Raw genomic sequence first — 144,179 nt, forward strand, 5'->3', positions numbered from 1 at the left:
TGGAGTAACAGGCAAATTTGGCCTTGGAATGCAGAATGAAGCAGGGCAAAGACTAACAGAGTTTTGCCAAGAAAATGCACTGGTCATAGCTAATACCCTCTTCCAACAACACAAGAGAAGACTCTACACAAGGACATCACCAGATGGTCAACATCGAAGTCAGACTGATTATATTCTTTGCAGTCAAAGATGGAGAAGCTCTATACAGTCAACAAAAACAAGACCAGGAGCTGACTGTGGCTCAGATCATGAAATCCTTATTGCCAAATTCAGAATCAAATTGAAGAAAGCAGGGAAAACCGCTAGACCGTTCAGGTATGACCTAAGTCAAATCCCTTATGATTATACAGTGGAAGTAAGAAATAGATTTAAGGGACTAGATCTGATAGAGTGCCTGATTAGCTATGGAATGAGGTTCGTGACATTGTACAGGAGACAGGGATCAAGACCATCCCCATGGAAAAGAAATGCAAAAAAGCAAAATGGCTGTCTGGGGAGGCCTTACCAATAGCTGTGAAAAGAAGAGAAGCGAAAAGCAAAGGAGAAAAGGAAAGATATAAGCATCTGAATGCAGAGTTCCAAAGAACAGCAAGAAGACATAAGAAAGCCTTCTTCAGTGATCAATGCAAAGAAATAGAGGAAAACAACAGAATGGGAGAGATTAGAGATCTCTCCAAGAAAATTAGAGATACCAAGGGAACATTTCATGCAAAGATGGGCTTGATAAAGGACAGAAATGGTATGGACCTAACAGAAGTAGAAGATATTAAGAAAGAGGTGGCAAGAATACACAGAAGAACTGTACAAAAAAGATCTTCACGACCCAGATAATCACAATGGTGTGATCACTCAGCTAGAGCCAGACATCCTGGAATGTGAAGTCAACTGGGCCTTAGAAGCATTACTACAAACAAAGCTAGTGGAGGTGATGGAATTCCAGTGGAGCTGTTTCAAATCCTGAAAGATGATGCTGTGAAAGTGCTGCACTCAATATGCCAACAAATTTGGAAAACTCAGCAGTGGCCACAGGACTGGAAAAGGTCAGTTTTCATTCCAATCCCAAAGAAAGGCAATGCCAAAGAATGCTCAAACTACCACACAATTGCACTCATCTCACACGCTAGTAAAGTAATGCTCCAAATTCTCCAAGCTAGGCTTCAGCAATACGTGAACCGTGAACTTCCAGATGTACAAGCTGGTTTTAAAAGAGGCAGAGGAACCAGAGATCAAATTGCCAACATCCACTGGATCATGGAAAAACCAAGAGAGTTCCAGAAAAACATCTATTTCTGCTTTATTGACTATGCCAAAGCCTTTGACTGTGTGGATCACAATAAACTGTGGAAAATTCTGAAAGAGATGGGAATACCAGACCACCTGACCTGCCTCTTGAGAAATCTGTATGCAGGTCAGGAAGCAACAGTTAGAACTGGACATGGAACAACAGACTGGTTTCAAATAGGAAAAGGAATACGTCAAGGCTGTATATTGTCATTCTGCTTATTTAACTTATATGCAGAGTACATCATGAGAAATGCTGAACTGAAGAAACACAAGCTGGAATCAAGATTGCCAGGAGAAATATCAATAACCTCAGATATGCAGATGACACCACCCTTATGGCAGAAAGTGAAGAGGAACTAAAAAGCCTCTTGATGAAAGTAAAAGAGGAGAGTGAAAAAGTTGGCTTAAAGCTCAACATTCAGGAAACAAAGATCATGGCATCTGGTCCCATCACTTCATGGGAAATAGATGGGGAAACAGTCAAAACAGTGTCAGACTTTATTTTGGGGGCTCCAAAATCACTGCAGATGGTGACTGCAGCCATGAAATTAAAAGACGCTTACTCCTTGGAAGGAAAGTCATGACCAACCTAGACAGCATATTCAAAAGCAGAGACATTACTTTACCGACTAAGGTCCATCTATTCAAGGCTATGGTTTTTCCTGTGGTCATGTATGGATGTGAGAGTTGGACAGTGAAGAAGGCTGAGCACCAAAGAATAGATGCTTTTGAACTGTGGTGTTGGAGAAGACTCTTGAGAGTCACTTGGACTGCAAGGAGATCCAACCAGTCCATTCTGAAGGCGATCAGCCCTGGGATTTCTTTGGAAGGAATGATGCTAAAGCTGAAACTCCAGTACTTTGGCCACCTCATGTGAAGGGTTGACTCATTGGAAAAGACTCTGATGCTGGGAGGGATTGAGGGAAGGAGGAAAAGGGGACGACAGAGGATGAGATGGCTGGATAGGATCACTGACTCGATGGACGTGAGTCTGAGTGAACTCCAGGAGTGATGGACAGGGAGGCCTGGTGTGCTGCGATTCCTGGAGTCGCAAAGAGTCAGACACGACTGAGCATCTGAACTGAACTGAACTGAGTGTAACAAGAAAAGTAGACTACTTATAAGAACTGTTCAGTTAAAGTGATTGAATTGAATTGAAACAGGTCTATAGGCAAGGAATTTTCAGGTCTATGAGATTATTCACTTCTAACTACCAACCTAAATCATGAACAGTTACAAGAACCATGTGTTGACATAATCTGATAGATGGTGGCACTGAGATCTCTCCACTCTAGGCAAATCCAGTTGCTACTCTATCCTCTGCTCCTGCGCCTAAGTCGCTTCAGTCATGTTTGACTCTTTGCAATCCTATGGACTGAAGCCCGCCAGGCCCCTCTGTCCAAGGGATTCTTCAGGCAAGAATACCAGCATGGGTTGCCATGCCCTCCTCCAGGGAATCTTCCCAACCCAGGGATCGAACTCACATCTCTTAGGTCTCCTGCATTAGCAGGCAGGTCTTTACCACTAGGGCCCACCTGGGAATTCCCCTACTCTATCCCCATCCTGATGAAATAATGAGAAACTTGGACTCACAGGTTAGAAAGGTGAACGCTAGGATAAAGAGCATCATGTCTGGGATTTCTTACTTTCTGTTAAAACACAAGCATCATCATTTCTTCCTTGTTCTTCCCCAGGAAGTAAAATTCAAAAGAAATGCCAGTGAACCACGATTTATTCAATGATTGTGTGTTATCCACAAGGTTATAATGGGATTGAATGATTCCTATTTCATTCTTCTTCATGCCATTTACAAGTTTTCAATGACCATTTCTAATATTTTCCAGATTCTTTTCCTTTTTTCTTTTCCTCTCCTTCCTCTGCCTCCTTCCCTTTCTCCCTTCTTTTACTGAAACCTATATGATTTCCAGTTGTTAATTCTATATGGGCAAAGACAGCTATGAAGAGAAAACTTTGTTCAGACAGGAACATTTTTTTTTGTTTTACACTCGGAGCTATTTGTTCTTTTGGCACCTTCTGAATACAGCTGAAGAGACAGTGTGTCTCTCTGCATCTGGTCTCTAAAAGACTGCCAGACTACCGTGTTATTTCAAGGGTTTGGAGAGTAAACTAAAGGGTTTTCCCTTCCTAGTTTCCTTTATCATCTCAATTGTTTGAAAGGAGTGAGGGGAGGGAGGGAGAACGCAGTTGCCATATGCCAGTCCCTTTCATCTGTAATGATTTTGTGTTTGCTGCTTGGCTATTTATTTGCTCTTGCTTTGAGGAATGAAAACTGATTTATGAAAGTCAAATTTTATTAAGTTATTCCAGGCTTCCAAAGTTATTTTGCCTTTGGAAACATTAGTGCTTCTAAACAGAGCCAACAGAACTTCTTCTCTCACAACTTTTTGAGTCCTGCAGATACAATTAACAACAATACAAATAAAAACAACAAAAATTCCCTAAGTGTCAGCTTTAGGCATGGGACATGTTTTCATTTGTAGGTTTATGCATACTCATGCATGCATTAAGGAAGGAAGTCAGCTTATGGAGATGAAGAACACAGACCAGTGGTCAGCAGAACTGGGTTCTAGGCTTCATTCTGCCATTCTCTCCCTGCCTGATTCTGGGCAAGTAAATTCACCTTGCCAAGTGTTAGTTGTCTCATCATATTTTAAAGGCTTTATTTCTACACTGATTTTTTACATTTCTCCTTGTATTACTTCAATTTTTTTTTAATTATAAATCTTCACTGAATGAAGATTTGGCTCATAAGGACCCATGACTCTCTTCACTGAGGAAACTATACTTTATCACAATAAAAGTATTTTTATCATGTATTGCACTTTCTCTTGAATTCTACATGAATTATATAATGACTCTCTTCTTTACCCATTTTGACTGAGGTATGTTGACTCATTAGGAGTATCAACATGGAAGAACTTCATTATACAAATAACTGATATGAGCTAAACTGAATAGACTCTTTCCAATATTTCAATATGATCTTATAACTTAAAATTTAAACTTAAAACTGATACTTAAAGGTTAAACTTTAAATGTATAACTTGTAACTTAAAACAAGACCAGAAGCTGACTGTAGCTCAGATCTTCTGCTGCTGCTGCTGCTGCTAAGTCGCTTCAGTCGTGTTTGACTCAGTGTGACCCCATAGACAGCAGCCCACCAGGCTTCCCCGTCCCTGGGATTTTCCAGGCAAGAACACTGGAGTGGGTTGCCATTTCCTTCTCCAATGCATGAAAGTGAAGTCGCTCAGTCGTGTCCAACTCTAGCGACCCCATGGACTGCAGCCGACCAGGCTCCTCCATCCATGGGATTTTCCAGGAAAAAGTACTGGAGTGGGGTGCCATTGCCTTCTCCAGTAGCTCAGATCATGAACTCCTTATTGCCAAATTCAGACTGAAATTGAAGAAAGTAGGGAAAACCACTAGGCCATTCAGGTATGACCTAAATCAAATCCCATATGACTATACAGTGGAAGTGAAAAATAGACTTGAGGGACTAGATCTGATGGACAGAGTGCCTGATGAACTATGGACAGAGGTTTGTGACATTGTATAGGAGACAGGATTTAAGACCATCCCCAAGAAAAAGAAATACAAAAAAGCAGAATGACTGTCTGAGGAGGCCTTACAAATAGCTGTGAAAAGCAAAAAGAAGAGGAGAAAAGGAAAGATATACCTATTTGAATGCAGAGTTCCAAAGAAGAGCAAGGAGAGATAAGAAAGCCTTACTCAGCAATCAACGCAAAGAAATAGAGGAAAACAACAGAATGGGAAAGATTAGAGATCTCTTCAAGAAAATGAGAGATACCAAGGGAACATTTCATGCAAAATGGGCTCAATAAAGGACAGAAATGGTAGGGACCTAACAGAAGCAGAGGATATTAAGAAGAGGTGGCAAGAATACACAGAAGAACTGTACAAAAAAGATCTTCATGACCCAGATAATCACGATGGTGTGATCACTCACCTAGAGCCAGACATCCTGGAATGTGAAGTCAAGTGGGCCTTAGAAAGCATCATTATGAACTAAGCTAGTGGAGGTGATGGAATTTCAGAGGAGCTATTTCAAATCCTGAAAGATGATGCTGTGAATGTGCTGCACTCAATATGCCAGCAAATTTGGAAAACTCAGCAGTGGCCACAGGACTGGAAAAGATCAGTTTTCATTCCAATCCCAAAGAAAAGCAATGCCAAAGAATGCTCAAACTACTGCACAATTGCACTCATCTCACACACTAGTAAAGTAATACTCAAAATTCTCCAAGCCAGGCTTCAGCAATACGTGAACCGTGAACTTCCAGATATTCAAACTGGTTTTATAAAAGGAAGACAACCAGAGATCAAATTGCCAACATCTGCTGGATCATGGAAAAAGTAAGAGAGTTCCAGAAAAACATCTATTTCTGCTTTATTGACTATGCCAAAGCCTTTAACTGTGTGAATCACAATAAACTGTGGAAAATTCTGAAAGAGTTGGGAATACCAGATCACCTAACCTGCCTCTTGAGAAATCTGTGTGCAGGTCAGGAAGCAACAGTTAGAACTGGACATGGAACAACAGACTGGTTTCAAATAGGAAAAGGAGTATGTCAAGGCTGTATATTGTCACCCTGCTTATTTAACTTCTATGCAGAGTACATCATGAGAAATGCTGGGCAGAGGAAGTGCAAGCTGGAATCAAGATTGCCAGGAGAAATACCAATAACCTCAGATACGTAGATGACACCACTCTTATGGCAGAAAGTGAAGAAGAACTAAAAAGCCTCTTGATGAAAGTGAAAGAGGAGAGTGAAAAAGTTGGCTTAAAGCTCAACATTCAGAAAATGAAGATCATGGCATCTGGTCCCATCACTTCATGGCAAACAGATGGGGAAAGGGTGGAAACAGTGTCAGACTTTATTTTTCTGGGCTCCAAAATCATTGCAGATGGTGATTGCAGCCATGAAATTAAACACACTTACTCCTTGGAAGGCAAGTTATGAGCAACCTAGACAGCATATTCAAAAGCAGAGACATTACTTTGCCAACAAAGGCCCGTCTAGTCAAGGCTATGATTTTTCCAATGGTCATGTATGGATGTGAGAATTGGACTAGAAAGAAAGCTGAGTGCCGAAGAATTGATGCTTTTGAACTGTGGTGTTGGAGAAGACTCTTGAGAGTCCCTTGGACTGCAAGGAGATCCAATCAGTCCATCCTAAAGGAGATCAGTCCTGGGTGTTCATTGGAAGGACTGATGTTGAAGCTGAAACTCCAATACTTTGGCCACCTGATGTGAAGAGCTGACTCATTTGAAAAGACCCTGATGCTGGGAAAGATTGAGGGCAGCAGGAGAAGGGGAGGACAGAGGATGAGATGGTTGGATGGCATCACCGACTCAATAGACATGGGTTTGGGTGGACTCCAGGAGTTGGTGACGAACAGGGAGGCCTGGCGTGCTGCGGTTCATGGGGTTGCAAAGAGTCAGACACGACTTAGTGACTGAACTGAACTTATAACTTTCAATCTCTATTTCAAGTTTACTCAAAGAGAAAGTTTATTGAGTCCCAGCATCTGTCTATAAACAGAGTGTATAATTTCTCTTTGTTCCCTTTTATTATTTCTCTAGCTACCATCAAAATTCTTGTCTTCACTCACAAGCTAAAAAGCTACCTCCTAGATAGTTTTCTTGGAGAAGGCAATGGCACCCCACTCCAGTAGTCTCTCCTGGAAAATCCCATGGACGGAGGAGCCTGGTAGGCTGCAGGCTATGGATTGCTAACAGTCAGACATGACTGAGCGACATAACTTTCACTTTTCACTTTCATGCATTGAAGAAAATGACAACCCACTCCAGTGTTCTTGCCTGGAGAATCCCAGGGACGGGGGAGCCTGGTGGGCTGCCGTTTATGGGGTCGCACAGAGTCGGACACTGCTGAAGCGACTTAGCAGCAGCAGCAGCAGCAGATAGTTCTCTGGGTGCTGTGACTTTTTCTGGTATAAACTGCAGTCCTTAGGGTATGTGTTTTGATCTTTTCACTTGATTATCTCTCCATGAGGCGTGGAGTTTATTCCAGAATTCTCTGAAACCTTTGTATTCAGAAACAGTTTCAGACTCAGCTGTCCCTTGCTGCAACCAAATTCACATCTCCAAGTTAGTGTTCCAGCCATCTTACACTATCAGAAACAGTAGCTCTGAGGTAGGCAGAAGGGCTAGTGGCCTTGAGTCTGGCAATGCTAGGAAGGAGCTCTTGGGGTCTCTCTCTCTCTCATGAGGTGGATGGAGTAGCCCAGTGCTACTGACTCTGAGCTTCATTGTGAATGTTAATCGATAAATTAATGGTGCTATTAATTTATTTTCATCACTTTTTTGTAATTTTCAAAACAGCAATGAATAATCCAGAAACTCCCATTCAGCTTTTCAAGCAGGGGAGCAACATGACCAGATTCCTATTTTCTCAGAATTCAAAAGGCTACTCATACAGGAGTGTCGGAAATGAATTTGAAATGAGTTGAGAGTGAGAAAGCAGGAAGTCAAATTAGAAGGATATAGTAAGAGTCCAAGAGCGCCTTGGCAAGCCCTGGACCAGGGAAGCAGTGAAGATGGTTGAGGAAGCTAGAGATTCGTGAGAGGTTTATGAGGTAGCACTGACCTGAGTGAGTCCCTCTGTGGTAAGCAGGTTAGTTCAAGGTAAACAACTTTAATTGTGCAAAATGGAGAAACTGGAAGCTTTTATGTGGCTTCCAAGAAGTACACGGTAATGCTGAGCTGTTTAATTTACTGGGGGAGGAATGCTAATGCGGCAAACTTTCCTACACGTATTTACATTTTTTTTTCTCTTAGTTATCAGTATCCCTGAATATCATGTTTACTTAACTCTCAGTCACAGCCAGGTAACTTTTAAGGAAGTATCTTTATTCTCTGATAACAAAGAGTGACGAGCATTAACTTGCCCTAAATGGGTAATCAAAACTGGAGAAATCATAGGACCAGGTGATGCTGTTATCTGGGTTGCCAGCCCGTGAATACAATTCTGCATCACAGACAAGCAGCCTGAGAATGCTGTAACTGAGAGCGGTCCTAGCCTTGAAATTCCTGTGTTGTTACCCTCACATTCCAGTAAAAACTGTGGATGTCCATCAGATAAAATCTAATTGCTAGGAGTGGGAGTGTAGCAATGAACTTTATCTCAATAGGTCTCAGTTTCCAAATCTATAAAATCTATAGTTTATTTTTAAGGCTCTAAGAATGCATAATACTTCAATGACTTGCTTTTGTTGCTATTTTATTTGTTTAGAAACAGGCCAAAACAACTATCCAGAATGAGAAACATATTTTTTTTTTTTTTTTTTTGGCCACCAAAACCACATACTGTAAAACTAACTTAAGGTCCTATGACCTCAAATTTTGAGAGCTTACCTTCAGCAGTTTAATCTCATTCCAGGTTCCCCATGAATTCAAGTAATTGACCATATTATTAACTCTAGTGATTTTTCTAAAAGTCAAATCAGATAATAATATTATATCACTATCCAAAACACTCCAGTTCATCTTTATAAATCACAGCAGTCATCTCCAAGGTGTTATTCACTCTTATTTGAAAAAAAAGAACATGCAACTTCTATAAATAATATATATTAGTAATATTTTTGGCTGATAAACACTATGGATGAACACTGCCTTAATTTGTGATAAATAAAATGTAAAAACAAATGTTTAAAGAGTGAAATAAAATCATGTTATTTACGGATTTCAGGAAAAAAACATCTCTCTCTTACTAAAACAATATCCAGGCCCGTTTAAAAGAAGTTTCAAAATAAGGAAAAGTCTGTATTAGCCCATATATTTATCATTTCAAGTGCTTTCGTTTCTGCACATAGATTCAGATTTCTGTGTTTTTTTTTTCCCTTTGTCCTTAAATATGTCCTTTGACATTTCTTATAGTTCTGGCCTGCTGATGTTGAATTTTTAACTTTCATATGCCTTTAAAAAAATCTTTATGTTGCTTTTTTTTGGAAGATGTTTGCTGGGTATAGAAATCTAAGTTAACCAATTCTTTTTTCTTTTGGTACTACAAAGATGCAGCTCTGCTGTCTCTTTTTTACTTGCATTGTTTCCAACAATAAGTCATTCTTATCTCTGTTCTATATATCATTTGTGTTTTTATTCTCTTTTTAAAGATTTTTTATCACTTATTTTAATCAATTTGATTAGGATATGCCTTGGTGTTTCATCTTTCATCGGCTTGTCTTTGAGATTCTCAAATCTGTAGATACACAGTTTTCATCAAATGTGGAATAGTTTCAGCCATTATTTCTTAAAGAAATTTTGTTTCCAGTCTTTCTGCTCCTTTTGAAACTCCACCTATATTAAGCCACTTGAAGCTGTTTCAAGGTTCTCATGCTCTTTAGTGTTGTAATGGAATAATTTCCACGCTCTTTTCACTATTTTTTTCTTCTCAAATATCTAATCTACTGTTTATCCCATTTGCTGTTTTTCATTTCAGGCATTGTCTTTTTCATCTTGAAATTTCAATCACCTACATCTCTCCTAAAAGTGCTCATGTTTCTCTGTAGATACTTAACATACGGAACATACTTAACATATTCCATATATGGAATATATTCATTGTAACTATTTTAACACCCTTCTGTCTTAATCCATCATCTGTATTATTTCTGAATCTGTTATTGATTGATTTTCCTCCTCATACTGGATTATGTTTCCTGTTTCTTTGTACGTCTGAAATCTTTTGGTTGGATACTAGATATAGTGAATTTTGTATTTTGGCATGCTGGGTTGTTTATGTTCTTTTCAATACTCCTAAACTTTGCTCTGGAATGCAGTGGAGTGCCTTAGAAATGGTTTACCCCTTTGCAGCTTGGTTTTAAGAGCCACTAACAGACTTTAGTCTCAGCAACTAATCTCTGCCAGGGATAATTTTGACCCTATGAGAAGGGAACATTTGGTTATGTATGGAAACACTTTCAGTTATCACAACTGCAGGAGTGGGAGTACTCCTGGCATCTAACAAGTAGAAACTAGGAATCCTGCTAGACATTCTATATCGCATAGGACAACCCCCCACAAAGGATTATTTCACTCCAAATGTCAATAGTGCCAGTGCCAAGATTGAGAAACCATAGTCTAGGGCTACTGTGGTTCCATTACTGAAACACCCTTCTGAGCGTTCTACCTGGCACTCAGATGTCCCTGTATATTAAGAGAGTTCTCTGCTCTGGCCATGGGGAAGGCGAACTATTTCAAATCCTGGGGATATCCAAGAATTCTTTTCTTTACTCCTTTCTGGTGGCCTCAAGGAGTTTCTTTACACACCTGTGCCAATCTGTTTACAGCTGAAATGCAAATGGACCCTTCTGTCAGTCTCCAGAACCCTGTCTCTGTGATGCTCCTGCTTGTCAGCACTTTGCCCTGTACATTCCAACTATTTGGCTTCTCTGGGCTCTCAACTCCACTTTCTGAACACAGGATGTCTGTCAGGCTCTGTTTGGGATTTCCTTCCCTATGCTCTGGCCTGGAAACTCTCTCTGAGCAGTAAGCTGGGGTACCTGTAGGGCTCACTTTATATCCGCTTCCCTTCTTTTAGGGATCACTGTTCTGCACTGCTTATTGTCCAATGGTTGAAAACCACTCTTTCATATATTTTGTCTTTTTTTTTCAGTCAAGTGATTTTTAAACTAGGCAAAATATAGGAAACAGAGGTTTTGATCTTTGAGCAGTGGCTAATGTCTTAAGATACAATGTGCAACTAAATCAGGGTTCATCATTAAACATATTTCAAATAGTTTTGGTAACTTGAAAGATCTTCCCCAACTTTGTGTTAGCACTAGTTAGACGATCATTGTTTTTATTTCACTGGATAGCTGACAAGAGGCTCACAGTAGGAGGAATGTGTCAGCTCTGCCATTTTCTTGTGGTCGGTATTTGCCTTATTAGTATTATTTTCAATTTGTCTTATTCGTAAAACACTATTTTGTTTTTATTATAGAAAAGTGCAATCACAAACAAAGGGAGGATAGCAGAATGAACCTTGACCTGCCCTTCACTCAAGTTCAGCAGTCAACTCAAAGCCATCTCATCTCTGTTCCCACCCACTTCTCCAAGTACCCTTCCAGGCCCGGGGTTCTGAAATGAATCCCAAGTATCATATCATTTAATCTATAATTATTTCAGTTGCGTATCACTAAAAAGAGAGGACAAACCTAGACAGTGTGTTGGAAAGGACAGACGTCACTCTGCAGACAAAGGTCCATATAGTCAAGGCTATGGTCTTCCCAGTTATCACAGAGTTTGAGAGCTGGACAGTAAAGCCAGAGCACCAAAGAACTGATGCCCTTGACCTGTGGTGCTGGAGAAGACTCCTGCGAGTCCCTTGGACTGCAAGGAGATCCAACCACTCCATCTTGAAGGAAACCAACCCTGAATACTCATTGGAAGGACTGATGTTGAAACTGAAGCTCCAGTATTTTGGTCACCTGATGTGAATAGCCGATTCACTGGAAGAAAGTTCCTGATGCTGGGAAAGATTGAGGGCAGAAGGAGAAGAGGGCATCAGAGGATGAGATGGCTGGATGTCATCACTGATGCAATGGACATGAATTTGGAAAACTTTGGGAGGTGGTGAGGGACAGAGAGGCCTGGCGTGCTGCAGTCCATGGGATCACAAAGAGTCACACAACTGGGTGACTGAACGACAACATCTCTGAAAACAGAACCCCACAGTTCCATTACCTCACCCAAAAAAGTAACAGTAACGTCATAATATATACCTCTAGCTGAAAACTTTCCTGATTATTTCAAACTTTTTTTATGTGCAATTATTTATTTGAGTCAGCATCCAGATACTGTTCATATATTGTAAATGGCTATATGTCTTTTAAGTCTGTTAATTTACAGGTTCCCTGCTCCATCTTTTTTTTCCTCCTCTCTCTCTCTCTGCCACTTACATGTTAAAGAAACATATGTTTGTCTTGTAGTGTTTGCCACACCTGGATTTTCCTTGTGCTTAGTCGCTCAGCCATGTCCAGCTGTTTGTGACCCCACGGACTTTAGTCTGCCAGGCTCCTCTGTCCATGGGGATTCTCCAGGCAAGAATATTGCCTGGGTTGCCATGCCCTCCTCAAAGGGATCTTCCCAATCCAGGGATCACACCCAGGTCTCCTTCATTGCAGGTGGATTCTTTACCATCTGAGACACCAGGGAAGCCCCTAGATTTTGCTTAGCGGTCAGGTATCATTTAATACATTCCTCAGTTCCCTACATTTCCCATAAATTGGGAATTATATGTAGAGATCTGAACAAATTCAAGTTCAATTGTCTTGCAGAAACTGCTTCATGGATAGTGTCTAATTCTAACGGGAGGCACATTTTGCGATGCTAATAGCCCTGGATAATCACCGCATGAATGATTTCATTAATTCATTAGGGATATGGTATTAGTCTAATTCTATCATTCTTTCATTTATTAATATTAGCTAGAATACATGTATAAGGGCAATCTTTTCTTCATGGTTATATTCTAATTCTCTCATGTCTTCTCTATGTAGTAAACTGGGTATTTCTATAAAGTTAATACTTTAACTTCAACTCTTTTTCCCCAAGGGGTAGAAATTGTGTAGGAAAAAAGGAGATAAATGTTTAATACATGCTAAGTAGCTTCAGTTGTATCCAACTCTTTACAACCCTATGGACCACAGCCTGCCAGCCTCTTCTGTCCGTGGGATTCTCCAGGCGTGAATACTGCAATGGGTTGCCATGCCCTCCTCCAGGGAATTGTCCCAAATGTTTAATGCTTTTCCTTTATTTATCAGCTCTCAAAATAATGATTTCTCCCTACCATTCTCCAAAAGTAACTCCCAATTTTTTGTATCATTATGATCTCATGTATTTAAACATATTTGATGTTTCAATTAAATTGCACTTATTCTTATTAATACTCAATTTGTCCCATCTCTGAACAGTGGGAGGCAATCAAGTCGATTCTTATAACTGTTTGGTACCTCTCCAGCAGTCCTTGATAGCTTCCATGTTATCTGGTTTGACAAGAGATTTCAGGCTTATGTGATTTTGCTAAATAGAACCAAACCCTCTTCATAGCGATGGTACCATTTTGCATCACCCTACACTACTCCCTAACAGTATATGTGTGCTGGTTTCTCCACAGTCTCATGAAGAAGAGTATTGAGTCAAACTTGAATTTTTGCAAATCTGATAGGTGGGAAGTGGTATCTTGAAAGAATGTTAGTTTTAATTTGCGTTTATCACTGTGAGTAAGACTGATCATCTTTTCATATGGTTAGAAACCATTTGCTGTGAGCTGTTTGTATCCTGGTCTGTTTTGCAAAAAGCTCCTGGTAATCTATGGTTTCTTTGCAAGACTATGTTAAGCCACGTGTTCACTTTGTAAAGTCAGGTGGATTTCAACTTAGAGAAGCCCAGAGCAGCAGCATTTCAATGTGATTCCAGAGGGAAACTCTTCTGTCAGCAAGTCATCCCCTTGGAACGTCCACCAGGTAGAGTGGACATTGTTTCAGCATGCTTCAGCCTCTTGTCTCTGGACTCACCCAATTGTATCTGACCTCACCCCTGCTCTCCATGCAGAAAGCCCTCCTTGTCAGGGTTCTCCAGCCTCAGGCCTGGAAATGCCCCAAATCTAAGTTCTAATAGGCAGCTGGGAGGCCTCAGATTATACGTCAATCTAAGCCTGACTAGAGAATGCTAACTAAATAAAACCAACATTTAGATGGCCATTTGACTTCTTATATTGGCATGGATTGCACTTCTTATATTTCACTGGAGCGGAACCCAGAAGGGAGGATGAGCTATTGGCTTCCTAGATGTCACAGATAATAAGTTTAGTTGGGCAAATCAAATGTACTTAACTAGAAGAAAGACTGAAAAGAAAGTGAATGGTCAGCCTAAAACCACATGTAGACTTTGTAAATCCTGTGGAGAAATTGTTGAGGTTATAGGACTTTTAGATTTTGATTGTGGAAAATCTGGGCATTTGAATATTTAAGTTTCCCAGTGAATTTAGATGCAGGTATTTTGAGACCAGACTTTTGAAACTGTGACCTAGAAGATAAAAAGGGGAGATTTAAAGCACCTAAAGTTGCTGGGGTCATCTAAGCACTGCCAGGTGTATAGTCATTCTGTGTTGGCTGCATCCCTGCTGAGAATGATGTAGCAACACACCCTTGTTCTGACTGTGGGCTCATCTACAACCTTCAGCCCACATTCCTACTCCCCTCGTCACTTGCCTGCAGGGAGCCAACCTACAGATCTGACGTGAGGACTCTGCTCTATCACAGCTGTCTTTCTCATCATAAACCAATATATTGGCATTCTCTTTTATTTTTATGTGCATGATTTTGCTCACTATGGGTCACTCCTGAAAGCAGAGCTTCTCCACTTGCGGCTCTGATGAAAACTGTTCTTGGCGTTACAGAAACAGAGGCTTACTGTCAGCTGATCACTCTCCTCACGCACCAACAGGTCCAGAAGAATGTTCAGAACAGCAACTTCCTGCTCCAACCATCTGCTCTAATCCCAACAGCGTCTACCCTGCTCAGAGCTCCGCCCCCACCCGGCCTTTGTTCTCATCTCCCAGGGCCACCCACGACTTCACTCTCTCCCAGGGCCCTGGGGAGTCCCTCCCTTTACCGTGCTTTGACTCCCCACCACCTCTTGTCTTTCAAATCCCTCTCCTCCTCCTCTCTGATCTCCCTTCCCCTCCTGGCTTTGGGTCTCCATTGTCAATCATTCAAATCTATCTGCTTTTCTGTTTTTTTCCCACCTGGCAGGATGGAGCTACTGAGTTCCCAGTGTCTGCTGGTGGCAGAATCTGGTTGACAAAAGACCCCTTTCTGTCATCCTGCTCAGCGCATGCCTGACCCAGAGGAGCCGGCTGCATGCCAGACCACAGGGGGAAGGGGAGGGGGGAAAACAGCCGCCCACAAGGTTAAAGCCAGACGCTCCGTTCACTCCAGGGAGTGTCACCCTGTGCTGTGTCTTGGCAGCCAGCTGGCTTTCCTGGGTGATGTAGCATTGTGAATCCTCTGAGCCACATGCATTAGCATCCACACCGCATCGCCAGTCAAGGCAAAGAGCAGAAGGCAGGCTAAACTAGATTAGACCAATCTGCCTTCACTGGCAGTCCTGGGCTCTTAATAGTGCCAGCGACTAACAGGTTGCCCTTTGAGCTATTTACCTCAATAGACTAGGGGCAGGCCCTGAGCAGCTTCTTTTCTTTACTAACCTGTTATTTAAGCCTCTCCTTTATTCCCTCTATCAAACTGGTCATCGTGTCCTGCCAATTTCGGTTGCTACCGTGACTGTTCTAATTGTTCTCATCCTCATTATCTCCTATCCTGGTCCCTGAGAGGGTCTGATTTCTGTGTTGTCTTCCCTCAGCCCCAGTAGAGCGCTTCTTCCTGGCTTTCTTCACCTCACTTGCTGGCTCAGAACCTATGAGGACAATCAGATCCAGGCGCCCCTCCGCAGGTCTCAACAACCTAGCTCCACCAGAGACCCTCCCTTCCCAGCATACCCTCCTCTCGGCATGCTGGCCCCAGCCTGGTCCAGCGTTCCAAGACTTCACCCTCATACCTGCCTGCCATGCCCTCACTTGTACTCTCTGCAAATTCTACCTCTTTTTAAAATGCAAAACCCAACCCTCGCTGTTTCAAGCGGGCAGCTGGGATGCAGTGAGAAAGCACTGGGCATGGCGTCACAGGTCCCAGCTTTCCAGCTTTGAGACCACTTCCTGGCCATGTGACCTTAGGCAGGGAATTGATATTTTCTGAACTGCAGTGTTAATAGATAATAGTCATACTTTACAGGGTTTTTGTGCTTTCAAGCAGTTTGTTAACCTGAATTTGATGAGGAACAAATAGGAAATGGTTTTATTTTCTCCAGCTCTTACCCTCCACCATGTTATATCACCTCTCCATTCCTGGCTGTTAAACATCAGGTTCAAATTAACTTACAAGGACAAGTCTCACTTTTAAATTTTAAAAAATCCCATCCAATTCAAATACACTTCCCTGGTGGTACAGTGGTAAAGAATCTGCCTGCAATGCAGGAGACTCAGGTTCGACCCCTGGGTCAGAAAGATTCCCTGGAAAAGGAAATGGCAACTCACTCCAGTATTCTTGCCTGGGAAATCCCACGGAGAGAGGAACCTGGCAGGCTACAGTCTAAGGAGTTGCAGAGTTGGAGACGAGTGAGTGACTAAACAACAACAATCCAAATACGGATCTAAAAGCTTCTCCCCCACCCTCCTCTTCCCACCAGCTCAGCTTGACTCATGGCTCAGGAACCTTTTCACTCCCTATTTCTCTTCCTCTCCTCTTTTGCCTGCTTCTAGGTCTTCTCAAGTCAGGACAGGAGGAAAGAGAAACAGAAGGAAAGTGGCAAAGTCTTTCACTTACCTGGCTCTCTCTTAAGACATCCGTGCCCTCTGTCACGACAGAAGACTAAAGCCTGGCTCTTGTGTGGGGTGCCAATGTGTGGATTCTTTGAAGATTCCTCAAGGGCCCCTCAAATTCACAGGCCTCTATGGCAGGGGATACATTACCTGCCACTGGCTTCAGCATCACATACCCCCTCATCTTTTTATGTGGATGTCTTTTCATTTCAAGGGTTCCATTAGGATGGAAGGAGCCCACTTTTCTTCCCCAGGATCTAGTTGGCCCTGAAAAACCTTGTGTTTCTCTGCCCTACCTATACCAAGCACACACACTGGCACCTCCATGTCTTCTCCTGTACCCCTGCCCTTGTGGGTGACTGCAACCTGGCCCCCACCTTCAGACTCTCAAGCAAAATGCAGCTCAGTCAGAGCCAGCTGGGACAGGAGACCCCGTCTCCTCTTGTTGCAGCACCCCAATCATTCTCGGCTCACATCTCATGGAGCTTAGGAGGGGGTGGAGCACAGAACTTAGCTCTAGGTCAGCAAGGCAATAACTCTTCTTCTGTTATGACACTTTCAGCCCTCTCTCTCTTCCAGCCTTCTCTTTACAAAGACCATGGATGGGTAATGGCTGTGAGGGATGAAAGACCAGTTTGGCAGCCTCTCAGCTGGTCTTGCAGGGATGTGTCTAACAACTCCAGTTTAAAATGTGGGACTAAAATAAAGAATGAAACACTGCCATTGGCAGCAACGTAAATGGACCCAGAGAATATAGTACTTTTAGTGGAAGAAGTCAGAGAAAGACAAAACACTATATATGTGGAATCTTAAAAATGACATGAATGTATATTCAAAACAGAAACCTGTTCAAAAATAAATTTGTGGTTAACAAAGGGGAGAGGGTGGGTGGGGGGACAAATTAGGGAGACAGGATTAACAGATACAGACTTCTATATATAAAATAGATAAGCACCAAGGATTTACTTTATAGCACATGGAAGTATACTCATTATCTTATACACAATATACACTGCGTTGGCCAGAAAATTCATTTGGGTTTTCCGTAACGTCTTATGAGGAGACTCAAACCAATTTTTTGACCAACCCTGTATACCTTGCATGATGGAGTATAATCTGCAAAAGTGCTGAACCACTATGCTGTATACCTGAAACTAAGACGATAAGGTAAACCAACTTACACGATTTTTTAAAATGTAAGTTATCATCCATTGTACCGAGATTTGCAGGCCTCAGGAGAAGCCCCTTTGAATATCCATCTTATGCAGAACAAAGCAAGTAATGTCAAAATCTCTATACAGACCCTGGCATGATACACACCCCAGTGGTCATCGTGACATGCGTGTGCTCTAAGAATGGTAGAGACGGTATATACATACGAAGCGTGCGGATGCTGGTGCTGTCAGCTCGGGGCAGGGTTTGTTACCTATGCACTGCAAAACGAGATCTATTGTATGCCATCTTTTTCAACTATATATATATGCATGGGGCTTCCCAGGTGGCTCAGTGGTAAAAAGAATTTACCAGCCAATGCAGGCGTCACAGGAGACATGGGTTCAATCTCTGGGTCGGACAGATCTTCTGGAGGGGGAAATGGCAACCCACTTCAGTATTCTTGCCTGGAGAATCCCATGGACAGAGAAGCTTGGTGGGCTACAGTCCATGGGGTTGCAAAGAGCTGGACACAACTGAGCGCACACACATGGATTTTTATGCACTGAATTTTTAATTAGAAGGTAAACTTCTTGAGAGCAAGTAGTTTTTTCTCTATTCCCCATAACATCAGAAATGGGGTGGGGCATATCATGATGGTTTAATATTGTTGATTCATTTATTCTCACTTTTTCTTGTTTGATCTTCAATAGTATTCGATTGAGAATTATATTTTCCTTCTGTGATTTTCCTATTGTTTTGTGGGCACAGTTTGCTATAGCAAGGAAGTTATAAACTTGCTGAGTGTAAGTGTCAAAGAATTTGCTTCTTTGCCATCTCCTGCTCAGACTAATTAAAGAGCAAAGGTGAATAAAAAGGAATGGACACCGGTTGCAGGAAAAAGGTGAGTCCTCGTGAGTATATTGGATTGAATATAGAGTTAGGTCATTAGTAATATTCTGAAGAATAGTTTAAGTCTTGGAGAGTCTTATCCAGGATATCAGACTAGTTGAAGATAGGAATTGTAAGCCAAGAGCAGCAAGTCTAGATCAGACTTAAAGGGAGAGAAAAGAAGAGTGCTTTCTGAAAAAATTGGGTCAAGGAAGGAGAGCGGCTTCAAGCAAGTTTCTAGAGCAAAAGGAGACATGATGTGGGCTGTCTTGGAGGTGACAAGGGGACCAGCATTGAGATCCTAAGCGTTAGACTGGTATAGAACAGATTCTTATCTGGGGCTGATTCTGCCCCTCAGGGGACGTTTGACACTGACTGGAGACTTTCTTGATGTGACAGGGGAACTGTTGGTACCTAGTGAGTAGTGTTCAAGCCTACTGCTAAGCATCCTGCAATGCACAGGACAGCCAACCCACTTTCCCTCAAATGGGAAAGAATTCTCTCACCCTAAGTGTCCATAGCACCAAGGACGAGAAAGCGGAAGTCTCTCAGTCGGGTCCCACTCTGCAACCCCATGGACTACACAGTCCATGGGATTCTCCAGGCCAGCCTTTCCCTTCTCCAGGGGATCTTTCCAACCCAGGGATAGAACCCAGGTCTCCCTCATTGCAGGTGGATTCTTTACCAACTGAGCCACCAGGCTGGAATACTGGAGTGGGTAGCATACCCCTTCTCCAGGGGATGTTCCTGACCCAGGAATTGAACTGGGGTCTCCTGCATTGCAGGCGGATTCTTTACCAACTGAGCTATGAGGGAAGCTCCTCGAGGATGAGAAACCTGAGCCTAGAAAGAGGCCAAATGTTGGTATCAAACAGATACCCATTAAAACCAACACAGGTCAGAACTCAGGGGTTATTGATGGGATTCAAGGAAATTTCCCAGAACTTGCGTTTGGAGGTACAGCCTCATAGGAACTGGAAAATGATTTGGAAGACATTCCCTGCCTCTTGCTTACTTTGGGGTCTCAGCTCTCTGCTCACCGCCTGACCCCCTCCTTCCACTTTCTGCTTCCCCAGCATGCAGTTTGTGATTCAAGTCTGTATACAGATATGAGCTGAAATCTTTGTGCCTTTTAATTTTTCAAAGGGAGGCCTAGAATGGCCAGTCCTGGCCAATGAAAGGTCTAGCTTTGGTCAGACTACAATCAGCTATGGCCAGAGGGAAAGATCCTATCCACCATCCACTCAGCAGAACCATGGCAGGCAATGCAAGAAGAGGAAAAATTAAAACAAAAGTCAGGCAGAGGGAAGAAAAATGTAAGGAGTTCAAAGCATGTGACCTGAAATCTTGATAAACAGATGGCCAGGTCACCTGCCATGAGTGGGCACTCTGAGAAGAGCTTGCAAAAATGCTTCCCTTTGCTTGGGGGCAGGTGTCAGTTATCAATTTGGTGGTGGCGATTTAGTCACTAAGTCTTGTCCAACTTCTGCAGACCCGTATTCTGTAGCCTGCCAGGCTCCTCTGTCCATGGAATTTTCCAGGCAAGAATACTGGAGTGGGTTGTCATTTCCTTCTCCAGGGGAGCTTCTCAACCCAGGGACTGACCGTGGGTCTCCTGCAGTGCAGGTGGATCCTTTACCAAGTGAGCCAACAGGGAGCCCATTATCAATTCACCGCCTCTCAATTACAAATATACTCTTTGTTACCTGCTTTCTGATAATGCAGATGGACCCTTTGCCCAAAGGACAGTGTTAAGCTTTGTCAGCATGGTACACTGGGGAGACTTGGAGGAAGAGGCTTTCCTTTCGCGTGTGCACGTGTGTGTCTGTGTGTCTGTCTGTCTGTGTGTCTGTCCGTCTGTGTATGTCTGTCCATCTGTGTCTGTCCGTCTGTGTGTGTCTGTCCGTGTGTGTGTGTGTATGTCTGTCTGTGTGTGTGTATGTCTGTGTGTCTGTGTTTATACTATAGCCATAATACAAAGCCATAGAGGCTGTGAGGCGCTGAACATTACTGGTGCTCCACCTTAGCTAAGTGCCCAGGAATGTAGTCCCTTGCAAACTTGCAGCCCTGGCCTGGTGACCACCTCACTACGGCCCTCCTGATATAACTCAGCATGTAATTTACACAGACACAACCACCCACCCACCCACATACATTGTGTTAGACATAAGTAAATGACATCCATGTGATGTATGTAAGCAATGTTCATCTCTACTTGGGATTATGGGTAATTCTTATTTCATTATTACATCTATGTCAGGAATTGAGGCCACAGAAGAGAGTTATGAATTCTCAAATTTTCAAAGATAATCTGCCTTGTCTTTTAGAAATAGAAAATTCCCCAGGTAGAACTTGTATATGCCAGTAGGTTAATTTCCCTCGGCACAGAAATGCTGAGTTGAGCTCTTATGTTGTTTTGGACTCCGTGAAATACACAGAAGTGGAGCAGTCACTTCATGTTTGCTATTTACCTGCTACCAAGGACAATGACTACCCACCTGGGAGGATATTGTACATAGAAAAATATAACTTTTATTTCTTTCTCAAAACTTGGGAGGTAGGAGGAGAAATTAAAAGGAATGTGGAATGCAAGCAAATAGGAGAAATTATATGTGCAAACGTGTAGTTACTCATTCTTTGAGGGTATTTCATTTTTGCCCTTGCAAATTATGTTCTGGAATCACACAGGATGATTGGCATATACCCTAGATCTATACCTTAACTGACTCATTGATTTTGGTGTTCCTCAAAGAAAAGACCCAGGAGAGAGAGGGGAGTGGTATATTGGGAATGAGGGTTGCCTTTGTAACAGCAATTCTCCAAAAATTCTTGTTAAGCCCAAACTCTCTGCCCTCTTTTCTGTGGGTTAGAAATGTTTGTCTTTAATGCCAAAATAAATTTATTCTTTGGCATTTAAGAGAAATACCCAAGTAACTTAATCTCAATGTGTTAAATCAATTTCAATTTCTGGGAAGTGAAGGAGGATGTATGTGTGTGTGTGAGTGTGTATAAACCCCTTTCCAAGTCTCTTGGATTGTATTGACACCATTGTTATTTCTTGAGAATAGATTTTTCCTAAGTCGCCCACTCATATTTTGAAACTTGCCAGGATTTGAAATAATTTGGTGCTAAAATTATCCTTGGAGAAAAAGTTCTACACACCAAACGTTCACCCCAAAAAAGGACTCTAAAATGCAAATGTTTGGTTGTTCCTGCCAGGAATCAAGGTTAGAGAAGAGATTGCATCCTTCCTTGCCCAAGTTAGGGAGGCAAAAAAAATCTGCTGTTATCTCACAGCACTCCATCACCACTGCGGCTTGGATGCATGTTCATCACGCTGCTGTGGTGCTCACTTACCTCACTTCTGGCATTCTGATTTTTGCAAGGGCAGTCATGTCTGACTCTTTTGAAACTCCATGGACTGTAGCCCACCAGGCTCGGGATGTTCCAGGCAAGAATATTGGAGTGGGTTGCCATTTCCATCTCCGGGGGATCTTCCCGACCCAGGGATTGACCCATGTCTCCTGCCTTGGCAGGCTGATTCTTTACCACTGAGCCACCTGGGAAGCCCAAGCTCCCTCTGAGAATAAGCAAAGGCAGAAGTGAATCTACGATGTCCACATCCACTGAAGGGCTGGGTTGCATGGATAGGATGGGCAAATGCAGAGTGAATAAATGAACCCTATTGTTAGCGAAGCATCTTTTGCTACTTTTTAAGGTAGTTTTTGTCATCTAGAAAATGCACACGTTTAAGGAAAAATGTTGATACATCACAGGACTATCTATGTATATAAAACAGTACGGGCACCATAACTCCATGGACGATTATCATTACTCTGATTAGGGTTAGAGAAATTGGTGACTTAATTTTCTTTCATTTTTAACTGGAAGACGGCTAAGTTATTTTGGAAAGCGGTAATGGTTTGTCTAAGAAACTTCAGTTACCTGGGCTACAAAGCCTGTTCATCTCACAGCACCGCATCAACCACACACATCAATATGAACAAATTTGACAGCCTAGAAGATTTGATTGCAAATGTGGACCTCATCATCTAGCCTCAATAATTTGTGTTCCCTCTTTCTGGAAAAGCCCTGCTCCAGCATCCTTCTCTACCACTCTCGTTCTTTCTCAACCCCTCATCCCCCATGCATATTTCCTCTCATTATTCACAAGAGAAACTCTGTATTCTTTCCAATTGGCTTTACCTGTCCCTCTTACTGGAGAAGGCAGTGGCACCCCACTCCAGTACTCTTGCCTGGAAAATCCCATGGACGGGGGAGCCTGGTGGGCTGCCATTTATGGGGCCCACACAGAGTCGGACACGACTGAGAGCCTTCACTTTCACTTTTCACTTTCATGCATTGGAGAAGGAAATGGCAGCCCACTCCAGTGTTCTTGCCTGGAGAATCCCAGGGACAGGGGAGCCTGGTAGGCTGCCGTCTATGGGGTCGCACAGAGTCAACAAACCTTTTAAACTGGTTTTCGTATCAGCCTCACCCTACCTGGCTGAAGCGGCTTCTGGAGGGCAGGGATTAAGTGCTTTACTTCCAGCGTTTCATTTGGCACAGGGCAGATTCTCAGTCAACTGTGGGTGAGAGATGTTAAGATGAACTTCCTCACAGGGTTGGGCAAGGATTCAATGAGATGAGGCTTATGAGATTGAGTGTCAAATGGCAAGGTGCTTTCTGGATGTTAGGTAGTTCTGGCAAAATGGAATAGTATAAGTTATTGCACTGTGCTCAGGTTTAAGTAGAAGTTTGGGGCAGCATGTTTGTTACAACGAATGAAGGGTGTTGGGAAAGGACTGAATCTTTACTGGTCACTTTCTGTTAGCCAAGTAAACTTTTAATGTATTCTTATTAATTCCTCCAGCAATCCTGTAGGTAGATGTTAATACCTCCATTTTACAGATGAGGAAACTGAAGCTCAGGAAGACCAAGATATTTGACAATTCACACAGCTAGTACGTGGTAGAGCCAAGATTTTGTCCCAGTCTGTCTGTCTTCAGAACCCAAGTTTGCCCCCTACAGGATGCTGCTTTTGCAGAGGAAAGAATCTTGGGTCATAGATTGCAATCACACCTCCATCCCTCCACAGACCTGGGAAGGGGTGTGTGGAATGGGCATCAGGAGAATTGCCTAAGGCATGCATCTCAGCAGTGGCAGAGCTGGGGCTGGTCCAGGACTCTGCACAATTATTGACTAGAAGTCCAGAAGCCAGACAGGTGCTACATCTTCCGCACAGCAAAAGGAAAAGATACTCCCACAACGTCAGTCAGTAAATGCACTGGACTTGGAGTCTGACAGTTCATTGTATCTTTCAAACTCTTGATTTTTTTTTTCCAGCAAATTAAGGAACATAGGAATTTTTAAAGGGATGGTTAAAGAAAGTCAGTATTATATATCCAGGAAGGGGAAGATGGGAACTAGAGTGCATGTTAAAACAGTGATCTGTATTATCACTGTGTATTTAGAAAATACTTCACAAACTAGAAAATTAGAAATTTATATCTATTATAAAACTGTATTTTGTATCGTATGTAATTTATTGTTCGAATCATGCTAGAGCTAAATCTTGACTCTAATATAAATACCTATTTGATTAGCTTGTCCCAATCTTTCTAATATACAACCTGCAGTAAGTCTGTGTAGTGTTTTGCGGGGATTCAGGATTATAACAACAGGATGAAGCAAGTTTGAATCTCACATGAAAGGCACCTAGCTGTCACCTGAACACATTATGCATTTTAATAGTTAATAAAGGACTAACTTCCTTTACTCAGGTTGCTCCATCAGTCATGAGGCAACACACACACACACACACCCCTGGGAAACTCCTATGAATTTTTTAAGGTGTTGCTTAACTGTTAATTTGTTTGAAAAGCCCTTCCAGACACCCTTAACGGGGAATTAACTTGCTTTCTCATCTGTGTACTCATAGATCTTTGCACGGCCTTCTCTGGTAGTTCCTTTTCACACTATGCTATGGTTAAATGCCTCTACTGACAGGCCAAGAAATAAGCAAGAGTAGAAACTGTGTCTTAAATGTCTTCCGTCTTCTCAGAACCTACCTCAATGCTAAGTGGACAACAGATGCTCCATAAACACTGAATAAGACCAAACAGAAATGTTTATTGCACGTACACCCTCATGATACCACTAGAGGGCAATGTAACCAAGAGAACTATGCACCACGAACGCAGTGCCACGATGGATAAGAAAAGCAGCTTTTTAAAAAACGTATATTATTTCCCAGCTGTTCTTCGTATTTTTTGCCATGTCTTTTAGTCAATCCTGTATTTAGGTTGGAGGAAACATTCCACAAATTTAGAAAGAACGCTGGAAACAGAGGCTAAGTGCCAGAGTGCAGAGACTGGGGATTATAGCTCCCTGACCTGGGAGAGAAGATGCTACCAACTACCAGTGTGACTGGAGATGCTCTTCCTTCCTCTCGGATATGAAGCCGTTATTTAATATCAGAGCTGGATCTCTTCGCATTTTAAAATGCTTGATCCTCCACATTAACCTCAGTGTAAAGTTCAGCATCATTGCATTCAAGAGGAAACTGAGGGACAAATGGAGGGCAACCTTCAGTCTAATAAATACTTCCTGCCTGTTTATTTCTGAGGCACAGCCGCTCTACAGCTGGTTTTGCTTCTGTTTAGATATCAAACCATAGGTAGGGCAAGTTTCTCGTGAAACACCTCTTCTGTGGAATGTGAATAAACTTCAGAGCAAAGTCCACTCGGTGGTTGCTGCTACAAGGCCAGATGATGCTTCCTGCAGGAAGCACTGCTGCCCCTCCCGGCTTCAGGTAAGCTCTCCACCTATTTCCCTCCGTGGCTGCCTGCGCTCCCCTGACACCTCCCCTCACATCTACCTCGTGCTGTATTTATGTGAGTACAAGCCTTTGCTCCCCTCCTACACCAGAATTCCTCCAGGATCATAGTCGGTTTGTTCATCCTCATAAGCCAAAGAGTACCTATTAATATTGTACATATAGTTGCATTAAAAAAATAAAAAATATTGTACATATAGTTGGTGTTTGGTAAAGTTTAATTAAACTGAATGGGATTGAGTTCGTGTTCCAATAACTGTGAATCTGAAGCCTGTTTTTTCAGCCTGTTCCCACTTTCTCTTCACACAGCTGATTTAGCAGTAGCACTTATCAGTTTTAAATTTGGAAAGATTTTTGGTTGATTAAAAAACTTCTTAGCATAAACATTTAGAGCCAATACCACAGTTTAGCTAACAGATACAGACTTATTTAATCCAACTAATTACCCTCATCTATATGTGTAGAGGTGGGGTGTGAACAAACATGTTTTCTTGAAAACAGATTAATAACTAATGGCCTTTTTATTGCTTTTCCCTGTCCATGAAGCCTAGGATTTGAATGATCTGTCAGTCTAACTTCATCTACATACAAGTTTCTCATTATTATCTCTCTAATGAGTTCAAAACACAAGTAGCTGGCAACAGTTGAATAATTGATGTTATAACACCGACTTGATAGAATCCTGGCCCAAGTCATTTGTTTGTTTTTATGAAAAACACTTATTAAGTGCCCTTGGGGTATCAGCTTCTCTTCTTGGGGATAACGGTGAAAAAGAGAGAAAACATCCCTGCCCACGTGGTGCTTATATTCTAGCGGGGCTAGAAACAGAAAGTTGATGGTTATCAAGATCAAGTAAATCTGGGCAGCAGTATTTGATAATAAATGTATGATGATGTAGACTTTTAAAATTTTAAAATAGCTTGTGGTTTCACCGTTTCCTGTGTCTAGAGACCTTCTTTGCCCAGGGAACTGGTGCACCAAATACACTGAGTTTCCTTCTACCTTAAGTAGTCTGGTCACATTTTCCTGACTCTATCAGTGTCCTATCGCAATGTAAAAAAATATCACAAACTTAGAGGTGTAAGACAACACCCACCTACAAACTCACAGTTCTGGAGGGCAGAGGTCCAGGCTGGCTTGGCTGCATTTCCTGGTTGGCTGGGCTGTCTTCTTTGGGTCTGGCAAGGCTGAGGTCAGGTGTCAGCCCTGTGTGGAGGCTCTGGGGAGATCCCACTTTTAAACTAATTCAAGCTATTGGCAGAATTCAGTTCTTCGCAGTTGTAGGTCTGAGGTCACTGTTTCCTGGCTGGCAGTCACTGTGACCTCTCTCATAGCTCCTTAAGGACGCTTCCATTCCTCCTCACGGTCTCCTTAGTCACAGCCAGCAAAGGCGCGCCGCATCCTGCTCACGCTTTGAATCTCTCCAACTTCTGCTGCTGCTCAGAGAAAGCCCTCGGCTTTCTGGGGCCAGTGTGATTAGATGAGGTCCACCTGGAGAACCACTGTCTTAAGGTCAGCTGTGCTACATTAACACAGTCTTAGGAGAGAGACAGCCTCATATTCACAGGGGCTGGGATTAGGGTGGGACATTTAGGGGGAGCATTTCAGAAAGCCTACCTACTCTACTGACCAGTGGGAATTTCTGCTTCAAGTAATCAGTCTTTCAGAGACCTTTGTTGCCAGACAGGAAGATTTTAGACCTGTGCCACGATAAGGTTTTTAGAATCATATAGGATTATTTTATTTAATCAAAGGAAAGTCTTTTAGAAGTGCATGTTGAAATTTTATAGAAACCCTTTAAAGATTTTTTTGGTCCCTTTTTCTTCATGTCCTTTCCTTAGAAAATATCTATTTAGAAAACTGACAGGTTAATCACAGATTCAATGAGTACCTTCAAGTCAAAGATATATTAATGCGTTGTCATTTATAGAAATCTTTTTATGCCTAGTCCTCCAAAGTATATTAATAAATAATACAATTTTCTTTTGTCCATTTTGGATCTACCATTCATTAAATTTTAGTATCTCAGTATTTCATCAACAGAATAGAAATATGGTGAGCTGGTGTTGTAATAGGGAAAAAACTTTGTATTCTAATAGAAATTAGTCACTAAAGGGATGTTGCCTTTAAGCTTATATTATACATAATGGCCTGTCTCTGGGAACCCTGCTTCCCAGGTAATGAACATTAAGTTAAAATACTCTTGTTTAGCTCACAAGAAAGCTCCTGACCAGGCTCACCTGTGAATGACTGCAGGGAGGGAGAAATGAACACTTCCCCGCCTGAAGCTGATGGGACCCAGGAAATGTTTGAGTTTACGCTCTCCTCTTTTAGTAATAAAGGAGCCTGAATTCTAACTCAGGCAAGATGGTTCTTTGGGACACGAGTTCACTATCTTCTTGGTCTGCTGGCTTTCCAAATAAAGTCACTGTTCCTTGACCCAGCATCTCATCTTTTAATTTACTGGCCTGTCATCTGATGAGCAGTATGAGCTTGGACTCAGCAACAATATCTGGAAGGGCAAGATGATGATAATAGTTCATATAAATTTTACGCAGCATTTTTTACTTCAGTGGAGTTGAAGTGCAAAGGAACTTTTAGCTTTGTTTAAATGTTCTGATCTGTTGACTCTTTATGGTAATAGTTCAATTTTCACTAAGTAATGATCACTTAAAACTCTTTTTCTCCACTTCACCACATCAGAGGAATAACAATGGTTGTTGTGGTTGCAGTGAAATCATTTCTTATGCTAGCAGAGCAGGAAAATGTATGATTTTAGGTTTCAGAAACATTTATCCTTGACAGATGCATTATGGACAAATGAGTCAAACCTTCAAAATACAACTCATTAAATGTAATTTAGTTAAACATATTTGTATTAACCTACATATTGTGGCTCAGCTGGTAAAGAATCCACCTGCAATGCAGGAGACCTGGGTTTGATCCCTGGTTTAGGAAGATCCCCTGGAGAAGGGAAAAGCTACCCACTCCAGTACTTTGGCCTGGAGAATTCCATGGACTGTATAGTCCATGGGGTTGCAAAGAGACACAGCTGAGCAACTTCCATTACATTACATTATTTTCCTTAGGGGTTTTCAAAACTAAGCTAATAATGCAAACACCTCTACTCTGAAAATGATACCTATCCAAATGTATTATACTAGGTCCATCACCACCTACTTTAAAATCTCTTGGAGTAACTTGTTTAAAATGAGGATTCCTGCGGCCATCTCACAGTTACAACAGCTAGGACTTATATCACTGCAAGTAACGACAGCAACTTAATAACAAACAAACAAAAGCACCCCCCACACACAGCTGTTTCTTAAGAGAAACAAAAGTTAATGAGCCAAAGGAATTAAGTGGCTCATCAATGTCATTAAACACTTGGTTCCATTTTCTCCTTCCTCTCCGCCCTCCATGGTGTCAGCTTCATTCTGCAGAGTGGTATCCCTAACTCCCTGGGAACTTGCTTCCTATACCTCATCTTGGAAGAGAGGAGGTTGTTCCTGCAAGTTGTCTACGTAAGGACATGTCCTCCCCTAAAAGTTCTCAGAACACACTTCTTCACCTCTCATTAGGTCATGGGCCCATTCCCAAGCCAAATACCGTGATGGAGAAGTGGGACTGTGCTGATGAACTCTGAGCAACGCGCCCACCCGCATGACCAGACATTGAGACACGGTCTCCTCAAGCACGCTGGGTGGGGATGGGAAGTGTGCATTTACCAAAAGATGGGAAAATAGATATTGGGGAGACTCCACAACACCTACTCTACTTCCAAGATTGAACAGGCACACAGGTGATACACTTACAAAAATTCTAGAGAGTTTAGAGTACATTTACAAAAATTCAGAATTTTTTACAAAAATTGACTACATGTTGACTACAGCATGAAGGCCTGCCTTTCCCCTGTTCCCGGCGGAGGATTTTGCAATTTGACAGTCTTAATCTCTCGGTGGAGTCTGAAAGCCTGCATTTTAAAAACCTACCAAGAGAGTTGGCTGCACACAAAAGTTTGAGGACCATGGCACTACATGGTAAACTTCTGGGGATAGTTTCATACTTTTGTATCCTAAGCACCCAAGTCCGATATGTTACCTGCTGAATAGTAAGTGATCAGTAACACTGGCTAATTGGTGACTGAATTATCAATTTTATCAACTAGATAAAGGTAGTCAAGTAACTGAGCAGGACCTGATGAGGCCTTCCCAGAATAAGCCCCCACCAAGTCCTTGGGCTACCTTTGTCTGCAGAAAAATCTTAGTCAAAGAATAAATTGAGTCAGAGAACTGAGAAGATGCAGAAAGAAAGGAAAACAATCAAGCAAGAAAAAATAATAATTCTTTAGCCATTAAACAAAACCAAGGACCTTTAGTTCTTTGGGAAGGACCACAGATAATACTCTTAGCCATATCCTTTGAGCTGTTTTGCAGATACTGAAACCCCCACCAGGTGGAAGAAGTTCACTGTACGCTACCATAAGCACGTAGACCCCAGACCAGTTGAAACCAGAAGGTTGATGATGCTGACTCCCAATTACATCACCATCCACCAATCAGACAAATGTCCACGAACTGATCACACACCCAAAACCCCTCTCCCTCACCCTATCTTTATGAACCTTTTCCTGAAAGCTTTCAGGGAGTATGGGCCTTTTAAGCACGAGCTGCCTGGATTCCTTGCTTGGTGCACAGCAAGAAAGCTATTCTTCTCTACTTCACCCAAAATTCTCTGAGATTTAATCCAGCACTGGTATACAGAGGCCGAGTCCCAGCAACAGTCAGGAAGGCCTTCTAAAATTAAACCTTTCCATGGCGCAGTTTCTACGGTGGGAGATAGCTGAGGGCACTGACATTCATCCTGCCTTTTCTGGGCTTATAGCCTGGTGTCCCATCTGCAGTGACAGACAAGAGAATACAACCTTCTAATAGAACCACCGCAAAGCATCCAAAATCATCCTTAAAAATGGGTTTCCAAAAGAGGTTTGTAATCAGCATAAACACAAAAGCATATGAGTATTAACGTAGTCAAGGAACCTCTTTCATCTTGAATTATTTACCAACATGCTGCTTTTTTTTTACCCAAATAGAGGCTTTAGTTCCATTTAGCATTCTGTCACAAAGCAAAGCTCTTGCATGGTGAAAAGAAGGGTCAGATCTAAGAAACAATGGTTCATGATCATCAGAATAGATTAGCACAGACCCTCAAGCCAGGAGCTCCTTGACATTCTGGAAGGTGTCCTCATGCTAGCAATCCCATCACAGGCCCCACTATCCCGTTGTCAATAAAGTGACTCGACTTCAGCTTTCTGTGAAGAAAACATGACAGAAATAGGGTCGTTCCCAGGAAGGTTTAATGCCTCGCCTTTGATTTTGGAGGAAATTTACCATGTGAATGCATCCCCCGAAAGCTAACATCTTCACCAAACTGACAGTGGCTTAGCATTCATGTCAGCAGTAGTGGCTCAGTTGTGTCTGACTCTTTGTGACCCTGTGGACTGTAGCCTACTAGGTTCCTCTGTCCATGGAATTTCCTAGGCAAGAATACTGGAATGAGTTGCTATTTCCTTCTCCAGGGGATCTTCCCAAACCAGGGATCAAACCCGGGTCTCTTGCATTGCAGGCAGATTCTTTACCACCTGAGCCACTGGAATCCCAATTACATATTCACCTGCCCTTCAGAAATAAACTGTAATACCTGATGTATTTAAATAATGTAAGATTTACTCAAATCTTTCGAGAATATCCTCTGTTTCTCTCCTGATCAAAACATAACTGTAACATAATAACATTTGCAGAGCCTCAAAAAGCAGGGTCTCAGTGAAACATTAAACATTCATCCATTAAAAATTGTTTGTTGAACCTGTGGGCCAGCAGTTTTCCAAAGGCTGGGATCCTCTGTAACTGTCCTCAAAAACAACTAGAGGCAAGAGAAATTGCTAGCCAACGATGCTGAACCTGGATTGCCATCTTAATAAAGGATGATTAACTCAGTATCTGCAGTAGGAAATGGCCTGTTAGGATGTCAAGCAAGAGGGAGGTGGTAGGTAAGCCCTCGGTAGCCATCCTTTATCATGGCTAAACCTATGCATTTACAAAATCCTAGTGTGTGTGTGCGGAGAAGGCAATGGCACCCCACTCCAGTACTCTTGCCTGGAAAATCCCATGGACGGAGGAGCCTGGTAGGCTGCAGTCCATGGGGTCGCTGAGGGTTGGACACAACTAAGCGACTTCACTTTCACTTTTCACTTTCATGCATTGGAGAAGGAAATGGCAACCCACTCCAGTGTTCTTGCCTGGAAAATCCCAGGGACGGGGGAGCCTGGTGGGCTGCTGTCTATGGGGTCGCACAGAGTCAGACACGACTGAAGTGACTTAGCAGCTGCAGCAGTGTGTGTGTGTGTGTTAGTCGCTGAATCATGTCTGACTTCTTTGCAACCCCATGGACTGTAGCCTGCCAGGCTCCTCTGTCCATAAGTGGTACATAGTAACAGGACATCAAAGGGAATAAAATGCACCTCTGTCCCTGCCAGAAATATTTTTTGAGCAACTATTCTTTGTGCTTCGTGGGGAATAAAGAGATGAATCTTCACAGTTTACTGGGTGACTCCTTTATTTCCCCAGGTATAAAGTGGGGACAAGCTGCTATTCTGTGGCAATATTAAAAGTGGGTTCCTAAGAAGAATATATGAACCAGTCCTTGGAAAGTGTTTAGCAGATTCTTTGGTATCCAGTGAGAGCTCATTAATTGGATTTGTTAAAATGCTTCATAATTCAAAAGGCACTTTTGTACGTTTCCTCATTTTGCTTCACAACACCAAGGCAAGGACCAGGAAACAAATTAAAGGACAGAGAGATTTTGCCATGACCACAGAATAGGTAAAAATAGGAAAAACCAGAACTAAGAGCCAACTTTCACAAGTCCTAACTCTTTCCAGTATTTTGAGTTGAAATATAGAGGCATCTTTTCTAATTCCAAACAATAAAGTCCGTGCATTTGTAAGGGTTACTACAATTTCCAAAAATCTAAGAATTAAGACAAGATATTTTACTTGATTAGGATTGTGTCTTCATAACTGAAACAGCATGTTTAACCAGCAGGGATTCAACCAATTAACTAGTTTGAGGATCAACTAAGAAAAAAATTGTGGGTTCATATGTGTGCAAGCTGAATATACAAGAAATGTGTTTAGCTAAAATGAGAGAAAAACCACATATAGATAATTCAAGCTGGTGTATCAGCTCCTCAGTTTCAGAAACATTCCAGATTCCTTCTGTCTGTCCATTACACTCCCCAGAGTCCTTTAACATTCATCCTCATGATTGCAGACTCATGGTCATAAGATTATAGCACCACATCCACACATCGTACCCTCATTTCAAGCAGGACGAAGGTAGCAAAAACTTCCCCTAAACCATCCAGCTGACACCTCATTGGTCAGAATTATGTCAGTTGCCCACCTTTAGTTGCAAGGAGGTCCAAAAAAGAAACCCCTCTTAACTGTGCAGATTCCCAACCACGTTAAACCCAGGTTCTGCCAGCAAGATAAAAGGAAAGAAGGAACAGCAGTGTCTGCCATTCTGACTTGTTTTCATGCCTTCAACAACCAAAGGACATACAGAGTTTCTGTTAACTTAGATCCATGAAAATTTCAAATAGGTGAATCACCCATGGAATGCTTTTACTGTGCCATTGATTGTTTTATTGGGATTTGTTTTTTTGTCTCCTGTGGGTGGAAAACAAATATAAAATTGGGATTAAGATTTAAAAGGGGTATAAATACAGGTACCTAGGTGTCGTTATGTCTTTGGAAACATCTAAGGAGGGCATCCAAAACCAATTTGAAAACATACATGGATTTCAGCTTTTACTTCATTAACATTTTTTCCTCCACAGCAACAGACTAAGGCCATTTCCACACAGCACTGGGCTAAAAAGATGCAGTCAAATGTAGTTTGTCTCATCTACTTCTGCGAAAATGCAAATTTCTGTGAAAATAGTAAAGAAAAGAACCGAACAACCACCTCCGAAAGGAACTATGTAGTCTTTTAGGTTTAGCCTTTCAGAGCTCATTTAAATCTGCCCATTAGTTTGGAGATGTTTGCTTGCATATATTCTGAAGAAGGAAATGAATGGTGGTGGGGGTTTAGTCGTTAATTCATGTCTGACACTTGCAACCCCATGGACTGTAGCCCGCCAGGCTCCTCTGTCCATGGGATTTCCCAGGCAAAAATACTGGAGTGGGTTGCCATTTCCTCCTTCAGGGGATCTTCCTAACCCAGGGATGGAACCCAGGTCTTATGCATTGCAGATTCTTCACCCCTGAGCCACCAGGAAAACCCTAAGATATAATACAGTTAATTAATAAAGGTGCCACGAATTTGAGAGCTGGCTATTCTTTTAAAGTTCATATATGACTCTAGAGCTGTGCTGTCCAATATGGTGGCCACTAGTCCCATTTGGTTACTCAAATATAAGTTAACTAAATGACCACAATTTAAAATTCAGTTCCTTGGTCACAATAATCCCATTTCAAGTACTCAGTAGCCACATGCGGCCAATGGCTACATACAGAACAGTACAGACAGAGAACATTTCCACCACAGCAGGAAGTTCTATTGGACTGTGCTAGAAAATCTAGACATTTAAGAAGCAATACCAGACAAAACCATTTAAATGAGTTCAGCTCAATAAAGAAGATGTGAAGGTTCTTTTCAGTTCAGTTCAGTTCAGTCGCTCAGTCGTGTCTGATTCTTTGCGACCCCATGAACTGCAGCACGCCAGGCCTCCGGGTCCATCACCAACTCCCAGAGCTTGCTCAAACTTGTGTCCATGAAGTAGGTGATGCCATCCAACCATCTCATCCTCTGCTGTCCCCTTCTCCTCCCACTTTCAGTCTTTCCCAGCATCAGGGTCTTTTCTAATGAGTCATCTTTTCACATCAGGTGGCCAAAGTATTGCAGCTTCAGCTTCAGCATCAGTCTTTCTAAAGAATATTCAGGACTGATTTCCTTTGGGATTGGCTGGTTTGATCTCTCTGGAGATCAAGGGACTCTCAAGAGACTTCTCCATTACAGCTCAAAAGCATCAATTGTTCAGTGCTAGCCTTCTTTATGGTCCAACTCTTACATCCATACATGACTACTGGAAAAAACATAGCTTTGACTGGACAGACCTTTGTTGGCAAAGTAATGATTCTGCTTTTTAATATGCTCTCTAGGACTGTCATAGCTTTTCTTCCAAGGAGCAAGTGTCTTTTAATTTCATGGCTGCAGTCACCATCTGCAGTGATTTGGGAGTCCAAGAAAATAAAGTCTGCCACTGTTTGCATTATTTCCCCATCCATTTGCAATGAAGTGATGGGACTGGATGCCATGATTTTCGTTTTTTGAATGTTGAGCTTTAAACCAGCCTTTTCACTCTCCTCTTTCACTATCATCAAGAGGCTCTTCAGTTTCTTTTTTCTTTCTGCCATAAGGGTGGTGTCATCTGCATTATCTGAGGTTGTTGATATTTCTCCTTGCAATCTTGATTCCAGCTTGTGTTTCATCCAGCCCAGCATTTCTCATGATGTACTCGGAATATAAGTTAAATAAGCAGATGGACAATATACAGCCTTGATGTACTCCTTTCTCAATTTGGAACCATCTGTTGTTCCATGTCTGGTTCTAACTGCTGCTTCTTGACCTGCATACAGATTCCTCAGGAGGCAGGTAAGGTGGTCTGGTATTCCCATCTCTTAAAAAATTCTCCACAGTTTGTTGTGATCCACACAGTCAAAGTCTTTGATGTAGTCAATAAAGCAGATGTTTTTCTGAAATTCTCTTCCTTTTTCTATGAGCCAAGGGATGTTGGCAATTCAATCTTTGGTTCCTCTGCCTTTTCTAAATCCACCTTGAACATCTAGGAAGTTCTCAATTCACGTACTGTTGAAGCCTCACTTGGAGAATTTTGAGCATTACTTTGCTAGCATGTGAAATAAGTGCAACTGTGAAGTAGTTTGAGCATTCTTTGGCATTGCCTTCCTTTGGGATTGGAATGAAAACTGACCTTTTCCAGTCCTGTGGCCACTGCTGAGTTTTCCATATTTGCTGGCATAATGAGTGCAGCACTTTCACAGCATCATCTTTTAGGATTTGAAATAGCTCAGCTGGAATTCCATCAGCTCTGCTAGCTTTGTTCGCAGTGATGCTTCCTAAGGTCCACTTGATTTTGCACTCCAAGATGTCTGGCTATAGGTGAGGGATCACACCATCGTGGTTATCTGGGTCATCACGTTCTTGTTTTGTGTAGTTCTTCTGTGTATTCTTGCCACCTCTTCTTAATATCTTCTGCTTCTGTTAGGTCCATACTGTTTCTGTCCTTTATTGTGCCCATCTTTGTATGAAATATTCCCTTTGTATCTCTAATTTTCTTGAAGAGGTCTCTGGTCTTTTCCATTCTATTGTTTTCTCTATTTCTTTGCACTGTTCACTTAGGAATGCTTTCTTGTCTCTCCCTATTTATCTTTGGAACTCTGTGTTCCAATAGGTACATCTTTCCTTTTCTCATTTGCTTTTCACTTCTCTTCTTTTTTCAGCTATTTGTTAGGCCTCCTCAGACAACCATTTTGCCTTTTTGCATTTCTTTTTTTTTCGGAATGATTATATTTGATTATAGCCTCCTGTACAGTGTCATGAACCTCTGTTGATAATTCTTCAGGAACTCTATTAGATCTAATCCCTTGAATCTATTTGTCACTTCCACTGTATAATTGTAGGGGATTTGATTTAGATCATACTTCAGTGGACTAGTGGTTTCCCCTAGTTTCTTCAATTTAAGTCTGAATTTGGCAATAAGAAGTTCATGATCTGAGCGACAGTCAGCTCCTGGTCTTGTTTTTGCTGGCTCTATAGAGATTCTCCATCTTTAACTGCAAAGAATATAATCAATCTGACTTCAGTATTGAGCATCTGATGACGTTCGTGTGTAGTCTCTTGTGTTGTTGGAAGACGGTGTTTGCTATGAACAGTGCGTTCTCTTAGCAAAACTGTTAGCCTTTGCCCTGCTTCATTTTGTACTTCAAGGCCAAACCTCCCTGTTACTCCAGGTATCTCTTGACCTCCTACTTTTGCATTCCAGTCCCCATGATGAAAACGACATCTTTTTTTGGTGTTAGTTCCAGAAGGTCTTTTAGGTCTTCCTAGAACCATTCAACTTCAGCTTCTTCGGCATTAGTAGTTTGGGCATAGACTTGGATTACCTTGATACTGAATGGTTTGCCTTCGAAATGAACAGAGATCATTCTCTCCTTTTTGACCAAGCACTGCATTTCAGGCCCTTTTGTTTACTACGAGGGCTACTCTATTTCTTTTAAGGGATTCTTGCCCACAGAACTAGCTGTAATGGTCATCTGAATTAAATTCACCAAAAGGGAAAGGGGATGGGAAGGATAAATTAGGAATTCGTGATTAACGGATACAAACTACTATGTATAAAATATATAGTCAAGTGCTACTGTATAGTACAAAGAACTATATTCACTATTTGTAATAACTTAAAATAGAAAATAATCTGAAAACATCATTTTGCTGTACACCTGAAATATTGTAAATCAACTATCAGCTCAGTACAGTCGCTCAGTCATGTCCGACTCTTGGTGACACCATGAATTGCAGCACACCAGGCCACTCTGTCCATCACAAACTCCCGGAGTTCACCCAAACTCATGTGCATCGAGTTGGTGATGCCATCCAGCCATCGCATCCTCTGTCATCCCCTTCACCTCCTGCCCCTAATCCCTCCCAGCATCAGAGTCTTTTCCAATGAGTCAACTCTTCACATGAGATGGCCAAAGTATTGGAGTTTCAGCTTTAGCATCAGTCCTTCCAATGAACACCCAGGACTGGTCTCCTTTAGGATGGACTAGTTGGATTTCCTTGCAGTCCAAGGGACTCTCAAGAGTCTTCTCCAACACCACAGTTCAAAAGCATCAGTTCTTCAGTGCTCAGCTTTCTTCATAGTCCAACTCTCACATCCATACATGACCACTGGAAAAACAACAGCCTTGACTATATGGATCTTTGTTGGCAAAGTAATGTCTCTGCTTTTCAATATGCTATCTAGCTTGGTCATAACTTTCCTCCCAAGGAGTAAGAGTCTTAATTTCATGGCTGCAATCACCATCTGCAGTCATTTTGGAGCCCCCAAAAATAAAGTCTGATGCTGTTTCTCCATATATTTGCCATGAAGTAATGGGACCGGATGCCATGATCTTAGTTTTTCGAATGTTGAGCTTTAAGCCAACTTTTTCACTCTCCACTTTCACTTTCATCAAGAGGCTTTTTAGTTCCTCTTCACTTTCTGCCATAAGGGTAGTGTCATCTGCATATCTGAGGTTATTGATATTTCTCCCAGCAATCTTGATTCCAGCTTGTGCTTCCTCCAGCCCAGCGTTTCTCATGATGTACTCTGCATAGAAGTTAAATAAGCAGGGAGACAATATACAGCCTTGACGTACTCCTTTTCCCATTTGGAACCAGTCTGTTGTTCCATGTCCAGTTCTAACTGTTGCTTCATGACCCACATATAGGTTTCTCAAGAGGCAGGTCAGGTGGTCTGGTATTCCCATCTCTTTCAGAATTTTCCACAGTTTATTGTGATTCAGACAGTCAAAGGCTTTGGCATAGTCAATAAAGCAGAAATAGATGTTTTTCTGGAACTCTCTTGCTTTTTCAATGATCCAGCAGATGTTGGCAATTTGATCTCTGGTTTTTCTGCCTTTTCTAAAACCAGCTTGAACATCTGGAAGTTCACAGTTCACGTACTGCTAAAGCCTGGCTTGGAGAATTTTGAGCATTACTTTACTAGTGTGTGAGATGAGTGCAACTGTGCAGTAGTTTGAGCATTCTTTGGCATTGCCTTTCTTTGGGATTGGAATGAAAACTGACCTTTTCCAGTCCTGTGGCCACTGCTGAGTTTTCCAAATTTGTTGGCATATTGAGTGCAGCACTTTCACCATCATCTTTCAGGATTTGAAATACCTCAACTGGAATGCCATCACCTCCACTAGCTTTGTTCGTAGTGATGCTTTCTAAGGCCCCCTTGACTTCACATTCCAGGATGCCTGGCTCTAGGTGAGTGATCACACCATTGTGATTATCTGGGTCGTGTAGCTCTTTTTTGTGTAGTTCTGTGTATTCTTGCCACCTCTTCTTAATATCGTCTCCTTCTGTTAGGTCCATACAATTTCTGTCCTTTATCGAGCCCATCTTTGCATGAAATGTTCCCTTGGATTCTCTAATTTTCTTGAAGAGATCTCTAGTCTTTCCCATTCTGTTGTTTTCCTCTATTTCTTTGCATTGATCACTAAGGAAGGCTTTCTTATGTCTCCTTGCTATCCTTTGGAACTCTGCATTCAAATGGGAATATCTGTCCTTTTCTGCTTTGCTTTTCACCTCTCTTCTTTTCACAGCTATCTGTAAGGCCTCCCTAGACAGCCATTTGGCTTTGTTGCATTTCTTTTCCATGGGGATGGGCTTGATCCCTGTCTCCTGTACAATGTCATGAACCTCTGTCCATAGTTCATCAGACACTCTGTCTATCAGAGCTAGTCCCTTAAATCTATTTCTCACTTCCACTGTATAATCATAAGGGATTTGATTGAGGTGATACCTGAATGGTCTAGTGGTTTTCCCTACTTTCTTCAATTTAAGTCTGAATTTGGCAATAAGGAGTTCATGATCTGAGCCACAGTCAGCTCCTGGTTTTGTTTTTGCTGACTGTATGGAGCTTCTCTGTCTTTGGCTCCAAAAAATATAATCAATCTGATTTTGTTGTTGACCATCTGGTGATGTCCATATGTAGAGTCTTCTCTTGTGTTGTTGGTAGAGGGTGTTTGCTATGACCAGTACATTCTCTTGGCAAAACTCTATTAGCCTTTGCCCTGCTTCATTCCATACTCCAAGGCCAAATTTGCCTGTTACTCCAGGTGTTTCTTGACTTCCTACTTTTGCATTCCAGTCCCCTATTATGAAAAGGACATCTTTTTTGGGTGTTAGTTCTAAAAGGTCTTGTAGGTCTTCATAGAACTATTCAACTTTGGCTTCTTCAGTGTTACTGGTTGGGGCATATGCTTGGATCACTGTGATATTGAATGGTTTGCCTTGGAAACGAACAGAGATCATTCTGTCGTTTTTGAGATTGCATCCAAGTACTGCATTTCGGACTCTTTTGTTGACCATGATGGCTACTCCATTTCTTCTGAGGGATTCCTGCCCGCAGTAGTAGATACAATGGTCATCTGAGTTAAATTCACCCATTCCAGTCCATTTTAGTTCGTTGATTCCTAGAATGTAGACATTCACTCTTGCCATCTCTTGTTTGACCACTTCCAATTTGCCTTGATTCATGGACCTAACCTTCCAGGTTCCTATGCAATATTGCTCTTTACAGCATCGGACCTTGCTTCTATCACCAGTCACATGCACAACTGGGTATTGTTTTTGCTTTGGTTCCATCCCTTCATTCTTTCTGGAGTTATTTCTCCACTGATCTCCAGTAGCATATTGGGCACCTACTGACCTGGGGAGTTCCCCTTTCAGTATCCTATCATTCTTCCTTTTCATACTGTTCATGGGGTTCTCAAGGCAAGAATACTGAAGTGGCTTGCCATTCCCTTCTCCAGTAGACCACATTCTGTCAGACCTCTCCACCATGACCCGCCCTTGCGTGGCCCCACATGGCATGGCTTAGTTTCATTGAATTAGACAAGGCTGTGGTCTGTGTGATCAGACTGGCTAGTTTTCTGTGAGTATGGTTTCAGTGTGTCTGCCCTCTGATGCCCTCTCGCAACACTTACCGTCTTACTTGGGTTTCTTTTACCTTGGACGTGGGGTCCAAATCAACTCTACCTCAATTTAAAAAAGAAAAAGAAAAAATGAGTGTGTCTCTTCACTTGAAGCATTTTTGTTATTCCCCTTTGGAAACTGTTTTTATAACACCTTACAAGCCACATTAAGAAAAGCATCTTATTTCCCTTTATTCTGAGCTTATTGAATGCCTCAACAGCACATGCCACTTAGTGTGCTACATGTGGAGACTCAGGTTGCAATTAAACATGACCCTTCTCCTCTCTGGACTGGAACAACAGACTGGTTCCAAATAGAAAAAGGAGTACATCAAGGCCATATATTATCACTGTGCTTATTTAACTTATTTGCAGAGTACAGCATGAGAAACACTGGGCTGGATGAAGCACAAGCCGGAATCAAGATTGCTGGGAGAAATATCAATAACCTCAGACATGCAGATGACACCACCCTTATGGCAGAAAGTGAAGAAGAACTAAAGAGCCTCTTGATGAAAGTGAAAGAGGAGAGTGAAAAAGCTGGCTTAAAGCTCAACATTCAGAAAACGAAGATCATGGCATCCGCTCCCTTCACTTCATGGCAAATAGATGGAGAAACAGTGAGAACAGTGGCAGACTTTATTTTGGGGGGCTCCAAAATTACTGCAGATGGTGATTGCAGCCATGAAATTAAAAGACGCTTACTCCTTTGAAGGAAAGTTATGACCGACCTAGACAGCATATTAAAAAGCAGAGACATTACTTTGTCAACAAAGGTCCATCTAGTCAAGGTTGTGGTTTTTCCAGTGGTTATGTATGGATGTGAGAGTTGGACTATAAAGAAAGCTGAGTGCCGAAGAATTGATGCTTTTGAACTGTGGTGTTGGAGAAGACTCTTGAGAGTCCCTTGGGCTGCAAAGAGATCAAACCAGTCAATCCTAAAGGTAATCAACCCTGAATATTCATTGAAAGGACTGATGTTGAAGCTGAAACATCATTTGTTGTTGAAGCTGAAACATATTTTGGCCACCTGATGCAAAGAACTGACTCACTGGAAAAAACCCTGATTCTAGGAAAGACTGAATGCAGGAGGAGGGGGCGATAGACAATGAGATGGTTGGATTGCATCACTGAATCAATGGACATGAGTTTGAGCAAGCTCCGGGAGTGAGTGATGAACAGGGAACCCTGGCGTGCTGCAGTCCATGGGGTCGCAAAGAGTCGGACACGACTGTGTGACTGAACTGGACCAAACTTTCAGAACTTACTTTGCTACTGTTCACTTGATTAGTACCAGTGTATACAGTCACAGTAGAATGTTACCTATAATTTAGACCTTTTAATTACCTTGTAGTTTTGTCTTTGCTTTCACGGAAATAACCCGTTCTCTAAGTTCCCCACCCCACCCCCAAACTCTTATACCCCACAGGTATGATGAATCAGCTCACGTTTTCCATCTGGACTTAGGAAGGTGAAATGTTTCTCCTGCTTCACTCCCAAGTTTTCCTGGGCTAACGAGTTTGAACTTGGATGCCACCACTGTTGCACTTTTTGTTAACATTTGGCAGAGTTGAAAAGCATCTTTTCCACACTTCTGTACAGAGTAACTGGAACGCTGTGTCCTGTACCACAAATTCTCAGCCCTACCCGGGCCTTCAGAAGTGTCTTGGTGGCGGTTAGGGCTCTGTTCCCCCAGCCCACTGGAGTCATCACTCTGCAGCATTCCAGAAGCCCCTCTCCCACTCTCCATTCTGGAGCACATGTAGATGATGAAAGGATGGGGTGGTGTATTGAGAGCAATGTATTTAACAGGAAGTAAAAGAGAACATCAATGAATTATCTCTTTTTTTGCAGGGGCTGGGGGGACTGGGAGAATGTAACTTCCAGGTGAATTAATCAGCATACTTGTTTAGAAGTGGATAATCTATTCTGGCACAGTAGCAGAAATTAAAATTTCTGATTTGCCTTGTTTTGCCAATATTGAAGCATTTGTTCTATTGAATGTGAGTACATGTACAGACAAACTTCTATTTAGTCTCACACATGAAAAGAGAAAGCATAAGGCCTGTAATTCAACTGGTTTCTCTTCCAAGCATTTTAATCACAAATTACTAAATCTAGTTTTAAAGGATAGCAAAAGATACAGTTGTTCATTCTATCCAAGAGGGATTGTTTCCAGGTCCCCATGGATACCAAAGTCCAAGGATCCTCAAGTCCCTTGTAAAATGGCATAGTATTTGCATTTAACCTACACATATGGTCCTATGTACTTTAAATTGTCTCTAGATTACTTATAATACCTAATACAATGTAAATGCTATATAAACATTTGGTGGCAAATTCAAGTTTTGCTTTATGGAACTTCCTAAAAAAATTTCTTTTGAGTATTTTTGATACACAGAGGCTGAGCTTGTGGATATGGAGGGAAGATTTTGCTATTTTCCCCTAGTATTTTTTCTATTAGCAGCCATGAAATTAAAAGACACTTGCTCCTTGGAAGGAAACCTATGACAAACCTAGACAGTGTATTTAAAAGCAGAAACATCACTTTGCCAACTAAGGCCCATATAGTTAAAGCTATGGTTTTTCCAGTAGTCGTGTATAGATGTGAGAGTTGGATCATAAAGAAAGCTGAGTGCCCAAGAAGAACTGATGCTTTTGAATTGTGCTGGAGAAGACTCTTGAGAGTCCCTTGGACTGCAAGGAGATCAAACCAGTCGTGTCCTAAAGGAAATCAATCCCGAATATTCACTGGAAGGACTGATGCTGAAGCTGAAACTCCAATACTTTGGCCACCAGATGCGAAGAGCAGACTCACTGGCTAACCATCAAAAGATCCTGATGCTGGGAAAGATTGAGGGCAGAAGGGGACAACAGAGAATGAAATGTTAGGTAGCATCACTGACTCAATGTACATGAATTAGAGCAAACTCTGGGAGATAGTGAAGGACAAGGAGTCTGGCCTGCCTCAGTCCATGAGGTTGCAAAGAGTCAGACTTAGCAACTGAACAACAATAATTTGTTCTATCAATATAGCTTGGCAGCATAGACTATCTTGAACTGCAGTTAAAGCCTTCCATTTATAATATTTCAGTTGCTGCTGTATCAAAAGATCAGAACAATGACCCGCTAAAAGTAGGAAATAATTATATATTCCTCCTATAGGGTGAATATTTCATAGGTGTGAGAAGAAATGAAAATCCTAAAAAAAGAATTCAAGAAAAATAGGAGAATGTGGCAAAGTAATGTGTGTCCCAGTCATTTTCTAATTAGCACTGAAATACTTTTTGCCAACTATAGGGCACTCCAAAGCTTTTTGCTAATTAACATTTCAATAGGTGATGACAGCAACTATATTAAAACTAGAAAGCCCTTCTATAAACGAAAGTTGGAATTTATAATATAGAAGGCAATCCTGAATACTAATTATTATAGTCATTACATTATTTACTTCAGATCTGTTTGTTACAAATTCTGGGTTTGAAGGAAAAAACATGCAACCTCGTTTCATGGTGCCCTATAACTAGTACTCAGTTATGCTAATAATTCTGAATTATGTAAAATACCAGATAACCCAAACATCCTCCCAAACAAGTTTCAGAGATATTTTTAGTTATTTGGATCTGGGTACCCATGATTTGAAAATTCACTCATCCTCAAGTGAAATAACAAAGCCGCTACCGAGAGCCGTGTATATGACCGTCAAGAATCCCCTGTTTTTAATAGACGATGCAGCACATCCTTACTCTCTCCTTTCCCTTAGATCAGCAGGTGTCTCCGCAGCTCCAGTAGACTGAGAGAAGGAAAAGGAGGGGGCGGAAAGGAAAGGAAATGTCTGTGTGGCTTGGTCGTGGGGGTGGGGATGGGGGATGTTTTAATATCATGATTAAAAGCTTTCCCCCTCACTTTTAAAGTTCGCACCCATATTAACGATCTGACATTAAGGATTATGCGGCGGAGTTTGGGTCTGTCCATCTGCAACTTATAAAAGGAAACGAACAAGGAAGGGATAGGAGGCAGCAAAGAGATGCGGGGAGAGAGCGAGATGTAGGCGCGTGGGGACGGGAAGGGAGAGGCGGATTTGGCAGTCCAAGTAGGGACGGGAAGAACAGGAATGGAAAGTGTGGCCTGGCCGTCCCGCCCTGCGGTGGGGAAGGTGGAGCCCACGGCGTCTCATTTCCCCTCTCCCCACCTCAGCCTTTTCTTTTGTAGATGGGGGCTCTTGGGGCATCTACAAAGGGTCGGTCGACTATAAAAGCAAGGTTGCCTGCTGAGGACGCCCAGGCTCGAGACCTCGCTCTTGGGGCAAGCGGGCGGGCGGGCGGGGTGGCAGGGACGAGCAGCGGCCCGAAGGCGACGGTTTTGCAGGCGCTGGAGAGGAAAAATCCCCCGCGGGTCTAGGCGCCCCAAGTCAGGGCCGTCCGTGCAGAGGAGGCTGCCGCGCGCCCCGCCCCACGGCAGCCATTCGGGAACGCTCTATCCCCGCGCGACCTTTGCTGGCTTCGCCGTGTCCCCCAGAGTACCGGCTCGCTAGTCCCGACCCCCTCCTCGCCGGTTCGGGCGACGGTCGGCAAACAACATGGCGGCCCGGCTGCGGCGCCTCCTCTCCCGGCCCCCGGGGCAGCGAGGGTGGCAGCGGCCAGCGTCCGGGCCCCGCTCCCCGCGAGCCGAGCCGGGGGCGAGGAGGGGGCGACAGAGGCGAGGAGCGGGCGACAGAGGCGAGGAGCGGGCGGGAGCCGCGGGCGGGCTGGCCCCGCGAGCGGGGGCGGGGGCGGGGGCGCGGCGGGCATCCGGGCGCGCGCGCGGCGCGAGCGCGGGGCCGCGGCGCGGGCGCGGGCGCGGGCGCGGGCGGGGGCGGAGCGGCGGCGGAGGCTGGACGCGGTGGCCCAGAGCCCTCTCGCGGCCGCGGCGGCAGCAGCGCCAACCCCAGCCGCAGCCTGGCCGCCGCCGCCGCCGCCGCTGCCGCCGCCTCGCGCTCCAGCAGCCCGGCCCGACATGAGTGAAGCGGATCGGGTGCCCTCACCCGCCGCGCCGCCGGCGGTGGCGGCGACTGCGCCCGAGGAGAAGAAAGGGAAGGAACCCGAGCGTGAGAAGCTGCCGCCCATCGTGTCGGCGGGCGCCAGTGCCCCTGCGGTAGGTGCCGGGCGGGGGCCGCGGGGCGCCCCGACGGCCGGTCGCGAGGGGGGCGAGGGGCGCCCGGGGACCCGCTTCTCCTCCAGGGAGCCCCGGACCCGCCCGGGGAGAAGCGCTCAGGCTGCCCTTCCTCGGGCTGAAATCGAGGAGTTGTGTCTCGGGGACAGCCGTGGTCATTTCTCGAGCTGCACCTTCCACCCTCGGGGAATGCCGGGGTGGCCGAGTCAGCGGGCTGTTTTCGGTCATTTTCTGGTTTGGGGGCTTCCCTCTTTCTCTAAGGAAATAACCAGCTTTTTGGAGTCCATCGTCTCTTGGATGAGGATAAGGTGTCAGGCAGGCGGGAGTGGGTTTTCCGCTGAGCCGTCTGCCTGCCGTGGGAGAGCGAAGATTTCTCCCCTTTTCTTCGCTTTTTCTTTCCGTTCCTCCTTCAGATTGAACAGGCTCTGAGGCGAGTTTCCACTTAATTGTGACCTTTCGTTTGCTGTCAGGATAGTGGGAGGTAGATGTCTCGGTGATGGGTTTTCTTTTTCATATGGTACAGACATGTGACGTAAGGTGGGGAAGCTTTTTTAACCTTATATTTAAACTCAAGGGATGTAAGCTTCTCGGGGATGATTTCCCAGCTGGATTTTCTTAAGGATTATTTGGAGAGCGCTTTCAGGCTTCAAACTACAGATTGCCAGATGATGTAATGGGACAGCCCCTCTTCCCTACTTTTACTGGTGGTTATGACTGTTTACTTTGGAGCGCACACACACACAAAATTAACCTCTAATTTTTTAGATTTTTTCATTTGATCCCATATTTATATACTTCTTGAAACTTCAGTACATTTAAAGAGCATGACTTATTCAGCCTGTGTGACAAAATAGTAAAAGTTTAGAGAACATGATACATTTTCCTTATTCCTGGTTGCAATTCATTTCCTAAAACCTCCCTCTTAAATGACTAAGAACTTACTAAAATAGCTAACTCTAATTTAAAATGTTATAGAAATAACGTTTGATTCAGTAGGTTTTTTGGAAAATGTCTAAGGATTGTGATAACTGAAAATTGCTAGAACGCGCACCATACCTTAAATCACAGCGAAGTGTAGACAGACACTTAAAGAAAATTACTACAGTTGATTGGTAAATTGGAGTTGCAGGTAGAAATTACTTTGGGAAATGCTTTGAAGAAATTTGTCACTCAGCTGCTTATAGGCCCAGTTCTTGCTGTTGATTTCCTGGGCTTTTGGAGCTTATCTGGGATGTTCTTAACTGGCAAATAGTATTTCAGCAGTTTATTTCTAAGTCAGTTTAAAACAATGAATGCATGCGTGCTTATACGAACAGTTGTGTTAATCGGTTTAGGTCCTCAAGTAAGGACGCTCCCCAAAACTTACTTATTTCTGTGTAATTGAAAAATCGAAGGCTTGGAATAAAAACTTGGAGAAATTGATACAGTGTGGACATAGGTCTACAGACTGTTATCTTCAGGGGCTTTGAAATTGAGAGTTCTTTGGATTTTAGAAAGTTAATTTATATACATCATGTATACTATCCACAGTGGGGTCCTGGCCAGTTCCTCATAATTAAGCATACTAATAACTCTGCAGTGAAAAGTGTGGGTTGTTCACACTAAATGAGATAAGGTCTATCAGTAGCTTCCTATCAGTTCAGCTCAGGTTGGATTGTCAAAAAGTTCAGTTCAGGTACACGTTTAGTTACCAAATAAGCTCTTTCAGTATTAAGAGCTTAGAGGATTTCTTAAGTGTGAACAAAGGAATATGGGCTTGTACTGCTGGACAGACAGAAGAACAGAGTTCAGAAAGTTTCTTAAGGTCTTGAATAAAACCTTGGAAAAACAGGTTAAATTAGAAGAGGATAAGAATGAAGACTTGAGATTTTTGAAGGCAATTTCTGGCGCCTTACAAGCAGAGTGGGTAACATTGTTTTTTTTTTTGTGCGTTTTAATGACAGGTTTTTGTTTTTTTAATGACATTCAGAATTTCAGACTCTTTGAAATGATAGAGTTTATCATTAGCACTGAGGTTTTGAGTCACGTCAGGCGAGAAAAGGAGTTCTCAGGTTTTGCAGCGAGAGTTAGGAGAGCAAGGGGGAGGATGAGAAACTTAGCCAGTAATGAAGATACTTGGTGTGTATTTGTTAAAGAGAGATTTCTAGAGCTGGAATTCTGAGTGATAGCAGTGAAAAGCCTTAGTCAAGAAAATGTGCACTTGAGCCTCCTGAGGGCGAGAAAGCCAGGCAGCCTGGATGACGTCCAAGCTCACCAGTATAGATGGGAAAGCCTTGGTGTGGGGGACAGGGAAAGACAGCTTGTGGCCTGCTTGGTTCTTTTTCAGCCTCCATGTGGATCAAATAGAGCTTCTGGAGGTTTGCTTAGGAAGCTGAGTACTATCAATAACTTATCTTTTTGAGCTATTTTAGTGATGCTTACTTTTTGCCCCAGGTTAACAGCTCTGTCTCTGTTACTTGAGTTTATGACTCAATTACTGTAACCTTACAGTACTGACATTTTCCAGAAATCACCGTATTACATTTTTATGAGAGTTTGGAAATAATTTGGAGTGACAGCTCCCTAAAATAAGTAGAAGGCCAGGTTATGATGACCCTGATTACACTTGAAGAGTTGGGACTGTATCCCAGAAATTTTTTTTAAAAGGTGCAGGAGTGGGATTGAGGGTGCTGGAAAAACAACCCTACCGTGATTGAGCCTACAACTTCCTAAGCATGCAGGAAGTCCATTCCAGCCAGGAGGTGCCTAACATACAAACCCGACTGACCACCAGGATCCCTTGGTAGCTTGGTGAAGTCCAGGTTCCTAGATCTCACTTTTGCTCACCAGTTCTCAACTTCTGCTGCATGGGGGAATGGGAGCTTTTGAAGCCATCATTGCTCAGGCCCAGATGCAGGCCAATTAGATCAATTCTGGGAGTAGGGCTCAGGCACCTTTTTTTTTTTTTTTTTTTTTTAAATTCTCAGGGGTAGCTAAGATTGAAAATTGATGCTCTGTGTACTGAATAAAAAGTTCCTTGGACTCTGTGTTTTAACTACATTGCCCCAAGTCTGCTTAGTTTATGGAGCAGCATTTGAAATGGCATAGTCAAAGGTACAGGTTAAGTGAATGAGGCCCAACAGAAATCAGGTGTAGTGGGGAATTGAGAGGAATGGCAGTTAAGGTGGTTCCTAGTTAGAGTGGCTCAAGGGCCCAAGATAGAGCCCTCAGAAGCCTGTCAGTGTCTGGGGTTTGGCCTTGCTGCTGTGGAGAGGTGCTGCAGGCCCAGAGAGCTAGCGGCAGCAGGAAATGTGAAGGACTGATGCTGTGAGGACTTACTGAAGTTGACAGATGGGACTGGAGAAGAGTATTAGAAGTTAGTTGCTGGTGTAATATGGAAGTTAGAAAAAATTGATGAATAGGGATGGAGAAAAGGGTCAAAAGAGGAGCAGATAATAGTGATAAGTGAAGATGAGTCTGTCTACTTCATCATTTAAATCACGTGAGAAGAGAAGGGGAGATTCTTCATGGCATAGGTTTATGGAAAATGAAGTGGGTTCAAGAAAGAGCTGCTGCTGCTGCTAAGTCACTTCAGTCATATCTGACTCTCTGCGACCCCATGGACAGCGGCCCACCAGGCTCCCCCGTCCCTGGGATTCTCCAGGCAAGAACACTGGAGTGGGTTGCCATTTCCTTCTCCAATGCGTGAAAGTGAAAGTGAAGTCGCTCAGTGGTGTCTGACTCTTAGGGACCCCATGGACTGCAGCCTACCAGGCTCCTCCGCCCATGGGATTTTCCAGGCAAGAGTACTGGAGTGGGGTGCCATTGCCTTCTCTGAAAGAAAGAACTAGACTTTACTTAGGTCAGGGCAGTGAAGGGAAATGGAGGAAATCAATTTAGGATGGAAACGGAAAGTTTGCCCACAGTGAAGGTCAGATTTGTCAAGTAGGGGGAAGGTGAGAGCAAGTCTTGAGGTATGTGGAAAGGATTTGGTAGGAAGTCCAGTAATAAAAATGAGAAGTTTGTACAGGTTCTATCAGGGGTGTGTCACCCGGCTTGATGGATCCGCTGGGCCACAATGTAACTACCAGTTATTGAACCTCTATTATGTTTAGCTTTGGGCTAGATGCTACAGAAAACGCAAAGTTTAAAAAAGAAAAATAGATTCCTGCCTCAGGGTAGGCAGAGCTAACACAGGAAAACCCAACAAAGCAAAGCAATGTGTAAAAGCCATCATGTGCCATAAAAACAATTTGCGCTCTAGGAGGTCAGAGAAAGGAAATCAGTGCGTGCAGAACTGTGAAGAAAGGCCTTCAAGCAGCGGTAATTATTTAAGCTGGCTGGCCATTGAAGGGTGATAGGATTTGGATGGGCAAAAGCAAGTGGGAAAAGAACGTGAACAAGGCTTAAAGGGAAGAATTAGGGAGTAATAAAGTCAGCCCAGTGGAAGCATGCTGGCAACTTGTGGGAGGTAAATGAGATTGCATGGGGGCTGGGCCGGATCAGCAGGCAGGGACGTTGGGACTTTTTTTTTTTTTTTCTGTGCTTCACAGGAAACCATTGGAGTTTCTTAAATAAAGGAACAACAGAATGAAATTAGTGGAAGTGATTAGAGGTAGTTAGACTGGAGGAGGGAGGAGAAAGAGGGCAAAGAAGGAGCTCTGCAGTTCATACAAGAGATGATGGAGCATCCACTAGGGTCATGGCCATGTGATAAGGTGTAAGGGATGGAAGAATCCCTACAAAGTGGAATCTAGTGGAATGAAAGAGAAGACTAATAAAGGAAAAGAATTCTAAAGTTTGCAGATGAATTCTCTCAGAGGAAAAGGCATAAAAAGGCAGCCCAGCCAACAGCATTCCAAATAAACATATGTATGTGTGAACTTTGATAAAACTTGCCCATCTAGGTGTTTGGAAGAGTCTTATTTTTGGAAAATCTTGTACCTTTCTCAAGAGTTGAGATAGGGAAGAGTAGAGGTTGTTGTAGTGAAGATGTCTTAAGCAATTTAATAAACCACAGGTATATCATGTATCCATATGTGAAATACATATAAATAATACAAACGATTGCTGCTGCTGCTGCTGCTGCTAAGTCGCTTCAGTCGTGTCCGACTCTCTGCAACCCTATAGACAGCAGCCCACCAGGCTCCCCCGTCCCTGGGATTCTCCAGGCAAAAACACTGGAGTGGGTTGCCATTTCCTTCTCCAACGCATGAAAGTGAAAAGTGAAAGGGAAGACGCTCAGTCGTATCCGACTCTTAGCGACCCCATGGACTGCATGCAGCCTACCAGGCTCCTCCGTCCATGGGATTTTCCAGGCAAGAGTACTGGGGTGGGTCGCCATTGCCTTCTCCGATTGCTACTGTTTATTTAGTACCTTCTCTGTGCTAAGCATTGTCCACACGTCTCTCATCTAGTCAGTTAGTTCAACCAAAATTCATCACCAACCACCTGATCATTCTAATCATGAGGAAGATTCTGTTCGCAGTTCACACGGACAGGAATCTCAGAGTCAGGCTACATATAGTGTACCTTGCCAGAGGGTGAAATGGCTGGGAAGGGGGCAGAACTTGGTTTCAGCTGAGACTTTATGACTCAAAACAAACAAACAGAAACACCCATGCTGTTTCCCTTACTCCGTGTACTGTCTGTGGTCAGGGTCCGTGTGGTTCATAGAACCCCCACCTGTAGCAGTATTTCTTAGATTAGAAAAGAGGATGTGGTCCAGTGACAAATTTGTTCAAAGCCTTGTTACTAGAGATAGAACTATTTAGGAGAGAAATATGTATCTGGTAATACCCGTTTTCATTATGGTATTAATGTATCATTAAATTCCTTGTAAAATCAAGCAGTCTCATTAAAGAAGTGATCAGAGAGTCTTAAGACACAGAAAGGGAGGGCTGTAGCTATATAAATACTTAGCCAGAGTGTGTTTAATTTTGAGTGACTTTTAAAAAAAGTCGTTTGTCCACTTTTTTTTTTTTTTTAACTTTGAAGCCATATTATAGTTGCCTGCTTATCCCTTGCATAATTAGTTCAGGGTGTTAGGACACAAATAATTTGACTGTATTTAACAACTGAAGAAAAATGGTCGTTGTAAGTTATGAACCAGAGAACTTCCAAAGTGTCCAGTATGTTGTTATTTAGTTAGGGTGTGTCCAGCTGTTCTGCAAGGCTATGGACTGTAGCCCTCCAGGCTCCCCTGTCCATGGGATTTCCCAGGTGAGAATATTGGAGTGGGTTGCCATTGCCTTCTCCAGGGGATCTTCCTGACCCAGGGATTGAACCTGAGTCTTTTGCATTGGCAGGCAAATTCTTTACCACTGAGCCCCAAGGGGAGCCGGTCCAATATGATACTGCCGTGCTATTTGTAGCTCCCTTTCTAATCTATCCGGTGGCTATGGTACTTCCCTTTACAACCTTTTCTGTAGATATCACCTGTATTACTCCATAGATATTACTGGTGCACCTCCCTCCTCTTCCTGCACTCCACACACATGCTCACATACATGCCCTCTGAATTAAAAGGTATCCTGCACTCTCTGAAGTCTTCAGGGCTGGGGAATTCCTGGGTTCAGAAGAATTTTTTTGAAAGGGAAAAGTAATGGCTTTAAGGGTACTGCTGGTGTCCCAGGGTAGCAGCTTATTTTGGCATATTGTTTGGAAATTAATTTGCTTATATTTACTTGAATTGAGGAAGAGAGAGTAGAAAAAGATCAACAGAATATGAATAAGGAAGTGGGTGGAGCTGAGAAACCTCTGGAAATTTGGTGTTTTCTACATTTATTATGAGGATACCTTCTTGCACTTTAAAAATGTTAGACTGCTGAACCTTATATGAATAACTAGTTGTTGCTAAGTTGATATTTATAACTTGCCAACAGTTTATTTAGTAAGCAGTCAAGAAACGTTTTGAGGGGAATAATTATAATAGATGAATGTGCCTTTTAAAAATAGAAATTATTGAAATTTTACTAATTCAGCTTAATTGAAAAATCAGTCTGAAGTTTGAACCTAGTCATTAAAGAAAACTTTGTTTGTTTCAAATTAACTTGGTTTCGATCCTTTCTTTTTTTAAAGGAACAGTAAATTGAGAATTGTGAGTTCATCAAATCACACAGTTTAAAAGTAGCATTTTGCTGTATAAGGGTAATCTGTTGGTATTGCTTTTTTCCCCTATGTTGTAAAATAATAAAATCTCCCAAGACACATTGCCATCCTGATAAGCAAACACTGAAATTTCTGAGCTTCAGGACTAACATTTCTTTATATCAAGTAGGGTTAATTTTCAGTTATCTATAAGATCAAATGCATTGTAATTTTTTTGGTGTTAAACTTTTGTTTCAGAAACCCCGTCCTTCTTAGTCTCCCTTGAAAGTTGTGGTTTATATCACTTAAAGAAAACAGTTCAACTTGGGTTGGTGCCTTTTAGTTGGGGGAGGAAGGTTCACACCTTGAAAGGAGCCAACTTTTCACTTCTTAGTGGAAGGAGGTAGAGCACTGATTTTCTAACCCAGCATCCTAATAGGGAACTGTGAAAAAATGCACAAAAAAGAAAAGCAACTTCTTTTTACCTGGGAACAGGGCCTGAAATAGTCTCCTTTGTTAGACCCTAAATACAGCTGAAGCCTCTCATCTGGTGTGGCCCTAACAGGTAGTTTAGGTCAGTTTATTTTAAAAGTTAGTAAAGCAAAGTATAGTCAATCTAAGGGCTTCCCTGCTGACGCTGTTTTAACTTAAAACATATAAATGTACTTTGTTCACCAGTCTTCTGATGCAGAAACCTTTGCTCAGTATCTCAGGAAGCCGTTCAGTCTTTTGTAGGTTTTTTCTGTGTATCATAGATATTCCGTGTACTCACAAGACTGAAGGATCCCTGCTTTATATTAGGAGCACTGAATGTATTGCCAGGCGTCCCAGGTGGCGCTAATGGTAAAGAACCCCCCTGCCAGTGCAGGAGACATAAGAGACGAGGGTTCAATCCCTGGGTCAGAAAGATCCCCTGGAGGAGGGCGTGGCAACCCACTCGAGTATTCTTGGCTAGAGAATCCCATGGAAAGAGGAGCTGGGCAGGCTATAGGCCATAGGGTCTCAGAGTCAGACACTACTGAACCGACTTGGCACACACAATATGTTGCCAAACTATTTACTTTGGGGTTTGAAAGATAAATTTCATTGAGGTGTGGCCGAAAGTGTAGAAATTGCCATTGTCTCTGTATACATATCTGAAATGACCAAAGCAAGAAACTCAGATTTTATTCCTTCAGGTATCTTTGATTCTTCATCTACATATTAGACCATGTTTACTTTTACTACATCAGATCTTTTTCTCCAGAATGATGCAGAGAAATGACGAATCAAAATAATAATTCTGTCCTGTTTCCTGAGATTGTATGTTGGATTGGATCTAGTTTAGGAAAATATGTTTTCATTTATATCAGCTCTGTCCAGTAGAAATAAAATGTGAACCACATATGTAATTTTAATTTTTCTAATAGCTAATTAAAGATAAAAAGAGGTAAAATAAAATGTAATAGCATATTTTTTAATCCAGTATATCCAGAAACTTAACCATTTCAACATTTAATCAGTACGGACACTTAATGAGATATTTTACCTCTTTTTCATACTAAGTCTTTGAAAACTGTATTTTACACTTACTGGCACATTTCAAGTCCTCAACAGCCACATGGGGCAAATGCTTGTATTAGAGCAGATGTAAATGTTGCCTTCTTGTTCTGCCAAGATTTCTTAGATTCATTCTGCGTGCTGATTACTGTTTACTCCTACCATAGCAGTCCTCAACATGTGGTCCTCAGTGTCCCTGAAGATGTCCATGAGGTCAGCACTGCCTTTGTAATGATGGTGGGATGCTGTTTGTGTGGTCTTGTTCTCACTCCTCCTCTCTAGTGTACAGTGTAGTTTTCTGTGTGACAGATGATACTGCAACAAATTGAATGCAGAAACAAATAGAAAAATCGTTTTGCAAAAGGTAAACCGTGTCACTCTTCTCACTGATTTTTGTTTGTTGGGAAAATAGTTGTTGTCCGTAAGTGGATTTATTGGTGCTTAAACAGGAATGAGTACATACATATAATAATTTTTAAGGATGGAAAGAGGTCCTGAAACCAGAAAGTTTGAAAACCACTATGCTAAGGTATCTAGAATTTCCTTTGTGTTACTACCATTCATGCTTTTTGTTCTGTATTACCGATGACAGGTATTCCACGTAAGTGAATTTCCCAGCTAGCCAGGTGTTCTTGGACATTTTAGAATACCCGTTTATTTACTGCATGAAGCATTTTCTGAAAGATGTACATCCCTTCTCAAATAAAAGCTCCTGAACATGATTTACCATATGCTGGTGACTGGATCCTGCATGACAGCTTTGTATCACGAGCCTAACGAGATGGCTCTATGTAGAATCTATCTACCTGTGCATTTGTGTGTTATCTCTATAGTAAATAAAACTTCTGCCAATCTGACCTATATAATAGCTAGAATGCAGCATTAATTTTCACTTGATATGGTATAAAATGCTAACATTTCCAGCTGTTTGCGAAGCTGGTAGTTTAAAATATGTTTGCCTTTCAGTCGCTAAGTCATGTCCAACTCTTTGTGACCACATAGACTGCGGCATGCCAGGCTCCTCTGTGCTCCACCATCTCCAAGAGTTTGCTCAAGTTCATGTCCATTGAGTCAGTGATACTATCTAACCGTCTCATCTTCTGTCCCCCTCTTCTCCTCCTGCCGTCAATCTTTCCCAGCTTTGGGGTCTTTTCCGGTGAGTCAGCTCTTTACCTCAGGTGGCTGAAGAATTGGAGCTTCAGCATCAGCCCTTCCAATGAATATTCAGGGTTGATTTCCTTTAGGATTGACTGGTTTGATCTCCTTTCTGTCCAAGTGACTCTCAAGAGTTTCCTCCAGCACCACAATTCAAAAGGATCACTTCTTTAGCACTCAGCCTTCTTTATGGTCCAGCTCTCACATCCTTATATGACTACTGGAAAAACCTTAGCTTTGACTATATGGACCTTTGTCGGTAAAGGGATGTCCCTTTGAATATGCTGTCTAGGTTCATCATAGCTTTTCTTCCAAGGAGCAAGCATCTTTTAATTTCATAGCTGCAATCACTGTCTGCAGTGATTTTGGAGCCCAAGAAAATAAAATCTGTCGCTACTTCTGCTTTTTCTCCATCTATTTGCTGTGAAGTGATGGCACTGGATGCCATGATCTTAGCTTTTTAATGTTGAGTTTCAAGCCAGGTTTTTCACTGTCCTCTTTCACCCTCATCAAGAGGCTCTTTAGTTCCTCTTCACTTTCTGCCATTAGAGTGGTATCATCTGCATATGTGATGTTGCTGATATTTCTCCCGGCAATCTTGATTCCAGTTTGTGATTCATCCAACCTCACATTTCTCACGATGTACTCTGCATAGAAGTTAAATAAGCAGGGAGACAATATGCAGCCTTGGCGTACTCCTTTCCCAGTTTTGAGCCAGTTAGTTGTTCCATGTCTGGTTCTAACTGTTGCGTCTTGGCATGCATATATGTTTCTCAGGAGAAAGGTACGGTGGTCTCGTATTCCCATCTCTAAGAATTTTCCACTGTTGTGATCCACACAGTCAAAGGCTTTAGCATAAATGGTCAATGGATGTTAGGAATAATGAATTTTGTAAACAGTACAAAATAATGAATTGTGTATACAATTTAAAATATTTCACCTCAAAGATATATAGTGAGAGATATATATAGTGAGAAATATAGTGAGATATTTTGGTTTTAAAAACTATTTCATGATGGAACAGCTGCTGCTGCTAAGTCGCTTCAGTCGTGTCCGACTCCCTGCAACCCCGTAGACGGCAGCCCACCAGGCTCCGCCGTCCCTGGGATTCTCCAGGCAAGAACACTGGAGTGGGGCAGTGTTATTCTTTTAACTGCTGTTATTCCAGCAGTTATTCTTTTACCAAGGATTGGTTTAGGAAATGCCCTGTGGTTAGGGCTCAGCCACTTCCACTACAGGAGGCACTGGTTCAGTCCATCGTCAGGAAACTATGACCCCACACGCTGTGCAGTGTGACCAAAAAAAAAAGATTGGTTTAGAACGTGAATGAAAATGTTTTCTATTCTAAGGCAGCTTTTGGTGGAATAGTAGATGACCAAAGTAAATTTTATCAGAATTTTGAATATAAAAAGAACTTGGTATTCAGTGTAAAATATAAAAGCTATGATGGAAAACCATGAGTATCCTTCTTATTGACCTCTAATAGAAAAATATGATAAATCAGAAATTTAACTCAGATGTAGTCTGCTGCTGCTAAGTTGCGTCAGTCGTGTCCGACTTTGCGCAACCCCATAGACGGCAGCCCAACAGGCTCCCCTATCCCTGGGATTCTCCAGGCAAGAACACTGGAGTGGGTTGCCATTTCCTTCTCCAATGCATGAAAGTGAAAAGTGAAGTGGCTCAGTCGTGTCCGACTCTTCGCGACCCCATGGACTGCAGCCCACCAGGCTCCTCCATCCACGGGATTCTCCAGGCAAGAGTACTGGAGCGGGGTGCCATTGCCTTCTCCAAGCAGATGTAGTCTGTTCCTCAGTAAATGTTGGAAGTAGGAGCTCATGTATTAAAATTTAAAATAAGGTCAACAGGATTTAGTTATAGATTAACAGGGAAAAACAGGTATTCCATTTAATTTCATTCTATTTAATTTTTTGAAATTATGTTTAATTTCTTGAAACTATTATAATCTTACATATAATCTGTGTGATTGTATAGTCAAAAAGACCATTGAGGTCTATGTTAGCTGCTTGAAAGAAGTATGTTCTTTGATTAGTTTTGCAATTGCCACATAAAATTCAGCTGTTCGTTAAACTCATGGTCAGCCTCTACCTAGAGAGTCAAGTCTTATTTATTACACTGGGTGCATTTTGAGTTTTTCTCCTCAATGAATTCTCAGCGTCTCTTTCCCCCTGTGTTCCCTATTTGTACTTCTTCTTCCTCTGTAACAGCTGGTTGGGTATCCTCCTCCTATCTATTCTTCAACACATGCAGCCCACTGTTTGTAGGCTGGCCACATTCCAGAATGTCATCTCTAGTGTGGTACTTACTTAGGACTCATAGACAACAGTTGCTCATAGACAAAACTCCTTGGGGAACCAGATGTAATAACGGTGGTAGGTCCAATTCTTAGAAGACTTGTAATGTTCCCTAACCTTAAATTTACTCATGTCCTATTAGCACTCAATAGCATCTTGATTCTGTAGTTTTTAATCAGTTTACCATCAAACAACATGCGACCCTGCATTCTCATGGAAGTATTAGGCTATGGGAATGTTTCTCTTGTGCAAGCTAGTGTGGGGGCAACTGCTATTTTGAGAATTTGTTCTTATTTATCCGTAGTACACTGTCAACCTGTGAAATTGTCCATGATTTATTTCTTGTCATCTCAAGTGTGAAGTATCAAGGGTACAGTCATCTTAGAAGCAAGAGACTTATTAGACCAGGGATTTTTTTTTTTTCTCATGTTAAGCTTTTTTGATCACAAGGAACAGAAAATCAGGCCATATATGCCTCCTTTTGGAAAAGGGGGATTTATGGAAATAACATACATAGATAGAACCAGAAAGCAGGCAGGAACAGAGACCAGCTGCTCTCTGTGCGCCTGCTATTCTCTCATTCTTGGCTGCTTGCTCTTTTCCATATTCCTCCATCTGAAATCTGGAAAGACCTTCTCTGATTGACATATTAGGAAGCATCAGTGTCCTGTATGCCAGGCCACCTAATGTGTGGCCACCCGATCGACAGATGGCTGCCTTTTGGTTGAGTGCCTGTCCCTGCTCCAATCTGTGGCCTTTGCTGCACAAAGAATAGCAGTAATGCCCTGGGGTCAATAGACGCGAGCCCTGGATTTGGCAGCCGTGATAACACGCTCAGTGTATCTTCCCTCACATCTTTGTACCCTTCCATAAAGCTTCTGGACAGAGCAAATCCTACTCAGTGCTTTCACCTCCTGACTTCCCATGCGTTTGCCAAACTATTTCATACGGTTTCTGCCACGAGCAATGGCAGTTTCTCCCGAAAATCTGTTGTCTCCTTTGTCCCCAAGATTTCACAGCTGCACATGCTCGTAGGCGCACTTTAGACCTAGCCACTGTTCATTATTCAGCACTGCTGACCACTTTTTTCTTGATGATCCTTCCTTCATTTTTAACATATGATCTTCTCTTAGATTTCTTTTTTGGTCATTCATTCTTCATGTTCTTTGTAAGCTCATGTCATATTTGCCAGTGTTTCCATGGTTTTGCCCTTATTCTAGTTTTGCAGAGCAGTTGCTACATGACAGTAGCATGATCATAACCCTGTCAGCTAGAAAAATTACATTATTTTGGCACGAGACACATATTTTTGCCTAGTGACCATTGGTTCCTTTTCTAGTCATTCCACAAATACATTTATATAACCCAGTCTAGAATTTTCTTCAGTTCTTCAGTTCAGTTGCTCAGTCGTGTCCGACTCTTTGCAACCCCATGGACTGCAGCACACCAGGCCTCCCTGTCCATCAACATCTCCCAGAGTTTACTCAAACTCATGTCCCTTGAGTCAGTGATGCCATCTAACCATCTCATCCTCTGTCATCCTCTTCTCCTCCCGCTTTCAATCTTTCCCAGCATCAGGGTCTTTGCCAGTGAGTCAGTTCTTCCCATCAGGTGGCCTGAGTATTGAAGTTTCAGCTTTAGCATCAGTCCTTCCAATGAATATTCAGGACTGATTTCCTTTAGGATGGACTGGTTGGATCTTCTTGCAGTCCAAGGGACTCTCGAGTCTTCTCCAGCACCACAGTTCAAAAGCATCAATTCTTTGGTGCTCAGCTTTCTTTCTGGTCCTACTCTCACATCTATACATGACTACTGGAAAAACCATAGCTTTTACTAGATGGACCTTTGTGGTGAAGTAATGTCTCTGCTTTTTAATATGCTGTCTAGGTTGGTCATAACTTTTTTTCCAAGGAGTAAGCGTCTTTTAATTTCATGGCTGCAATCACCATCTGCAGTGATTTTGGAGCCCCCAAAATAAAGTCTGCCGCTGTTTCCATTGTTTCCACATCTACTTGCCATGAAGTGATGGGACCAGATGCCATGATCTTAGTTTTCTGAATGTTGAGTTTTAAGCCAAATTTTTCACTCTCCTCTTTAACTATCATCAAGAGGCTCTTTAGTTCTTCGCTTTCTGCCATAGGTGTGGTGTCATCTGCATAACTGAGGTTATTGATATTTCTCCCAGCAATCTTGATTCCAGCGTATGCTTCATCCAGCCTAGCGTTTCTCATGATGTACTCTGCATGTAAGTTAAATAAGCAGGGTGACAACATATGGCCTTGACATACTCCATTCCCGATTTGGAGCCAGTCTGTTGTTCCATGTCGAGTTCTAACAGTTGCTTCTTGACCTGCATACAGATTTCTCAGAGGCAGGTAAGGTGGTCTGGTATTGCCATCTCTTGAAGAATTTTCCACAGTTGTTGTGATCCACACAGTCAAAGGCTTTGGTATAGTCAGTAGTCTTTAATCATATGCCCTCTTCTTGATGGTGAGGTGGCAAAGTATTTTTCCTGAAATTTGAAATAAAGCAGTTTACATTGTTCATTTCATTTATTTTATGATTTATCGAAGGGTTCTCTGATTCTCATTATGACCTGAAATAACTCTTGCTATTTTGCCATACCTTTGGCTGTCATTCTTCATTTCCTTAACTCCTTTCTCAGTTTAGACTTATTTCTCCCAGTAAGTAGACGTGATGTATCTTTCTGGTATTGCTCCCCTACAGTCTATTCCCTACCTACTGACAGTGATTTTCCTAAGATACAGATATAATTATGTCACGCCCTTTTCACAAGTCCTCCACGACTGTTCCCTATCCCCTTCCAGGATTGGAAGGATTCATAGTATTGTCCCTGCCTATCTTTCCAATCTCACCTCACTGGACCATTCTCCCTTTCTGATTCTGTACTGCAACTAAACTGCTCTTTAAATCCTCTAAGATGCTCAATCTTAGGTAACATCAGTGACAGTTATCAATGAAAAAACCTTTGGTATATTAATTTATTGTAAACATTTACAGCTAAGTTAACAAAGTTCTGGGCTTCCCTCGTTGGTAAAGAACCCACCTGCCAATTCAGGAGATGTAAGTTCGATCCCTGAGTCGGGAAGATCCTCTGGAGAAGAAAATGGCAACACGCTCAGTATTCTTGCCTGAAAAATCCCATGGACAGAGGAGCCTGGTGGGCTGCAGTCCATGGGGTTGCGAAGAGTTGGACATGACTTAGTGACTAAACAACAACGACATGGCAAAGTTCCAAGGGGCCATCATTGACCTCATTTTATAGGCTGGCTACTTTTATCAACTCTCATGCATAAATGAAATATATGTATATCAAATTTGACATTCATTCCCATTATTATTTAAGATGTTTGATAGGACAAAACATACAAATAAACAAACTTAGCCCCAGAAGTTAATACAGGTCTTACATAAGTATCATAATATTTATAGCAAGGAATGATAATACTTTTTCAAATGTATGGGTTATTTTATTTTTCTAATCAGTTCTGTGAACTTGAGCATAATGTTTTAATTTATCAAAGTTATGCAAAGTATGTAATTTACTTAGACTTTTATAGAAAATGATTGCATATGACTCTTTTATTAATCTTTTTCTCCAATTTTGTCTCTCCTCCTTGGGAATCTCTATTATAAATCTGTTAGAGATTAGAACTGATAGTTGTTAAATGCTTTTGTTGATTCAGTCAGTTACTTGTGGGTTTTTAAATTATTATTTGAAGATTCCACAAGTGAGTCAAACAATGTTCTCTGGAATCTCTTATTATTAAGAAGGGGTAGAGGAAAGAGGAGGAAAATAAAATAAAATATTGAGCCTTTCCCAGATTGCTAGGATATCAGAGGGTTCCTTAAAGTACAGTTAGCTTTTCCACTTACGTTGATTTCCTCTGGTTAGGTGAGTTGCTCCCAAAGCTGTTAAATTTCATTCGGCACATATCTATAAAAGCAGAGAAGAGAATACCAGCTGCAAGGGTTGTGAAACCAGGCTGATATATGGAACACACTTACTGTCTCATGCTCAGCTCTTAATAAGTGATAGCTACTGTAGTAAGCAAGGTCATTCAGACTAGTTTGAATTCCCATTTTCCAGCTCTGTGAACTTTGGTATGGTACTTCAGTTTCCTCCTTTGTAAAATGGGGTGTAAATATATACCTCATAGAAATGTTGTATTAAAGCACCTATCATAATTAGTAGTATGCATCTGCTGCTGCTGCTGAGTCGCATCCGACTCTGTGCGACCCCACAGACGGCAGCCCACCAGGCTCCTCTGTCCTGGGGATTCTCCAGGCAAGAACACTGGAGTGGGTTGCCATTTCCTTCTACCAAGCAGTCAATACATGACTTGTTTTAAGTGTTGTTGTCACAAGAGTAATCATTTATGGAAAATCCAGTGTGGCATAGGCTCTGTACAAGACCCTTGTTGATACTGTCTGTGATTCTGAAACTTCAGGCATCTGTTAGAAGACGACTTTATTTCAGTTGTTTAACTTTTGTAGGCTGGATCATGTAGGCTAATCCTAACAGAAATACTGATTCAGACTTCATTGAGCCTAAATCTAGCCAAAAAGCAAACAAGCTAACAAACAACAACCAAAAAAAAAAAAAAAACGTATTCTGTGAGCAGCCAAAGATGGTGCATACACAGAGTTGCATACATGTCCTTTCCTTAGGGAAGCATTCTTCAAGTTCTCAGTTAGTGCCCATCACTAGTTGGCTTGTTAGTTGTTGCTTGTTAGCTGAATGACTTTAGGTGAATCTCAATGCTGTTTTCCTCATCTGTGAAATAAAGGGGTTAGATAGCTAATTTTTAAAAAGTCTCAAGTCTAGAAACTTTTAAATTCTGTATATCTGATTTTTTTCTGGGTTATTTTTTATACTAATCTCTTTAAAAGAAAAATAAATTTACTCTGAAGTATAAGCTCTGTGCACAGGAGTCACTGGATGTCAAGCTCTGTGATGAATAAGAAATTTCAAGTCCAACATGAAGGGCCAGTATATATTTTAAAAAAAATTATAATTTCAGTGGAATAAGTAAATCTCAAGCATAAATAAGAGGGATGGGTTTTTGTGGAAATAGTGGCCACCAGAAAATGCTTTGCAGAGAGGTTATGACAGAATGGGTCAGACTGCACTTACAAAGTTGTCCCAAATTTCAGTGTTTGGCAATTCTAAAGGTGCATTTACTGTTAGTTGTATAAGCCGCTGTTGGCTATCAGTGCCTCTGCTCCACATAGCGATTGGGGGACCTGAGCCCATGGATGCTCTCACATCTCGGCTCGGAGCCTCTGTGATTGTCACAGTGAAAGGAGAAAAAGGAGCTGGTGATTTACCACCAGCCTTAAATGCCTTAGTACTTTCTGGTCCACCAATGGCCAACACCACCTCCACGTGCAGCCTGTTAGAATTAGATAGTTTCATTTAGCTGTAAGAGAGTGGGTGATGTGGGAGAGTAAATATTTGGTGAGTGTATATTTTTGCTACATGGTACCTGAGCTAATTCTGAAAAGGTAAGTGAAAATCAGTCTGGTAAATGTAGAAGAAAATGAAAAAGAAACTCTCCTCTGAAGGCAAACAAATTAACGTATCTTCAGTGTAAAAAGGTGAATGTTAGGGAAGAATTTAACTACTGTGTTTGATTAAGCATCTGGAAACTGGAATATAGTGTAAGTTGTAAAGAGCTGAGAACTGAGAATAAGCCCTGAGCTAGCTTTATAACTGAGTATTGACCTGGTAATGTGATTTTATTTATAATTAAAGTGCACATTGATTATATATTATGAATTTTATAGGTATTATTTTGTGGAAGGTATGTTAATGGATAGATTTTATGCTATAGGCAGATTGCTCTGTTATTTGCACTTAAGTTGCTTAGCCCTGTTTTTTTTAATCCCCTTATACTGAAAGTCTAATCACATATTTAGAGCGAAATGAACTCTAAAGGGTTTATCTTTCTACTTGAGCTTTTAAAGTTGCATCAGAAGACAAGAAAGCGCATTGCTTTCCACACATTATCTCAGGTAAACCTCACAATAACCCTGTGAGAAAGGTGTTGTTATTATCCCTACTTCCAAACTCTGTCAACTTACAAGCCATTAGATGGCATGACTATTTTCATTTTATACTTAAAATAATTGGTCCTAGAAAAGGTAAGTCAATATTATATATATGTTTTATCTATCATGCATCTGTCATCAAACTAAAAATCTCTATTATAAATGTTTATGATTTTTGCAGTAAAATTAAATACACCTAGTAGGAATTATGCTGCAGTGTTAACTTTTCTGTTTTTAGGGTTTGGACAGAGGATTCAAAGGCCAGATTTCTGCTTTCAGCAGTGTTATTTCAACTGTTAACCAAAAGAAAGAAGCAACTGAAAACAGAAGTTCACCTACACATCTTGTTTTCCCTAACATCAAGAATGGTAAAGATTTAAAAATTTTAAAATAAATGTAATCACAATTATTAAAAGTGTACACAGTCTATATATCTTGGCTGAAAGCATATTAATGAAATATTGAATAAGTAGATTTTAACTTCTGGTTGCCGGGGGGAAGAATGGAGGAGAGAGATAGGTGGTTTGGAATGAACATGTACACACTGCTCCTTGGTAACCAATATGGACCTACTTATAGCACAGAGAACTCTGCTCAGTGTTATGTGGCAGCCTGGATAGGAGGGGATTTGAGGGGAGAATGGATACATGTGTCTGTATGGCTGAGTCCCTTTCATGTATACCTGAAACTATCACAATATTGTTAACTGGCTATGCTCCAACATAAAATTAAAAAAAATTTTTTTAAGTAGATTTTAATTATTCAGCATTGTTCTGCTAGGTCTGGTTAGTCAATACAATTTTAAAAAAAGCTCTATAAATATTTACAGAAAGGAGCAAAATCATTATATTTACGGAGAAGGCAATGGCAACCCACTCCAGTACTCTTGCCTGGAAAATCCCATGGATGGAGGAGCCGGGTAGGCTGCAGTCCATGGGGTCGCTAAGACACGACGCTAAGGCATGACTGAGCGACTTCACTTTCACTTTCACTTACCTAGAGTAAGAGAATGACACAAAAATTCATGAATAAGAAAGTTTGGTTAGGGAGCCTGACACAATAAAAATATATAAAAATTAAGTAGATTTCCTTTATTTGAGCACTAACCAATTAGAAGACTTGATGGAAAATATATGAAATATTTAGAAATAAACCAAAGGGAAAGTGCGCAAAACCTATACAAAGTATACCTGTAAAGTTTGATCAAAAGACTAAAAGAGGATTTTGATGGGAAATCTGAAATATCGTAGAGATGTCAGCTACACCAATTTGTTCTCTAACATTTGATGAATTTTTCAACAGTGTTTTTGGGAGAAAACTTAAGAAAATGATGCATGCTCTATTTGATCTATATGAATAAAGAAGAGGATATAAGAAAAAGTAGCGAAGGAGCCCATTCCTTTGTCGTAACATATATTATAAAGCTGCACCAGTGATACTACCGAGATAGTCAAATAGGTGGAAATGGATCAGTAAAACATATTGTATATACAGGATGCTAAATTACTTTAAAAAATAGATTTATGGAAACTTTCCAACTTTTGGAAAATAGTAACTTTAGATTTTTTAAAACTACAAACGTACTAGAAGAAAGCACAGGAAGTTGTTTTTATAGTAAACTTTTGGCACGATGACAACGCCAACAGCCATAAAACAAACAAACAAAATCAATGTTTGCAGGATAAGAAAATTTAAAACTTCTGTAGAAATTTTGTAAGATCATAAACTAAGATGTCATAGTCAGTGAAAAATAAATTCTTGTGTCATAGAGATCATTAATAGATTAGAAAAATGAACATTCCAGGAGGGGAAAAAAAAAAAAAGGTAAAGGGTATGAACAGACCAATCCAAAAAGGAAATATGAACAGTTAATACACATGTGAAAGGAGGCTCAGTCTCACTAGTATTAAAGAAGTACAGATTAAAACAAGAAGTTAACATCTCCCTACCTAGTGGCAGAGAAAAAAGGCATATGTATCTGTGGTCTTGTCTGTGGAGTGTGAAAATTGGCACTTTTATTGCTTAGAAGGCTTAGAAATTGATACAGCTTTTTTGGAGAGCAAATTATTTGACATATATTCAAATTTTAACATATTCATATACTTACTGACCCAGTATTCCATTTCTAGGAATTTATTCTAAGGAAATAATATGTGTTGAAAGATACATGGAAAGAATGTTTACAATAGATATATTTGAAAGCTATCTGAATAAACTGGTTGACTAAATTGTGATAATCCATATTATAAATACCATGCATCTATTAAGAGAAATATGACATGTATAAATTTTCTAGGAGAAATACAATACATTGTCAAATGAAAAATGCAAGTTACACATTAGTTGGTAGAGTATGACTCCAGTTTTTTTAAGTGTGGGTAATCCTTTTAGGCTTCTTTGAGCAGATACAGAGGTATGGAAGGATGACCACCAACCTGTCTGTGGTTTCCTCAGAAAAGTAGGATTGGCTGGATATTACTAATATGTTCTGTTTCTTTATATAACTCTATATATTTTTTAATCACAGAAATCATACATTACTTGCACAATTTTAAGCACCCCTTACCCTGTAATGAAACAAATCGGCAAAGGTTTAAATGTCCCTCACACCTGAACAAAACAAAACAAACCTCAAAATGTTTAAGGACCTTGTTCCTGGTAAACTGCCTGTGCCCATAAGCTACAGTCCATGGGGTCACAAAGAGTCAAACACAACTGAGCGACTGAGCTAAACTGAACTGATAAACTGCACATGGCAGAAATTATTCTTGGACATATTTTCTGTTGACACTCCAAGGGATTGCTAGACCTATTCTGCACTCTTACCAGTTAGTATTTATATTATCTCATTTATCAACCTTTGTCCCTGATAACTGCGTTCTTCTTTCATTTATATATATACACACAAACATTTCACCACCTCAGTCTTACTCTAAGGAGGCACCAGTGCTCATATGTCACAGTCCCACAACAAAACAAATGTATAATTGTGATTCCATTATAGATAAAATTATAGAAATTAAGAAAGTGAGCCTATTCGATGGGGGAGAGAAATTGAGAGAGATGATTTCTATTTTAGACCTTAGCTAAATAGTAACTGTAACTTATTTGAGTAATATTTATGATTTAGGGAAAACTTTCAAATGATTTTTTTTTGAGCATCATAGCAATCACATAAAATATATACTAAATTTGCTACGATGTAGTTTTCTGTTGATGCTTAACAAATTATCACAAACCTAAAGACTCAAAAGGGTACTTCCTTCATGACTCAACGGTAAAGAGTCTGCCTGCCAATGCAGGAGACCCAGCTTCAATCCCTGGGTCAGAAAGATGCCCTGGAGAAGAAAGTGGCAACCCACTCCAGGATTCTTGCCTGGGAAATCCCATGGACAGAGGAGCCTGGTGGGCTACAGTCCAGTCTATGGGGTCGCAAAAGAGTTGGACATGACTTAGCGACTAAACAACAATAACAATGACTTAAAAACACCACCACGTATTAGCTCACAGCTCTTTTAAGTCAGATCTTGGTGAGTGTGGCTGAGTTTTCTACTCACGGTCTCAGCGTGGAGGCTGGGCTGGATTCTGGGCAAGAATCCTCAGGTTGCTGGCAGAACTTATTTGCAGTTATAAGACTGAGGTCCCATCTCCTCGCTGACTGTCACCCAGGGCTGCCCTCAGCTCCCAGAGGCTGCTCACGGGCTCCCTGGCTGTCTCCCAGCCTTCTTTTTCAGGGCTGGCAGGAGGATCCCTTGTGTCAAATCCCGTTCATGCTTTCAGTGTCTCTGACTTTGTCTTCTGCAACCAATGGGAGAAAACCCTCTGCTTGTAAAGGTCTCATGTTATAAGGTTTTGCCTTCCTGGATGAATCTCCCTGGATTAGGAAAAGACAGAGGAACCAGAGATCAAATTGCCAGCATCTGTTGGATCATAGGAAAAAGCAAGGGAATTCAAAAAAATCATCTAGTCCTGCTTCATTGATTACACTAAAGCCTTTGACTGTGTGGATCACAACAAACTGGAAAAGTCTCAAAGAGATAGGAATACCAAACCACCTTACCTGTTTCCTGAGAAGCCTGTATGCAGGACAAGATGCAACAGTTAGAACCAGACATGAAGCAATGGACTGGTTCTAAATGGGGAAAGGAGTACATCAAGGCCATATATTGTCACCCTGATAATATAACTTATATGCAGAGTGCATCGTGTGAAATGCTGGGCTAGATTAATCACAAGCTGGAATCAAGATTGTCGGGAGAAATATCAACAACATCGCATATGTAGATGATACCATTTTAATGGTAGAGAGTGAAGAAAAACTAAAGAGCCTCTTGATGAAAGCGAATGAGGAGAGTGAAAAATCTGGTTTAAAACTCAACATTCAAAATGCTAAGATCACGGCATCTGGTCCCATCACCTCATGGCAAATAGAAGGGGAAAAAGTGGAAATAATGACAGATTTTATATTCTTGGGCTCCCAAAATCACTGCAGTTGGTGGTTGCAGCCGTGAAATTAAAAGACACTTGCTCTGTGGAAGAAATGCTATGACAAACCTAGACAGTGTATTAAAAAGCAGAGACGTCACTTTGCCAACAAAGGTCTGTATTGTCAAAGCTGTGGTTTTTCCAGTAGTCATCTATGGATGTGAGAGTTGGACCCTAAAGAAGGCTGAGCACTGAAGAATTGATGCTTTTGAACTGTGGTGCTGGAAAAGACTCTTGAGCATCTCTTGGACAGCAGGGAGATCAAACCAGTCCATCCTACAGGAAATCAACTTTGAATATTCACTGAAGGACTTCTGCTGAACCTGAAGCTCCAAGTCTTTGGCCACCTGAGGGGCAACAGAGCATCAGATGGTTGGATGACATCACTGACTCAATGGACGTTAAGTTTGAGCAAACTCCAGGAGATAGTGAAGGACAGGAAAGCCTGGTGTGCTGTACTTCTTGGGGTCGCAGAGTCAAACATGACTTAGTGACTGAACAACAACACAGTTAGTAATCTTAATTAGGTCTGCACACTCCCTTTGGTCATGAAATGTGATCCACCAGGTGGCTGAGAATCCTGAGGCCCTCTTAAATCTCTGCTTATAACATACATTTAATAAGTAAAAACAGGAGCTCAGACAGGGTAAGTGACTTGGCCATGGTCAGGCTGCTAAGTGACAGACCTACAGTTCGATCCCACATTTTCTGACAACAAAACTCTTGTTCTGACAGATAGAGGAAACTCCTGATTGACTTGTTTCTCTTGTCTGATTAATCATATGACATTAATCACACAACTCTAATTACATCATCTCTAATACTCCCTAAAGCTTCCAAAATTAAATACAAATTTTTTACCTTGACACGCAAGGATGTTCATAATATGACAGCTTTTCAATGTGATCTCCCTCCTTTCTCCTCTATACAACTTACATTTCATCTGCTCTCCTGGATGCCTCATACCTGCTCACTGCAGAGTTTTTGCAGTTTGTTCCCGCTGCCTTGGAATGCACTCTTCCCTCCTCTCCAGCTGGCAGATCCTGTCTGTTCTTCAGTGCTACCTTTTTACTGAACCCTTGCTAATTCTCCCTAACTGTTGTCATTCTTCCCTTCTTACAATATAGGTGTTTCTTTTTTCTTACCTATTTTAGTCTCAATCTTGCGTAGTATCATTTGTGTACTTTAATCTCCTAGACTGTATGTTTCATGAGGGAATAAATACCTTTGTAACCCCTGCAGAGCCTAAGGGCAGTTCCCTTGTCCATCAGGGGGTCTTAGCAAGTATTTATTGCATGGAGTGAAACAAGAGACAGCTTGGGATGGGAAAGTGGGTGCACTCAAGCAGTAACAACAGGAGCCACGCCAGCAGCTTTACTGCGTGCCTCTTGCATGTTGGACGCAGTTCTCAGCACTGAACATACACAGACACATGTAGGTCCTGCAGCAGCCTCTTGTGTATCAGTCAGTCAGTCACGTCTGACTGTTTGCGACCCCATGGACTGTAGCCCACCAGGCTCTTCTGTTCTTGGAATTCTCTAGGCAAGAATACTGGAGTGGGTAGACATTCCCTTCTCCAGGGGATCTTCCTGACCCAGGGATCGAACCCAGGTCTTCTGCACTGTCAGCAGGTTTTTTACCATCCGAGCCTCCAGCCTAAGATTGGAATTATTTTCCCAGGCCAAGGGTAGGGAAACTTAAGCCACAGGGAGTTGTAAGTGCCTTGCCCTGTGTGAATTTTTATAACTAATGAAAGAGACAGAAAAGGAAAAGTGAGTTTAAAAGGAGAGTTGGTAAAAGGAAATAAGCCCTGAAGGAAGTCAAAGAACCAGGTTGTGCCCTGACTTGAAAATTCAAGGGAAAAGAGAATTTGAAGGAGAGGATTTAGTCAGTGGTGCCACTGTTGAGAGAGCACAAGATGAGTGAGTGCTGAGGCAGAGCTAAGGATTTGTTGGTCAGTGTGCTTTTTGGTGACTCTGAGAACCATTTCAGTAGGATAGTTAGCAGGAGAATTCAGGTTGTAAAAAATTAAGGTATAGGTTAACAGTAAGGTATAGGTTAACAGTAAGGAGGCTTCCCTGGTGGCTCAGACGGTAAAGCATCTGCCTACAATGTGGGAGACCCGGGTTCGATCCCTGGGTTGGGAAGATCCTCTAGAGAAGGAAATGGCAACCCACTCCAGTACTCTTGCCTGGAAAATCCCATGGATGGAGGAGCCTGGTAGGCTACAATCTGTGGGGTCGCAAAGAGTCGGACGTGACTGAGCAACTTCACTTCACCTCTAACAGTAAGGATCTAGGGGCAGTGTAGACAGCCTTTAGAGTAGCTTGAACTGAAACGAAGAAAGAACAGTGGAATCTTGCAGGATAGTGTGATCAAACAAAAAGATGTGAGGCAGGGAGAGGGTGAAGTTTCAGTAGAAACGCAAGCTAATAAAATGCACAGAGAACAGAGCAGTGGTGAAAGGATAGGCTCGAGGAAGAGGCAGAAGGTTTCAGGGGTTGGCTCCAGCAAGGAGAGAAGGGCACTTCTTGCTCAGACTGTGGACTTGAAGGAAGGGAGGAGGTAGGAGAAGCAAGCAGGAAACTCGCTCGCTCTTGCCCTGAATTCAGTCATCTTCTTGGAAAACGTGTTAGTCTTCTAAGGCTGCTGTAACAAAGCACCACATACATGGTGGCTTACAGCAACAGAAATTCATTCTCTCCTGGTTCTGGGGGCTAGGGGTCTAAAACCCAAGTGTTGGCTGCACTGGTTCATTTTGAAGGTTCTGAGGAAGAAACTGTCCCGCGCCTCTCTCGTACCTTCTGCCGCTTGTCAGCAATTCTTGATACGCCTTGACTTGCACGTGTCTTCGTGCTGACCTCTGCCTCTGTCTTCACGTGGCCTTCTCCCCTGTGTATCTTTCTGTGCCCGGGTTTCTCTCTTCTTGCAAAGGCATCAGTCACTGGATTAGGGCCCACCCCAATCAAATACGACCTCATCTTAATTGGATTATATCTGCAAAGACCTTATTTCCAAACAAAGTCACATTAACAGCTCCCGGGGGGTTAGGACCTCACCATATCTATTTGGCAGACACAGTTCAGCCCACAACAGAGGGTTAGGAACCTTATAAGCACTGAATTACCTGCTAAGGAGAATGACAGGGAGTCAAAAAGAAGCAACGCATAGCCATGACTTTCTTTGGACTGTTTGTTCAAATTCCTTTGCTTTTGATTCCCACCGATTCCTCTATTCTTTCTATACCACTACTATCTTGACCTCTGAACCCCGCTTGCCAGCTTGGTGCCCACACCTGCCTGCCTCCTCCCTGGGTGCATGTATTGATTCGGAATATGGTCCACATATCTGGGCTCCCACCACTTGGCCCTCTCGTCTGTTCCGTTCTCGTGGAATCTGCACTCAGCCCCACCCTGATCTTGGAGTGTATATATATCTTGATGTATATATCACTCTGCGGGAATAGACCTCTTAGCGGACTTCCTTTTCTGTGTTGGAACTGCTGGCGCTGACTTCTCGTAACCGTTCTGTCTGGGTGCCGCTTGAATTCAGGCATGACATGAAGTTCATATGTCAGGGCTGCTGCAAAAGAACTCTTTTATTGAGTGGGAAGTTAGACCAAGTCTTCCAAATGTAAGCATGTTTATAATTCCTTGATCTTTTGCAAAGCCTCTCTTGCCAATAAGATTGTTTCCTCAAAGATGCCTCATTCTTGGCAGTTATTCCAGTTTCCTCTCTCTCGCGGGACCCATGCTGGGTATTCTCTTAACAGCTTGTCTCCCCGTCTGATCTTCAAGTGGTATTAGAGAAGCTGCAAAAGCCCAGCGTGGGTTTACCTAACAGCCCAGGGATGCCTCGCTTCCCTGCGGATCACGTGACTCGGTATGCCTTTCGAGTTGGCTGTCCTTTTAAAGATCAGAGCAGTGTGGGAGTTTTACCTACTATAACAGCTGCCGGGGATGATACATCTTCAGAGAAACAATATAAGTGGCAAGTAACGGGGGACAGGGTGAGCGCTACGTCCTCTCTTACTCTTTTGTACCTTCTTTTCTATGGTGATTATGCGCCTGTCAGATTATTTTAAGACATCTTTAAACAGCACAGGCCATCTCTGAAAGAGGGGAAGTAATTCCTCTCCATGCCTTTTCAAGTGCCTTTGCACTCTCGGTTATTTCAGGAAAAGTTGATATGAACCCTGACGGCGCCCAGGGGCGCTGGGCCTCTCCCCACTCAGTCCGCTTTCTGAGTTGGCTCTAGATGAGCCATGAGGTGCCACAGTGAACTGTGTGGTCTTTACCTGGAGAAGTGTGTCCCATGGTCCGTGCTGCTCCAGGAGCCCAGGGAAGGACAGAGTGGTCTCAGCTCAGAGGGTGCTGGGTCTGTGAGTGGTGGGGTGCTGTGAGCTGTGTGCAGGTGGGTGCCACAGAGTTTTCACAGCCTCTCCCGGAGCAGTTTTAGAGGCAGACAGGGAAACGCACTGTGAGAAGAAACCCAGCACAGGACTTGGCATCTGGGGAGAGAAAAGGGCTCACAATAGCTGCTGTAAGATTTCTGCCTTAAAAAAAGTATCTCCAAGTACTTCCCTGGTGGCTCAGACAGCAAAGCGTCTGCCTCCAATGCAGGAAACCCAGGTTCAATTCCTGGGTCGGGAGGATCCCCTGGAGAAGGAAATGGCAACCCACTCCAGTACTCTTGCCTGGAAAATCCCTTGAATGGAGGATCCTGGTGGACAGAGGATCCTGGTAGGGTACAGTCCATGGGGTCGCAAAGAGTTGGACATGACTGAGCGACTTCGCTTTCACTTTCAGGGGCTCAGGTGACCGCATCTCCAGGATTCCTGGGAGAATGAATTGATTTGGGGCTAAATCTCCAAGATCCTTTTCTAGGTCAGAGTGACTCACCTTGGACCTACTTTTTCTTAACCACGCCTGTGGGAGCGATTTATCTGTCAAGAACTTAAGAGTACCTTGCTGCACTGAATTATTGATTCATCTGTCTCTTGACCAGTCTGTAAACTCTTTAAGCTTTTTTTTTGTGGGGAGAGGGAAAGGGCTCATCTAATTTTTAAAATTATAATTAATTTTTTGAATGGCCAGCACACTTATGTGTTTCAAAAATCAAAATTATAAAGATAGGTGTGTTTTAGATGTCTCACTTTCACTTTTGTATTCTTGCCTGTGTTTTTATGCAAATGATAGCCAATATAAATATACATGCCGATTTTCCACTTTATCTCAAAAAGTAACTGCCTACATATTACCTAGCACTTGTTATTTCTGTTGTTGTTAATGTATCCTGGATATCTTCCTGTATCAGTGCATAAAGAGCTGCCTTACTCTTTTTTTATGTTCCTTTATATTGGACTTACCAAGACGCTATTAGAATCAATGAATTGTTTATTTTGTCTCTTGCGTGAATGGCTCTGAACATGTACTGCTTGTTCCCCTGCGGCTTATCTGTAGGATATTCTTAGAAGTGACATTGTTGGGTTCAGGAGTAAACTCATTTACAGTTTCTGTATATCCCCAGGATCCAGTGTCCATGGTACTCAGAGTCTTTACTCAACAAATAATTTGAGGAAATATGTGCGAAGAACTTTTTCTGGGTTTCTGGCCAGTTCATCCTGAAATCTGTCTCAGCTACAGTTCTCTAATGTATGTCCAGGGTAAGACATTTATGCTATTAGAGGTAACCTTGTATAAAAAGAGCTTTTGAGTATTTTACAAGCAGCCTGGGTGGCTCAAATGGTAAAGCATCTGCCCACAATGAAGGAGACCCGGGTTCGATCCCTGGGTTGGGAAGATCCTCTGGAGAAGGAAATGGCAACCCACTCCAATACTCTTGCCTGGAAAATCCCATGGATGGAGGAGCGTGGTAGGCTACAGTCGATGGGGTCGCAAAGAGTCGGACATGACTGAGCAACTTCACTTTTGAATATTTTTATGACTAGACCCAAAAAAAGAACGTTTTATGTATGCTTCTGCTGAAGCTTTACAAACACACACACTGTTGAACTTAGTAAGAAAGTGCATCTCCGAACACCAATGAATATGTCACTTTTATTTGGCTCTGATGACTCTCTGAGTCAGAGTGGGTTCTTTTCCCCGTCTTTCTTCTTTTCTCTCTCCTGCCTTCAATTTTATTTTCTGCCAAATGTTCAGAAAAGTCATCCTATAGACAAAGATGTAAACACCACCTGTTATGACTAACTCACTCTGGTCTCTCCCTGTTTCCACGGCTTGCCACTACTGAAGTAGTCAGAAGCAGTGCAGAGTACTGAACCAGTAGAGGGAGCCTTCAAGTTGCAACTCACTTATTACCTGCCCAGCACTCGCACGTGGTCAATTAGGATATTAAGTATGAACTGTGTCTTTGAGTTTGCTATTGCTGTGCTTGGCCGTTCAGTTGTGTCCAACTTTTTGCGACACCGTGGACCGTAGCCTGCCAGACTTCTCTGTGCATGAGGATTCTCCAAGCAAGAATACTGGAGTGGATTGCCATGTTCTTCTCCAGGGGATCTTCCTGACCCAGGAATCGAACCAGGGTTTCGTGCATTGCAGGCGGATGCTTTACCAGATGAGCTACCAGGCAATGACTTGTCATTTGGGACCTTAGACATTAAACCTAGACCTGATGGCCCTTCATTAGCTCGTCTATAGACTGAGGAAATGGGGCATTATGAGTGGCAGAATATCTGCTACACCTGAGGTTTTTTATTTAAAGGGTTAGTTTTCCAACATACTGATCTTGTTTGATCCTTGTTGAGTTTTGTTTTTGACATTTCATGGTTTACTAGCTCCTGCTGCTGCTGCTGCTGCTAAGTCGCTTCAGTCGTGTCTGACTCTGTGCGACCCCATAGACGGCAACCCATCAGGCTCCCCCGTCCCTGGGATTCTCCAGGCAAGAACACTGGAGTGGGTTGCCATTTCCTTCTCCAATGCATGAAAGTGAAAAGTGAAAGTGAAGTCGCTCAGTCGTGTCCGACCCTCAGCGACCCCATGGACTGCAGCTTTCCAGGCTCCTCCGTCCATGGGATTTTCCAGGCAAGAGTACTGGAGTGGGGTGCCATTGCCTTCTCCATACTTCCATGTAAATTTAGGCTTCATTTTTGCCACTTGTCTTTATACATGATAGAAAGATTGGCTTTATTCTGTAATGTCATACAGCGTCACTTCTGCCACATTTTTCATCAGCAGGGAGCCCCTAAGTCTGGGCTATATTCAAAGGGAGAATTAGACTCCATCCTTTGATGGGAGGAATATCAAAGAATTTATGGACCTATTTTAGAACTACCACATCATGTGAACATAAGGTGTATATCCGGGGGGCGGGGGGGACAGGTCTTTCGAGGCTTATTTCAGAACTTTCTCCTTTACCCTGTTGTAAGACAGAAACTTATAACTAAAATCAGGTGTTTAGATGACATATGAATGTTAAATTTCCAAGCTCCTTCCATTTTTTCTTTTATAGGTCATTACATTATGTTCTATAATAGAGAATTTTTACCTTTTCAGTTGGTTTATAAGTCCTATCCATTTTGTTCTTAAAAGTTTTAGAGATGGGAATTAGAAATTATTGAACCAGTGCTTTTCAAACCTTTTTTTTTCTTTAATTTTCAGAGTAAACACCTTTTGAAAAACAATCTTTCTTAGAGCATCAGTGTATTAAGCTGAGAAAAGCTTAGTTTCCCTGAGTGGACACAGCACCATTCCCCTGAGGTGGCCCTTGGAGTTCTTCTTAGGATCCTTGGGAATGATCAGCTTAGGCCATCTCTTTCATTTTATAAGATCACACCCAAGACCCAAGGAGTTTGAATGATTTGTCTAAGGTTATGAAAGTTAGTAACCCAGCCAGCAACAGAACCTCGGCTTTTGTTTCCAAGACTGGTGCTTTTTCCATTACTTATTACTTACTTAATTGCAAATTATTTGGGATAATTTAGGGTATAGCATTTTGCATCAGTGTGTCACCAGCAGCACACCGGTACATCATTGTTTGCTTTCCTGCAACAGGGGGATAAGGATCGGAGACCCGGCTCTCTTGTTGAATGCCTAACCTGCATAGAGACTCCTGTTGCTTTCGATGCTGTTCTTGTTACCTGTGCTGACTGACTAGAAGCTACCTTCAGTCTCCTAACCATGTGGCCAGTTTACAGTGTCAGTCATCACCTCGGTGATGGGGCTGTGGAAAGCTACGTATTACTGGTCTCCAGCCAGAGTCAGCCCATGATAGCTTCTTCAAAACAGTGAGCTGGTAAATTTTGGCTAATAATCTCATGCCCTTATATGTGGTTATATTATGATCCTCACATTTTTAAAAATACACTACCAACCCCCACCATAACCCTTACTCTTCTCACATGGCATCAAGTATTTTACTTAATGTTTCTAAGCAACCAACTAAAATTGGCAACGGTATATTAAAAGAAAGGGAAAATGATTACTGCTTATCAGTTTAGCACAGTGTTCCCATGTATTGGCTGAACGAAACCTAAAGGACAGGTTCACTGATAAGTGTATATTGTGACTTTTTCCTGTGTATTATGATATCCTGTATTGCAGAGAAAGCTGTAGATGATAGAACAAGATTTGCTGTTCTATTTATAATATCAGTTTGAGATTTAATTAATCCTTCTTCACCACCATTATTGATTTTCTCTTTTGAGTTAGGTTTTAATAACCATCTGCGAGAGCAGGCTGGAAGCCTGTCTCTGGAAACAATGCCTTGATATTCAGGGACATGAGAGCAGCTGTGAGCTGTTATCCTTCCTTTCCTAATAGCTGAATGTCACATCCTGTAGTTTGGCTTTCATTCACTAATGTGAGCAAAGGACTCTGCCTTTCTTTGTGACTCAAGTCCCATTAACATAGTACGTTAGCATTCTGCACTACTCTTCAGCCCAAGTTACCTTCCAAACTAAAAATAAATTCCATCTGGGCCTCTGGTTCTAACCTCATCCTCTAATCCTCTCGGCTTTGGCATTACGATTTCTCTTATGTAAGAATCTCCCCACTCTCAATCTTTGCCAAAATCCAGTTCTCTTACTAACTAAAATTTCTCTCTTCCACCTCAGCGTGATATTAATAAAAATGAGTGGGTATAAAAATGTGTATATATGCTCTGTGAGTGAATAAGTTAATTTATATGTGAATGAGCCTGTTTGTATCTAATAGTGGGTGTTTATAGCCAGGTTGAGAAAGGTATGTGGGAAGGGATAGGAAAGGGTAAGCCTGGTGAAGAGGAAGAGAAACTGTAGAGGAGCCTCAAAAAGTAATAATAAAACGAGACTGGTGTTGGAGAGAGGTTCTTTTCTGCAGCTTTCTTTCCCTTTAATAATGATTGCCAAACATAACACCTAACAAATCATTTACAGAGCTATCTAATTTTACTAACTGATGAACTTCTGTCTGATTTGTGCTTAAAGTACAAATTGTTAGAAATTAGATATTTCCATATTTAATAAAGGGTATAAAACTAAATTGTAGAATTGAATTAAAGAAGGTTAATCATCTGTTTTATTCACTATATTATCACTGTCTTTGTTCTCTCCAAATCACTGAACTGTGTTCCTCAATGTGATCCTCAGACTTGCGTGTTAGAAATGCAGATTCTTGGGCCCTACCCCAGGCCTACTGAATCACAAACTGTGAGGGGGCCCAGTAATTTTTGTTTTAGTTCAATGGGGTCTTCAGGTGATTCTGATGTACAGTAAAGTTCAAAAATTATTCCTCTTGAGTATAAGAAATAGCAGTTCTGTGCTGTCTTCTAATGTGAAAAGTTTATTTTAAAAGATATTCTAAATTTGAAGTCAGTGAGATATCGAAAGATAATGCTTGATTGGGAGAGTGAATAAGGAAGGAAGGAAGGAAGAACCTTACAGCTATGTTACTGCTGTGATGATTGTGTTCTCTTAGTTGAAATATATTCTGACTACATTACAGTAATGGAATTACATTTCATTATTGTAGAATTTAGAATCTACAGAATATTAATCTATTGGTTTGTAAGTATTAATGCTTAACAAAATATAGTAACCAAAGTAAAATGCTTAGTAGGTGGATTCAGCAGCAGAATGGAAGGGACAGGAATTAATGAGCTGGAATATAATGAAGTCGCTCAGTCGTGTCTGACTCTTTGCGACCCCATGAACTGTAGCCCGCCAGGCTCCTCCATCCATGGGATTTTCCAGGCAAGAGTGCTGGAGTGGATTGCCATTTCCTTCTCCAGAGGATCTTCCCAACCCAGGAATCGAACCCGGGTCTCCGGCATTGCAGGCAGACGCTTTACCGTCTGAGCCACCAGGGAAGCCCAATATAGAACAGTGGAAATCACCCCAGTCTGAACAATAAAGAGAAAATAGATTGGATAGAAAAAAATGAATCGTCTCAGAGACCTGTGGGACTGTAACAAAAGATAGTACATTCTTGTCATTGGAGTCTTAGGAGAGAAAGAAGAGGGTAGGCTGAAAAAGTACTCAAAAAATAGTTGAGAACTTCCCACACTTGGCAAGAGACATGAACCTCTAGGTTCAGGAAGCTGAGCAAATCTCATACAGGGTAAGCCCAAAGAGCTCCTCATCAAGTCATAGCATAATTAGACTTCTAAAAACTAAAGACAACAGCAACAAAATATTAGAAAGTGGCCATAGAAACATGATACCTATAACTGATAGGGGGAAATCTTTCAAATAACAACTTCTTATCAGTAACCATAGAGGCCAGAAGGAAGTGGCTGAGAGAACTGCCAACCCAGAATCATGCATCCTATACGCAGAAGCCTATGGTCAGGAATGGAGAGGATATTAGGACATTCCCAGATGAAGGAAAAAAAAAACACAGAATTTTTTGCCAGTAGATGGTCTAAAAGAATGTATTACAAGGTTCCCTGAACAGAAGGGAAACAATGAAAGAAGCAATGTTGAACTCAAGAAGGAACATGATAAGCAAAAAATACAACAGGCTTTCTGTTTGGATTATTTTTCTTTTTCTCAATGATTTTTGGGAAATATCTCTAGGTGCTCATCTTTTGTTTTTGTATGTATTTCAGATTTTCTCTCCAACTTGTAACTTACATTTTTTAAATTCACGGTATCTTTGGTGATCAGAAGTTTTTAATTTTAATTTTAAGTCAAAAGTATCAATTTGCTTACAGTTGTACTTTTTGGTTCCACCTATAAAAAAAAGAAACTTCTTTGTCCCAAAAGCAGAAGGATTCTCCTATTCCTAATTTTACAGTATGTGATAGGAATTCAACTTCCTATTTTCCCCATGTGGCTAATCATATTTTCAAATTCTTTGTTTCTTCCAATGATCTACCATATATTTCATATATTGAACTTTTATGTATGGATGGATATGATTCTGGGTTCTCTATTCCATTGGTTAACTTATCTAATCCTATGTTAGTAAAACTCTGTTTTGGTTACTATAACTTCAAAAAATGTTTGAGGGTGGAGCAAGGTCCCTTCTTCTTACTCCTGTTTCTTTGGAAATGCTGTAGCTATTCTTGTGCATTTGGTCTCCCATATGACTTTTAGAATAAATAAAGTCCAAAATATTGCTGGGATTAAAAAAAAATAATTTTATTTATTCATTTATGGCTGTGCCAGGTCTTCGTTGCTGTGCAGGCTTTCTCTAGTTACAGCGAGGGGGGGGGCTGCTCTCTAGCTCTGGTTCACGAGCTGCTTCTCATTGTGGTGGCCTCCCTTGTTTCGGAGCATGGGCTCTAGAGCTCGAGGCCGTCGGTAGTTGTGGTTCCCTGGCTCTAAAGCACAGGCTCAGTAGTTGTGGGGCCCAGTCTGTTGCTCCGTGGCAAATGGGATCTTCCCGGACCCGGGACTGAACCTGCATCTTCCTCTCTGGCAGGTGGATCCTTTGTGTCTGAATCACCAGGGAAGCCTGGGATTTTATTGAACTGTTTTGAATCTGATGACCAGTTAGGGAAAATTGTCTTCTTTAGGATCATCAACCACAAATATGGTATTGCTTTCTATTTATTTAGATCTTTTTTTCAATCTGTAAACAAACTTTTAGTATTTTCTCTACGGAGATTTTACAATTTATTTATTATTATTTTTTAATAGTTTTACAAATTTTAAAAACTGTATTTTATAGTTTGTTGCTAGTTGACTGCTATATATTGGTTTTTTAAAAATCCATGGACCTTACTAAACTCTTAGTTTTTCTATTTTGGATTATTGGCGATATTTGGATTTGTCTGTGTTTATAATTAAATCATTTGAAAATGAAAGTACTGCATCATAAATTATAAGAGAAGACTAGAGCTACATTCAAAATAAAAGTCCTTCAGTATTTTCACTGTGAAATAAAAGAGAGACAATTAATTGGCTTCCAGTGTTGGACTGCTCCAGGACACAGTCCCCAGAGCTCAATTCTCAGGCTTCTTCTCTGTTTACCCTCTCCTTAGGGATCTCGTTAATCGAGCATTTTTACTATGAGCTATAAACCTTCACAGCTCCCCTGCACTCAAGAGTCATATCTACTCAACATCTGCATTTGGATGTCTCATAAACATCTTACCTTAAAATGGCCAAAAGAAAACTTTCTGACTCCCACCCACCCCAACCCCTGAAAAAAAACAAAACTTCCTCTAGTGGTCTGGCATCCGGTCCCATCACTTTGTGGCAAATAGATGGGGAAACAGTGGAAACAGTGGCTGACTTTATTTTTCCGGGCTCCAAAATCACTGCAGATGGTGATTGCAGCCATGAAATTAAAAGATGCTTACTCTTTGGAAGGGAAGTTATGACCAACCTAGACTGCATATTAAAAAGCAGAGACATTACTTTGCCAACAAAGGTCTGTCTAGTCAAGGCTATGGTTTTTCCAGTGGTCATGTATGGATGTGAGAGTTGGACTAGAAAGAAAGCTGAGTGCTGAAGAATTGATGCTTTTGAACTGTGGTGTTGGAGAAGACTCTTGAGAGTCCCTTGGACTGCAAGGAGATCCAGCCAGTCCATCCTAAAGGAGATCAGTCCTGGGTGTTTATTGGAAGGACTGATGTTGAAGCTGAAACTCCAATCCTTTGGCCACCTGATACGGAGAGGTGACTCATTGGAAAAGACCCTGATGCTGGGAAAGACTGAGGGCAGGAGGAGAAGGGGACAACAGAGAATGAGATGGTTCGATGGCATCACTGACTCAATGGGCATGGGTTTGGGTGAACTCCAGGAGTTGGTGATGGACAGGGAGGCCTGGCTTGCTGCGGTTCATGGGGTCGCAAAGAGTCGGACACGACTGAGTGACTGAACTGAACTGAGTGGTCTAGTGTTCTCCGTTTCAGTAAATGGTCCCAGTTAATGGTCAAGCTAAATTATCAAAGTCATCTTTGGCTCATCTTTCTTTTAACAAATCCTGGCATTTCTACCTGTCTGCCGACACATCTTCCTATCATTCTATATTGAGAATATGTCACAAATCCTACCATCTCTCATCAGTTTACTACTACCACTCAGGCCCAAGCCACCAGCTATCTCTCACCAAGCCTATTGCCTTACCAGGTATTGATAGATATTAAGCTATAGTAACTGAAATTATTTCGTACAAAAATTAACAGGTCAGTAGAGTCATATGCATTAGCCCAATAATAGGCTCCAGAATATACAAGAACTTAATAGATTATAAAAGTATCAAAAAACAGTGTGCAGTGACATACCTTTATACATGGTATTCTGAAATGGGCCATTTAGGGAAAAAAATACATTTTATATTGCATTGCCTCATAAGTTCTAGAAATGATAAAGTTTATTGAGCATTTACTATTTGCTAGGCAATGTGGTAAGTATATCCTTCACAGGTACTGCAGTGGAAAAGAAGCACAGATTAGAAGAGATACGTGGTCATCTGCTCTCTAGGTCTCTTGGGAGGGAAGGCTTGGCTCATTAAAAATTACTAAAGGAATATGTTGATAAAGTAAGTAATGGAAGTATTATTTAAATACTTTCCTGTTTCCAAGACTTGTGGACACAGTTGGGGAAGGAGAAGGTGTGATGAATTGAGAGAGTAGCTTTGAAAAACAGACTCTGCCATATGTAAAACAGATAGCCAGTGGGAATTTGCAATATGATGCAGGGAGCTCAAACCTGGTGCTCTGTGACAACCTAGAGGGGTGGGATGAGGTGGGAGGCGGGAGGGAGGTTTAAGAGTGAGGGGACATATGTATACCTGTGACTGTTTCATGTTGATGTATGGCAGAAACCAGCACAATATTGTAAAGCAATTATCCTCCAATTAAAAATGAATAAAATGAGAAAAATTACTCTTCTGTTTTCAGAAATAAAAGGCAAACAGATTTTAAAGAAGGTAACAGCAGAAGCAGCATTGTTTTTTAATCTGAGTCCCTAGTAAAACACACACCCCACCTCTATAGCAAAATTAAACACCTTGGACATCATTTACTACAGAATTAGCTCATAAAATGTCCCTGTAAACCCCAAAAGATAGCAGGACAAACCACCAGAATCAGATGTAAGCAGAAGGAAGCATCTGGGCTGTTTGACAGACTCGAGACCAAGAGAGCTTCCAAATAAGCAGCAGGTATTCACTGGATAAGGGCTTTCATGGTGGCTGAGATGGTAGAGGATCTGTCTGCAATGCGGGAGACAGGGGTTTGATCCCTGGGTGGGGAAGATCCTCTGAAGAAGGGAATGGCTATTCATTGGAAAGCCCAGGAGGCCAATTGGAGAACAGAAACTGAAATCGGGAGGGGTTTGCCAAGAGCAGGTGCATGCAGGTGGCCCACGTGAGGTCTGCAGGGAGCAGGTAACCCCTGTGGATTCTCCCAACTAGTGCTTCCTTCCAGGCTGGGGGTGGGTGTGGAGGGCATCCTGAGATTAGAATCAGATTTGAGCAGCTCTGGGACAATAGCGATTAAACACAGAGAAAACCAGAATAAAAGTGGAGCAGGGAAGCAGGGCCTGGAATCCCAGAAAGCAAGCTACCATATATTTGAGTTCTACATAAAAATGAAAAAAGGAGAGCTACACCTCCTTCTAAAAATTTGGGTAATTTCAAATCAAATTGGCTACAAAATTCTATAATTTTTTATTACAAAATTTTATTGTAATAAAAAATATAATAGCCACTTGAGCAATGAGAGCACATCAGAAACACATGCCCACAAAAAAAAGATAAAATTCTATTTCAAAATGAGCTAAAATTCATTAAGAAAATGACATGACACCTGAAAGAATGCCATAAATTAGAATCGCAAAAAATGAAAGCTGAAGTGACAGTGAAGGAAATAATTAGAATTTAATCTTAGAAATAAACTGGAAGGAGCATAAAAGCAAACAAATGTAAAACACCTTATGAGACCTAAAAAATGAGAAAATACTTAACATTTAAAAAGAAATGAGGAAAGAGTTATAAAGAAATTGAGAGAAATTAACTAACATTGGAATAGACAGAGCAGGGAGGGGCTGGTAACACTCTATTTCTTGACTGGTTAGCGTTTCACAGGTGTTTGCCTTGCAGTAATTCTTTAAGCCATACATTTGTTTTATGAGCTATTTCTGTACTTGTTTTATTTTACCATGATACGGTTATGAAATGCAACAAAAAGGCCAGTCATTGAACCAGTAGGTATTTGGGGGAAAAGAAAAGTACAGAAACTGTTCATGCAAATTGATAACAAAGTGCTGAAACTCCAACAGAAATTGCAGAGAATATAAATAAGGGACCTACCTATACGATTGACCCTTGAACAACATGGTTTTGAACTGTGTGAGTCCACTTACAGGCTGATTGTTTTTTTTTTTTTTTTCAATAAATTTCAGTATAGAAGTACTGTACTACTGCAGAATCTGTTTGTGGTTGAATCTGCAGATGCTGAACCGAGGGTGCAGAAGGCCAACTGTAAAATTATGTGAGGGGCTGGTGCCCAAGTTCTGCACCATTCAAGGAGCAACTGTATTCAAAAAGCTAATAATCGCTAAAAATATCCACTGAAATCTCTAAAAGACAGTTTATAGGAAGGGAGGCGGTGAAAGAAAAATTCTATATTATATCTGTTTTTGTTGTTCATTCCCTACATTGTGTCTGACTCTTTGTGACCCCATGGACTGTAGCCCACCAGGCTCCTCTGTCCATGGGATTTTCCAGACAAGAATGCTGGAGTGGGTTGTCATTTCCTTCTCCAAGGTATCTTCCCAGCCCTCTGGAGGTGCAGGGATTGAACCTGCATGCTTTACCACTGAGCCACCTGGGAAGCCCCATATTATATCTGTAGATAACTTTTAATGTCATATAATTTTTCTATCATGGGTGAAATTGGGTAGGGTGACAACAGACTCTCCCAGTAAGTGCCCTTCAGTGTGGTAGGTTTCTCTATTATATTGTCCCAAAGTGGATGCAATAGAAAATAATCCATTCGTTTTCTGTTCATGTTGACTTAGCATGGCATTTTTATAATTTGGAAAAGTTTATGATTAATTGCATTGACTACTTTATCCTTCACAGTGAGAGACCTACCACCAATTTCCCTTGATGTTAGACAAAAACAGCGCATCTCCACAGATCCATTATCATCTGAAATAAAAGCCCCAGTTCTTCCAGAACCCATCCTTCCAGTTCAGCCCAAAACTATGAAAGACTTTCTGTAAGTTTTGGCTCATTGTTACATGTAGACATATAATCAACTGCATGTCAGCATTTCACATAATTTAATATTTTTGTGTGGGAAATTAATTGAACTTATGGCTCATAAGGTATTATAAGAGTGAAGGCACCAATGACTGGATGTCTTAAGTTGAAGGTGAGAACAAATATATAATGTTGCAACAAAAGAAACACTAAATAAGAGAAAATGAGTCAAAACAAGCAAGCAGAGATGAAGGAATGTGTCCTTTTTAAAAAATAAGATTTCATTTACTAAGTGACACACAGACCATGGAAGCTACCTTGCTGCTATTAAGTTGGTACAAAAGTAATATTGGTTTTCGGCCATGAATTTTAAATCATAACTAGGCTCAAACACATCGTTATTAATCAAAATAGGAACTATTACAGTTGATACATTTTTCCCAACAAGAAATAACTTCTTTCATTCCTGTAGCATAAAAGTCCATGCTTCAGAACTCAGTGAACTCTTGGAAAGCATTTTCTCCCTCCTGGTGGTTGTGGAGGTGTTTTCCCTCCAAAAAGTTGTCAAGATGCTTGAACAAGTGGCAGTCAGTTGGTAAGAGGTCAGGTGAATATGGCAGACGAGGCAAAACTTCATGGCCTAATTGGTTCAAGTTCTGAAACATTTGCTGTGTGCTGTGTGGTCGGGGGTTGTCATGGAGAATTGGATCGCTTCTGTTGACCAGTACCAGCTGCAGATGTAGCAGTTTTCAGTGCATCTCATCGATTTGCTCAGCAGACTTCTCAGATGTCATGATTTCGCTGGGATTCCGAAAGCTGTAGTGGATCAGACAGGCAGGAGGCCACCAAACAGTGACTGTGGTCCTTTTCTGGTGCACGTTTGGCTTTGGGAAGTGCTTTGGAGCATCTTCTCTGTCCAGCCATTGAGCTGGTCACTGCCAGTTGTCGTATAACGTCCACCTTTCGTCACAGGTCACAATCCAATCAAGAGATGGTTGGTTGCATAGAATAAGAGATGACACTTCAAAACGATGGCTTTTTTGATTTGCAGTCAACTCATGAGGCATCCATTTATCGAGCTTTTTCACCTTTCCAGTTTGCTTCAAATGCCGAATGACCTTAGAATGGTCAACGTTGAGCTTTTTGGCAACTTCTCATGTAGTTATGAGAAGAACAGCTTCAATAATGGCTCTCAGTTGGTCATAGTTAACTTCCAATGGCCAGCCACTATGCTCCTCATCATCAAGGCTCTCATTTCCTTTGCAAAACTTCTTGAAGCACCACTGCACTGTACATTGGTTAGCAGTTCCTGGGCCAAATGTGTTGTTGATATTGTTAATTGTCTCCACTGCTTTATGACCCATTTTGAGCTCGAATACAAAAATTGCTCAAATTAGCTTTTTGTCTAACATTATTTCTGTAGTCTAAAATATAAAATAAACAGCTAGTAATAAGTCATTAGCAAAAAAACATAAAGCAAGAAATGTGCATTAAAATGATGTATCATAACATAACCACATTTATTTAAGAGTGTATTCCCATGTCAGAGGGCAAAGTTCAACAATGCAAAACCACATTTACTTTTTGCACCAACCTAATAATAAAAACCAAATGGATACTCAAAGGACTAAGTGAGAAAGAGAAAGTAGGGATAGAATGTAAACAAAATCTGTCAAGAAATTTGGCTGGAAAGGAAAGAAAGAGCATGTCAAAATGAACTTTTAAAAACAATTTGTGTCTTTATTTTGCCTGCGCTGGGTCTTTGCTGTTGTGCATGGACTTTCTCTAGTGTGGCAAGTGGGGGCTGCTTCCTGGTTGTGGTACATGGGCTCCTTATTGCAGTGGCGCCCCTTGTTGCAGAGCCCAGGCTCTAGGCACACGGGCTCAGTGGTTGTGATGCTTGGGCTTAGTTGTTCCGTGGCACGTGGGATCCTCCCAGGCCAGGAGTCTAACTGGCGTCCCCTGCATTGCAAGGTGGATTCACAACCCATGGACCACCAGGGAAGCCCAAAAGTGAACTTTTAAAAAAGCAAATAAATGGGAAAGTTGAAGCTGGATTAATATCTTAATCTAATTAAGAATTATAAATTCAGAAACCACGTATTTACATTAACTGGAACACATTCCTATATTCAGCTTCATTATTTCAAGTTGCATGTTGGGTAACATTTATCTGTAAAGAATCAGTGCTGTATTATCTGAATAATGTTTTTATCTGTTGTGGCTAATAAATGCTTTTATTTTAGGGAAGATGTAGAAAAAGCTAAGTCATCAGGAGATTGGAAAACAGTATATGATTTTTATCTTACAACATTTGATTCTTTTCCAGAACTAAGTGCTGCATTTAAGGTAATAACACGTAAAGCACATTTTTCACTTTTTAAATTTTCCCCCAAAAAAGACACTGAATTTACCTCTTTTTCTACCCAGTATTGGCTTAAGCAGCTACTTAAGCAAATATAAATATGTATTAATTCTGAAATTATAGGTATCACAATAAATACTTAAGTGATATCTTAAAAATTGTTTTTATTTGTACTAATGTAATACTTGAGATAGTTAGATAACCTCACTGACGCTATGGACATGAATTTGAGCAAAGCCCAGGAGATAGCAGAGAACAGGGAAGCCTGGCGTGCTGCAGTCCATGGGATCACAAAGAGTCAAACATGACTTAGCAAATAACAACAACGTTTGACTCCATTCTTTAAGTTTTTGAAAAGGAAAGTATTAAAATAATCCTGTGTATTTATTTTCCTTTTTAGCAATTTGTAACATTTCTTTTATATCATCATACTAAGTATTACAAATTATGAGGGAATAGTTATGATTCAGATATTACTTAGACTAGTTCCTAAAATGTTATATACACTTAGTTCTTTAATTGAATTTTCAGAAAGATGCCTCTGCCTCGTTCAATACTATTGAAGACTCTGGGATTAATGCTAAATTTGTGAATGCTGTATATGATGCCTTACTTAATACTGTAAGTATCATTTATGAACACAGGCAAATCATACAATTGTTTGAGTCTGTACTATAGTTTGAAATCAGCCACACAAATGTTGTAAAACTCACCTTGTAACATAATTACATAAGAAACTTTTTTGGTAAATTTGGTTGAAATTCTCAGAAAGTTAGGTTATTTTTTAATTCTTATATTTTTTTAATTGAAAAGTTTTTTCGAATTCTGTAAGAAAAATTTTTTATGTTTTTTTTAACATAATTTGGTTGTGCTTTATAATGAACTGTGGACTTCACTGCTAATTATAACATATAAATATGTATAAAATGTATGCCATCATTTTATATTGTTAAACATGCTATTCTTCAGTTTGTGTTAATGATTTAATATTGTTTGCTCCAGAGACAGTGAAATTATTTTTCTTTTTCTGTTTTTCACTGTTACATAAAACTGATGGTAATCATCAAACAGCCACCACGTATGTTTGTGCAGGTTGTACAGTGCACATCCCAGGGAACATTTTCATTGTAATCTTTCAGAAGTGAAATTGAGACCACCATAAATGGCAGTAATCGGTCATCAAGCCCAATTTTAACCACTGAAACATCTGTAAATATAAGTAACATATAAAAGTCACCTAAATATCTAATTGTAATTATTTCATGATTTTCTTTTGCCTACAGCCTCAAGACATTCAGAAGACAGTATTAAAGGGAATCATTAACAGCCTGTTACAAGAATGGAAAGGGTAATTGTGACCAATATTGTAGTTGTAGCTCATCAGTATAGATGGTTAATCTGTTCACCTCATCCAACTTTAATATATATGTGTGTGTTTTACTCAGAAAAGATTTTAGTTGATGCAGTAAAAACATAGAGTGAAACTGTAAACCATTTATAACAAAGCTTTTTAACTCGAGACTTATGACTTATTAGGAGGATCCACATGTAAGCCTCAGAGGATCTGTGAATTCTTTAAAACTATATAAAATCTGTTGTGTAGAGATATATGTGCTTTACAAAAATAGGATGAGTGGTTAAATCAGTAACCTAGAATGAAATAATATGAACATTAAATATATGCTTGGGCTTCTAGGTAGCAGAGTAGACATTTCCTTATTTCTAATATAAGCAAACATAAATTTAGCCACTAAAATATTTTTTTCTGGAACTAAATATTGAATTGTTATATAAAGAATGGACAGTGTAATTGATAGTGTTTGGAATATGCAGAACACAAAAATACAGTTTTAAAAGTATATATTTAAATTGATATTACTTAAATAACAATTTAAATAATAGCTGCTGTTAAAGCCGAGCAATGCGGTTAGCTTATAATTTAAATGTTTATATTAAGCCTGGTTTGAAAATACCAAACCACAGTTCTTAAATATGTTAAATATTTTAACATTGTTCCAATTTTCAAAGAAATTTATGGTTTTTATAGAACATTGAGAAAAGGCAGAATAGTATTAAAAAAGTAAAAATGTAACTGTGCAGTTTTTTTCTAGTTGTCTTTTTAAAACAATTGAAATCACATTATATTTTGCATGTGATTTTTATCTTAATATTTTCCTAGTTTATCGTTCTAGTAATACTTTTGCATTTTCCTTGAATTTTATGTTTCTGGTTGAATATATAATGCCTCATTGGAGATGAAGAGGAAAAATTAGAATGTCCAAAGAATGCTTAGGAGAGTGAGGAACTCCAGTGGTTTGAAACTGCAGGACCTTAGTCCCCTCTGAGCACGCTCCCACAGCTTTCTAACCCCTGCTCCTCAAATGTGTACCTGAGACAGATTAAAATAATTTGATGCAACTTACGTATGAAAGGATCATGTGGTCTCTACCCCCAAAATTGTGTTTTATTTTGGACTTATAGTAACAACAACAAGATCTATAGCTTATTGACTGTTTACTATGGGCTAATCACCTTTCAAATGATTTTGCATGTATTTCTCATATTGAATCTTCACTGCAATCCTGTGAAATAAGTAATAGGATTATTTTCACTTCACACTTGAGGAAATTAATTTACAGAGAAGTAAACTGCCTAGGTTAACACAATAAGTGCCTTAATCATAATTAGAACCCAGGCTGTCTGGCAAAAGAGCCTATGATCTTAACCACCATTTCTGTGCCCAAAGCTGTACACTGTACTAAAATACTGGTGCATAGGACAGGAAGATGGACATTTTAATGGTACAGCTATAAAATGGAAAAAAAAAAAACAGGACTCTTATCACCAGGAATTTTAATGTTTATGAATTGCTTTGATCTTATTAAAGTATTTTCAAATATAATTTATAAAATAAAACAATAGTCCCATTGAGAAAATAATCTGAAAATTATATAGACTACTATAGAAAGAAATAGTTGAGATTTTATTTAAACCCAAATAATTTAAATCATTATTCAGTCAGATAATTCTTCCATAGAGGAATATTACTACTAATTTTAAAATTATATATATATAATATACATACATACATATAAATTTCAAAATTTAATACACATTTATTTATATGTCAGATGATGTGGCTTTACATTTATAAAGGGCATCTAGTACACTTTAGGCAATGATTTACTTTTATGTTTTCAGATTTAAGTCTAGGTTTTAGCTTTTATCAAGTTAATTCCCACAGAAACATTGATAATTTTTATTAGATGGTGTAAGATTAAGCATCTCTCATCAGTTACACTTCTTTCTTTTTCAGTCCACGAACAAAAGATGATCTTAGAGCATATTTTATACTTTTACAGGTAAGAAAGCAAGAACTTAGTTGAAATTGTATAATTCATATTTCAGTCTGTACATGTGTAAGTAAAAAGACATCCACTACCAAGTATTATTTTGAGCAGCGTTTCTGATACTTTTTAGATTATAATTACTTTTAATCAGAGAATTGAAGCTATAACAAACAGTGGGAAGCTAAATGATCTCCAGAATTAATATTTTAATTTAGCTCTTGCCTTCCTGCTGTTGAATTCTGGAACAAAGAGAATAGGAGCACTTCTTCCCCCTCGAGTCAACTTCCTTTCTTGTAACTAGTTTTTTAAGGGGGCTTCAAAACTCTTTTTTGTTTCCCAATTAGTAGGTTTCTAACTTTTCAATAAATATTTAAGCTAGAATTCTAATGGAAAAATCAAAGTGGTTGTTTATGTTTGCTAAAGCAAAGATGATGAACTTTTTCCCCTCAAGAGAGACAGATTCATTGATATAAATAAATAAATAAGGTCCAAACAAATGAAAAGTAATTTTAACTTTTATAATTTTTTGAGAAGTGTGGTATTCCCATAGCTAGCATACTATATTTGTATTATTCTTCACAGTTTACCGAAGATGGTTGTATAGATTATTATCTCATTTAAAGATAAGAAAAATTATGTTAAATAAGATATAATGTTTAATTTAATATTATGTCCAATAAAAAAATATGGAAGATATGGGTAGAAGGAGGAGAAGAGAGGAAAAAAGAAAAAGAAGAAAAAGTAGGGGGAAATAGGGGGAAACAGATAAAAGGCAGTTGAGAGATGTAAGGAGAGGAAGGGGAGGTAAAAAGGTAAGAAGAGAAAGACAAAACTGGCCAAAAAACAATAAAGGAAATATATGTGAAGATAGTAAAAGCTAGAAAGTGACAACATGAAGCTCAGATTTTTAGGAGAGAGTATTTGATCCTCAGTAAACTCTACGCATAAGAGCTATCACTTAAATGAGATTATCAGCTGGGGTCACTCCCTCATTTTGAACCATCCTGACCATAAGTCAGGATGGTTTTGAAAAACGTGGTGCTCTTTTCTTTTTTAAACAATTTCAGTTTATTGTTCAGTAATACTCATTTTTACCATCAAGTTCTGAAATGTACGTTGTGAGTTTTAGATTTTGGAAATGTAACTAGAGTTTGTGCTTGGTTTATAAGCTCTCCTTTAACATTTAAAAGTTCTCAGGAGCTGTTAGGTGATTCCTTTCACATTGCAAAAGTTTCATTACCAGCTTTTATTTTTCTAGCATTCTCTGTCCCTCCCCTTTTTTTTAAATCAAGAGAGAACCAGGTTTTTGCTTAATTGGAAAGGCGTGATTCCCTCCATTTATACTAGGCAGTGAGCTAGGTGCTTTGTGTTATAGTTTTTTTTTTAATACTCAAAACAGTCTCCAAGATAGATATTATCATTCCCATTTTCTAGATGAAGAAGTTGAGCATCAAAGTTTAAGGAACATTCTTAAGGGCATATAGTAGTAAGTGGTAGAATTAGCCCTCAGACCTAAATCTTTCTTAATTCAAAGCCACTGGACCATTGTGGAAATCCAAGTCTCTGTTAATTAAATAGTGAAACAAATAGATTCTTATTTTAAAGGATTTCACCTAGTATTTCATAATCTCAAATTTAGTTTTCTGAATTTGCCACTTAGCTCATTAAGCTTAGTGTCTTTCCTTTTACATGTTAACACAATTTTAACACAATTATCTTCAATATCTTTTTCAGAATCCTCAATTTAATAACACATCTACGTATGTCATCTATGCCCACTTGCTACGACAGACAGCCAGCTTAGTGGAAGCTGACCATCATTTCCTAGCTCACTGGTTTAAAAAGTAAATTACTCTATGATATTAAGAACTTTTAATTTTATAATGATGTTAAATGTTTTCAGGTCTTTAGAAATGACACAGTGCTTCAGAAGCCAATTACAAGTGTTTTATTTAGTACTACATAGAGGGTACATTAAAGATCTGTTTTGTGTGTAAGTAACCATTTTGCTTGTACCAGATGTTGAGATTTCTGTCCACCGCTTTTGTATTTTGTACAGCACATTCCTATCGTTGAACATATTAGCCATCAATTTATAAAAGTACAGTATTTTTTTCACAGTACTGTACTTACATTAACAATTACTTTTCCCTATGACTAATACAAGCTAAAGAAGCTAAATCGTCCCAAAATTAATTTTAAATACAATCATTTCTCATTATTAGCAATAGTTACGTTCTATAAAGCTACTGTGAGTACTGAATTGGTCAATACTGAACTATTATTCCCACTCAGAAGGGTTAGATTCCCTACAAGCCTTTGCTCACAACATTTCCATCAGCATATCAGTACATAGCCTTACTTTATCTGTGTTTCATTTTAAAGACACCTTATTTGATAAAATCATTATTTTATTAACATTCAACTCACAGCCAACAAAAGGTGGAGAATCTGCCTGCAATGCAAGAGACCCGGATTCAATCCCTGGGTTGGGAAGATCCCCTCTAGAAGAGAATGGCAACCCACTCCAGTATTCTTGCCTGGAAAATTCCGTGGACCAAGGAGCCTGGCAGGCTACAGTCCATGGGGTCACAAAGAGTCAGACACAAGTGAGCAGCTGACGCACCGCCAACAGCATCATAACTCATGTCTGAGCAAAGTTTATTGGACACAAGTACCTTCTCCGTAAGGCACATCACATCCTTCTTAGGAACACTAGTCTTAGGAACACTATTTATTTATTTATTTATTTAGTTTTTTATTTTTTTAATTTTAAAATCTTTAATTCTTACATGCGTTCCCAAACATGAACCCCCCTCCCACCTCCCTCCCCATAGTCAGAACTTTAGAACTAGCACTAGAGTTAGGGGCAAAATCACAAATGAAAAGCATAAGAATTTGAAAACCATGACCCGAGTAGATTGCATAAAGAATACTTATTTGCAGTATGAGAGCTAAAACAAGGAGGCAGAGCGTCACCTTATTCATCCTCAGCATAAGCAACTCCCGTTTTTGGTCACTCTTTGCACTCCTATGAAATGACCACAAAAGTGCCACAATCATTTATTTGGGGTTTAGAATTAAATAGTAGGAAATGGGTGAATTTGCAAATGCAGAGTCTGTGAATGAGGAGTGACTGAATACTAAAAGCCTTAAAAGTGAAATGCTTAATGCTAACTTTATAGTAATCTTGGTGTTTATTTCTTATTTAATTAAGAAATGATATTTGAGGTAAAATTTTGCATCTTTTCAAATTTGGGGCAATTAAAGAAATAGAATTTGGGAAAATAGTCTGAAGTTTTATGCATAAAGGATAAACTTTGATCTGTAACAAATATATTGCCAAAATAGAAAATGTGAATTTTGATTGGAATTATTTCAAAATCTTTACCAGATTATCCCAGAAGAGGTTCAAACCATTGGTAGAGAGATTGCTGCAGTTTATTTCTTTACGCCTGTTTCCTGCAAAACCTGAAGAATTTCCACCTATATCAAAGTGTTCGTGGTGGATCCCATCAGCATCTAAAGTATTGGCTTTACTTAGTAGGTTTTATTATTCAATCATCTTTACTTTGCTTTTATTAAATATAAGGATATTTCCATAAGGATCTCAAAATACTATAGAAGCATGATGTACATCTTCAATCATTCCTTTGAGGAGGAGAGTTGTAGTAAAGTATTTTCTGTTTTGCTAATGGATTTCACAATTAATGTGTAAGCATGAGAAAGCTTTATGCATTTTATGGAGCAGAATCCTGTTTTATGGCTGCCAACCGCATATGGCCTCCTAAGTAGTGGTTCCTAAGAATACACGAACTTATATCCACTCCTGAGTGTGCCATTTGCTTACTCCCTTTACTATGCTGTTATAATCCTCACCATTCAGGTTCTCTTTTAAAGCAAGTAATTATCAGCTGCATTTTGACCTTAATTTTAAAACTACCTTCTTCATTCAGCACTACAATTGCTGAAAAGAGGAATTTCTAGATAAAGGCTTTCCGGTGGGCATTAAAATATTCTTCCTACTAGAGTGAATCATGTACGTATTGGGAAAGATCATTATGTTAGAATTTATCTTTACAGATACTGCGAACAATTTGGTTCACCCTCCCCTTATTCCTTATACTGATTTCTATAATTCTACATTGGATCACATTGACCTCATGGAAGAATACCACACCTGGCAGAGCTTTGGAAACTCTCACAGGTATGATCAAAAGTTCATTTGCGTATTCACCTGAATAAAATACTATTCAAAATAATGACTGGCTTTTAAATGTGTGTAAGTAAATTTACATGTACTCATACCTTAACATATAAACTTTTAAGTGTATTTTAGATATCCAGCCTTGAAATCATTATATCATTATATTTCCTAAAGCATCATCTTTTTCTATTTCATCTGAATTTATGTTTTATGTTAATATATTGATTTTTGTTTGGTTAGTAACATCTTTTTAAGGGAAAAGTTCTTAGTATGCAGTTTCTTATAAATTTTCTTATTCTGTGTGCCATCACCCAACACGGAGGTCAACAAACGTTTTCTGGGAAGTACAGGATTATAAATGTATCTGGCTCTTTGGGCTGTGCAGGCTCTGGTCTACCATTATAGCACAAAACAGCCTTAGAAAATATGTAACTGAAAGGGTGTGTCTGTGTTCCAGAGCTTTACTCACGAGCCTGGGTTGTAGGCCATGTTGGTCCCATGGACCATGGTATGCTGGTGCCGGACCTCACACAGTGATCACACGTGTGTGCACATACACACGTGAATTCACTCCTTTTCTCCCTCTTCCTGTAGATGAAGTGTTTGTTCTTTATACACAGCATTAAAAGAATGGGTGGGACAGAGAGAGGGCGTCACCAGAAACGGTTTGTTACATTAGTGTAATTGATTTTCAAAACACTTCACCAAATGCTTCATTACCCTGCACCTTATAGTCACACTTACAGTTTGGATTAAACCAGCAAGACTATCCCGGACATAATTTATTCCTAGACTCTGAGATGTCCTACAGAATGCATTATTCTAAGAGAGACTGAGAGATATGATATGGATATGAGTAACCCAAAACCCCAGAATGGGTTCAAGCTTCCAGGGACCCTTTCCACCAGAATTGACCTAAAACATACACTAGAATTGGAGAAGGCAATGGCACCCCACTCCAGTACTCTTGCCTGGAAAATCCCATGGACGGAGGAGCCTAGAAGGCTGCAGTCCATGGGGTCGCTGAGGGTCGGATACGACTGAGCAACTTCACTTTCACTTTTCACTTTCATGCATTGGAGAAGGAAATGGCAACCCACTCCAGTGTTCTTGCCTGGAGAATCCCAGGGACAGGGGAGCCTAGTGGGCTGCTGTCTCTGGGGTCGCACAGAGTTGGACATGACTGAAGTGACTTAGTAGTAGTAGTATAGACTAGAATCCTGGATATATTTCATTCCACGCCTGAACTGAGTAAGAATTCCATTTCTGGGGGACCGTGGCCAGTCTGATGGAGTTTTTTCTTTACAGAGTTTATTCTACAAAGATATTTTTTGTCCCACTGTAATGTATTTGTAATGTTTTAGACAAATCTACTATACAATGCCAAGAGTTACTGTGCATATTTCAGTGACATCTTTTAATGCAAAGCTCCTCTAAACACTGTAGGGTAACATTGTATACCAAGAATGAGTTATAGAGGTTTGATCCTATGATCCCTTCAGCCCTTGGGACCTAGAAGGGGATCAGAGCCCCAGGGCAAGTCACTGTCTGGCCAAGGCTAGCCTCTTGTGTTTATCTCAGTGTGTCATACACAGAGTATCATTTGTCTATGTGCTGTGACTAGAGAAGGGCTAAGAACACTATTTTAAAGTACGCAGTTAGACCAGCATTATCCTACTAAGTTCATTGCACTTCTTTTTGTTTCCAAATTTTTAGTTAGCACTTTGTGATTCAAAATTATTACACATTAATACTGAGCAATTTTCTTACTGCTCTCTAACAGTTTCATTTCAAGAGGAAAACCGTTTCATTTTCAGGTCATTCCAGGGCTATCTCCTTTTTCCTCCTAATGCCTGCATCACAGTGTGACCAGTGGTCACACACGTGCTGATCAGCTGTCCTTGGATGTGTTCCAACTACGGCTGATGGATTCATTACAGCCACTTCTGTGGGCATCTAGCTCCCGAAGGGTCGTTGCTGCCTTACTAGTTCCCTCTGAATGCATTTTATCTGTGTGCTTTATGGCTCTTTTATATAACAGAGCGAGCTCTGACCCAGGAAATAAGTTGTTTTCATAACTTTTGATCATGTGTGTTTACAAATACATACCATTTCATATTACTGCATCATTAAATAACAGTGCTAAAGCAGCACTTTTTCTTTTCTTTTATTACTCTTAAATGTGTTACTTTTCCTACCATAGTTCTTGCTAGATTTCCTCATTTCTGATGTATAAGCATTTCTGATGCATATGCATACTCACAGAGTAATGCATTCTTATATTAATTTCTGCACATGATTTTCTGTCCTAATCCTTCATCAGCACTCCTGCCTCCTGTTTCTGATGTTGGCCATATTTTGCCCAGGTAATGATGTACAAGTGGCTGCATAAACTGAGATTATTTGTATAAACAGTGTAAGCTGTCAGCACATATTTCAGAACATTGGATGTAGCTTCCTCTAGGGAATAAAGCCACTGCACATCAGATAATGATGTATAGGTCACAAGGCTGTGGGATTCAAAGAAATGATGCACATAAAATCATTTTGTGAATGGTAAAACACAGTACGAAAGTAATGGTTTAATATTGTTGGAAGCGGTACCTTAGATTCCCTTAGTATAATTTTGCTAAAAATACACCATTTTGCTTTTTCTGTTTTCACTTGTTGAGCAGGTTTTCCTTCTGTCAGTACCCATTCGTTATTTCTATAGCCGCAAAAAAAATCATTATTCAAAGAGACTCAGAACAACAGATGATAAGCATCGCAAGGGTAAGCCAGCTATGAAAACATTTATGCTGACTATAATCAATATATAGTAAATAATTTAACAAATAAGTCAAATGTCATGTGAATTGTTCTAGCATAATCAGGAAATGTCAAAAGTAAAATTCATATCATACTCCCTCAAAAAATACTTAAACCTATTCATGATACAGGGAAAAAAATGCTCCTCATCAACTTCTCATTGTTTTATAAATATAGTAGGAAGGTTAAATGCCTCTCCCAGATCCAAAGTAGTGGGAACTTGGACATCATTTTGTAGACACCATCCTCCAGGGTCACTGGCAGGGCATTGGTGAGAAAGAACTACAGGGAGGACAAGAGAAGGGGTGTCCTTAAGAGCAAACCACTCAAACCACCGACACGTTTTCTAAATTTTATGGAAGTCAAATAGAAACAGCTGGAAAATTAGAAAATGTAACCAAAAGTGTAGTCTTAGAAAACTGGGAAATATGTCCATAGATGGTGAGAGGTGTTTTATTGATTCTTAGGGGACTAAAATGCCTGCAGGCCCATTGAAATGGGTAGCAGTCAGGCCAGCTTTAGGCAGGATGACGTTCATCTCTGGGCCTGTCCTGTCCACTGCCTACTATGATTTCTGCATAGCACAGTAAAGTTATAGATGAAGTACATAATTACTTTGATTGTGCTTTTTTAAAAAACAATTAGACCTCTAGACTATACATTTTTATACTCAAAAGTTTTTGAGTTTCTGCTTTTGCGACACGATTACTTCCAACTTTAAAACTTAGAGAGGTTGGCTATAGTCTTAAAATAGACCCCAAGAGAGACCTGTAGAGTAAAAGGAATGATTTCTGTATCTTGTTCAAGGATATAAAAAGAATTCTAAGGCATAAATTATAATACTTCAAATACCGTAAAAGTAAGAATTGTTGATTCTTCAGTAATTTACCAGAAGGTGAGTATTGCTTGCTATCACAGAGCAGGACAAAAGATTTGAGTGACTAGTGACATCCCAGAGTCAGTTTACACTGACTATTGGAGTAAACGATATCGCTTCTGTGTACCAAAGGAGTGACATAGCCATGTCACCCTGCCGAAAAGTAGATTTCAGCAGGTATATTTAGCACCAGAATTATTAATCCTGGTTAGATATTGGCTCAAAGATTAGTCTATATGGCTAGTCATTTTGATGATTAGCATTTATGCCACTTCATGTGCCTTTTTAGTTTAGTTTTTTTTTTTTTAAGCCTTGGGCTATGATTTTTTTCTATTTATAAGAAAAAAAATCTAAAGAGCTAGAAGTTTAAGTTCCTCTGAGCAGTTTTCTGCTGTGCTGCTCACACTTAAGATTTTAAATATCTTCTTTTAAATTTCCTTCCAATTAAAAGGAGAGTGGCAGCTGTAGAGTGTATCCTGGGATGTCTTCCTCAGAGCATGGGCACAAATGAGTAGCGATTGAAGAGTCCAGTGATGTTCTCAGTTATGGGTATTTCCCAGCATTTTAGCTTGTAAACTGCCATACCATTTGGAATTAATGACTGGTGACTCTTTTGACACAGGATAACATTATAGATGGTTAATATAAGCAAGAACTTAGATAGTATAATTTAAAGTTGTCAAAGTGATTTCCCAGATTAAAAATAACTTCCTCATCAGTCTGTCTAAAATTCTACCACTGTTGGGTTATTTCTTTCATCTGAAGCACTTTCGATGCAGTATGAATTTCTGATGGGAGGAGCAGCCGCTAAGCTTTGTCTTCCGTTAGCATCCTAGTTTAAAATTGTGTGTTGGATACTTCTAGTGTGACGGCTTCCCAGGAGCTCGACTGGGAACAGAAGATAAGAAAGGGTTGGAAAAACAGGTCCGTGACACTGCATACTATGCTAGGAATATAGATCTGTTTGAGCACAAAAGACAGGACCCAGAGAAGAGGAAAGGAAAAAAAAAAACACTACTGCAAGTCTTTAGAATCGAATACTTGGAGAGATGAATAAGGGCTCTGAATTAGTGTATTATTACAGTAGCCTACAAAATCATGAGAGTAGCCTTACTATATAGATTTGGGGTATTAAAATTTTACCTACTAAAGCAAATTGCTGCATGTATTTAAAACGTTGGAATGTTTATCTTTAAGCTGTGCAATAATTCATTTTCTTTACTACCAAAGAGGATGAGGTAGTCTGAAAAGGAGTTTAGGTAAATATATTATACATATAAAAGCATGTAGACTTTATATGATAAATGACATTCATATATTTTTGTAAAACATCCCCTTATTTCCAACACTCAGGCATAAATATTGTTAACATTGTAGGGAATTTGCTTTTGATAGTCTTTACCTATATTATCTTTAAAAGGCATCAGAGTTGAAACAATATTGTGTATACAATTTTGTTTCCTCGCTTTTTTTAGTTGTACATTCCTTAAACATTTTCCATGTTATTTACATAATTTTATGACCATCATTTTTGATAACTGTGTTATAACTCCACTAGAGATCCACACTTAGTATATTTCTAAAGTTTTGCTCTTATAGATGGTGCTGTGGTGAATGTCACCGTATAAAAGATTTCCTCTGTTTAGTATTGGGACAAAGGATGTGAACATTGTTGATGGTTTCTGAAATATGTTGAAAATTACTTTCTAAAAGTAGGTTTTAGAGTAAATCCAGTATCTTAAAAAGCATAAGCCAAGCTAATCATCAGAAGTAGGTACCTTGTTCCCAATGTTCCCACCTTGTTTGTGTCTATTAAACAGAAAACTTTGCTATGTAAGAGGTGAGACATATAGAAGCAGTAATGCAACATTCTTTTACTGTAGAAGTTGAATTATTTTGGGGTCCTCCATTTTGTATCCCCTTCTGTTATCAATGTCCCAAAATGAAATAATAAGGCATTTTCAGAAAAAATTTGCATAATTGAGTTTATGAAATTGTTTATGTGAGAGATGGTAAAGAGAACAATATAAGTTATTTTTACCTGCGTTTAAATGTGTTAAATGAGATTATAGTTCAAGTAAAAATGAAAATCTTTGCTTTCTTTTTCAATCAGCAAAGTCTGGTGGATAAAGTATCTCGAAGACAGAGACCTGATATGAATATGTTATTTCTAAATATGAAAGTAAGGCGGACACATCTGGTGAGCGACTCTCTTGATGAGGTATAGATTATTTATTCCAGAATAGTATTAATTGATTAAAGCTTTAAATGATTTGATAATATGGCTTATTACTAGAGTCTTAGTAAGCCTTCTTTATTTCTGTATGCCAGTGGTGTGCTTCCTTATATTTTGATACAATGGTTAAAAACAGTTCTGTATTCATAGTTAAGCCTTATGTTCATTTTTTTTAATGTTTTTTAGTGGTTTGTTGTTAAATATTCAGGAAAGGATTTCATATGGAACACTTATATGAGTAATTCATATTTCTGAATATATAATGTAGATTCTAGACCACCTTTGTTGACTGGTTGGGTGCCTAACAAGTCATTTTAATTCCTCCAGGCCTCAGATTACTCATCTGTAAAATTGGAAGTCTTATCTACAAGGATATATTGGGTATATTTAGGGTCAGACATATTGATACTTTGATTGTATATACATGTATTATTAAGCTTCAAGCATGTACAGTTCTTCAGCCAGATTTTCATGTGACTATTACAATATTTGATTTAGTTATGTGATTCTTTTAAACTTCAGCATTGAAGGCAAGTTTAAATGAATTACTTTGTATTGTATAAATTAAAATCTTGGAGTCAGTATGATGCCAGTAGGCAGTAACCTTGAGCAAAGTACCTGACTTTCCTAATTCTGTTGCTTGATCCATACAACAAACAGTACAATAGGGTTGGGCAGATTTATTGGATGGATGGATGGATGAAGTTTCGTGACATTGTAAATATGATAATACATTTCCCAGAATTTAAAAGGCTAATTTCCTTTTTACTGCCTTTTGTTCTCCTCTATCTTATAATTTCCTCAAACAGTTAACTCGGAAAAGAGCAGATCTGAAAAAGAAGTTGAAAGTTACATTTGTAGGGGAAGCTGGTTTGGATATGGGTGGCTTGACCAAAGAATGGTTCCTCCTCCTCATTCGCCAGATTTTTCATCCAGATTATGGTGAGTAATTTCAATGAAAGTGTTTTCTTCCTGATCGTTAGATGTAAGTAGTCACTCAATTTTAATCTATGATTTTACAGATTTTTTGTCAATCATAAATGTTGAATAATTTTTTAAAGACTGTTAGTTGCATTTTTTAAATTGACCAAATTGATGATTATAATACTTATTATCTTACTGGGAATCCTACACAAAATGTATTAGCATAGAAGCATTCACATGTTTTCTGACTAAGCCAAATATGTAAACATTTGTCATTGAGATAAAAAGAACATTAAAATTTTTAAGATCAGAGCTATAGTTTGCTCCTCACTAATATTCAAAGTCTCTTTCATAAAATAATGAGCCATTTTAATAAATAGGAAGCATTAAATAAACCTTTGAACTTTAATTTGGTTTCATTTGATTTAGAGAAAACACCTATATAATCCTGAGTATTGTTAAGCATTTTCTTCAAAAGAGTTTTAAATATTTTTTTTATTCTTTATTTTTATTAACTTTGTATATATGTTTATATAATATTTCTCTGGTAATGGGAAATAGAGATGACAGTGATGAAGTCTCCAGATAATCCTCAGAATTAATTTTGATAACTTATAAAGTATAAAACTATAGTTCTATAAATCAACTGATTAGTTTCTGTCTTTTTACATTTCAACCCTTGGTTCAGTATACCAGTGAAGAATAAAAGGCTCTTGCACACTCTGGACCCATATTTGATATATTTTAACATGAAAATTGTTCTGTAACATAACTATTGCTGAACTGTTTTGCTTCTAATAGATAAGATATCATGTGCATGTTTACCATTCTGATTTTTTATATCAATCCTATTGTTGAAATTATGCTTCTATTTTCCAGGCATGTTTACGTATCATAAGGATTCATACTGCCATTGGTTTAGCAGCTTTAAATGTGATAACTATTCTGAATTCCGATTGGTTGGAATTGTATCCTTTGAACTTTCCACTAGGAGGTGCTAGTAGATTAGAGATTTTTAAGAATTTTATCTGCATTTTGGAAAACTGTTCTCATTATTTTATTCAGATTAAAGATTCTTATTAAATTTACTAGTAGATTTTTCAGTAGTCTTTATTATTTTGTAATATCACAGCTACGTAGTTATCAGCAGATTTAGTTAACTGGAAGGAGTGACTGAACTGTTAACATATTTCTCTGAAAACCTTATCTCCAGTAGCATTTGCTATTTCATTTACAACCTAAATTATCAGAAATTTAAGACATTTTTTAAAGTCACAGTACCTTTCCTTTTCATAATGAGCTACTCTGGTAGTTCTTTCACTTTGTGCTTACTTCACTCAGTTTTCTAAATTGAAATTATGAAGATTAAATCTAATGTGGCCTCAAATCCTGAGACGGTCATAAGAATTAAACATTGAATGGAATGGGAACATTTGAAGCATACAGCAATATTTTATAGTTTTTTTTAAAATGATATAAATTCCTACACCATCCTCTGATTCTATCAGGTTTGTTGGAGAGCGTGTTCCTGCTTTGGGTGGGAGATTGGACAGGATGCCTTCTGCATTCATTTTTAAATTCTGAAAAATATAAGTATCTGTGGAAGAAAGAGAAGAATAAATAAATGAGCAAACCCTAGGGATACATAGGTTAAAAAAAGAAAAAATATCTACTTTAAGAAGCTTATCATCTAGATGGACAGATGACCACCCGTGCAGGTAGTTTGTTCTCAGAGTCAAATGACCATTTGGCATTAAGTGCTGAGGAATTCTGAGAAGGAAACAATTCATTGTAGTCCTCCCAGAGAAGGTAGAGTTTTTAAATGGAACCAATATATTTTATTAAACCAGGACTGGAGAGAGTGGGACCCGGCCTAGGAGAATGGCTGGGAAAGAGTCCACACTGCTGGCTGTCACAGAGCTATGTGTAGGTCCACTTGATGGGAGCAGGGGGCTCTCTGAGAGCTATAGATGGTGCTGGCAAAAAAGATTCAGTTCAGTTCAGTCGCTCACTCATGTCCGACCCTTTGCGACCCCATGGACTGTAGCACGCCAGGCCTCCCTGTCCATCACCAACTCCCGGAGTTTACTCAAACTCATGTCCGTTGAGTCGGTGGTGCCATCCAGCCACCTCATCCTCTGTTGTCCCCTTCTCCTGCCTTCAGTCTTTCCCAGTATCAGGGTCTTTTCCAACGAGTCAGTTCTTGGCATCAGCTAGCCAAAGTATTGGAGTTGCAGCTTCAGCATCAGTCCTTCCAATGAATATTCAGGCAAAAAAGATTGAGAGCCGTCTGATGGAGGGCTTTGAGTATCATCTGACTCTGTGGTATTTGTTGGAATACATCCCGAAGAATGTATATGGAAATCAAGAAACTGCATGGAAGACAACGGAGTAGGGAAAACCACAGGCTGTGATAGTGAGCTTAATCTGAAATTTGATTGTGTGTTGTCGTATCTAACGGTCCAAAGTGCCAAGCCCACAGCAAGGAACGTGTAACAACTCCTACACTCATATTTTCATTCTGTTACTTACAGTAGTCATTTGTTGCATGTTTTAACTTCATTGAAGGCCTGTGTTATTAACGCTTCTCCCTACACTAGGAGTCATTTGAATTTCCTGATAAGTATCTTTGTCATACTTTACGTCCTTATCATGGCTTAGGTTTGGCTTATTTTGACTTTCTAGTGTTTGTAATAAAGTATTAGCTCTTACACTGTATTTTTAGAGTAGTATGTGTGATATCGTGAACTTGCTTACTGGATTTTTTTTTTTTTTTTTGGCAATAGGCATTAGTTTCTATTCAGTCATTACCCAAAAGAGCATATTAAATGTATTTAGATGTTGTATATTACAAGTTGAACAGTTATATCTAAAATTAACTTATAACCACCACTATCTCATTATTATGTGTATTGATCTCACACACAAACTATAGAAAGGTTGCTGCCCTGAAAAGCAGGATATTGTATGTGAAAAATGTGTGATGACGGTGGACTGTGGTCACATAAGTGGGTGAAAAATCTGCCGAAGGTGAAGAGAACAAAACATTTAAAAGTAATAGGTGTGGTGATTGCTGCTGCTGCTAAGTCGCTTCAGTCATGTCCGACTCTGTGCGACCCCATAGACAGCAGCCCACCAGGCTCCCCTATCCCTGGGATTCTCCAGGCAAGAACACTGGAGTGGATTGCCATTTCCTTCTCCAGTGTGTGAAAGTGAAGTCGCTCAGTCATGTCCGACTCTTCGAGACCCCATGGACTGCAGCCCACCAGGCTCTTCTGTCCATGGGACTTTCCAGGCAAGAGTACTGGAGTGGGGTGCCATGTGTGGTGATTAAGAAAATATAATTGGCTCCATACATAATTCCAGTTTTAAAATTTCAGAGGGGCTTCTTAGGTGGCTCAGTGGTAAAAGAATCTGCCTGCCAATGCAGGAAACATGGGTTTGATCCCTGGGTTGGGTCTATCCCCTGGAGAAGGAAATGGCAACCCACTCCAATATTCTTGCCTGGGAAATCCCATGGACAGAGGAAGCCTGGTGGGCTACCGTGCATGAGGTTGCAAAGAGGTGGACACGACTGAGCACACACACACACAAGCATTCACTAACATTTCAGAACCAGAGATTTATTGGGCTGTCAGTTCTCACAGTATTGTATTTCTAATACGATTATTTTTAAATATTAAGGCCTTGGCGTTTACAAGAAATGTTATAATGAAACCTATAGTAATAACTATAAAGTGTTTTGAAGATCACATGAAGAGCCATAATCTAATGGTTTTTTAGAAGCAGAATTACCAGAAAGGCATTGGAACTAAGGATGGGGCAATATAATGTAGTGCGGGGGTTTTCAAACTCCACCCGGTTTGCACCGCATGGCGTCTCCAACAGAATTCCCACACTCCTACCCCTGCTTCAACCAGAGCAGCTTTAGTGTGAGAGGCAGTGTACTTCTCCTGCAGTGAAGGTGCCCTAGAGCAGAGCCTGTGAACCTACTTTCTTATCTGTTAAAAACCTTCCTTCAGGATTATAGTTTTTTTTAATTGTAATGAGGAATGCTTAGGACTTACCACTACAGTAAATGGTCATAAATGGTAACTACAGTAGAATGGTGCTTGCTTCTGATATTGCTATTATCATAGTTATAGGAGTATATTAGAGCTTATTTTCAATATCTTTCCTCTAGAACACACTGCTTGATCTCTGTTGGTATGGTTACCTATAAAATAACAGAACTGTTCCTTAGATGATTATTAGCCTTTTTCTGCCCTAGCAAATTAAAATATTGGCTATTTTCTAATCTTTTAAATTGTTTTTAATGATTTGTCCAGACCATATGTTTAGATTTCAAGTCAGTAAAAGTAATGACTTCCTTAAGAACTTGCTATTATAATCTTTGACAGTTGAAATATCATAAAATTTGCTCTAAAACCCCTCATTTATCAAATGGATGAAGTTACATTCTACTGTATAACTGATAAAAAATATATATAGTTGGGCAAAGTTTATAAATATAACATCTGTAGCTTTTAAACTCAACACTTTGAGGAAACTCCAAGTAATAAGTCTTTCAGGTATTACTGTGGGAGATTGTGTCTTATCAGTAGTGTGTGTGTGTGCAGACGTGTGTGTGTGTGTGTTTCCATATGCCTGTTCAATACAGCTCTCTCTGCGTAGCCTGTATTTAGCCAGAATGGTCACCAAAATCAACGGCATGTTCTGCAGCGAGTTCTGAATAAGTTGCTGCTAATAAAATCACCACCATCTTTGTTTAAATTTAAAAGTTTTCTTATATGTTACATACTTTATAGAAATGTGTGAACTTGCTATTGTGATCTTAGATAGGCAGTTTTCTAGGGAAATCATTAAATACTATTACCTGCACCTCTCCTTTTTACATGATTTTTGGTAATCAGGGAATTATATTATGTAAAATAAAGGGAAAATAAAAAAAGAGTTAGCATGTGGGATTAATTACAAAATCAGTGTTAGATCTGAAAGAAGTATGCAAGAAATAGATACATAATTCAAAACTCATTTGTTGTCATGGATTTTATGTTAATGCTTAACATCTAGTATGCATAGCTTATGGGACTAGCTGTTTATAACAGCATTACTCTGGATATTCGTTTCCCCCCCTGCTGCTATAAGAAATTATTGAGCCCTCCCATCGTTCCTAGTGATCAAAATACGCCAGTAGGCATCTGCAGTGTTACCACTGACGACTTGTGTCAAATTATGCCTGTAAGTATACAGTTGTTTAGTATCTTATCCCTTACTGCTGAATCATCTTTCTTCTACCACTGTCTCTCTCCTCCTGATAACTGTTTTTATGTTTAGATATGGTTTCCCTCTACATTTGTAACCCATCTCCTCTTCTGTCTAATTTTCTCCTTCCGGGTAGAGACACATAACCCACTTTGCGGCACTTAGTTCTCCCAGCATAGTGGAACAAGCTTTGAGTGAGAGGCAGAGATTTGAATCTGGCCTCTACAACTTACTAGCTCTGTGAATTTGAATAAGCTGTTTATGTTTCTGAACTCTAGTTTCCTCATGTGAACAATGGAATAGTAAAACCTACATATTGGGAAGATTTCTGAGATGATAAAGTACTCAGTATTCAATACTTGATTGCTTCTGTGGATTCTTATCAGTGTGTCACTATGCAATATCGTTAACAATGTCTGCAACAACACCCTTAATAAAATTAATTGAATTTCACAGACCTGTCTCTGATATTCTGCTATTCAGAGACTAGATTTCCAATCATCAGATTTAATCCAGTGTTAAAATTTAGTAGAAGAATGGATAGTATGCTCATCATCCTGACAATCCCCTACAATAATAATACTTTTCCCAGCTGAATTTCGATAGCCGTTGGTCAGCAGAGAATTCCCCTTATTATTAGTAAGTAGCCAAATGTGGACATCCTCTTTGTTCATTAAGGGCCTATTTAAATATTGCTGTGTTTTAGTTAATGGTCAGATCACTTTGGTGTAGGATTGGAACCTTCCTACCAAAGCTGAAAAACCTCTCCAGAACATGTGACCAATTAGAAAACCATTCTTCATGTGATATCAAACACATTTTTGAAAGTAAGTTTGGATTCTTTTGAAGAGCCTAAATCCATATTTTTACAAGACTCAGTAGTTGGAAAAGGTAATAGAATAAATTCTACTTAAGAAAGATTTGCCCTTTATAGTCTTGTATTTTGGCCACATACTACCTATGACCCTGGACAATTTACTGAATTTGCCTATTTGTATAACAATGGGAGTTATTGTCACAACTATACACTCATATATACTGGTGTATAAAACATATTAATACTATATATACTAATGGCTGAACTAACTTCTCAATTTAGATTTCTGTGATTTTCTTTCTGTCTTATATATGCAGTTTTTGTCAAATTTTTACCAATAAATTTCCTAATGTTATTACTGATTTTTACCAATAAATTGTCTGATTTTAGGATTAAAGCTATTTGAACTTGAGTTATTTGGATCCAAGTTTTTAGTTAATAATAATGTATATTTTATGAATGACTATACCAATATGTTTTTTTCATATTATGAGCTGAAGATGATACTGAGTTAATTTCATATTCCTATATTGCCTCTTTAATGATGAATCAAGATTGTGCATAAACTATGAGATCAGCTGAAAAAAACTGAGTGTCTGTGCAGGCATGAATGAAGATAGAAAGGAAGCCAGAAAACTACTCTGTTAGGATAGTAGAATGCAGGGAATTTTTTTTAATTTTTAAAATGGAATATCAATTTTTAATGGCATCTATTAAAATTAGCACCTAATTCCCATTTCATATATGGAAAAATATATCTAGAAAAAAGTTTTAAGTGCTTTTTTTATTCAGTGCTTTGTTTACCATTTCTATCTGTACAATATGTATTTCAAGAAGAGTAAGCAGGCAAGCAAAGAGAAACCTATAGTGATACATTTCTTTTTTTTTTTGATACATTTCTTAATTTAAACACAGTATTTATGAATAAGGATTTAAAAAAGAAAAACTCAGCAAATAAGCAAAATATTAAATGATGGAGCCTTCAGTATAGCGTTAATAGGCCAGTGCGTCTCCGTGACCATGTTAATGGAAACTCCATTGCTTTTGTAGAGAAGGGATCCATGACTCAAAGCATCAGAACTGTCCCATGGCAACAACAAATCTTCCCCACGCAGCCTTGTGAAAATTACCCTTAAGGGTTTCAGTTGAGAATGGAGAGGCTAAGTATAACCTTGAATCAGCAACTGTAGTAGCTTTTTTCTTTTCTGTTTGAGTCACTCTCCAATATGGTCTGTTAAATAATACCAGGGTATTCAAATAGTGTATAAAACCTATATCTTCATGCACTTTTAATTTTACATTTATAAAAATCATAAAAATGCTGAACTATGGGCTAACTAATAATATTTTTACATTTAAGAATCTTAACTATAGATAAAAAAATTAAAAATTGAGTTTTGAAAATACAAAGGCTGGGAATAAAAGTCCCTACAGTCGAATAACGCAGATCTGAGTATATACTTTATTACCTAATTGACTTTGTATTTTATCACTAAAAATTTGATCTTTAAAAGAATATGGTAAATTCTTTCAATTGGATTCATCTACTAGTTCCTTGAATTCTTTTAAAAAATTCAGATCTCCTAATTATAATTTTCAGCAGCCATAACTTTATTAGTAATTGAAACAAATGATAAGAATCATACTAAAACCTATGTCACCCTAGATTTGTTTTTAAATTTATGTTAGTGAAATGGAAAACTTAATATGTAAAGTGTGTAACATCATTCTAAACATGCTGTTCTTTATCTTTCTGCTAATATTTAAAAAAACATTTTTATTTTAAATGAAATTTAAAATAACCGGAAATTTTAAAAACTACTGGCTTAGTTTTTCTATTTATAAATCTCTGTTGAGGGGAAACATGAGTTACAATGTAGGGATACATTTCTTCTGTGTTCTCAACTTTTTATTGGGAGGAGAGAGCCCTTAACTGAAATGTAAAAACCACTTAACACATATAAACTGTGTATTTTTATGTTTAAAAGAGGAATTATAAAATATTAATGGATTTTTTAAGACTATAAACTGAGAATGAGAAATTCTACAGATTCATAAACAGTGATATTGCAGATAGCAGTGAATTACGATAGAAACTATACTTTTAGCTTATTGCATAAGAATAGACCCCAGAGTTATGCCTTTATGGGTATAACTGGATATTTTCCTTCATGTGACCTTTCCAATAAATTTTTCCAAACCTTTTACATGGGAGAAATCATTAACCAGTATTTTTTACCCTGGAAAATATGTCCCAATATTATCTTTATTTCAAAATCTGAGTTTATCTCACATGTAAGTGAGCTGTAGTAGATCTGGTTTACTGTTTTGGGTAGTACTATTTGATTTAAAAACACAAATAACAGGTTTCTCTTTACAGGAGTTGGCCCATGGATTAAGTGAACTCCTGTCATATGAAGGCAATGTTGAAGAAGATTTCTATTCCACATTTCAGGTACCATTAAGGGCAAATAGCTTTCTGTTAACCAGGTATTTTATATATGAAAAATACCTTTTGTTACCATATACCCATCATTAGAAAAGAGGAGCAAGGATTGATCTGTACATCCCACTCCCTGTCTTAAAGGATCTTAACCCGATAAAAACAGTGAAAAAGTAAGTGTTAGTTGCTCAGTTGCATCCAACTCTTTTTGACCCCCATGGGCTATAGCCTGCCAGGCTCCTCTGTCCATGGGATTCTCCAGGCAAGAATACTGGAGTGGGTTGCCATGCCTACTCTAGGGGATCTTCCTGACACAGGGATCAGACCCAAGTCACCTGTACTGCAGGCAGATTCCTTACCGTCTGAGCCACCAGGGAAGCCCAAAGACATTGAAGCAGACATGTATAAGTAAGCAATCAAAGAAAGCCAGCAAGGGTGAGGGTACTCTGCAAGGCACCTGGCCTATATCCTGGACGCAGTTACTTTCTCAGAGCTTTTCACCTTCTAAAAACAAGCCTCTTCTGTTGGTTCAGTACAAGAAGGAGCAGAAGTTAATCGATCAGACAAAAATTCTCTCATTTCCACTCGCCTGAAAATAATCGGAAGGTGGAAATGATAGTAATCCACATAGCTCCAGAGGCCTGAGTGCTACCCAAAAGGTCACACAAATGTTTTTAAACGTCAGTAAAGTGTTTAGCTGTATTCAAGAGGGTTAAGACCTCACTTTTTTATTCCAAAATGCTTTCATGACACCATTCTTAATACAAATATCACAAGAGCCTAACCTTTCTGTATTTTGTAATTTAGAAAAGGGGGGAAAACTTTTCTTTTTAAATGTTACAAACCTGTTCACTGAAGTTTGTTAACATATACCAATAAATGTGGTGTGTCGGTATCTCCCATCAGGTGTTTCAAGAAGAATTTGGAATAATTAAGTCCTATAATTTAAAGCCAGGTGGTGATAAAATTCCAGTTACCAATCAAAATAGGAAAGGTAAGTTAAAACACCATTTCTTAATTAAAGTGCATTAGTGTTTGCTGTTTACTTTTATTATTTAACAGATGTAAAATTGCTTTTCAGAATATGTACAGCTTTATATTGACTTTCTTCTCAACAAATCCATCTATAAGCAGTTTGCTGCATTTTATTACGGATTTCATAGTGTGTGTGCTTCAAATGCCCTAATGGTGAGTTTAAAGCTTCATGCTTTCAGTTAGGGTTTGTAATACTATGATATTGACAAGTAATTCTTTAAAACATTTTAAATTTTAAAAAAATTTTTTTAACTTTTAAATTAAAAAAAAATTTTTTAGCTTTTAAATTTAAAAAAATTTGTTTTCTAGTTTTTAAAACAGAGCTGGAAATAAAAATAGTTCTCTCATTTCAGCCTTAATTTTCTAAAGGGAAAAAAGACCAGTCAACTCCATCCCCCCCACCCCCACCCATCATGCTATGTCTTAAACTATGTCTTCTAAGCTTTAAAAAATTTCCCCAAGCAGAGTGGATGAAGAGATCCCCAAGGGCTCCAGATCTTTAAAACTGAGGCGTAAAGCATGGGAAGTGGTTAACACATAAGCTCCAGGCAAAAGCTACAACTTCTCACTGTTTAAGGAACAGGTTTTTATAGCTTCTTCATTCCTCTTCAGGGGTCACCCAGCAACTCTGAGTGGCCTTTTACCCACAGGAAGTAGTTTGTCTCCAGAGTCATGGTGGGCTCTGGTCGGTCTGACTTTTTCTTAGCCATGTGAGTATGGGTCAGCTGCTGTTGAGAACACCATATCAGAAATGTCATAAAAGTGTCTCTTCATCCCTGCTCCTCTGGGCACACTCCATCAAGCCATCACCACTCAGTTTTATAAGGAGGGTTTGGAGTGAGGTGTCCATGTGAATTATTTTGCATAGGAGAGAACTTGCTTTAGAGTGACGGTCTTTCAGTTTAGTTCAGTTCAGTCACTCAGTCGTGTCCAGCTCTTTGTGACCCCATGGACTGCAGCACACCAGGCCTCCCTGTCCATCACCAACTCCCAGAGTTTCCTCAAACTCATGTCCATTGAGTCAGTGATGCCATCCAAACATCTCATCCTCTCTTGTCCCCTTCTCCTCCTAGCTTCAGTCTTTTCCCAGCATGAGGGTATTTTCAAATGAGTCAGTTCTTTGCATTACGTAGCCAAAGTTTTGGAGTTTCAGCTTCCATATCAGTCCTTCCAGTGCATATTCAGGACTGATCTCCTTTAGGATGGACTGGTTGGATCTCCTTGCAGTCCAAGGGACTCTCAAGAGTCTTCTTCAACACCACAGTTCAAAAGCATCAGTTCTTCAGCACTCAGCTTTGTTTATAGTCCAACTCTCAGTATGTGATGGTCTTTATCACATGTTTATTGAAAGTACCTTTGAATATGGAGCACTTGTTGATTTCTAATAAAGTTTTGTCTGTGATGCATTGTATTTATAGGGGTGGAAGGAGGGGAAATAAGTAGTGTAGCAAGTCTTCATTTTTAAATTCTAATCTCTTTGGGTGGGAGACAAGCTATGTAGGAGACTAAGCTGCTTCTCAGACGCCACATTGTGCACAGGAGGCTTAATGGATGTTGGATCCAGGCATGTCAGTAGATGCTAGAGTAGCTGAAAGAGTTTCAAGCTGGGTTTTGGGGAAGAGCTGTAATTTGGATTTATGCTAAGTCATCTGCTTGTTTTTCTAGCTAGTTGCTGTTATTTGCAAAAGGGGGATCTAAGAGTCGGGCAAAATTTATAAACTTTCAGAAGCAAACATATCTCAGTAGGAAAAATATAAATGGAGAATATTTTTCCTTAAAAAATGGTTTGATTTACTCTAAGAAGGTCATGATTTTTGTTGCTTGATTCAGTGAAAACAGTTCCAGTTTCACTTTTTTTGATCATCACTTCTTATCATTTTTGATCAATAATTATTGGCAGCTGCTTCGCCCAGAAGAGGTTGAAATTCTGGTCTGTGGAAGTCCTGAACTGGATATGCACGCCCTCCAGAGAAGTACACAGTACGATGGTTACGCAAAAACTGACTTGACTATCCGGTGAGCTCTTTATGCTTCTGAGAGCGAGGCTGCTGAGGAGGGAATGAAGGAGAATGTGGTTGGTTTACTTGTGTAGCTTACAATCTTTGAATCAAGTTAAGTCACCAGAAATCTTGTACAGCCCACACTGCCTTCTTTTATCCTTTGAAAGTAATGTGAGAATATTCAATATGAAGTCACTTAGCAGTCCCCTTGGGAGAAAGTGATAAAGGTAAGTTTCTACAGAAGTCCAGAGAGTTGACTTCTTTTAAAAAAATAACTTTGGTCCTAGAATTGCAGGGATGCCATGCTTATAAAAAGCCTTTTAATAGCACTGTGTTGAAAAATACAGAAAATTATATAGAAGAAAAATGGCTTATGTACTCTCCGTTGTTGGACTATTTTTATAATGATGTTAGTCAAAAATCTAATTTATATATAGAAGCCTGTCGTCCCTCCATTTCAGTTTGAGAGTAGTATGTACCTTTAAGGGAAGTTGTTTCCCTAGAGCTTACTTTATATTATTTTATTCTCATCTGCAGGACTTCTGTCATTTTATATACATTTTATATAAATTTCCTTTGGTGTTCTCTAGATACTTTTGGGATGTTGTGCTTGGATTTCCTCTTGATCTTCAAAAGAAGTTGTTACATTTTACTACAGGAAGTGACAGAGTTCCTGTAGGAGGAATGGCTGATTTAAACTTTAAAATCTCAAAGAATGAAACTTCTACTAACTGGTAAATTTCCAGATTGTCATTCATTTTTTTTTTAATCTATAGGTTTTGCTAATAATAGTATAGTTGGAATTAGAAGATTCTTTCAATATGAAGTTGTTTTCGTAGAAAAATCCTCGAAGTAAACATGGCTTTGAAGTAAGATAGACTATGGCTTAAGGTTCTTTATTAATTTTGAGACATACCAATACTAACTGATAATAATTTCTTTCCATCAACTTTTTACTTTGCTAAGTCAATTACTTTATCATCACTTCCAGAATCTTAACTTGCTTTTCATGGTATTTAGATTGTCTGACCTTCATTTTTCCTTAAAAGTCTTTTTATTTAAGATGCCAGGTGAGTTTTTTTGGCTATTATTATAATTAGTTACAGAAGTCCTGTTGTACTGGAACACCTCTGCTGCTGCTGCTAAGTCGCTTCAGTCATGTCCGACTCTGTGCGACCCCATAGACGGCAGCCCACCAGGCTCCCCTCGTCCCTGGGATTCTCCAGGCAAGAACACTGGAGTGGGTTGCCATTTCCTTCTCCAGTGCATGAAAGTGAAAAGCGAAAGTGAAGTCACTGAGTCGTGTCCAACCCTCAGCGACCCCATACCTCTAGTGCTGGTCTTTGTTTTTTTTTCCCTTAATCTAGTGCTCTTTGCATATGAAAGTCATGCTGAGGATGGCTTTAAATTATTTTCTAGAGTGTTGGTGGGGTAATGTTGATCTTTTTCCCAATCTCACCGTAATTTCTAAAGCTAATTTGAGTAGATACTACTTTGATTATAAATATTTTTTTCTCCTGCCCTAAATATTCCCTGAGTTCTGTCAGTTCTTCCTTTCATCAATTAGAACTGAAGTCTGTCCTTTCCTTTATCACTGCTGCCACCAACAGCTGTTCTGATTCTGTGCAGTTCATATAAACTGAGGGAAAGGGTCTAAGAATTCTGCTGGAATCTTGGATCTAGATAACAGTGTCATCGGGTAGAGGGTTGGGAGATCTACTCAGAAAGATTCAGAGGATGAAGGTTGCATGTATCTTGAGGGCAGCTACAGGAGAAGTGTGGGTATCAAGTGTCTCAGAAATGTTCTCATGATTTTTTGACAGTCAAGGCTAAAATAATAAGTTATTCTACTGGGCCTTTTCCACCCATTCGGATAGTTTGCCTTATGTGATGAGGCAATTGAGATTTGGAGACATGAAGCCACTTGAACGAGATCTCACAGCCAGAAAGTAAGGGAGATGGTATTCAGATTGCTTTGTCTGACTCTAAAAATAATGCTTCTAGAATGTAAGGTTTGTGAGAGCAGGGCCATTGTCTTGTCAATAAACCCAGCCACAGGGTATGGAATGGTGCCTCATACACAGTGGGTACTCCAGAAGTATTTGTTCAGTAAAGGAATGGATGAGTCGTCTTAGTCTAGTAAAATAGATTTGAGTATGTGTGTGCAGGTACTTTGAAAGTTGCTTAGCAGTCATTCTGTGTTTTAAGACCTGGTATCTTTGAAGAAAATGTTTCCCCTAGGTTGCCTGTGGCCCACACCTGCTTCAATCAACTTTGCCTTCCCCCCTACAAGAGCAAAAAGGACCTGAAACAGAAATTGATCATTGGAATTTCAAATTCAGAAGGTTTTGGACTGGAGTAACCAAGAAGACTTGAAATACATTTATATGTAGCATTCACTTCCCTCTTATTGTGCCTTTAACCTTTTCATGTTTTCTGTCTCAAAATACCTTGAAAAAGCTCACCAACTTTAAAAGACTGACATTTTTTAAAAAAAATCAAATATGAAGCGTGTTCAGTAGAGGCATGGTTTTCTAAAAACACAGCACAGTTTGAGTGTGAAAAAGACCGGATGGCAGAGACAGGTGGGTCCAGTCCCTCTTTTTATAGCACTGTATCACCCTCCATAAGCAGTGTGTCACAGGTGTTCCACTGGGGAAGCATCATGCAGTAAAGAACGCAGCGATGACCGAGTGGGTGGAGCCCAGTGGCAAAGCGTGTGCTGCTCACACACAGTAGCAACATGGATAGCTACATTATCATTAATGTGGGGCATGTAGCCATATTTTCATATAGCGGTTAAACAACAGTATAAATGCAAATGCAATTTACAGGGGGATTTTTTGATATACTGGCTTTGGTCCTCTAAAGATTCTTTTCAACCGTTCCTGAAAATCAGCATGTAAATAACTACATAATAGCCTGAGAATAATGGGATTTTGATAGTGCCATTTATTGCTAAAGATTTATTTTTACAAAGTAAATTCAGGGTTTTAGATGTGTGTACAGCTTTTACAAATCAATAAAGATGATTGTACAAGAGTGTAACTATTTTCAGACTAATTGGACTCAAGGTTATATTCTTTTAAGTATCGTCAGTCTGCATGCACGTGCGCAGTGAACTAGTTACTTTGAATACTCTGTAATGTTTGTATAATCCTTTCTTCTTAAGGGTCAGAATATTAGAAAGGAAATAGATCTGACTAGTCACTGATAAATTAAGTCAGTTACAAGCACAAAAAGAGAGAGCTGATTTATATACACTTTGATTGACTTACAAGACTTATTTATAGTATTTTTTGATCACCTGTTGTACTGAAACACTAATTTTTGAAAACAAGTAGGGTAAGATATTTGACAAAAGTGAATACGGTAACATTTGTGTCAAAATGACATGAAGCAAAGCAAAAGACACTCAGTGACATAGCTTGATGTAAAGATAAGGTTTAACATTTTGGCCCAAATGTTTGTTTTTCACTGGATTCTGAATATAGCAAATTCAAAAGTACCCTTTTTGGAGTTTCTTAATAAAGTAGCATGTAAAAAGAAACTGCATTTTAAGTCAGACAGTAAATGGTTTTAATTTACAGCAAATGAAGCAGTTTTATTAGCACATTACAGTATTTCCAAATCGACTTCTGTATTATACTTTGATAGCTTTCCTTCAGAAAACTCTGAAGGTGTATTTGCAATAATAATGAAGCCAGCATTTAGTACCAGCACATGGTTCACATGCAAATAACACTTTCCCGATTTCCAAGTTACACTACTCTCTTATTGCTATGATTCCTACACCCCCACCAGCAGAAGTCTTCTAGGGTGGAGGAACTAATCAGCCTGTTCTGCATTTCCAGAGCCAACTTGTGAATCTTGGAGGAAAGGAGTTAGTTCATTTACTATTCTGTTTGAGACAGAAGTGGTTCCACTTTTCCACTTGGACATACTATTTAAAGGATTTTTCTTCTTAGAATTCTTGGAACGCCTACGAGATTTAAGGGCATGTTGGTTTTGTTTTGTTTGCTCTGTTTGTAATCCATGTGCAAATAAAACTGCTTCTCTCTCACACTGCTTGAACTAGAAAGTAAGGTGTTTAATGTAGGTCACTGCTAACTAATAAGCACAAAAGAATCATGTATAAGAAACCAGATTTAAGTGTTCTAAATAAAATGTAAACAAAACTTCTGTTTGGTAGAGATGGGAAAACTGTGTTGGCTTGGTCTGCATGTCTGTGATGTGCTTGTATATCAATAGCTGTGTCATTTTTAAATAAGAAGTATACAAGCAAGCCAAATTTTTAAATGGCAGAGCCCATAAATAACTGGAAAATCTTTGTTGTCTGTTGTTGAAATTTATAATCATTTATCACTAAATTGCACATTGCCTTTATTTATTTATGCTCTGGTTTTGGTTTACAGTGTAATTAATACCTCATTTTTTAAAAGAACCACTACTGTTATATTTCGTTAATTTAAACAGCTAGAAAATTCATGTAGTTGCTTTCTTTTTATATAATCTGTTCATGAATTCTTGATTTTTGTATCTGCCACAGTAAATTAAAGCATTGCACAGTATTTATCAGTATTTACACAATGTTCTGTCCTTTTGTAATCTTTAATTAATCATATTTTTGTCTGTATGATCAGAAGTTTTTAACCACCCCTCTTTTTTGTACAAATGTGTATTGTATTATATTGTTAATTTCTGGATAAATTTTTTCAAATATTAAAGTTATATAATCAATTACACTTCAGTTCATTTTTTTTGAACATTAGGCAGTGAATTAAAAGTTTAAAATACAAACGCAAACTACTCTGTTTGTTACACTGTCTTTTAAACTGGTGCTTTGGGAAATTAATGCATATTCCTTCAAGAGATGTGTGTTGTTGACACCAAATGCAGCTAACCTCTAGCAGCATTTTTCGGTATGAAACAACGTATAGGCAATAACTGGATGATCACACAAATATCCCACCAAATGAACATTATATCACCATGGAGGTCACCTGGAAATGAACTAAGTATGACATTTCATTGGCCATCAATCAACAACTTCAGATCTGTTATCCCCTACCAAAACCATTAGTTTGGCCGTGTTTTCCCTTACCACATTTTCCTTGATTAATTAACAAAGAGAGGAGATTCTAAGAATGTAGGAGGGAATGTCATGGGTGATAGATGGGAGAAAATAGGTAGCTGAGTGGAAGGCTGAGGTGAGTTTTCACAGGGGAGGGTACAAGATCGGTTCACCCAGAGGGCCTGGTGAGTGGTTAAGAACTGAGCTTTGAAACTGCCTGGGTTTGAGTTTACTGTTCAATACTTGTGTTTCCTTGGGCAGGTTAATCTGTTCATGCCTTAATTATCAAATGATAATATTTTGTGACATGAATATAACCCTATCTTAATGACAGAGTTCTGGGGAGAAATAAATGAATTAGTGTGTGTAAAGCACTTACACACTCCCTGGCATACAGTAAGCAATATAATGTGACACCAGAGGAACCGTGGTTCCCGTTGGATTACCTCTTATAACCACTGCTTCTGATAATACATAATTCATAGAGTTGTTAAATAAACCTATACACACACCTATATACTTCTATACGTGTGTGTATATCTTATTGTAAATATACGTATTAGATGTATATTGTTGTTTAGTCACTAAGGTGTGTCTGACTCTTTGTGACCCCATGGACTGCAGCCTGCTGGGCTTCTCTGTCCAGTGGGATTTCCCAGGCAGAAATACTGGAGTGGGTTGCAGTTTCCTTCTTCAGGGCACCTTCCTCATCCAGGGATCGAACCCATGTCTCCTGCATTGGCAGGCAGATTCTTTACTGCTGAGCCACTAGGGTTACTCATATGGATATATGCTTACACATTATATATATATATATATATATGTATATATATACATATACACAAGTGTATATGTATGTATATATGTATATATATGTATGTATATATGTGTATATATATATATACACACTCATATAAAATGTAGTTAGTATATATAAATAAATGCTTATGTCATGCCTAACCTTTAATAAGCCTTATATGTTTGATATTATTACCATTACCTTATTGTTACAGCTCATGTATTGCAGAGATCTGTTCGTAGCCTGACTTCTTTTATAATATGACTTTAAAAATTTTAAATATAACCCATAACATATTATTTTATATAGTTTGTTTAGATTTAACCACATAGTTACAGTTTCTTTTAATGTTCTTCACACTCAGTTCTGGGTTTAAGATTAGTAAGTTCTTTTTCCATTTGTCTGAAAATGACTTTCTTTCACCTCTATTCGTGAAAGATAAATTCATCAAGCATGCATCTCTATTGTGATACTTGACTGTTCCCTTGGGACTTTTAACGTATAATCCACTATCTTTGCATTTCATTGTTTTTTTTTTAAGAGGGTGGTGGTTTAACTTTTTATACTGTGTGCATGTGTGCCAAGTCACTTCAATCGTATCCAACTCTTTGTGACCCTGTGACCTGTAGCCTGCCAGGCTCCTCTGTCTATGGGATTCTCCAGGCAAGAATACTGGAGTGGGTTGTCATGCCCTCCTCGAGGGGATCTTCCTGACCCAGGGATTGAACTCATATCTTTTATGTTTTCTGCATTGGCAGGCCAGTTCTTTACCAATAGCCCCACCTTTAATTAACAATGTTGTATTCGTTTTGGTTGCACAACAAAGTGATTTAGTTATACACGTGTCTATTGTTCTTCAAATTCTTTCCCCAATTAGGCTGATACATAATATTGGTCAGAGTTCTCTTTGCTATTCAGTAGGACATTCTTGGTTGTCCATTTTAAGTATTGGTAGTGTTGATGGGAAGTTCGTTGTCAGTATAATTGTCATTCCTTGGTAGATAATCTCTTTTACTCTGGCCACTTTTAAGATATTGTCTTTTCCTTGTGAAACTGCCAAACATCACAGACAATATGTATATTGTATATTTTTTTTAATCTCTTTTAGGATTTGTTATCGTTCTTGAAACGAGGAATTTCTGTCTTTCACTTTTAGAAAATTCTTCAGCCATTTCCTCTTTGAACACTGCTCTTCCCTCTTCTCTCTAATCTCTCTTCAGTTCAGTTCAGTTCAGTCGCTCAGTCGTGTCCGACTCTTTGCAGCCCCATGAATCGCAGCATGCCAGGCCTCCCTGTCCATCACCAACTCCCGGAGTTCACCCAAACTCGTGTCCATTGAGTTGGTGATGCCATCCAGCCATCGCATCCTCTGTCGTCCCCTTCTCCTCCTGCCCCCAATCCCTCCCAGCATCAGAATCTTTTCCAATGAGTCAACTCTTCGCATCAGGTGGCCAAAGTATTGGAGTTTCAGCTTTAGCATCAGTCCTTCCAATGACACCCAGGACTGATCTCCTTTAGAATGGACTGGTTGGATCTCCTTGCAGTCCAAGGGACTCTCAAGAGTCTTCTCCAGCACCATAGTTCAAAAGCATCAATTCTTCGGTGCTCAGCTTTCATCACAGTTCAACTTTCACATCCATACATGACCACTGGAAAAACCATAGCCTTGACTAGATGGACCTTTGTTGGCAACGTAATGTCTCTACTTTTGAATATACTATCTAGGTTGGTCATAACTTTCCTTCCAAGGAGTAAGGATCTTTTAATTTCATGGCTGCAATGACCATCTGCAGTGATTTTGGAGCCCCCCAAAATAAAGTCTGACACTGTTTCTCCATCTATTTCCCATGAAGTGATGGGACCAGATGCCATGATTTTCGTTTTCTGAATGTTCAGCTTTAAGCCAACTTTTTCACTCTCCTCTTTCATCAAGAGGCTTTTTAGTTCCTCTTCACTTTCTGCCATAAACGTGGTATCATCTGCATATCTGAGGTTATTGATATTTCTCCCGGCAGTCTTGATTCCAGCTTATGCTTCTTCCAGGCCAGCATTTCTCATGATGTACTCTACTGCTGCTGCTAAGTCACTTCAGTCGTGTTCGACTGTGCAACCCCCTAGACGGCAGCCCACCAGGCTCCCCCCGTTCCTGGGATTCTACAGGAAAGAACACTTGAGTGGGTTGCCATTTCCTTCTCCAGTGCACGAAAGTGAATAGTCAAAGTGAAGTCGCTCAGTCGTGTCCGACCCTCAGCAACCCCATGGACTGCAGCCTACCAGGCTTCTCCATCCATGGGATTTTCCAGGCAAGAGTACTGGAGTGGGGTGCCATTGCTTTCTCCACATGATGTACTCTGCATAAAAGTTAAATTGGGTGACAATATACAGCCTTGACGTACTCCTTTTCCTATTTGCAACCAGTCTGTTGTTCCATGTCCAGTTGTAACTGTTGCTTCCTGACCTGCATATAGGTTTCTCAAGAGGCAGGTTAGGTGGTCTGGTATTCCCATTCTTTCAAAGAATTTTCCACAGTTTATTGTGATCCACATAGTCAAAGGCTTTGGCATAGTCAGTAAAGCAGAAATAGATGTTTTCTGGAACTCTCTTGCTTTTTTGATGATCCAGCAGATGTTGGCAATTTGATCTCTGGTTCCTCTGCCTTTTCTAAAACCAGCTTGAACATCTGGAAGTTCGTGGTTCACATATTGCTGAAGCCTGGCTTGGAGAATTTGGAGCATTACTTTACTGGCGTGTGAGATGAGTGCAATTGTGTGGTAGTTTGAGCATTCTTTGGCATTGCCTTTCTTTGGGATTGGAATGAAAACTGACCTTTTCCAGTCCTGTGGCCACTGCTGAGTTTTCCAAATTTGCTGGCATACGGAGTGCAGCACTTTCACAGCATCATCTTCCAGGGTTTGAAATAGCTCAACTGGAATTCCATCACCTCCACTAGCTTTGTTTGTAGTGATGCTTTCTAAGGCCCACTTGACTTCACATTCCAGGATGTCTGGCTCTTATTAAACATATGTAGGACCATCTCAATCATTAGATCCCTCTCAATGCCTAATATGCTGTTTAACCAAGGTGTATTTCAATAGCTGTGTTTTTCATTTCTAGAAATTCTTTCAGTTCTTTTTCAAATCAACCTGCTCTTATTTCATACTGTTGTTTCTTTCCTGTGGTTTTTTAAAAAATAATTTTCAGTGTACTTGATATTCTATTTTATATTGTGGTTTTACTCTCCCCAGTTCTTGAAATACTGATTCTTGTATTTGTTCATCTCCTGGCTCTCATAGTAATTTATTTCCTTGTGTCACTTATAATGTTGTTTTTAATTTTGGGCCCTAAGAAATGTAGGTGTCTTAGTAGAGTAATTTCATATTGTTGTCAACAAAGACCCTACAGGTTTCTATACCAGTTTGTATGTGACTTCCTCAGATTAGGGCTCCTTTCCCACTTGTGTATGTTTGGGCCCCTCCCCTATAGTGGCACAGGTTGGGGTTTATGAGTAAAGTTTTTCTATCCCATTTTCATAGATATAGCAGCCCTGTTAAATTCTGGGCTTTACGAGGTGGAATCAGTTTTGGCTGCTCACCTTGAATAGGGTTTAAGGAATGCCTGTTGAATTCATATGGGCATTAATATCCATTCGAGAGTTCATGACCCACATGAGTCACCTAATCTTGCTTTTTATTTATGCATTTCTTCCTCATTTCCCATTACTGATGATTTCCCTTCTCCCCTTTTAATCTTGGACATTTATATTTTAAGACTTTTGTAGCTATATTTTGCCCGAAAATTATAAGTTTATGGTCATAACTGGCCTCTTCCATTTCAGCTCAGCCTATACATGCCCTGCCCCTTGGTTTTTTTTTACCCCATTCAGTGCATAAAACTTTTAAATGCATTGTTTCCTATAGATGGTATACACAAATTTATTTATGTGTTAATTTACCATTTGTGTATTGCATGCCTGTTATATTTCAGTTAGAGGCTGATCTTCAGTTCCATACATCATTTGCTTATTCTTTACAAACATAAGCTTATGTGGTTCTGAGTGCTTACTTTGCAAAGCATTAGTGTGTATCATAGCAAGAAAACTTCTCTAGGGCTTTCATGATAATTGTACAACTCAAAGTTTTCACACCATATAAATTTTACAACTCAGATATATGCACCATAGAAGCATTAGTCACCACTGAGTTAAATTGGTAGATTTTTTTCAGCATCAACTTTTTCTGTGTGTGCAAACACACACACAAATTTCAATAGAAAAAGCATGGAATTATTTCAGCAGGGTTTCTCAAGGAGCATAATCTTGTGCTGTTTCCACCTGCATGTAGGTCACCTCTGCTTACAAGACCTTCAGTATGCCTTCCTTACTGCTGTCGCTGGCAATCTTAATTCTCCTGATTAGCTTGGCTCATAAACATTGGTCTCATTTTGACTTTTCATTCGCTTTAACCTCATGTCTGCAAGCCTCATCTCTATGCTGTTTCTCAGATTTGACCCTTCTTTCTACTCCATTCCCACAGACCCCTCCTTGGTTTAGACCCTCAATAGCTGACTGGCTTCTCTGACTATAGACTTACTCTTCCCCCATTTATCATAAGGTCCCCACTATTAATCTTTATCAAATTCTGTTCTTACCATGCTTATCTGACCACCTCCTAACTCCAAAGCCTAGCCTGTGTTCCACTTTTATTTTGCATATTCCCCAGGACCATCTTCCAAAAAGATCGCTCCTTTCCTGTGTCCTGTGGACACCCTGCGCAGTGGCATCACTGCTCAGCCCAGTGCTTCTGAGGTCCTCTTCCTGCTTTCTAATCAGCTCCTCCCTCAGCCCCAGTCCAGCTCAGACCTCCTGCCCTCTAAACCTCCCCAGACTAGGATTTTCTCTCCTCCCCTGCCAAACCTTGTGCTGAACTACCACCATCACCACCCCTCCCCCCCCACACACACACAAAGAATAAAGCTGGCTGGAAGGAGGCATCTCTCCCTCTTTTGCACACCCATCCCACTGTATTCATTGCTCAGGTGGCTCTTAATATTTTCAGACTTGCTGTGATTCACTGTGTGCACATTAGCCACTTGAGAACAGAGGCGTCTCCTGTGTCCTCATCCAGCCCAGAGCAGGGTCAGTCAACTCAGATAAAATCCTACTGACTTGTTGACTTGACTGGGCAGGTGAGACACTCATCAAATTAGTAGAATGAACCAAAAACCCTCATGGGTAAGTAGTCTCGCCTATAGTTTGTTACCTTTTGCCCTGACTCACAGACCCGCCATTAGCCTGGCTGTCACGACTTGGGAGAGGCAGCCTCAGGGAAGCGCCTCCTGAAACCCGGCCCCCCAAACGTACTGCCGCGTTCCCATCAGCCTAGGCAGCCTTTCACTCCTACACAGAGCCTTTAGCCTGCCCACCGCCAGTGACCAAATGGCACAAAACCAGTGAGCAGTGGTGCCTTCGCCGGTTAACTATGAAAGGGGGGGAAAGACGGTTGTAGAGCAGCTCTCTGATATCACCCAGATTCTGAGGGTGTGTATGTGAGTGACTGTGAGTGTATATGAATGTGTGTGTATATGTGCGTTTATGTTCTGAAAAATTTTATCACAGTTAATGTAATCACCAGTGGGATTATGCATGATTTTACCTTTTTTTGCTTTGTCATGCTTCTTAAAAAGTTTCCTTGCAATGCACACTTTGTAATAAGAGAAAAAACCCTTCGTTTAACTTTTTAAGCCAGTTATCCAGTACCCCAGGTCTTCCCTGGTGGCTCAGTGGTAAAGAATCCACCTGCCAGTGCAGAAGACATGGGTCTGATCCCTGGGTCACGAAGATCCCCTGGAGAAGGAAATGGCAACCCACTCCAGTATTCTTGCCTGGAATCCCATGGATAGAGGAACCTGGCAGACTACAGTCCAGAGGTTCACAAGAGACTTGGACACGAATCGCTGACTAAACAAAACATCCAGTATCCTAAGTATCTATAGAATATAAATTGAAGGAGCAGAAATGGATGTTTATTGATCATCTAAGATGCATGAGGTGCACCATTTCACATTTCATTTAATCTTTACAACAGCATAAAATTGATGTTATTGTCCCCATGCTAAAGATAAGAAATGGGAACTCAGGCCTGGAAGCTTGCCCAAGGTCACACAGGCAATTAAGAATTTGAATTCATGTCTCTCTGGCTCTAAATATCACTATATCCCATTTCATATGCTTCGTCTACTAGTTAGGCTTCCCAGAAACTCCCAAGCTTGAACTGTTCTGATAGAAATGGATGAAACTTGTTCTCCCTGTTTGGACAAGGAGTCAGAGTCAATCTGAGTTCTAGCCCTAAGTCTGACACTCAATTGCTGTATAACCTTAAATGATTTTTTTGCTTCTCTTTTTGTCTTCCAATAAAGTGACAGATATCCTTAGAATTTTAAAATATAGTACAGATTACAGTTTGCTCTGGGTCAAGGAAGAAATCGTCTATAATAAGGACTGCTTGGAAATCCATGACAGTAACAACAGACTATATATTTGATCTCATGGGATACAGACAAAGAGTATTTGTGAGGAAATCTATAGCCCTAAATATTTTACTTACTAAAAGATAAAATTGTGCATGCTTAGTTGCTCAATTGTATCTGACCCTTTGTGACCCTATGGACTGTAGCCCATCAAGCTCCTTGGTCTGTGGGATTCTCGAGGCAAGAAAACTGGAGTGGATTGCCATTCCTCTGGGGAATCTTCCTGACCCAGGAATTGAACCCACGTCTCCTGAGTCTCCCGCACTGGCAGGCAAATGTTTTACCTGCTGAGCGATCAGGGAACCCTACAGGATAAAAGGAATGAATTCAATAAACAAAATTTCAGGGAAAGAGACAACAGGGAATAAAGTAAAAAGTATCAATAGTTCAATTAGAAAATACAAAAGCAGCATAATTGAGGCATAAACTCAAAAGGAGATTTGAACTTTATAAAATCAATAAATATCTGGCAAGTTATAATCAGGTAAAAAGGAAAACCACACTAGATTAGAAACAAGAAACAGTGGCAGATAAGCAGGGGTGAGCCCCAGGGCCGCTTGATCCTGCTCAGTAGGCATTCATCATACTCAGGGGCCCCTTCCAGGGCTGCTCCATCCCTCACCCCAACCTCTCTCCTCTGACCTCCGCTCTGCCCACAGCACCCTGGAGAGCAGGCACACACAGTCGCAGGCTGGGCTCACGGGATGCAGATGCTGACGTGAAATCGTGGGGTTCACAAAGGCTATTGGGAATCAATGCCTGTGAAAGGAAAAGAAGAGGAAGCCCCATCGGGCAAAGAGAGAGGTCCACTGAGGTAAAACCCAGTCCTGGCAGAGTCATGGAGCCAATGCTGCCACTCAGAGTTGTCCTCAGTCGGCCAAAATGGCCGTCTGTCAGGCGTTGGGCAGTCAGGCGGCCCCGGGAAGGGTGTGACGGCAGGCAGGCAGCTCTCTGCAGCTGAGGCTACCTGTGAAGCCGCTGACAGCCGGCAACTGTCCGCCCCTGGGCAGCAAGCCATTCCCTGGGGGCTCCGGAGGCCTGCAGTCCCACTCGCAGCCACACCTAACCGCCAGGGAGTCGGAGAAATGTGGACCAGCTGCCTGAGAGGAGGGAGAACCCAGAGTGGTGGCAGCTGACAGTCAGACAAGGCCTCAGCAGGCTCTCCAACTTTACAGAGGAGCCTGCACTCTGGAGGGAACTGACTCGGCAGCCAGTCTGAACTGCATTTGGCCTCGGGTTTACCACACCTGCCAGAACCCTGAGGGGAGCAGACACAGGGACCTAACCCTAGCAATAGCGTCTGTAAAGTGCCTGGACAGGAGGTGCCCAATCCGTGCGGCTTCTGTCTCAGCCCTCATGACTGGATCTGACCTCTTTGACAGCATGCCCAGCCCACTGGAGTCCCTCTCATCACGACTCAGAGTGAAGTATTAAGTAAAAGGGTGAGGTGAAAATGGGTTACACAACTGCCCTTGTTTATGTACTGGCCTGTCAGCTCTGACCTCCACGGTGCTGAGGGCCTTCAGTCACCTTCAGGTCCAAGAGAGAAATCAAGACCTAGAGTAAGTCCCCCACTTTGTACCAAGTGACCCACTTTTTCCTTTTGACTATCAGGTCTGAGGTTCCCATGGTCAGAGGAAGAGTTGGGCAGGTCTCTGTGTTGGTCACAACTGCCCAGCCCTCCTCTTTGGCCTCTTGCATGAAAGCATTGGGAAATTCCAGCCAAACACAAGTTCTGACCAGCCAGGGAGGCTGCCCAGGTGAGCTCCTAATCACCTGGAACTAGGATTGGGTGATTCCCTTTGGGCTGCCAGCTGAGGTAAGTGAGGGGCGGCAAATGTAGGCCCACCCCTCCCCCTGCCACACCTCAGTGGTGCCCAAAGCTGGGGTTCCCTTTAAGGAGCTGGGGAACCATCACAGAACCTGGGGGAGAAGATCATCTCAGACCTGTTCAAGCCCTAGCCCACTCTGTGACCTTGGGAAGTAACCTCACAGAGCCTCATGATCCAGCCACTAAATGGAGCCAGAATATGAAGTCCCCGTCTCTCTGGTGGCCTTTAAACCAGGAGATCCTGCACATCCTCTTGGAGACCAGTGGGCTCTCCTCTGTCATACTTCTTTTCATTTTAATAACCTAAAATGCTTCCCACAGGCCAATTCTGGTTGATTTCTGGTCGTCTGGGATCACAGATGGGTCATGATTTTGGTGGTGGTGTTCAGTTGCTAAGTCGTGTCCAATTCTTTGTGACCACATGGACTGCAGCACGCCAGGCTTCCCTGTCCTTCACTGTCTCCTGAAGTTTGCTGAAATTCATGTCCATTGACTTGGTGATGCTATCTAACCATCTCATCCTCTGCCGCCTCCTTCTCCTCTTGCCCTAGATCTTTCCCAGCATCAGGGTCTTGTCCAATGGGTTGGCTCCTCACATCAGGTGGCCAAAGTATTGGAGCTTCAGTGTCATCATTTAGGACACAGGCTGTGTGGTTGGATCCAAGAGAGGACCAAATGTCATCTCAGCATGCAGACAAACGGATGACTGGAGGTGCACTCAGTTCCTATTGCTGCTCTAACAAACGACCACAGGCCCAGAAGCTTAAAACAACACGGATTTATCGTCTTAACAGTTCTGGGGCTCCAATGTGTGAAGCCAAACCGCTGAGCTTCACAGTTGGGAGGCTGTGGCTGGACGGCTCTGGCTTACCTGTAGTGTTTGTGTTGGGTTTAGGGGACTGTGAAGAGCCTAGGGGGAGGTGAGGTGTGTTTGGAGCCCATAGGCTCTGAAGAAGATTTGTAAGAAGGGCGAGTCGCCCTTAGGCTCCTCCATCAGCCAGCCAAGAGACAGAGGTCATCATAGAACCGACTTCCAGCCCCGGTACCACATCCGAGACAGGGGGCTCGGAAGAATACACAAAGCTGCCAGCGTAGGCAGTGTAGCCAAAGTCAACCACGTTCTGTTGCTTGGAGAGAATGAGCTGAACGACAGGGACAAAATGAACAACTTTTGCCAACTGATTTCTTAATATAGAGGAGAGATCTAAAACTTCTCCTGAAAATAGCAACACAGCTTGAACATCAGGAAGTTCACGGTCCACGTATTGCTGAAGCCTGGCTTGGAGACTTTTGAGCATTACTTTACAGGAGCTACCCCACGTCTGAGGTCAGGGGCAGCGGCCTAGAGCGCCAGGCTGCAACGACGCAGTAACGGCCAAGAGGAGCTGGGCGCGTCCGAGGGGGCGGGGCGGCCGGGGGGAGACACCTCACGCCCCAGGCCAGGGGCGGTGACCCTGAGGAGCCACCCCTCGTCCGAGGCCAGGGGCGGCAGCTGGGAGGAGACACCCCGCATCCAAGGTCAGGGGCGGCCGGGAGGAGCTACCCTATGTCTGAGGCCAGTGGCGCCAGGGAGGAGACACCTTGCGCCCCAGGCCAGGGGCGGCAGCTGGGAGGAGCCACCCACGCCCGAGGCCAGGGCCAACCGGGGAGCGGTGGCTGCGCAGGCGCAGGAAGGCATAGAGGAGCTCTCCCACGTTGAAGGTCAGGAAGGGCGGCGGTTAGGAGATACCCCTCCTCCAAGGTAAGGAGCAGCGGCTGTGCTTTGCTGGAGCAGCTGTGAAGAGATACCCCACGCCCAAGGTAAGAGAAACCCAAGTAAGATGGTAGGTGTTGCAAGAGGGCATCAGAGGGCAGACACACTGAAACCATACTCACAGAAAACTAGCCAGTCTGATCACACTAGGACCACAGCCTCATCTAAATGAAACCAAGCCATGCCTGCGGGGCAACCCAAGACGGGCGGGTCATGGTGGAGAGGTCTGACAGAATGTGGTTCACTGGAGAAGGGAATGGCTAGCTGCTTCAGTATTCTTGCCTTGAGAACTCCATCAACAGTATGAAAAGGCAAAATGATAGGATACTGAAAGAGGAACTCCCCAGGTCATTAGGTGCCCAATATGCTACTGGAGATCAGTGGAGAAGTAACTCCAGAAAGAATGAAGGGATGGAGCCAAAACAAAAGCAATACCCAGTTGTGCATGTGACTGGTGATAGAAGCAAGATCCGATGCTGTAAAGAGCAATATTGCATAGGAACCTGCAATGTCAGGTCCATGAATCAAGGCAAATTGGAAGTGGTCAAACAAGAGATGGCAAGGGTGAATGTCGACATTCTAGGAATCAGCGAACTAAAATGGACTGGAATGGGTGAATTTAACTCAGATGACCATTATATCTACTACTGTGGGCAGGAATCCCTCAGAAGAAATGGAGTAGCCATCATGGTCAACAAAAGAGTCCGAAATGCAGTACTTGGATGCAATCTCAAAAATGACAGAATGATCTCTGTTCATCTCCAAGGCAAACCATTCAATATCACAGTTATCCAAGTCTATGCCCCAACCAGTAATGCTGAAGAAGCTGAAGTTGAATGGTTTTATGAAGACCTACAAGATCTTTTAGAACTAACACCCAAAAAAGGTGTCCTTTTCATTATAGGAGACTGGAATGCAAAAGTAGGAAGTCAGGAAACACCTGGAGTAACAGGCAAATTTGTCCTTGGAATGCGGAATGAAGCAGGGCAAAGACTAAGAGAGTTTTGCCAAGAAAATGCACTGGTCATAGCAAACACCCTCTTCCAACAACATAAGAGAAGACTCTACACATGGACATCACCAGATGGTCAACACCGAAATCAGATTGATTATATTCTTTGCAGCCAAAGATGGAGAAGTTGTATACAGTCAACAAAAACAAGACCAGGAGCTGACTGTGGCTCAGATCATGAACTTCTTATTACCAAATTCAGACTCAAATTGAAGAAAGTAGGGAAAACCACTAGACCATTCAGGTATGACCTAAATCAAATCCCTTATGATTATACAGTGGAAGTGAGAAATAGATTTAAGGGCCTAGATCTGATAGATAGAGTGCCTGATGAGCTATGGAATGAGGTTCGTGACATTGTACAGGAGACAGGGATCAAGACCATCCCCATGGAAAAGAAATGCAACAAAGCAAAATGGCCATGTGGGGAGGCTTTACAAATAGCTGTGAAAAGGAGAGAGGCAAAAAGCAAAGGAGAAAAGGAAAGATACAAGCATCTGAATGCAGAGTTCCAAAGAACAGCAAGAAGAGATAAGAAAGCCTTCTTCAGCCATCAATGCAAAGAAATAGAGGAAAACAACAGAATGGGAAAGACTAGAGATCTCTTCAAGAAAATTAGAGATACCAAGGGAACATTTCATGCAAAGATGGGCTCGATAAAGGACAGAAATGGTATGGACCTAACAGAAGATATTAAGAAGAGGTGGCAAGACTACGTGGAAGAACTATACAAAAAAGATCTTCATGACCCAGATAATCATGATGATGTGATCACTAATCTAGAGCCAGACATCTTGGAATGTGAAGTCAAGTGGGCCTGAGAAAGCATCACTACAAACAAAGCTAGTGGAGGTGATGGAATTCCAGTTGAGCTGTTTCAAATCCTGAAAGATGATGCTGTGAAAGTGCTGCACTCAATATGCCAGCAAATTTGGAAAACTCAGCAGTGGCCACAGGACTGGAAAAGGTCAGTTTTCATTCCAATCCCAAAGAAAGGCAATGCCAAAGAGTGCTCAAACTACCGCACAATTGCACTCATCTCACATACTAGTAAAGTAATGCTCCAAATTCTCCAAGCCAGGCTTCAGCAATACGTGAACCGTGAACTCCCTGATGTTCAAGCTGGTTTTAGAAAAGGCAGAGGGAACCAGAGATCAAATCGCCAACATCCGCTGGATCATGGAAAAAGCAAGAGAGTTCCAGAAAAATATCTATTTCTGCTTTATTGACTATGCCAAAGCCTTTGACTGTGTGGATCACAATAAACTGTGGAAAATTCTGAAAGAGATGGGACCACCTAACCTGCCTCTTGAGAAATCTGTATGCAGGTCAGGAAGCAACAGTTAGAACTGGACATGGAACAACAGACTGGTTCCGAATAGGAAAAGCAGTACGTCAAGGCTGTATATTGTCACCCTGCTTATTTAACTTACATGCAGAGTACATCATGAGAAATGCTGGCCTGGAAGAAGCACAAGCTGGAATCAAGATTGCCGGGAGAAATATCAATAACCTCAGATATGCAGATGACACCACCTTTATGGCAGAAAGTGAAGAGGAGCTAAAAAGCCTCTTGATGAAAGTGAAAGAGGAGAGTGAAAAAGTTGGCTTAAAGCTCAACATTCAGAAAACGAAGATCATGGCATCTGGTCCCATCACTTCATGGGAAATAGATGGGGAAACAGTGGAAACAGTGTCAGACTTTATTTTTTAGGGCTCCAAAATCACTGCAGATGGTGATTGCAGCCATGAAATTAAAAGATGCTTACTCCTTGGAAGAAAAGTTATGACCAACCTAGATAGCATATTCAAAAGCAGAGACATTACTTTGCCAACTAAGGTCCATCTAGTCAAGGCTGTGGTTTCCCTGTGGTCATGTATGGATGTGAGAGTTGGACTGTGAAGAAGGCTGAGCGCTGAAGAATTGTTTTTAAACTGTGGTGTTGGAGAAGACTCTTGAGAGTCCCTTGGAGTGCAAGGAGATCCAACCAGTCCATTCTGAAGCTCAACCCTGGGATTTCTTTGGAAGGAATGATGCTGAAGCTGAAACTCCAGTACTTTGGCCACCTCATGTGAAGAGTTGACTCATTGGAAAAGACTCTGATGCTGGGAGGGATTGGGGGCAGGAGAAGAAAGGGACGACCGAGGATGAGATGGCTGGATGGCATCACGGACTCAATGGACGTGAGTCTGAGTGAACTCCGGGAGATGGTGATGAACAGGGAGGCCTGGAGTGCTGCGATTCATTGGGTTGCAAAGAGTCGGACTGAACTGAGCGACTGAACTGAACTGAACTGAACTGAGTGTGTGAAGTGGGTCTTACTCAGCTGAGACTGAGGTGTCAACAGGGCTGCCTTCCTTCCAGAGGCTCTGGAGGAGAATCCATTTGTTTGGCTTGTTAAGCACCTGGAGGTTGCCCATGTTCCTTTGGCTCAAGGTTCCTTCCTTCTCCATCGTCAGAGCCACCAGAGTAGCACTCTGACCCTCCTGCTTCCTCTTTCACTATGAGAATGTCTGTGGTTACCTCAGGCCCACCTAGATAACCCAGGGTAATCTACCTCATCTCAACATCCCTATTTAATATGCAAAGTCCCACTGGCCAGGTGAGGTAACACAGGCACAGGTCCGTGGGTTCAGAGGTGGACATCTTTGGAAGCCACTATTCTGCATACCACAGACAGGTTTCCATTGTCCAACAGTCCAGTTGAAGGCAAAATGGACACAAACAAAATGATAAGGAATGGTCAGAATAGGGAAGCCCCTGGCAAGTGCATCTTCCATTTATGCACTGATTTCCTACACCAATCCAACTATCATTCCTGTGATGGTTTTTTCAACTATATCTAAAGCATTTAAAAACTAATTTCGGATAGTCTCCATTTCCTAAATACAGCAGAAACAATATTGAAACTGGAAAAATAAAACTTTATATAATTCAAAACCCCCCTTTTTTTAATTCCCCAGTGCTTTAGGAAGACCTCTTCCTGTTAAATGAAACAAATCGACACATGCTAACGTGGACAGACATCCAAATGGGTTAAGTATGAAAAACAACCTTCAGAGCAGCATGTTCAGCGTCATCCAATTTCCATAAAAGTCATAGAATTATTTTTGGTTTTATGTTGAAAATACACATGAGAATATAAACCAAACTGTTAACTTGGTTGGGAACAGCTAGGAAATAGCCATAGAATTCCAGGAGATTTTATCTTTCTAAATCATCGTGTCTATAGTGTTTGATTTTAGTTATGTGTATTATCCTGCCTGCAATGCAGGCAACCTGGGTTCATTCCCTGGGTTGGAAAGATCCCCTGGAAAAGGGAATGACTACCCAGTCCAGTATTCTTGCCTGGAGAATCCAAGGGACAGAGGAGACTGGCAGTGGGTCACAAAGAGTTGGACACCACTGAGCAACTAACATACACACATGTGTATTATATGAATTATACATAATAATTATTTTGTATACATTATATAACTTACTATGTATGTATATTAATATCATATAGCAACATATATATATTAGAATATGTATAATATTGACAGAATAGTAACATAATATATCATAAATAACAATTATATAATGTGATAAATATAATAAACTCATCTTAATTTTTGTAACTCTAAAAAATAGGACAGTTCTTATTTGTGTTTGAAGACTAAGGGGCTCTTCTAAAACAGCTTTTTCTGGAGAATGACATCAACCAGAATTTCAGGATTCTGTTCAATTGTTGTGAGCCTTCAGCCTTACCTCTGAGTACTATCTGTTCCCTTCTTTCCAACTTTCCCTTAGAAATCTTAGCTCTGCCCCCCACCATTGCAATCACAGGAAATGTAGGTCAGGTAATTAGTAACTAGGGCTTATTTTGTTTGGAAAACAGTACATTCAGGCAAAATAGGCCAGTTCCCATTCCTGAGGGCAGAATCCGAGAGCTTTCTCAAGGGGAGGGGTGCTGAGGTCACAGAACTCCAGGGCCCCCTTTGTACCCTGGGGCCCAGAGCTGGGTCACCAGCTAGTAAGCAGCAGTGCTGCACCCCTGAAGCCATGTTCTTGCCCCTTGACTGCCCCTGGTCAACCACAGAACATGGTCCTCCCTGGGGCTCCCCCCTGGGGCTCCATAGATGGGCAGAGCCCAGCTGTGCAGTCATGGTCCCCTCATGCCCCACTCACCCTAGGCTGGGACACTGGTGACCGTAGGGAGTGACACTGGGAGCATGTGCCACCCAAACAGTCAGAGATGCACACATCGCAAATGGCTGGGCTGCAAACCAGCGCCGTCTGAGTTAACACTGCCATCTCGATGGTCTCTTTGGGAGCACTTGGCTCCTTAAGTGTGGAGTTTTACACCGAGTTTTACAACCACATTTGACTGCACTAAACGTGACATGACTCGCGGATCCCAGGCTGGCTCTGGCTAGTGACGCTATCGATGCAGACAAGAGGAAGCAGCTTCTAAGAGTCACTGGGGGATGTTTATATCACCTACCAAGCATCAAAAGAGCTGGAAGACTTCCCTGATGCAGAAAGGCCAGGACTGGAGGTCTCAGGACACAGCAGCACTTGTCCCAGGGCTTTCAAGTCGGCAGCAATCTAGACAGAAAGGCCCAGCTGGTAACCAGCTTAGAAAAGCTACCTAGCGTTTTCTTCCCAGACTCTTTTCTAGTATTGATGTGGCCACCATACCCTCATGCAACGAGGACGGGCCATGCCATGGCAGAAGCTGGGGACACATACCATTGGTGAGGAGGGTAGAGCAGCTTCTGTGTGACACCCCCATAGTGTCACCACCTATGAGCAAAGCCTGATCCTGGGAAGTCACCAAGCTTTGTCTCTAAGGAACTTGGATCCCACACCATCTGAGTCCAACCACTGCCCGGCTCCATCTTTTGGAAGCTGGAAACATGTGCTTTATTCTGTGGGAGTGAGATAGATAAGAGCTGAAGGGTCCACCCTGACTCAGCATCCTTTTACCACTGAGAATCTCCTCCAGAACCACCTATGGTTTTGTTCTCATTAATCCCAGTTTTTAAGGACTCACCAGTGGGGAAAGACAATAAGCTGTGCTCCATGCCTGTGAGGTGGTCCTTCTATCCCACCCAAGAGCCAGAGAGGGCCCTGGAAAAGGAGCCATTATCCCTCCCACCCTCACCCCCAGCACACGTACATACACTGCTTGTAAGCCTGTGTTGATAAGCAGAAAGCACCCCACCCCTAAGTCTTGCGCCTGGGATCCTACTCAGCACAGCAGGTATGGGCATGTAGAGTGGATATTAGACAAGATCTCGGACAGCAGGGAGCTCTGACTCCCAGGGGAGGGTTTTGTTGCTTCGGAGTTCCTCTGTTCAAATGCCTGGGGCCCATGCTATAAGTCCTTTCTGCATCACTATGGGTTGATTTGTTGAAGGCCTGCTTCTTTCTTGCCTCCTTACTGTGGCCAGCATAGCAACCTGGTTGTAAGGGACGTCAGCGCCCACAGAACCAGAAACTTCACACACTGGGTCAGAACTCAGAGACCACCTAGGAGGGAACATAGTCACAGCATCCCAGGCTTTGTACCCAAGACCACAAAGGAGATGAATGGTGTAAACAGCAAGGCCCCAGAGCTCTGGGAATCATCTCATGAGTAAACTACCTTTTCACATCAGATTTTCAGCTTCACTCTCCAGGGTGTGTCAGAAAGCAAGAAAAGGCAGATGGGTCCCCTTACACCTTTACACCCTACCCCAGCCCCCAACCACCTCGGCAATCTTCCCTCCCTCTTCCACTCCCAGGCAGAATGACTCATCTCAGGGCCCCCTTCCATATTCAAGGCTTGGAGACTTCCCCATCTAGGGGAGTGGACTGCGGAAGGAGCCAGGGTTCAGGGTAGGAGCAGAGAAGGGTGGTAAGAAGTGATGAGGGAGCCATGCTCTGCAGTTCCTTTGGGACACCTCCGAGGGCTGGAGAAAGGCCCCGCACAGATGGAGCAGCTAAGTTTAGGCCACCTCCTCACCCACTCCTGTAGTCTGAATTATGGCGGCATCATTGTGAACGTGCAATACGGAACTAAGTGGACTTTCATCGTAGCTTGTGGGCATGTATGTGCACATTGGCTCTTCAGCAGAGGCCAGGGAGCAGGGCAGAGCACTGGCCAACACAGGCAGGAGGAGAGACGCTTGTAAGCACGAACAGAAATCAGAGGAGCAGCTTTGTTTAACAGGGGGTGAGGGACTCAGGGTTCAGACCACCTGCCTTCCATCTGGTAGTTTCCCCCAGGCCTTTTTGCAGAACCTCAGGGCTCCCAAAACCCTAAATAGAAAACATCACCCATCCAATCCAGCTCCTCGGGGTGTAGCTACGGGAGGAGCCGGAGGTAGGGGGCGGGGAGGGGGAACCGTCCCATCGTTTCACAGTGCTGGCAGAGCCCTGCCTGGGCTCTCCTGGTGACTCAGCCTTTATGGAGCCGCTCTTCCTCTTTTCAAGATTTCCTGGAGGTCTGATGGCCATGTCAGCTTGCAGCAGGGCCTGTGGTTGCATCAGTACTGGCCCCAGACGGTTTGCAAGAGTGTTTGGTACCCCTGGCTCCTCGACATGGCTGGCCCAGTGCTGAGGCACGTGACAGGGAGCCCTCACCAGCTCCCTGGCCTCTTCTGCCTCTGCTTGCTGTGCCTGATGCCTCTAAACAAGGGACTGCGGGGCACTGATGAAGCACTGTGTGGACCAAGGGCTGACAGTGGGGGCGATGCGATGCTCCCTGTGGCATTTTTTAAGGGCATTCCCAACAAGGACCTTGGGGCAATGTGTGCACATAAAGCCCTGGAAACTGGCCTGTTGGTTGGCATCAGCTCTCAGAGCCTCTTATCTCTCTTACCCCCTCGATGACCTCCCCACTCCACCCTAAATCCTTGTCCAGGCCTTTAATCCCCAAAGCACTGCTCTACCCCTCTGCCCTCCATTAATGGGAACTTTGTCCCAACTCACCATCCCCTGCTTTAAGATCTCAGAATGCTTCCTGCTAGTCTGAGCTCCCAAAGCTCTGCCCAAAGACTCTACCACCAAGCTTCTCTGCAGTCCCACTCAGGACCACGTTTTCCTTTGGCCTCAGGGCACAGATAGCAGAGATGAGAGCTCTCCACCTGGTAGAGATGGGATCTCTATACACTGGTGTCATGGAGCGTGTGGCAGGGTGTACTGTGAGAGAGAATCATCACAGAATCCCTGAAAGGGAGCAACCATTTCTGTGAGTGGATCTGGGACAGCTCAGGGAGGGTCAGGAGCAGAGAAGGATGAAGAGCCGGGCAGGGCAGGTGTAAATCTTCCACTTCTGCTGTGTCACTTTGTCCATGTTAAATCTCCACGCTCAGTCTTACCTGCAAAGTGGAAATAATAACACCCTCCTTGCAGGGCTACTGAAGACTTATTGAAGACTATGTACTTGGTGCTACCCTCTTTGTGGATGCTCAAAAGGCATTTTCCCCTCTTCAAAGAGCAAACAGTGGAAACTCTGATGCCAAGGGTCAAAGCAGTGTTTAGGACATGCCTGTGGAATTAGAAAACCTGGGTTTGAATCCTGCTAAAGGATGTGGCCTTCCGGAACTTCAGTTTCCTCATCCACAAAATGGGAATAGTAACAGGACCCAGCTCAGAAGGTTCTTGGGAAAACTAAATGCAATGAGTTTGTAAGAACATTAGCTCGGGGCCCGGCATTTATTTAGCACTTAATAAATGTTGGCTGCTGTTACAGCTGTTACAGCTCATGGATCATGCAGTCTAGGCTGACTGGTACATATCACTCCTCAACACAAATCCCTCAATGGCCTATAGTGGGGACATAGGGTAAGGGTCTCTCAGGGGTCATGGAGAGAGAAGCCACAACCGCAAGCTTCTGATTGGTTCTTCCACCTAGAGACCACTCCGCCCAATCTCGCAAAGGCTTTATGGAAACTTCTGTTTGCTCAACTGATTTCACCACCCCGCCTATTAGCCCTTCTACTAAACCGTGAATCCTAACCTAATCTAATCTAAAATTTTCCTCCTAACAAATGGTTTATAAATTCAAGTAGTCAGTGGTATGTATCATCTATGCATCTGTGCTAAGTTGCTTCAGTTGTGTCCAACTCTGTGCAACCCTATGGACTGTAGCCCACTAGGCTCCTCTGTCCATGGGATTTCCCAGGCAAGAATGCTGGAGTGGGTTGCCTGCCCTTCTCCAGGGGATCTTCCTGACCCAGGGATTGAACCTGTATCTCTTATGCCTCCTGCACTGGCAGGCGAGTTGTTTACCAGTAGGGACCCCTGGGAAGCCCTATGTATCATCTACCAGTCCTCACTTTGATCACTCTAAAGACCCAGTCAGGTTGGACTCTGATCTCACCTCTGAGCGGTTATGATGTTATTTACAATGATGAATTTCAATGATACTTATAATGATAAATGATAAATCTTATTTACAAAGATGAATTACATAGCATATGCAGCATCTTTGCTACACACTACCCCTCAAAGCTCACCACAACCCCATGAGGCTGAAGGGCCAGGCTGGCCCAGCAGGTTAAGAGCACAGTGGACCTTTGGCATCTGCCCTAGGTTTTCTCAGGGCTTCCCCAGGTGGCACTAGTGGTAAAGAACCCGCCTGCCAATGCAGGAGATGGAAGAGATGCGGGTTCTATCCATCGGTCGGGAAGATCCCCTGGAGGAGGGCATGGCAACCCACTCCAGTATTCTTGCCTGGAGAATCCCATGTACAAAGGAGCCTGGCGGGCTGCAGCCCATAGGGTTGCAAAGAGTTGGACGTGACTGAAGCGGCTTAGAACGCACACACGTGTGCTAGGTGTTCTGAATTGTCATTTCTTTGGGTCAGCGACCTGGACAGGGGATTATCTTGAAATTTGGTGTGCATGGAAACACACTGTTGTGAGTTGACTTGTAGGTGGTTTGGGGAACTGATATCTGCCCCTCAAGACCACCAGACCTTCCATATCGTCTAATTTAACTTCTTCATTTTATAAATGGAGTAAGTTGAGACTCAAAGAAGGGAATAAACTTCATGAGATAGTCAGTGAAGCACTGAGGACCAGACTCTGGTCCCCCCAAATAAACCATTTTGTTGACCACTGAAATGTAAAAGGTTTCCTTATGGCAAGGCTTCTCAGTATTTATATCATGTGCATTAATTTCTAAGAGCGAAATCATTTTTAACCTTTTTTCAAACTGTAAGTCCTTTCTTACACAACAAACACTTATTAATGCCTTGATAAATAACAGAGGTTGGTCTCATCTTGCCTATCTATTTGTATCTAAAAATAATCATTTCCTAAGCCCAAAATCAATCCTGATTAAGAAGATAAAGACAGATCCCTTCAAACAGACTCCTGTTTGCCAAGGAGGCAAAGGATGGGGAGGGAAGGACTGGGAGTTTGGGATTAGCAGATGTAAGTTATGATATATAGGACAGATAAACAACAAGGTCCTACTGTAAAGAACAAGGAACTATATTCAATATCCCGTGATAAATCATAGTGGAAAAGAATATTTTAAAATAGAATGTCTATATGTGAATAACTGAGTCACTTTGCTGTACAGCAGAGATTGGCACAGCATTGTAAATCAACTATCATTGAAAAAAATTGTTTTAAAAAGATATGGATTAAAAAAAGACATTTATCTCTTCTTGAAAAGAAAAAACAATCCCAAGAGAGATTCAGTATGAACATGAGATGACCTTGTCTCCAGGTCTTTCCTTCCAGTACCCTGGAACTTGGTTACCCATCCATCAGCAGGGAAAGCCTGGAGGAATGTGCCAGACTGAATCTTTCAAAGGTGGCTGCAAAAATCTCTCCTGTCTCACATTCCTTTCTACAATGCAGACTTAATATAAACAAATTAATTAATTAAAAGTGATGCAGATTGAACCTCACTCACTGGAAATTCACAGCCATGTAAGAAGTCCAGCTATCCTGAGGCTGCCACTCTGTGAAGCAGCTCAGGCCCCATGGAGAGGCCACAGGTAGGTGCTCCGGTCGTCAGTGCTGACCTTGAAGTCATATCAGCCCAGGCACCAGTTGTGAGTGAGGGATCTGCAGGTGATGACAGCAAGTGGATGAAGAATGTCTTTTCCAGTAAACAAACGATGCTGTGGTCATCAAGTCATCAGTCACTACGTCCACCCCTGACTGTGTACCCTGGGGGGGAGTCAGTATGGAGATCAGCAGGGTACTGGCCCTGGATAGCTAAGGAATGATTTCAGTGACCTAGAAACCACTGCATCTCTCCCCATACATAGGAAAGCACTAAATTTTTTCAAAATTTACCTATTTTTAATTGGAGGATAATTGCTTTACGATGTTGTGTTGGTGTCTGCCATAGATCAACATGAATCAGTCATAGGTATGCATATGTTCCCTCCCTCTTGAACGTCCCTCCTATATCCCACTCTCTAGGTTGTTGCAGGATACCAGGTTGAGCTCCCCATGTTATACAGCAACTTCCCATTAGCTGTCTATTTTACATATGGTAATGTATATATTTCAATGTTACTCTTTCAATTCCCCTGCCCCCACTGTGTCCATAAGTCTGTTTTCTATGTCTGAGTCTCTATTCCTGCCCCGCAAATAGATTCATCAGTACCATCTTTCTAGATTCCAAATATATGCATTAATATACAATATTTGTTTTTCTCTTTCTAACTTACTTCACTCTGTATAGCAGGCTCTAGGTTCATCCACCTCACCAGAACTGACTCAAATTCACTCTTTTTATGACTGTGTATACCAGAATTTCTTTATCCATTCATCTGTCAACAGACATCTAGGTTGCTTCCATGTCCTGAATGTTGTAAATAGTGGAAAAACACTAAATTTATTAACTTTGAGTGAGTGTCGCTCAGTCGTGTCCGACTCTTTGCAACCCCATGAACTGTAGCCCACCAGGCTCCTCAGTCCATGGGATTTTCCAGGCAAGAATACTGGAGTGGGTTACCATTTCCTTCTCCAGGAGATCTTCCCGACCCAGGAATTGAACTAAGGTCTCCCGCATTGTAGGCAGACACTTTACCGTCTGATCCACCATTATTAACTTTAGATGTGTTTTTCTTTAATTAACAGTAATCTTACAATGTTTCAACTACACGTGGTTTTTTTTGCAAAAACTCCTATATATCCTGGTTCCTCCCTTACCTCTTCAGAACAGTCCCTCAGAGCTATCTGAGAGGCTGTATCCTGGGCTTACATCCTCAGTATGTCCACTAAGTAAAACATAATTCTCAACTTTTAGGTTGTGCTTTTTTTTTCCAATCAACCGTTCCCATCTGTTGAAGTGAAGTGAAGTCGTTCAGTCGTGTCCGACTCTTTTCCACCCCATGGGGTGTAGCCTATCAGGCTCCTCCATCCATGGGATTTTCCAGGTAAGAGTGCTGGAGTGGATTTCCTTCTCCAGGGGACCTTCCCGACCCAGGAATTGAACCCAGGTCTCCTGCATTGCAGGCAGATGCTTTACCGTCTGAGCCACCAGGGAAGCCCCCGGTGAGTCACCCCCAACTTTTGAGTCTTTCCAGCTGAGGTCCCAGAAATCACAGAGTAGTAACCAGCCATTCCCTTTGGCCCTGTCCAAATTCTTGACCCAAAGAGTCTGTGAGCAAAATAAAAATGGTGGTTGTTTTGAGCCAGTATGTTTTGGAGTAGTTTGTTAGGTAGCAATAGGAACTGAAGTGGGCATAAGGCATGAGTGAGTGCATTTAAGTTGAGGGTTTAGCTTGGTATCAATATTCTCTTTTATATCCATAAAGGATTCTCTTCAGGATGCTCTTTTGACTGGAAGGACTGATGCTGAAGCTGAAGCGCCAATACTTTGCCCACCAGGTGCAAAGAGCTGACTCATTAGAAAAGACCCTGATGCTGGGAAAGATTGAAGGCCGGAGGAGAAGGGGACGACTAAGAATGAAATGGTTGGATGGCATCACCAGTTCAATGGGCATGAGTTTGAGCAAGCTCTGGGAGAAAGTGAAGGACAGGGAAGCTGGGCATGCTGCAGTCCACGGGCTTGCAAAGAGTTAGACACGACTGAACTGAAAAACAACGACATATTAAGATACAGCCATATGCAGGATCAAAAGGACAAGGCACAAAAGTGGTGCAGCCTCCGTGGAGTTTCTGTTCTATGTGAACACTTAGTCAAATGCTAATGTCAGACAACTGGACATTCTCAACAGGAAAGAGGGACCAGGGGAGGAAAAAGGCAGAGAAACCCCCTGGGTAACCAGGAGATAAATAAAAGCTCTGGGTGCTTCCAGCCACAGAGACAGTAAGTCAGTGACTTGAAGCCGGAAATGGTTTTCCAACCAGCTGTGAATTTGAAAATCCCATATGTGATACAACATTAAGCTGCTATTTTAGAAATTCTTTCATCTTTTTCAGAGACATCTCCGGGGCCCTTCCTTCCTCTTGGAAGGCAGTCAGTTTTCTGCAGAAATCACTTCATCAGCAGGAGCTGAGGCATTTCTCATGCAACTGTATAATTCTGGAAATGTGGTTTAAAAAGTACTCTCTCCTGGGTGAAGAAAGCAACATTGCAGAGCAGTGTTTCTGTAAGCACCAACTGGACAGCTTTGGATGCACTTTTTTTTTTTTTTGTCATTTTCCCTTTTGAAATGGCAGAATCTTGGCACCTGTGTACGAGCCTAATGCAGTGTTGTTGATTTCCTTAAAAGAGTGATGAGTCTGCTTCGGAGTTACTGGAGCTTTTTCATTATCACCAGAGGCCACCACCACTGGTATCCTTTTAGATGCTCAATTGAATGTACAATTATTCATTGAATATCTGTGCCTGATATTGTGTCAGGGGTTGGCAATGGGGTATGAATTAGACAGTCATGGCCCCTGCCTTTCATATCTCACACTGTAGAAGGGACAGCAGACTTTAGACAAACAATCCTGTGACATTTGTCCTCTACAACAAAAGCAGAGGAAGGTGCAACTGAAGGCCAGGAAATTTCTCTATAAGCAAACACTCAAAGGAGGAGTGGTAGGTACCAGGTGAAAGGAGGAAGGAGAGCAGAACTGATGAAGAAAAAAGCATGACCACAGTCTGGCCGCTAGAGATAACCACAGATATTCTAAAGGGCAGAACTGAAGGAAAGCCAATGGATGGAGAAAATGAGAGGTGAGGGTGGGGAGGGCATTGGACTCAGGCAGGGACTGAGCATGCAGGAGATTTGGAGTGTTGTCTGAAGCAAATGGAACACCAATGATTTATGTTTTAATCTTTTTATTTTATATTGGAGTAAAGTCAATTAACAATGTTGTGATAGCTTCAGGGAGACAGCAAAGGCACTCAGTCATACATATACGTGTATCCATTCTCCTCCAAACTCCTCCCCCATGCAGCTGCCACATAACATTGAACAGAGTTCCCTGTGCTATACAGTAGGTCCTTGTTGATTATCCATCTTAAATATGGCAACCACTGATGTACTTTAAACAGGACAACCGTGTGAGCGCCTCAGTGTTTTTGGAAGATCACTCTAGCTTTAGTATAAAGCATGCATTGGAGAGAACCAAGGATGACATCACAGAGGCCAGATAAAAAGCTACTGTGATGGTCCTGGTGAACAACTGTGCTAGTCTGGATGAACACAGTGCCAGAGGCTGTAGAGGATTTAGGGATGGGAGTTGGGAAGCTGAAAACTCCAGCTTTTGTTTAACAAAGCACTCCGATGCTTCTCATTGTAGTAAGAGGTTTCAGGGTTTGCTCAGAGGCAATGCAAGAGACCTCAGTTCGATTCCTGGGTCGGGAAGATCCCCTGGAGAAAGAAATGGTAGCCCACTCCAGTATTCTTGCCTGGAGAATCCCACAGACAGAGGAGCCTGGCAGGCTACAGTCCACGGGTCGCAAGAGTCAGACACGACTTAGCGACTAAAGAGAGAGAGAGAGAGAGGAGTTAGACCAAGGGGACTCTGTGCCTGGCCCAATAATGTGAGAAGAAACTGAGGTCACTATTGGCAATCTCAGAGGAAGGGATGAGGAAGCTCAGAGATGGAGAGATGGTGCATTGACGG

The 144,179-nt window shown here is 41.0% G+C and overlaps 1 protein-coding gene and 1 long non-coding RNA gene across 2 annotated transcripts in view; both read left to right on the forward strand.

Annotated features, from left to right (window-relative positions):
• Window positions 1-45,270: 45,270 nt before the first annotated feature.
• On the forward strand, window positions 45,271-117,899 carry HECTD2 (HECT domain E3 ubiquitin protein ligase 2). Its single transcript, XM_069568000.1, has 21 exons — window positions 45,271-45,574; window positions 63,980-64,109; window positions 84,705-84,843; window positions 87,074-87,176; window positions 87,724-87,813; window positions 88,476-88,540; window positions 90,509-90,554; window positions 92,277-92,386; window positions 93,937-94,085; window positions 94,626-94,749; window positions 97,425-97,521; window positions 100,548-100,655; window positions 101,480-101,612; window positions 102,474-102,562; window positions 106,677-106,835; window positions 110,057-110,131; window positions 111,026-111,113; window positions 111,201-111,307; window positions 113,055-113,170; window positions 113,745-113,888; window positions 115,396-117,899. The coding sequence occupies exons 1-21, from the start codon at window positions 45,437-45,439 to the stop codon at window positions 115,514-115,516; spliced, it is 2,331 nt and encodes a 776-aa protein (XP_069424101.1). The 5' UTR covers window positions 45,271-45,436; the 3' UTR covers window positions 115,517-117,899.
• Window positions 117,900-129,041: 11,142 nt separating this feature from the next.
• LOC138427583 (uncharacterized) overlaps window positions 129,042-144,179 on the forward strand; it is a 20,124-nt gene continuing 4,986 nt past the window's right edge. The window contains exons 1-2 of the long non-coding RNA XR_011252071.1: window positions 129,042-129,183; window positions 141,911-143,283. This is a non-coding gene — a long non-coding RNA (uncharacterized lncRNA). The remainder of the gene's footprint in view (window positions 129,184-141,910; window positions 143,284-144,179) is intronic.

This window comes from Ovis canadensis, chromosome 22 (assembly GCF_042477335.2).
Source record: "Ovis canadensis isolate MfBH-ARS-UI-01 breed Bighorn chromosome 22, ARS-UI_OviCan_v2, whole genome shotgun sequence".
NCBI lineage: Eukaryota > Metazoa > Chordata > Mammalia > Artiodactyla > Bovidae > Ovis > Ovis canadensis.

Coding starts and splice junctions, on each gene's coding strand:
- HECTD2 (XM_069568000.1), top strand. CDS start 45,437: ATGAGTGAAGCGGATCGGGTGCCCTCACCCGCCGCGCCGCCGGCGGTG. Junction 87,814..88,475: donor ATGATGCCTTACTTAATACT/GTAAGTATCATT, acceptor TTTTGCCTACAG/CCTCAAGACATTCAGAAGAC. Junction 92,387..93,936: donor CTAGCTCACTGGTTTAAAAA/GTAAATTACTCT, acceptor AATCTTTACCAG/ATTATCCCAGAAGAGGTTCA.